General features: G+C 46.8%; 3 protein-coding genes and 1 long non-coding RNA gene across 9 annotated transcripts; 2 read left to right on the top strand and 2 right to left on the bottom strand.

Moving 5' to 3' along the window:
- Positions 1-10539: 10539 nt before the first annotated feature.
- On the bottom strand, positions 10540-16580 carry LOC144590061 (uncharacterized). The gene is made up of 3 exons (XM_078394925.1): positions 16493-16580; positions 11565-14339; positions 10540-11510 (listed from the first exon to the last, which is right to left on the bottom strand). Exons 1-3 carry the CDS (start codon positions 16578-16580, stop codon positions 10540-10542), a joined length of 3834 nt encoding a protein of 1277 aa, XP_078251051.1.
- Positions 16581-26070: 9490 nt separating this feature from the next.
- LOC144590067 (uncharacterized) lies at positions 26071-30615 on the bottom strand. The gene is made up of 3 exons (XR_013546159.1): positions 30368-30615; positions 28102-28227; positions 26071-26246 (listed from the first exon to the last, which is right to left on the bottom strand). It is a non-coding gene; the product is annotated as an uncharacterized LOC144590067 (long non-coding RNA).
- Positions 30616-40321: 9706 nt separating this feature from the next.
- Positions 40322-81161, top strand: LOC144590066 (CD48 antigen-like). 6 transcript variants are annotated; one of them, XM_078394929.1, is made up of 7 exons: positions 40327-41059; positions 43059-43163; positions 45167-45299; positions 54309-54608; positions 58218-58487; positions 60131-60226; positions 79862-81161. In XM_078394929.1, the coding sequence occupies exons 3-7, from the start codon at positions 45239-45241 to the stop codon at positions 80068-80070; spliced, it is 936 nt and encodes a 311-aa protein (XP_078251055.1). In that variant the 5' UTR covers positions 40327-41059; positions 43059-43163; positions 45167-45238; the 3' UTR covers positions 80071-81161. The 6 variants fall into 6 exon arrangements, with proteins under 6 accessions (XP_078251061.1, XP_078251059.1, XP_078251060.1 ...); XM_078394931.1 differs by having other exon boundaries at positions 40327-41154; XM_078394932.1 differs by lacking the exon at positions 40327-41059 and adding an exon at positions 42297-42591.
- Positions 81162-101063: 19902 nt separating this feature from the next.
- LOC144590060 (uncharacterized) lies at positions 101064-114696 on the top strand. The gene is made up of 4 exons (XM_078394924.1): positions 101064-101158; positions 104513-104639; positions 110068-113300; positions 114481-114696. Exons 2-4 carry the CDS (start codon positions 104552-104554, stop codon positions 114694-114696), a joined length of 3537 nt encoding a protein of 1178 aa, XP_078251050.1. The 5' UTR covers positions 101064-101158; positions 104513-104551.
- The last annotated feature ends 29483 nt before the right edge of the window (positions 114697-144179 follow it).

The following is a 144179-nucleotide window of genomic DNA, read 5'->3' as shown; positions in this document are numbered from 1 at the left end:
GACCGTGGAGAGTCAGCATTGCCGACGACCACGGCCAGCCGGTGGTGACCGGAGGTGGACTCCATCCGGACAACCTGGCCAGCGAACAGAGGTGGAAGGGGACGGGACGATTTGTCAAAGGAGCGCTTCTGAATGAGCTGCTTTTCAGTGAAGCGCTCCCTGACAGCGGCAGGGCTCCGAGCCGTGGGTTGCAGGGATTGCTGGGAGACGGGGATAGGGGGTCTAGTGGTGCGGGACATGAGGCGCTGGGCAGGGGAACCGAGCGCGGGGTCCCGGGAGATGTTGCGGAGGTTGAGGAGGGCAAGGTACAAGTCCGAACTGTCAAGCCGGCAACGTTCCATCAGTTCCTTAGCGCTGCGGACAGCGCGCTCTGCAAGTCCATTGCTTTGCGGGTACTCGGGGCTGCTGGTGATGTGGCGAAAGTTCCACCGGGTGGCGAAAGCAGCAAACTCCGCGCTGGTAAACTGGCTGCCGTTGTCGGACTGGAGGGATGCCGGGGAACCAAAGGTAGAGAAGTGGCGGCGAAGCTTCCCGATGACGGCAGCAGACGTGAGGGACGGCAGCAGGTCCACCTCGAACCAGCTGGAGTAGGAGTCCACCAGGACCAGGTAGTGTTTGCCACGCCACTCGAAAATATCGGCGGCAACAGCCATCCACGGCAACTCGGGAGCCGGCTGCTGCAGGAGAGGCTGGCGCTGCTGATGAGGTAATAGGCTGTTGCAGGCAGCGCAGGAGGAGACCCTGTCCCGGATGTCCTTGACCATGCCAGGCCAGTAAAACTGTGCTTGGGCCTGGGATAACGTGGCCTCCACCCCTGGGTGTCCGTTGTGGGCAGTCTGGAAGTAGTGATCTCGCAGCGCAGCCGGCACCACAACCTTGTGACCCTTCACCACCACGCCCGCGTGCAGCACCAGTTCATCCCGAACCAGGAAGTAGGGCACGGCACCAGCCGGCAGGGAAGACCGTCGTTCAGGCCAGCCACGGCGGATGACGCCCGCAAGCTGTTGAAGGTTCGGATCAGCGGCAGTGTGTGTGACCAGGGACTGCATCTGCCAAGATGGAACGATGTTGACGTTCAACACCATCAGGTCAGCCGATTCGTACGGATGGCGGGAAATGGAAGGTAGTGGGGCACGGGACAAAGTGTCTGCCACGAACATCTCCTTGCCTTTGCGGTACACGATTTCGAATGTAAAACGCTGCAGCTGCAGCATCATTCGCTGCAAGCGGGACGAGGCTGCGTGGATGGGCTTGTTTAAAATAGAGACCAGCGGCTGGTGGTCAGTTTCGATGGTGAAAGTTTTTCCCAGAACGTAGTCTCTGAATTTGGAGCACGCGAACACCACGGCAAGGAGCTCCTTTTCAATTTGGGCGTAGCGCTGTTCAGCAGGGGTCATTGTGCGAGAGGCATAGGAGACGGGCAGCTGTCGGTCGTCGTAGAGCTGCAGGCAGGCAGCACCCAGGCCGAACCGAGATGCATCGCAGGTGAGGACGATTGGCCTATTCAGGTCGAAGAACTGCAAAGTGGGGGTCCGTGCGAGTCTGGACCTCAGGGCCACGAAGGCCGATTGGTGGTGCGGGAGCCAGACCCAGGCATTGTCCTTCTTGGTCAGCTCCCTCAGGGGGGCACTCAGTTCGCTGAGGTCGGGTATGAACTTACCCAAGTAGTTGACCATGCCCAGGAAGCGCTGCAGGCCGGGCACGTCAGTGGGAGCGGGCATTTCGGTGATCGCCGCCGTCTTCTCGGGGTCTGGCTTCAGGCCCCCCGCCGTGAAAACGTGGCCGACGTAGGTGACTTCCTCAACGCGGAACCGACACTTCCTTCGATTAAGCTTGAGATTGATCTCACGAGCCTTGTCCAGGACTTGGCGGAGGTGTCGGTCATGCTCAGCGACGTCCCTCCCGTACACCAGGATGTCATCCACAATGATGGCGCACGGCAACCCAGCAAACAGCTGCTCCATCGTACGCTGAAAAACCTCGCTTGCCGAGTTGATCCCAAAAGGCATGCGGAGGAAACGGAACCTGCCGAACGGTGTGCTGAAGGTGGTCAGGAAGGAGGAACGTGCATCCAGCGGGATCTGCCAAAAGGAGCTCTTGGCATCCAGGACCGAGAAAACTGTGGCTGGACCGACCTGTGCCGCGACGTCCTCCACCGTCCGCATGGGGTAGTGCGGGCGTTTAATAGCCAGGTTCAGGTCCTTGGGGTTGATGCAGATCCTGATCTCGCTCGCGTCCTTCTTGGCAGCGACCACCATGGTGGAGACCCACTGGGTGGGGGCACTCACCTCCTTGAGGATGCCCATGTCCACCATGCCACGTAGTGTGGACTCCACGCGGCCCTTCATGGCAAAAGACACACGGTGGGCCGGTCTGACCACTGGGTCGACCCCCGGGTCCACAACGATCTTGTAGGCACAGGGCAGCTTCCCCAGGACGTCATCAAATCGGTCAGGGTACTCGATCAGGGGGTCCATGGGGGCCTGCACCAGGTGGATGTCGCGGTGGAATGAGACCAAACCAAAGTCCTGGCATGCACGGGCGCCCAGCAGGGTGACGTTGTCAGATGCTAGCAGGAGGAACGTGAGGGGCCGAGAGGTCTCCAGAACAGTACAGATAACCGTTGCCTTTCCCACGGCAATCAGAACGCCTCCCCCATAGGCATGGAGGCGGGAGTTGTCAGGAGTAACCCTCTCCCCCGAGCTTATCTGCTCGAAGAGGCCCACAGACATAACATTTGCAAAAGCCCCAGTATCGACCTTGGCAGGGAAGGAGTGTCCATTGACTGTAACATGCACGGATGGATCCGTTATCAATGCAGGTGCACCCAAAAGCGAAAACAGCATAGAGTCTCCATGGGAGGAAGTCGTATCTGAGCCATGGAGTTCCTCATGTTGGTACCGGGAACCGGTTGCGCTATCATCGGTCGCAAGGTTGTTTAGACTCCCTCTAGGAGCAGGGACAGGTCTCCCACGAGAACGACAAGCTGCAGAAAAATGGTTCTGCCTCCCGCAGGAATTACAAGTTTTGCCCTGCGCTGGGCAAACGTTATACCTGTGTGACGAGAAGTTGCAGTTTGGGCATCTGCGAGGGGTGACCATAGTGGGCGCGGAGGGGGTGACCCTGGTCTGCGGGTCATTCAATCGCCGGCGGCCGGTGAAATTTATGTCCTGGGGCGCCGGCCGAGATACTGAGCCAACAGCAGAGGCCATGCGTGCGGCATGTATGGCGTCCTTTAGCGACAGGTCAGGCTTCATCAGGAGCTCATCCCGCAGCTTAGAGTTTAGGAGACCGTTGACCAGGACGTCCCTGATCATCTCGTCGGGTGTAATCGTTTGAAGGCGGCACCGCCGAGCCATATGTCTTAAAGATGCAATGAAGGCGTCAACGTGCTCCCCTGGAGTCTGACGCCGCGAGAAAAAGTTGAAACGTTCGATAATGTTATTGGTGGGTATATCGCACAGGGCAGTGAACTTAGCCATGAGACATACCGGGTCGTTGCGGTCCTCCGGAGGGACGAATTCGAACGACGCATAGCGTTCCATTGCCTCCGGACCAGCCAGGTTGAGGAGCAGGTGAGCTTTTATCGCAGCAGTTGCATCAGGATGGGCAATCGCTATATAGTGCTCGTAGTCCCGCTGGAAGACAGTCCAGCGGTGCACTATGTCCTCATCAAAAACAAGCGTGTCCGGACGACGACACGAGGGAGCCATGGCAAAGTGGAAGGATGGGACACAACTGGGACGAACAAATGCTAAAAATAAAAACCCGATAAACAGGAGACGCAAGTCTACCGCTCTGACACCATGTAAAGAGACGTCCTTTGCACACAGAGTCTTTTACTGGATATTGTTTATTAATTCCACTACACAAGTTATGCCCTAGCTGTCCGTGGTCATCACTGGAACTAGAGAGCGAGCTGGAGGTGGGGAAGCTACAATTATACAAGAGACAATGGGGAGTGGTTAGTAGTGGTGAGGTCATTATGTTAAAGGAACATGCACTGATCTACATCTTACACGTTAGAATAGTCCCTGCCTCAACTACCTCCTCTGGCAGCTTGTTCCATCCACCCTCCACTCTTTACGTGAAAAAGTTGCCCCTCAGATTCCTATTAAATCTTTTCCCCTTCGCCTTAAACGTACAGTATGTCCTCTGATCCTCGACTCACCTACTCTGGGTAAGAGACTCTGTGCATCCACCCGAACTATTTCTCGAACGATTTTATACACCTCTATAAGATCACCCCTCATCTTCCTGCTCTCCAAGAAATAGTTTCCCAACCTACTCACTCTCTACCCTCTAGGCCTGGCAACATCCTTGTAAATCTTCTCTGTGTGCTTTCAGCCTGACAACATCTTTCCTATAATCCACATGATCTCTCATTCTGTTTCCTCGTGTGGATAACTATCTCTCCAGACGTGATAGAGGAAATTTTGAAAATTATAGGGTAGATGAGTAGTTTTTAATCCGTTTAACCCAACAGAATGCACAGTGGCGAATCAAGATAGGAAAAATTGTCCCACAAGGTGGTGTGGCAGCGCAGCGGTAGAGTTGCAGCCTTCCAGCCCTTACAGCGCCAGAGACCCAGGTTTTCTGCGAGACTCGGGTTGTCCATGTTTGGTTTAGTTTAGTTTAGTTAATTTAGTTTAGAGATACAGCGTGGAAACAGGCCCTTCGGCCCACCGAGTCCACACCGACCAACAATCCCCGCACACTAACACTATCCTACACACCAGGGTCAATTTACAATTATACCGAGGCCAATTAACCTACAGGCCTGCACGTCTTTGGAGTGTGGGAGAAAACCCATGCAGGCCACAGGGCAAACTCCGTGCAGACAAGCACCCGTAGTCAGGACCGAACCCGGGGTCTCTGGCACTGTAAGGCACCAACTCTACCACTGCGCCATCATGCAGCCCAAGTTGCAAAGGTCTATTGCACAGATGCTGGCCATTTGTCCCAAGTTGATGTTTATGTTTCACAAGCTCCTCTCCACACTTGTTAAATTACCTTATCAGCGTATGATAGCATTCCGTTCACTCCAGTGTACTTTACGTTTCTTATATGTTGGGTTAGTCCCTGCCTTAACTACCTCCTCTGGCAGCTTGTTCCATACACCCACCACCCTTTGTGTGAAAAAGTTACCCCTCAAATTCCTCTTAATCTTTTCCCCTTCACTTTAAACCTATGTCCTCTGGTCCCCGATTCACTTTCTCTGGGCAAAAGAGAATCTATTCCTCTCATGATTTCATACACCTGTACAAGATCACACTACATCCTGCTGCTCTACAAAGGATAGAGTCCCAACCTGCTCACCCTTTCCCTACAGCTCACACCCACTAACCCTGTCAATATCCTTCTAAATCTTCTCTGTATCCTTTCCAGCTTGACAACATCTTTCCTACTGTTCACACGATCTCTCATTCTGGTTTCCTTGTGTGGATAAATATCTCTCCAGACGTGATGTAGGACATTTGAAAATTATAAGGAAGTTGAGTAGTTTTTGATCCGTTTAACCAAAATAAAAATGCATAGTGGGGAAGCAAGATAGGAAAAACTGGTCAATAAAGCGTAATGGCAGCGCAGCGGCAGAGTCGCAGCCTTCGAGCCCTTACAGCGCCAGAGACCCAGGTTTTTTGTGAGACTCGGGTTGTCCACGTTTAGTTTAGTTTAGAGATACAGCATGGAAGCAGGCTCTTCGGCCCACCAAGTCAGCGATCCCCGCACTTTAACACTACCCTACACACACTAGGAACAATTTACACTTATACCAAGCCAATTAACCTATATACCTGTACGCCTTTGGAGTGTGGGAGGAAACTGAAGATCTCGGAGGAAACCCACGCAGGTCACCGGGGGAATGTACAAACTCCGTACAGACAGCACCCGTGGTCAGGATCGAACCCGGGTCTCTGGCGCTGCAAGTGCTGCAAGGCAGTGTTTTGTAATCAATCCAATACAAAGTATTCAGTGAACCATAAAGCATTTATTAAACCCATGCAGAGTGAGCAATACATACTGTTGAGTTCCTGGCTTAAGCTTACAGACTAACCAGCAAGGGAACAAGCAACAAGCTGAATATATCAGTGACTTCCGTCCTACCTAAACCCAGGACTGGATTACATACTGGAATGTGTATCATGCATACGATATGTGGTGAAGGTTATATAGACAGGGATAAATATGGTTGATCTGCAGGCAGCGACTCTACCGCTGCGCCACTGTGCATTATGCTCCATGCACGTGCAACAACAGCCCTGGTTCACCGCTGTGAGAAGCTCAGACAGGACGAAGAACTTCTGAAAGTTTGTCGAAGCCAGAAACATGCAGACTCTTTGTGTATTGCCCAGGATTTCAAGATCAATTTATTGGCACATGTACCAATTAAAGTACAGTGAAATTACCATACAGCCATACTAAGTGAAAAGCAACAAGACACACAGCCACATAAAATAAAATTTTACATTAACATCCACCACAGCGGATTCCATATTCCTCACTGTGATGGAAGGTAATAAAGTTCAATCAGATTCCTCTTTGTGTTCACCGGCGGTCGGGGGTGTTTAACCATCCGCAGTCGCCGCTGCCGACTGTCTGAAGCTTCGCGTCGGTATGATCGAAACTCCCTGCGTTGAAACACTCTCCGCAGCATGGAGCTCCCGAATCGGCCTCTTCTTACCAGAGACCGCGGGCTTCACGGTGTTAAAGTCCACAGGCCCTGAGGTTGGAGATCTCCACAGTCGATCCTCGGCAAAGGATCACAGCTCCGTGATGTTAAAGTCCGCGCCGCGCCCGCGGCATGAAGCGCCGGGCCGGTCTCCAGGATAGGCCGCCAACTCCTCGATGTTAGGCCGTAGTGGGGACTGAGATAGATTGAAAAACAGTTTCCCCCAACTTCCCGCCCCCCCATCCCCAAATTAAAAAAACTTACTTTGAACACAGACTTAAAATAATAAAACATTAGAAAGCACAAACGGACTGTTGGCGAAACAGCTAGTGCCAGTACTGGTGGCGCCACCTGGTGGAATACAAAATATAAATGACAAGTCTGCATGAGAATGTGTTTAAGAGGGAATGATAGATCAGTCATGATTGAATGGCGGAGTAGACTTGCTGGGCTGAATGGCCTAATTCTGCTCCTATGATAGACACAAAATGCTGGAGTAACTCAGCGGTATACTGGTCATTGCAGGCCATTGAGTTTTTCTGAAGAAGGGTCTCGACCCGAAACATCACCCGAAACGTGAAGGAATTCCCTGCCTGCCTGTGTGTGTATTTAAGATAGAAGCAAAACGCGGGAGTAACTCAGCAGGACAGGCAACATCTCTGGAGAGAAGGAATGGGTGACGTTTCGGGACAAGACCGTTCTTCAGACTGATGAGTGTGGGTATTTATATGTGCATCTGCGTGCGCCTTGTGTGTGTATGTATGTGTGTCCGTACATGCCGTGTCTGTACTTGTGTGTGTGTTTTGTGCGTACGTGCCACGTGTGTGTACCAATGTGTGTATTATGTGTAGGTAGACACTAAAATGGTGGAGTAACTCAGCGGGACAGGCAGCATCCTGGATGAAATGAATGGGTGATGTTTCAGGTCGAGCCCCTTCTTCAGACCCGAAGCGTCACCCACTCCTTCTCTGTCATTGAAAGCAAGCGTGCAGGTGCAGCAGGCAGTGAAGAAAGCGAATGGTATGTTAGCATTCATAGCAAGAGGATTTGAGTATAGGAGCAGGGAGGTTCTGCTGCAGTTGTACAGGGCCTTGGTGAGACCGCACCTGGAGTATTGTGTACAGTTTTGGTCTCCTAATCTGAGGAAAGACATTGTAGCCTTAGAGGGAGTACAGAGAAGGTTCACCAGATTGATCCCTGGGATGGCAGGACTTTCATATGAAGAAAGACTGGATAGACTAGGCTTCTACTCGCTGGAATTTAGAAGACTATGGGGGGATCTTATAGAAACATATAAAATTCTTAAGGGGTTGGAGAGGCTAGGTGCGGGAAGATTGGTCCGATGTTGGGGAAGTCCAGAACTAGGGGTCACAGCTTAAGGATAAGGGGGATGTCTTTTAGGACCGAGATGAGAAAACATTTCTTCACACAGAGAGTGGTGAGTCTGTGGAATTCTCTGCCACAGAAGGTAGTTGAGGCCAGTTCATTGGCTATATTTAAGAGGGAGTTAGATGTGGCCCTTGTGTCTAAAGGGATCAGGGGGTATGGAGAGTAGGCAGGTACAGGTTACTGAGCTGGATGATCAGCCATGATCATATTGAATGGCGGTGCAGGCTCGAAGGGCCGAATGGCCTACTCCTGCACCTATTTTCTATGTTTCTATGCCGAGATGCTGCCTGTCCCGCTGAGTCACTTCACCATTTTGTGTCTACCTCCAGTGTAAACCAGCATCTGCAGCTCCTTCCTGCACAATTCTGCTCGTATCACTTATGAACGATAATTGTACAGTGAGATCCTGCAAATGGCTGTGGGACAATCTGTTTGGATATCAGCGAGGGAGAAATATTAGACATGTGCCCAGGAACAACATTTGTGCTGTTCTCCTGTGCTGTGGAAGTTGTAAGATTTTCTCAATGGGGGCAGAACCCCCCATTAGCGTAATGGTCATTTCGTGGGCATGGGTCGGTGCCACGGAGATGTCCAGAGAGGACCCAGCGGCAATAGTGGAGAGGTCCTTGCAGCCGTCGATGATGGCGCTTACCGACGGACGAGGATGGACCATGTGGAAGTGAGGACTTGCCGAGGAAAGGAACAAAGTAGGACCCGGCGTGGGGTGACCAGCGTGAGGGGGAGGGGGAAGAACAATGGAGGACCCGACGTTGGGGGACCACCGTGAGAGGGAGGGGGGAGAACAATGGAAGACCCGGCGTGGGGGGACAGCCATGAGAGGGAGGGGGGAGAACAATGGAAGACCCGGCATGGGGGGACTGCCATGAGGTGGAAGGGGGGGACAATGGAAGACCCGGCGTGGGGGGACTGCCATGAGGGGGAAGGGGGGGGGGGAGCAATGGAAGACCCGGCGTGGGGGGACCGCCGTCAGGGGGAGGGGGGAGAACAACGGAAGACCCGGCTTGCGTGGACCGTCGTGAGGGGGAGGGGGAGAACAATGGAAGACCCGGCGTGGGGGGACCGCCATCAGGGGTGGGGGCGTACAAGGGGGGACGTGGCGCAGGGGTACTTTGTAACTTTGTAAGCGCCCTTTATAGGCAACTATTTGCATACCTTGGGTATGCAAGCAAAGAATTTCACTGTGACTTGTCACATGTGACAATAAAGTATTCATTCATAAAAGCTCATTCACAGGGAACCATCTGCAGATCAGGGAGATGTCAATTCTCAACCATCTGTCTCCCCATTGCTCAAATGTGCACCTTGCTCAATGTGCGAGTGCAGAAATCGGAGCCTCTCTTTTAGGAAGGCAGATGGAACACAGTGTAGCAAACTGTGCAGTCATGCATTTTAAAGGTAGACAAAAAGGCGTAGACTTTTTTCTAAATGGGGATTGGATTCAGAAATCGGAGGTGCAAAGGGGCTTAGGAGTGCTGGTGCAGAATTCCAAAAAGGTTAATTTGCAAGTTCAATCGGTAACGCAATGTTAGCATTTATATCGAGATGACTAGAATATAAAAACAAGGATGTAATGCTCACGCTTTGAAAGGTGCTGGTCAGATCGCACTTGGCGCGTTGTGAGCAGTTTTGGGCCCAGGACCGTACAATGTTTCCCCCTCTACCCTCAAGCTCTGTGCCGAACAACAGGCACCAGCCTCCACAAACATTTTCATTCGGTCCCTGCAAACCTGCACTGTGCCTGCATGCTTCAAAGTCTCCACCATCGTTCCTGTACCCAAAAAGCCACGGATTACTGGTCTTAATGACTACAGGCCTGTCTCACTGACCTCTGTAATCATGAAGACCCAAGAAAGAGTTGCCACCTGAAAAATATCACAAACCCCCTGCTGGACACCCCTGCAGTTTGCTTATCGGGCAAATAGTTCAGTGCCATTGTCCTGAGGCTAGAGGGGTTGAACAGTTTCATCGACGCTGTCTGACTACTTTACCCCCCACCAGCCCGTGACTCTGACTCTGGCGGTGACCAGGGAGAGACATAGAGCTGGCAAAAAGCTTCCCCTCCTCCGGCACTGGGTGGGGAAATGTGCCGTCTGACCTCACGGACAGAGTGGGGGGTTGGGGAAGATGGTTAGGAACTGGTGCTGGGGATAGCCTGTCTCGTGAAGAAATGGGCGCTGTGATTTAGGTGAGCTTTCGGCGCGGAGACGTGGAACGGGAAGGGTTGTGAATAGATTCTTCAGGCTCTCCTGAAGTATTGACGTACTTGGATGAGAAGCCACTCCATGTAGCACCTGGTAGTGACAAGCCACGGACCAGGGGGGTGGCAGCTAACGGGTGAGGGTGGAGCAGCATTGAGGAAGCAAGGTGTGGTGTGAGAGGCTGTGGGAAGGTGAAGCAGGAGAAGGAGGGGGAATTAGAACAATGGATTGTTTATGGGCGGAGTGAAACATTTGCACCCTCTATTGGGAACAGTTGGAATGGTTATCATCTACATTGGAATTGAAACAATTAGTCATAAAAGAAAATATTCCTTCTGGCTTTTTTCCAGCACGTTTCCCACCCATTGGACCTCCCTTCGACTCACCTGGTAGCAGTTTCTCATTGTTTGCTACCTTTGGTATTAACTCTGCCCGTTCCTTTACTTCCCTCAGTCTCTCAATTCGCTCGACGAACCCAGGCTTCGCCTCTTCTTTCTCAGACTGAATCATGAGGTCAATGTAAGCTGGGGTGGATAATGGGTTTGGCCTCAGAGCTATTTCTTCAAGTCGTCTAATGCTGCCCGATAATTGTTCAATCGGCGCCAGAACTGTGTTCTCAACCTCAACAAACTCCTGCTCAAGTGATTCCATAATATTCTGCTGGGTCATCTTCGCACCATCGGCCTTCTCGTACTTTTTTTCCAGCTGTCTAAATGTCATCTTCTTCTTTTTCGTAACATAATCGAACTTGTACTGTTGGTTGAAGTGAACATTCCAGATGCACTTTTCCGGGCAGACCGTACAGTTCCCTTCATGGTCCATTGCAACACAATTAAATTTATTATCGTTGTTAAGAATGGTGCAGGGATAATGGCAGGCAAATAAACATTTCTGACAGTAGGTTATACAATTACCAGTGCCGTTAATATCCAACTGTACTGGAATTGTAACGTCAATTACATATTCACAATTTTTATTTGCATCCAACTCGGTCTGTTCTTGGTTCAGAGCTTGTTGCGTTTTCCTTAGTTCTTCCAGTTTGGCGAGACCAAATCGGATCTGCTTCTGCAATCCCACCATTGCAACTTCTAACTGCTTACGATCCTTCAGAACCTCTCTCGTTAAACTCAAACTTCTGGTTTCCATTGTGTTCAGAGCTATGAAGAATGTCTTCATACTGTTTGCTCCCATCTTCCAAAACATTGCATCAAAGTTATCATCGTTCTCTCCCCCTACTCCGCTTTCATTGGATCTGCACCGGTTGCCACAGTTTCCAGAGGTTGGACGCTGGGCAAAAATGGCTGAATTGTTAAACTTGAAGTGTACTGGCAGACCCGTGTTGTCTTTGGGACACGGTACATCAGCTAATTTCAGGGCATCCAGAATGGGGGGAAGCTGTCCGTCTGCGAACGTCACCAGGATCTGAATGTTCTCTCCAATTTCTTTGCCAAACATAGAAAGAATCAAATCAAAGACATATTTCTGTGTGTGAGTCAGGCGAGGCAGGGAGGCTTGAGCAACAAAGCACAAGGCGTCGATCTGATCAACACCCTGTGGGGAAGTGAAGAACTCACGGATTTGCTCAGTAATCTGTTGATCCCGGCCGATGCCCCTGGTGTCTCCGAATCCTGGCGTGTCAATGATGGTCAGAGAGTAATCAATGTTAAATCCTTCCTGATGGTGGAGCTGGTAGGCAGTGATGGAGGATGTCTGACTCTCAGCCTGGGACTTTCCTGTCTGTTCCTGTATTAACTTGTATCTGAAGTTGTCTCCCCATTCCACGCCCAAGATGTAATTGATCATCCCATTGATGAGGGTTGTCTTTCCTGACCCAGTTTCTCCCAGAACCATAATTGTCTTCATTGTGTGTTTTTTGGTGGGTTTTCCGAAGGAGCATTTCATAAGCTGTTTGAATTTATCAGCTACGTCCTTCTTTAGTTTGAGCTTGTAAATAGAAGGGTTTCCTTTGGATATTAATTGAGCTTTTCTGCGAAGTTTCAGGGCTATTCTGTTTGGTACATTTTCTATTTCTATTAGAACCTCGTCACTTGCTGCACTAGATCCTGTTTTTCCACACTCAGCAGACACTCGGAATCGGTAGACAGTCGTGGGTTTCAATCCCTCTAAACGATAGTAGCATTGTGTGTCTGTTGTCTTAACTTCCTCCCATGATCCACCTTTCTTGTTGAAATTAACTAACGGTTCTTCTCTATATTCAATGCTGTATCGAATTATGTTAACATCAGCTCCAATCTGACTTGGTCTGTCCCAGTGCAGTGTTGGATTGGGTGAACAATCCTGGAAGTCCGGATTACCAGGTGGGCTTGCCGGCCGGGTGAAGCTCTTGTAGCTCTCACTAGCCTTGCTGACCCCTACCTTGGTCACTGCTCTGTATCGAATGTGATACTCCTGGTGTGGCTGTAACCCAGGTATTGTGAAGGAGTGGCATTGACCATGTGTGTCCAGAATTGTCCATTCCTCCTGCTGGCTAACTTGGTACTCTACCTTGTAGCCCACAATCTCACCGGCACCACATCTTGGTGGCTGTAACTGCAGCGTCACACTGTCATGAGTTGTTCCACTAACCGTCGGTATCTCTGGCTGTGACGGGGGTTCAAAGCACTGGTTCTCCAGAAACCCTCCCTCGTACAGGTAAATGGACGCTCCCACTTTGCTGTCATTCTGCACAGAACTAACAATGAATTTTACTTTCTCGTCTGCTCTATTTTCTGTGGCAAAATCCAGGAACGATCGGAATTGCTCTTTCATTTTCTGCGAGACAGACCGTGAATTAAACCAGTGCTCGCTGTGTCCTGTTGCACAGGCTCTGTCAGCAGGATTGGGTACCTGCATGTTCTGAGCTGTGAGAGATTGGAGGTGGTTGTTTGCCTGTGACAGGTTGAAGTCCTCCCGATATAATGTTGTAAATGTGAAGCAGACAACATAATCTGTTGCTGGATCCATCAACTTGTCATCCAACTCGCCCTTTGATTTCGCAATTGGTACATCTTTAAATACGCTGAGGTAACGTCTCATTACCTTCCTCTCTCGTTCCTTGTCATCCAGCCACGTGGTCAGTGCCTGGTGTTTGAATGGTGACTGTTCCCTGTTCTTCAGTATATTCTCCAGTAATCCTTCCTCCTCCCCGCCGCCCCGAATGGATGGCAGAACCCTCGCCAAATTCTCCTGGAAAACTAGTGTGTACTCCAGACACATTTCTCGGAAGTGCAGTATCCTATTCCCGATCTCAGGAAACTGATCGGCGACGCAGTCTTTCATCAGGTCTTTGCTCCTCATCATGGCCTCACTGAGCTGTTCCATGACACTCTGACAGCGATTGACCAGTCCCGCACTGATCCCCCTCACCAGCTGGGCAGCTTTTGAGTCGAGTTTATTGAGCGGATAGAGCCAGACTGTGATGGGCACTGAATGCTCTCCATCAGGGCCGAGGAGGTTTGGGAGGGTTGCGTAGATATTGATGGCATCTTTGAAGGTGGTGGGGTTGTTCTTCAGTGAGAAATCCCCATAAAAGGTGCAGCTAAATTTCTCAGAATGAGACTTTTGTTCTTTTGTCATTTTTACGGAGGCTTCGCCCTGAATCGCTATCTTAGGGAGATGTTTAACCATTGCCCCCATGTTACCCTGAATATCCTGTGTGTTCTCTGCTGATGAAGCCATTTGGTCAAACACAAAGAAGGCCTGGGCCCCATAGAGCACTGCTGTAATGACATGGGTCGCTGAGCCCTCATCAAACACACTCGGGTAGGTAATATTCTGTCTCCCTAAGTGACTCATTGTCAGTTGCTCAAACCTGGTTGTTGCTTTGTACTGAAGGGTAACTCGTGCTTGTTGCTTAGATTCCTTTGTGTCACTGAGATATTTTGCCGACCCTTTCACCTCCACTAACCCACCCAGGAGACTCACCTTCAGTGACCCTGACACATTGAGAGCAGCAGCTTTCTTCTTCATGGAGTCTGATGCAATGATGTGAAACTCGGTGCTGGGCTTATCACGACGATCAAGGTTGCTCTGCAGTGTCTGTAAGTCCCACAAGGTGACACCTATAGAATAAAACATTAAAAAAATTAGGGAAGTTGTGTGAGTTAATCTAAGTGAATGATGTTTATTCACTAATTTTTTCTCTCATTGGGTAGATTCTCTGCATTAACCCCCTCTTGATTGAAAGGATGTTCGAGAACAGGTACTTCTTTGTCGAACTGGGTAGTAAGAAGAGCAGATGGCGGAAACTCAAGAACGGACTATCACAAGGAAGTGTGCTTGCACCAATACTCTTCAACATCTAACCTAACGACCAACCTAGAAATGAAGGTACATGTCACTTTATCTATGCAGCGACCTTTGTGTAGCTGCTCAAGACAGTGACTTCAGTGCAGCTGAAGAACCACTCCCAAATTCCCTCAACATACTAACACCTCATTATGAAGAGAACCACCTCCGGTCAAACCCATCAAAGACACAGGTGTGTGCATTCCATCTGCGCAACCGAGAAGCCAAACACTGACTGAGCGTCACCTAGTCTGGTACCCCTCTTGAAAACTGTGATCACCCAGTATATCTCGGAGTCACCTTAGAACGTTGTCTCTCCTTCAAGACCCATGTTGAAAAGACAAAAGCTAAAATCTGTGCAAGAAACAACATTGTCAGCAAACTTACTGGAACTAGATGGGGCGCAATTCCTGACACTATACGATCAACTGCCTTGGCTATTTGCTACTCAACAGCTGAGTATGCATGCCCAGTCTGGGAAAGATCAGCCCATGCTGAGAAGATTGATCCAGCCATCAATACCTGCCACCCTATCAACAAACATCAACTGATAGCCTATTCATACTATCTGGTGTAGCGCCACCACAGATTCGTTGCAGTGCAGCAAGCAATAGAGAACGCCATCGCCAGACCACAGATGGATGACATCCCCTATCTGGCCATGAACCCGCAAAGAGCCGGCTAAAGTCCAGGAAAAGCTTCCTCAACGAAGTTGAACCAAATACTGAAGCTGAAGGTACTAGAGTTGCATTATGGGAAGAGAGATTAGCCATTCTCCCATCAACGACATCCATATCCATAAGTGCCAAAGAAGAACTTCCTCCTGGGGCCGAATCAAGCTGGGCTGACTGGAAATGCCTCAGACTGAGAGCTGGTACTGGTCGTTATAAAGCGACTCTCAAGAAGTAATACTCTGAAGACATCATCTGCATATGTGGCACTGAACCACAAACAATGGAGCACTTATTGAGGTGTCCTCTATTAGAGCACGAATGCAAAGCTGAGGACCTCGCAGAGAACAATGATATTGCTAAGAGTTGTGTTCAGTTTTGGCTGAAACACAATATCTAGCATGTGTGGACACGATAAGAAGCTGCTTAACCCCCACATTAACATTTTGCCGCCATCTTATCTGAGTTATTCACCTTGTCGTTTCCATCCCTTTCACACTTTCTCTGCGACTAAATTGTTTTCCCTCTTTCCTAGATGTGACGAGGATTCTCTGATCTGGAACATTTCTGGATTCTCTCTTGTAAGATGCTGTCTGATCCCACTGAGGCTAACACCTAACGTGTGATCCCTGTCTGGGACTCAGCTGCCTCCTCCCTCATCTCCCAGTGCCATCTTCGATACTGGCCATTAGAGCCACCCACTTTAATGCGGCGGGGCGAAGGCAGCGGCCGCCGGAGGCCCGCGGTAAGATGGTGGCGTCCACTCCATGGCCGACTCCGCCGCCGCCCGCTAACCGGACCGGACGCCCGCTTCCCTCTCCCTTCCTCGGGCTCCCGGTCTCCGGCTCCTCGACCAAGCGAACCCGGGGAGCCGCGAAAGGCTGCGACCGGGACCTGGGGCTGCGGAGCCCGCTAAAGTGTAGGCTCTACAATACAAAAGGTAGATGGAAAGTTGTACTCAATTATGGTTGTCACACCTGCCATTGTTTCCTCACAGCAGGGCGCTACAACACTCCCAAAGGCCGTACCATTCACTGTGAAGTTCCTGCCCAACGTTGACTCCCAAAATGCAGCAACTCGCAATAATGTTGAAATGTACCTTACCGCAGTTCAGGGAGTTAATTCACCAATCACCTTTATCCCACCGCAAAAATGCACTGAATCTAACAGAGTTGTAGTCACTCTAGTCCGATTGGTAACCTAAATGTATGGCACCGCCTTGACAATCGCTTATTCGTCTGATAACATTCCAGTACCTGGGATCAGAGTGTCCGAGCGGCAGTCGTACAGCATTCCCAACTGGAAAGGACGGCCCAGAGTGGCCAGTTGGAAGGTTTCACTCATCACTGCACCGGGATTGGTGACTCAGAAAACGCCACTGACCTGAAACAGAAAGTGGGATGAAATATAACAAGCTACCCAGCAACGCAAATATAACGTAGCTACCCAGCAACGTGTTCTGATATAGCATCCAGTTGCACCGGTGATGCTCTATCAGAGAGAACTCAGAATCAGCGAAACTCCGATAATCGAGTATCGACACCCTTATTAGTTAATTAAATCCCCTCTGTCTCCAAATCTTTGGTGAGGCCGCGTTCGTAATATTGTGTGCGGTTCTGGTCTCCCCATTACGAGAATGATGTGAAGGCTTTAGAGCGTACAAAGCAGGGTTTCCAGAATGATGCTTAGATCAGGAGGTATTAGATACAGGGAGACGTGGAACAGACTAGGATTGTTTTATTTGGAACGCCGGAGGTTGCGATATAATTTTGCACCGCTTTTGTTTTCTACGTATATTGTTTAAAATTCTGAAGAATGTAAAATTATTTAAATAAACGAAAAACACTCGTCCACCAATGTCTGCAGGATTCAACCTCTTGTAACTCTACACCAACGCAGTCCTGGTCTCCCAGATACATCAGCGTAAGTAAATCAACGCCGACCCCTCCAGCAACGTGTTCTGAAACAGAAAGCTTCCATCGGAAGCGATAAGAGCAGATACCGAGGCATGGGTGTGTTCTAACTGGAAGCGTATTTCGATGGCGAAAGCAACATGAAACCAATTGAAACAATGCATCATGTATCCTCAGAGATCACAGTCCTGCTGTTCACTGCTGTAAAAAGCAACACGCCTACAATCCCTGCTTTAGCTGGTTATGTAGAGATATGTGAAGCTAATTAGTCTGAAGAAGGGTCTCGACCCGAAACGTCATCCATTCCTTCTCTCCTGAGATGCTGCCTGACCTGCTGAGTTACTCCAACAGTTTGTGAATAAATACCTTCGATTTGTAGAAGCATCTGCAGTTATTTTCTTACACTAATTATATTGCAAAGTTCTGATCATGTCACCACACGGAGTTACTATACACTGAGTGGAAGGACCATGGTCAGTGCTATGGTGGCGACGAATCAATGCATTTAGCAGTCAAAATCCAGCATGCACAGAGTTGGATACACACACCCATGATAGAGATACCCCTCCTCCCCCCCCCCCCCCCCCCCCCGTCAAATGCGCAGAACACAAAGTGCTGAAGGAACAGGAAGCAGGAAATGGACAGATGACGGACAGAGTTTCCCCAGCGTTATTATTTACAAGATTCCCGCAGGTTTACATTTTTGTGTTTCCTGGGAACATGCATCTGATTCACTCACCGGTCGAGGAAGCGTCTGTCTGCAGATGTAGGGGGGTTGCAACGTTGACGATGGGATGAACGGTCTCGCTGGGAGCCCCCTCCTGCACTGTCAGCGCTGAAGTCAGACCCTGAACCTCACTGGACTGACCACAAGCCCCGCGCTGGGAACTCCGATGTGCCCCGACGTCTTTAGCAAATCCTAGAGTCGATTCTAATGCCAGCGGTGATATCTGGAGGGGAAGGATATTCTGAACCTGTTCAAGTGCTGCCGCGGGTTTCTCTCCGGACCCTGGACTGAAATGCGGAAGGTATTCTGTGAGTTTCAGTGTTACTGACTGGAGAGACCGAGCAACTACTCACGTAGCATCAAACCACAAATGCCACTAATAAGATCTTCGGCGATAGAAGCAGAATTGGGCCATTCGGTCCATCGTCTACTCCGCCATTCAAACATGGCTGATCTATCTCTCCCTCCTGATCCCATTCCCCTGACACGGGTACTAATGGAGAATCTATCTATTTCTGCTTTTAAAATATCCATATACTTGGCCTCCACGGCTTTCTGTGGCAAAGATTTCCACAGATTCACCAACCCCTAACTAAACAAATTCCTCCGCATCTTCCTAAAGAAACATCCTTTAATTCTGAGGCTCTAACCTCTAGTCCTAGACTCTCCCACTAGTGAAAACTCTATCCAAGCCTTTATTTTCTACGTTTCAATGGGCCCCCTCCCTCTCCTCAACCTGCTAATCTCCAGCGCACAAACGCTCAAACTGCAGCGAACAGTGCCGTCAAACGCTCATCATATGTAAACCCACTCATTCCAAATAAGGGGAGTACGTGTGATACGTGACAGGAGGGGTAGCAATCTGACGGGAGAGTTGTGTGGACGCACTGACCCTCCATAGCCACTATACTCATTCGGCGCTGCCAACAACTAACGAGTGTTGAAAGACTGGAGCGACGAGGCTTGTATACACTGGAATTTAGAAGGATGAGAGGGGATCTTATCGAAACGTATAAGATTATTAAGGGGTTGGACACGTTGGAGGCAGGAAGCATGTTCCCAATGTTCGGGGAGTCCAGAACCAGGGGCCACACAGTTTAAGAATAAGGGGTGGGCCATTTAGAACAGAGATGAGGAATAACCTTTTCATTCAGAGAGTTGTAAATCTGTGGAACTCTCTGCCTCAGAAGGCAGTGGAGGCCAATTCTCTGAATGCATTCAACAGAGAGCTAGATAGAGCTCTTAAGGATAGCGGAGTCAGGGGGTATGGGGAGAGGGCAGGAACGGGGTACTGATTGAGAATGATCAGCCATGATCACAATGAATGGTGGTGCTGGCTCGAAGGGCCGAATGGCCTACTCCTGCACCTATTGTCTATTGGTCCTGAGCCACTATCCACCTCATTGGACAATGTCGCAATATCTAGACTGGACTTTATTTAGCACTAAATATTTTTTCACGTTCTTCCCTTTGTCACGTATAAGCTCGCTGCGAATGGCTCGATTGTAATCATGTATTGTCTTTCCGCTGACTGGTTAGCACGCAATAAAAGTTTTTCACATCCTCGGTACACGTGATAATAAACTAAACTCAAGTTAACAACTCAGATTTAGGTTACTTTGAATCAAGTTTATTTTTGAAATAAAGAAAAACACTCGCCCACCAATGTCCATCATTTGTTTCTCTATTCAACTCACTGCTCTGGGATCCCGTGCATGTCCGAGATATCAGCATGGGTAAACCAACACCCACCCAGATACCTGTTCTTAAACTCGAAACCTCCATCTGAACCGACAAGAGTGGAGACTAGTTTATTCCCAGGTGTTATCCGGCAACCGAACCATCGTCTCACCAGCTGGAATGCGGCCCCGACCTACGCCTCCCTCATTGGAGACATTTTAACTATCTTTAATCGGACTATCGGACATTATCTTGAACTGAATACCTTTTATTCTGCATCTGTGCACTGCGGGCGGCTTGATTGCAATAATCTACAGTCTTGTCATTGACGATAGTACGCAACACAAAAGATTTACGCTGGTATCTCGGTACGCTTGACGGAAAACTAAACTAAGCAAGGCAGGGATGTGTTCGAACTGGAAGCTTTTTTTTGCATGGTGAAAGCAGTGTGAAATCAACTGAAATAAAAGAAACATGCACCCTCAGTCGGCGCAGAAGCAGAGATGGTTGAAAGCCATCTTGAGAAGATATCACCAACAACTTCTCTTGGACCACCCAGACTGAAGCAATGGCCAAGGAAGCACACCAACGCTCTACCTGCTCAGATGGCTGAGGTCGTTAGGTATGTCCCCAACAGATATTACTAACATCTAAAGGTATGCAGGAGAACGCATTTTATCGGGATGCATCTCAGCATGGTTTGGGAACAGCGAGAGCGCAAGACCGCGAGGAGATTGCAGAGAATGATGGACGCAGCCCAGTCCATCACTTAAACCAACTCTTCCATTGACTCCATTTACACCTCACACTATCTCAGCAAGACCAGTAGCACAATCAAGAACGAGTCGCACCATGGCCACTCCTTCTACTCTCTCCCATCGGGCATAAGGCATAGAAGTATGAAAAGGCACACACCCAGATTTAGGGACAGTTTCTTTCCAGCTGTTATCCGGCAACTGAACCAACCTACCAACAACTAGAGAGCAGTGGTGAGCGACTCTCCACTTAATTGGAGACCCTTTGACTACCTGTGATCGGACTTTACTGGACTTTGTCTTACACTAAATTTATCCACATTTGTCGTGTTTTTCTGAGCAATAGATGTGGATGGCTCAGTTGTAATCATGTACTATCTTTCCGCTTATAGGATAGCACGCAACTCGTTTTTCACTGTACCTCTGTATACATGTCCATAAACTAAACTCAAACTCAACTCAACAATACAGTTGGATCCACACTCACAATATTTCACACTGAATGATGAGCATTTAAATAGTCCGTTTAAAAAGAGCGCCAAAGGGACGCTCGCAGTCAGTCAGTAAGGGTCGGGAGAGCAGGAGCAAGGCCGACCGTTGGCTGAAAGAAAGTCTGTGTTAATTGCAGGTAAAGGTCCATTTAAAAAGGGCGCCAAAGGGATGCTGGCAGGCATCCAGTGAAGCCCATACCTCCAAGCACATCAGAGGAAGGCAGGATAGGAGTGAGTACGTGGATTGGCTGAGCAATTAAGTTAGAAGTTTGGTAAATTGGCCAATTAGTCAATTTAGTGACTGATATTATCAAGGCTTGCACAAGGTGTTGATATAAGGTGGTTCCCTGTCGAGGGAAGTGCCCTGTGAGGAAAATGCGAGTCAGTGCCCTGTGAGAAAAGTGCGAGTCTTCGGCTGCGAGTCTTCGGCGAGGACGCTGCACCTGTTTTTCAGCCTGATTTGCTTTTAGCCACTAAAGTAATGGCAGATAGGTTGGTGCCGTGTGTTTCCTGCAGGACGTGGGAAGGTAGGGACAACGCTGGAGCTTCTGGGAGCTACACCTGCAAGAACTGTGTCCAGGTGCAGCTCATGAATGGACGTGTGGTGGAGTTGGAAAAGCAGCTGGATGACCTTAGGGCAATTTGGGAATGCGAGAGTTTCCTCGACAGGACCTACTGTGAGGCTGCCACGCCAAGGGTCCAGGTCGAGTGAAGGTGGGAGACTGTTTCAAAAGGGAGTGAACGTGGACTACAGGAGACCCCGGTGGCTGTGCCTATTGCAAACAGGTACACCCTCTTGAGAGCTGTCGGGGCAGAAGACGCTTCCAGCCTGAGCGGCGGACAGGTTGGTGGCTCTAATCCAGGCAAGGAGACTCAACCGGGGAAACTGAAGTCAGGAAGAGCCATAGTAGTGGGTGACTCCATTGTCCGAGTTACGGACAGTAGATTCTGTGGCGACAGGCGGGACTTGAGGATGGTCTGTTGCCTCCCTGGTGCCAGGGTTGAAGACATCACGGACCGGCTTCAGAACATGCTGCGAGGGAAGGCGATCAACCGGAAGTAGTTGTGCACGTGGGCACGAACGACGTCGGGAGGAAGATGAACTGCAACGTGAGTTTAGAGAGTTCGGAAGAAGACTGAGAAGTAGGAAGTCGAGGGTGGTTATCTCTGGACAGTTACCTGTACCTCATACTGGTGAGGGCAACAACAGAGAGATCGGGGATATGAATGTATGGCTGAGGGGCTGGTGCAGGGAGCAGGGATTTCAATTTCTTGACCACTGGGATCTCTTCTGGGGTAGGGGCGACCTGTACGGAGAAATTGCAAAGGACTCGAATAAATGGGAAGGGAAGTTCTAGATGGGATAAGAGAGTAAGGTCAGGGCCAATTGTGACCGGTGTGAGAGGGGAGGTGAATACCGAAGTTAAAGTGTTGTATTTAAATGCGCGAAGTATAACAAATAAAGTGGATGAGCTTGAGGCTCAGTTAGACATTGGCAAGTATGATGTTGTGGGAATTACAGAGACATGGCTACAAGAGGACCAGGGCTGGGAACTGAACATTCAGGGGTACACAACGTATAGAAAAGACAGACAGGTGGGCAGAGGGGGTGGGGTCGCTCTGTTGGTAAGGAATGATATTCACTCCCTTGCAAGGGGTGACATAGAATCAGGAGATGTAGAATCAGTATGGATCGAAATGAGGAATTGTAAGGGTCAAAAGACCCTAATGGGGGTTATCTACAGGCCCCCAAACAGTAGCCTCGACATAGGGTGCAAGTTGAATCAAAAGCTAAAATTGGCATGTCGCAAATGTAATGCTACGGTGGTTATGGGAGATTTCAACATGCAGGTAGACTGGGAAAATCAGGTCGGTAATGGACCCCAGGAAAGAGAGTTTGTGGAGTGCCTCCGAGATGGATTCTTAGAACAGCTCTTGTACTGGAGCCTACCAGGGAGAAGGCAATTCTGGATTTAGTGTTGTGTAATGAACCTGATCTGATAAGGGGACTCGAGGTAAAAGAGCCATTAGGAGGCAGTGATCATAATATGGTAAGTTTTAATCTACAAATTGAGAGGGAGAAGGGACAATCGGAAGTGTCAGTATTACAGTATAGCAAAGGGGATTACAGAGGCATGAGCCAGGCGCTGGCCAGATTTCACTGGAAGGAGGCCCCAGCAGGGACGACGGTAGAACAGCAATGGCAGGTTTTCCTGGGAATAATGCACAAGTTGCAGGATCAATTTATCCTAAAGAGGGGGAAAGATTTTAAGAGGCACCCGTGGCTGACAAGGGAAGTCAAGGACAGCATAAAAATAAAAGAGAGGAAGTATAACATAGCAAAGAAGAGTGGGAAGCCAGAGGATTGGGATTCTTTTAAAGAGCAACAGAAGATAACTAAAAAGGCAATACGGGGAGAAAAGATGAGGTGCGAGGGTAAGCTAGCCAATAATATAAAGGAGGATAGTAAAAGCTTTTTTAGGTATGCGAATAGGATAAAAATAGTCAAGGCAAATGTGGGTCCCTTGAAGATAGAAGCAGGGGAATTTATTATGGGGAACAAGGAAATGGCAGACGAGTTGAACCGGTACTTTGGATCTGTCTTCACTAAGGAATATAGAAACAATCTCCCAGATGTTCTAGTGTCCAGAGATCCTAGGGTGTCGGAGGAACTGAAGGAAATTCACATTAGGCAGGAAATGGTGTTGGGTAGACTGATGGGACTGAAGGCTGATAAATCGCCAGTGCCTGATGGTCTGCAACCCACGGTACTTAAGGAGGCCTCGGCTCTAGAAATTGTGGACGCATTGGTGATCATTTTCCAATGTTCTATAGATTCATGATCAGTTCCTGTGGATTAGACGGTAGCTAATGTTGTCCCACTTTTTAAGGAAGGAGGGAGAGAGAAAACGGGTAATTATAGACCAGTTAGTCTGATAACAGTGGTGGGGAAGATGCTGGAGTCAATTATAAAAGACGAAATTGCGGAGCATTTGGATAGCAGTACCAGGATCGATCCGAATCAGCATGGATTTACGAAGGGGATATCATGCTTGACTAATCTTCTGGAATTTTTTGAGGATGTAACTAGGAAAATTGACAGGGGAGAGCTGGTGGATGTGGTGTACCTCGACTTTCAGAAAGCCTTCGACAAGGTCCCACTTAGGAGATTAATGGGAAAAATTTGAGCACATGGTATTGGGGGTAGGGTACTGGATAGAAAATTGGTTGGCAGACAGAAAGCAAAGAGTGGGGATAAATGGGACCCTTTCAGAATGGCAGGCGGTGACTGGTGGGATACCACAAGGCTCGGTGCTGGGACAGCAGCTATTTACAATATATATTAATGACTCAGATGAAGTGATTAAAAGTAACATTAGCAAATTTGCAGATGATACAAAGCTGGGTGGTGGTGCGAACTGTGAGGAAGGTGCTATGAGGTTGCAGGGTGACTTGGACAGGTTGTGTGAGTGGGCACATGCATGGCAGATGCAGTTTAATGTGGATAAGTGTGAGGTTATCAACTTTGGTGGTAAGAATAGGAAGGCAGATTATTATCTGAATGGTGTCAAGTTAGGAAAAGGGGACGTACAACGAGATCTGTGTGTCCTAGTGCACCAGTCACTGAAAGCAAGCATGCAGGTACAGCAGGAAGTGCAGAAAGCCAATGGAATGTTGGCCTTCATAACAAGAGGAGTTGAGTATAGGAGCGAAGAGGTCCTTCTGCAGTTGTACAGGGCCCTAGTGAGATCGCACCTGGAGTACTTTGTGCAGTTTTGGTCTCCAAATTTGAGGAAGGATATTCTTGCTATTGATGGTTTACTATGTTAATTCCCGGAATGGCGCGACTGTCATATGTTGAAAGACTGGAGCGACTAGGCTTGCATACACTGGAATTTGGAAGGATGAGAGGGGATCTTATCGAAACACACAAGATTATTATGGGGTTGGACACGTTAGAGGCAGGAAACATGATCCCAATGTTGGGGGAGTCCAGAACCAGGGGCCACATTTTAAGAATAAGGGGTAGGCCATTTAGAACGGAGATGAGGAAAAACTTTTTCAGTCAGGGAGTTGTAAATCTGTGGAATTCTCTGCCTCAGAAGACAGTGGAGGCCAATTCTCTGAATGCATTCAAGAGAGAGCTAGATGGAGCTCTTAAGGATAGCGGAGTCAGGGGTGTAGGGAGAAGGCAGGAACGGGGTTCTGATTGAGAATGATCAACCATGATCACATTGAATGGTGGTGCTGCCTCGAAGGGCCGAATGGCCTCCTCCTGCGTCTATTGTCTATTGTCTATTGTCTCTTGCCGCAACCGCTGGAAGATCACATCGGCTCAGGCAACATCTATGGGGGGAAATGGACAGACTATGTTCCCGGCCTCCCTCAATTGGAGTTCCTGCTCCGCTTGTTTTTGCTCAAAATTCCTGCATGTTTCGTTTCTTGTGTCTCCCTGGTGCACGGATCTGTTTCACTCGCCGGTCGAGGAAGTGTCGGTCTGCAGCTGCAGTGGGGTTGCAATGATTACGATGGGACGAATGGTCTCGCTGGGAGCCCCCTCCTGCACTGTCAGCGCTGAAGTCAGACCCTGAACCTCACCGGACTGACTCCAAGCCCCGCGCTGAGAGCTCTGGTTAGCCTTTGGCAAATCCCAGCCTCGACTCTAACGCCAGCGGTTATGTCTGTCGGGGAAGGATATTCTGAACCTGTTCAATCGCTGTCGCGGGTTCCTCTCCGGAGACTGGACTGGAATGCGGAAGATATTCTTTCACTTTCTTTGCGGAGAGCCCACGCAGTTAGTCACGTAGCATCAAACCACACAAGTGACACATAAGGGATGGTGGATGTGGGGGATGTGGGGGGTGGGGGGGGGGGGGGAGAGAGGGGGGGGGTGGGGGAGCAAGCTGACGACAGAGATGTGTGGACGCACTCACCCTTCACAGCCACAATAATCAGACGGCCCTGCCAACTACTAGAGAGCGGTTCTGGGCCACCATCTACCTCATTGGATACCCTCGGACTATCTGTAATCGGACTCTACTGGACTTTATTTTACACTTAACATTTTTCACGTTCTTCCTTTAATCATGGATGTGTACACTGCGAATGTCTCGGTGTATATTCTTTCCGCTGACTGGTTAGCACGCAATTAAAGTATTTCACTGTACCTCGGTACACGTGATAATAAACTAAACTCAGATTTGGGTTTCTTAGAATAAAGTTTATTTTTGAAATAAAGAAAAACACTCGCCCACCAATTTCCACCAATTGTTTCTCTACTCCATCCACTGCTCTGGGTATCCTCATGGGTAAACCAACACCCACCCAGAAACCTGTTCTTCAACACGAAACCTCCATCTGAAGCGGCAAGGGAAGAAGAGACCAGTTTATTCCCAGGTGTTCTCTGGCAACTGGACCATCGTCTTGTTAAAGTTCGTTTTTCTCTAGACGGACAACAATGCAACAGTTAGTGGTAAAAGAGTAAAGTCTTTATTACGCCAGGCAGGAGTGGGGAGGTCTTCCGACACCCAAGCTCAGCTCGTGTCCCACTCTCAGAAACAAGGGACAAAACGGTATAGTTACATATTTTTCTTATCCGTGAATGAGGTGGCACCACTCACATCATGCCCACACAAGGTAGAGAAAGAAATAAGACCATGTCCATATAAGGTATTAAGAAATCATCAGCAGGTCCTTTTTTTTCAAAATAAAGCAATCTCATCTTATTCTTGATATTTCTTTTAGCAAAGCCAACGAAAGGTCAGTTTTTTCCTTAATAATGCAATCTCAGCCTATTCTTTTTTTCAGCAAGGCCAACTAAAGCTCAGGATTTTTTAAAGTACATGCTGCACTTCTCGCGGTTAGACACAGCTTTATTTTTTCTGCTTAGCTGCACTTCTCACGGTTAGACACAGCTTTATCTTTTTCTGCTGAGCTAAGCAAGTTACAACGTGCAAGAATAATAATAATAATAATAAACATTTATTTTATATAACGCTTTTCCAAATGCTCAAAGACGATTTACAAAAACAGTCATGACATAAAAACAAACAGACGAACTGTCCTGACGGAGAAGCGGCGAACAAATAGCGCCAGCGTCCTCTCACGTCAGGGTCCGGCAGGAGACAATAAAGAACACAAGACACACAATGACAATTTTAACACAAACAGCCATCACAGTGATTACTCCAAGCACACCCTCACTGTGATGGAAGGCAAAGAAAAGTCTTATCTCCTCCTCATTCTTCTCCCGTGGTGCCACGAGGCGATCGAGGCTCCCGACTTTTGAAGCCCCCACCGGGCGATGGAAAGTCCCAGGGCCGAGCCGAGCCGAGCAGGCCGATGAAGGTCCTGAGCCCCCACCGGGCGATGGAAAGTGCGGCGGCCAGGCCACGCAGGGCGATGAAGGGCCTGCGAGCGGGTCGATCAAACCTCGCGCTCCGGGGCGGTCGAAGCTGCTACGGCTGGAGCTCCCGAAAGCCGGTCGCCAGCCAGGGACCTGCGAACTCCAGATGTTGCGGTCTGCAGGGCCCACGGCCGAAGCCTCCGAGATGGTAAGTCCAGGCCCTGCGACCGGAGTCTTCAAGGTCGATCCCAGCTGGAGGCCGCCGACTCCACGGTGTTCGGCCGTAGCGCCAACGGAGATACGACATGATGAAGGCTGCAACCATTTTGCGACCTGTTACTTTTGTAAATACTTAAACTCTTTCAGTCTCACCTGCTGGAATACTGCCCCGATCTATCTCTCCTTCATCGGAGATATTTGAACTATCTTTAATCGGACTATTGGACTTTATCTTGCATTGAATACCTTTTGTATAAGAAAATAACTGCAGATGCTGGTACAAATCGATTTATTCACAAAATGCTGGAGTAACTCAGCAGGTCAGGCAGCATTCATTCTCTCCCGAGATGCTGCCTGGCCTGCTGAGTTACTCCAGCATTTTGTGAATAAATTGAATACCTTTTGTTCTGTATCTGTGCACCATGGACGGCTTGATTGTAATCATTGATATCTTCTCTTTGCATGGATAGCACGCAACAAAAAAAGCTTTACACTGTACCTCGGGACGCTTGACAATAAACTAAACTAGGCAATGGTATGGATGTGTTCGAACTGGAAGCTTTTTTGTGGATGGCGAAAGCCATGTGAAATCAACTGAAATAAAATATAACGTGCACCCACAGACGGCGTCAAAGTAAAGGAGGTTAAAAGCTTCAAATTCCCAGGAGAAGATATCACCAACACCTTCTCTTGGACCACCCAAACTGTAGGAATGGCGAAGAAATCACACCTACCTCCTCAGATGGCTTAGGAAGTTCGGCATGTCCCCAACAACTCCCATTAACGTCTACAGATGCGCGGTGGAAAGCATTTCATCGGGATGCACCACATCATGGTTTGGGAACGGCTCCATCATTGACCTCAAGGAAATTGCAGAGAATTATGGACACAGCCCAGACCATCGCACAAACCAACCTCCCTTCCATTGACTCCATTCACACTTCACACCACCTCAGCAAGGCCAGTAGCACAATCAAGAACGGGTCGCACCCTGGCCACTCCTTCTACCCTCTCCCATCGGGCAAAAGGCAAAGATGTATGAAAAGGCGCATTTCCAGATTCAGGGACAGTTTCTTCCCAGCTGTTATCCGGCAACGGGACCAACGTACCAACAACTAGAGAGCAATCATGAGATACTATCCTCTTAATTGGAGACCCTTTGACTATCTGTGATCGGACTTTACTGGACTTTCTCTTACACTAAATGTTATCCCCTTTATAGTGTATCTCTAAGCAATGGATGTGGATGGCTCGGTTGTAATCATGTATTATCTTTCCACAAATAGAATAGCACGCAACAAAAGTTTTTCACTGTACCTCTGTACACATGACAATAAAGTAAACTCAAACTCAACTCAACTCACACAAAGAGTTGGATCCACACTCCCACTATATTTCACACTGAGCGATGGCCATTACTGAAAGTGCTGGATGGACAGATCGGCTCAGGCAACATCTATGGAGGGAAATGGACAGACTATGTTCCCGGGGTCCATCAATCGGCGTTCCGGCAACACTTGTTTTTTGCTCAAAATTCCTGCATGTTTAGTTTCTTGTGTCTCCCTGGTACACGGATCTGTTTCACTTACCGGTCGAAGAAACATCCGTCTGCAGCTGTATTGAAAATGCAGTGATGATGATGGGACGAATGGTCTCACTGGGAATGCCAAGGTTACTTGAAATCAATATTCGTACCACTGGACTGTAAGCTGCCCAGGCGAAATATAAGACAAGATGCTGTTTCTCCAATTTGCGTTTAGCCTCACTCTGACAATGGAGGAGGCCTAGGACAGAAAGGTCAATGTGGGAATTGGGAGGGGAATTAAAGTGTTTAGCAACCGGGAGATCAGGTTGGTCCAGGCGGACTGAGCGAAGGTGTTGAGCAAAATGTGCACCCGGATAGTAGACAGTTAATTGAAAGACCCAGAACAGTATTAATGGGATATTGGTGTCCAAGTCCATTGCTTCCTGAAATTCTCAACACGAGCAGATAGAATGAAGAAGATGTTATGCTTGCTCTTATAATTTTCTGTACTCCTCCGACTCTCCAGAGAAAACAATCCAAGCTTTTTCCAAAGAATGAATATTGATTTCTCTAAGTTCAATAATCCTTGCATTCTCTTTCTCTCTCTCTCTCTCTCTCTCTCTCTCTCTCTCTCTCTCTCTCTCTCTCTCTCTCTCTCTCTCTCTCTCTCTCTCTCTCTCTCTCTCTCTCTCTCTCTCTCTCTCTCTCTCTCTCTCTCTCTCTCTCTCTCCCTCTCCCCCTCTCCCCCTCTCTCCCTCTCTCCCTCTCCCCCTCCTATCACTTATCACCGGATGACGTTATAACTGCATTTGGAGACATTGACTGACTGAACAGTAAATGTTTACAGATGAATGGAAATAGTCCTGCCCCTAATCAGATGTGGAAAGCTAAAGTTCTGAGGAATGGAGAACTGAACAGGCACAGCGGTAGAGTTGCTGCCTTACAGCGCTTGCAGCGCCGGAGACCCGGGTTCGATCTTGACTGCGGGTGCTGTCTGTACGGAGTTTGTACATTGTCCCAGTGACCTTCGTAGGTTTTCTCCGAGATCTTCGCTTTCCTCCCACACTCCAAAGACGTACAGGTTTGTAGGTTAATTGGCTTGGTATAAGAATAAGTTGTCCCCAGTGTGTGTAGGTTAGTGTTAGTGTGTGGGGATAGCCAGTCGGTGCGGAATCGATGGGCCAAAGGGCCTGTTTCCGTGCTGTATCTCTAAACTAAATTAAACTGAAATAGAATATCTGGCCAAGCAGTTGTGATTGGAACAGAGAATTAGTTGGTGGCAATTTGTTCAATAACTCCCCATCATTGCGTTTAGAGAGGCTAAATGCAAATTGGAGGAACAGCATCTCATATTTCGCTTGGGCAGCTTACACCCCAGGGGTATGAATATTGATTTATCTAACTTCAAGTTACCCCTGCATTCCCTCTCTCCCCATCCCTCCCCAACCCAAATCACACCAGTTTTTCGTTCTCACCTCGCAAACAGTGGCCTGTTTCCTTTATCATTGTTATTTTTTTGCATATCATTCATTGATTTGTTCTACATCATCGTCCATATCTCCCGTTTCCCTTTCCCGCGACGTTCAGTCTGAAGTAGGGTTTTGACCCGAAACGTCACCCATTCCTTCTCTCCAGAGATGCTGCCTGTGCCGCTGAGTTACCACAGCATTTTGTGTCCATCTTCGGTTTGAACCAGCATGTCCAGTTCCTTCTTCCACATCAATATATCTCTCTTTCCACTTTGGAGTACGAGAAGAAAAAAGAAACAATGAAGTTTTCAGCATTTCTCATTATAACCGTGTAAATAAGGTATTAATATCTGATCATTTGAATAGTTAAACCCAGATAGATGACGTTTGTCGCCAGAGATTTGCTGCACCAGCAGAGGGCGATCTACTGCTGCCTATTTACAGCAGCAATCAACACTGACGCCCCACAAATTTAACATTTTGTGTGCTATTCCCTGTCTACAAATCATGAATAAATATGACCTGACGAATTAGGTGGAGCTGTGCATTTGATATCATATTAAGCCTTTACTTGCTCATGAACAGCTTTTTTTGAAAGTTTAAAGCACTTTATCTTACCTTAATCGATTTTATCTTACCTTAATCGACTCTCCCCGCCCCTCTCACCTCACTCCCCCCTCCACTTCTCTCCCTCCTCCCCTCGCCCCCTCCCCCCTTTCCCTCACTCCCTCCCCCACCCTCCCCCTCGGGGCTTGGGTCGGCCCGCCGCGGACGTTTCACCATCCGGCGAGGCCTGAAATAGGCCGTAGGATTTTCACCGCCCGGCGGGGGCTTCAATGTCGGGAGCCCCGACCGCCCCGATGTGGCAACTCCAACAGCCTGACCGCGGGAGAAGACGGCAGGGGAAGAGAAAAAGACATTCTGGCCTTCCATCACAGTGAGGAGGGGACTGGAGGAGACTCACTGTGATGGATGTTTCTTTTGTTTTGTGTTGGTTTATGATTGTATGTGTTATTGCATTTTTATTGATTATTCTTATTGGTCTTATTGTTGAACTGCGGGTAATTTTTCATTTCACTGCACATTTATGTGTATATAAATAAATTGACTATTGACTATTTACTTGCTCATGAACAGCTTTTTTTGAAAGTTTAAAGCCCTTATCAAACCTTAATCGATTTTATTTCGGGGAGATTAGGAATGTTTTTAACTGCCTGCTTTCCTCCAATTTAATTATCTAGTTTTTTCATTTACTCGACCGTGCCAAACGACTGCTTCATTGGTGCAGCACCCTCTCCCCCGCACTCTCCCCGCCCCTCTCACCCCCCTCCCCCTCTCCCCGTCCTCCCCTTTCCCCCTCTCCCTCCATTCCTTCCTCCCCATCTCCCGCACTCCCTTCCCCACCCTCCCCCCTCCCCGTACCTCCCTCTCTACCGCCCCCGCCCTTCAACCCCTCCCCCATTCCCCCCTCTCCCACCCGCCCCACCTCCCCCTTCCCCCCCTCCCACCCTCCTCCTCTCCTCCCACTCCCTACCTCCCCTCCCCCCCAGTGCCTCTCCCCCTCCTTCCCCCTCCATCCCTCCCTCTCCCTCCCCCCCTTCCACCCCCTACCTCCCTCGCTCCCCCCTCTCTACCCTCTCCCCCTCCCCCCTAGGGTTCCCTCTACTGCATTGGGGCAACACCCTCTCCTCCCTCACCCCTCCTCCCTTCCCGCTCCCTCCCTCTCCTCCCCCACCCCTTCCCGCCCTCCCCTCCCTCTCCTCCTCCACCACTCCCTCCCCAACCCCCCTCCCCCTTTCCCCCACCCCCACACCCCGCTTCCCACTCTCTCACTCCCCCTCCCTCCCCTTTCCCCCCTCCACCCTCTCCATCCCCCACCCCTCTCACTCCCAATCCCCTCACTCCCCCTCCCCCCTGCCTCTCCCTCCCCTCCCCTCTGCCTCTCCCTACCCTCTGCCTCTCCCTCTCCTCCCCTCTCCCCCAACTCTATCCCCTCCTTCCCACCCCCCCGGCTCCCCTCCTATACTCCCCTCCTCACCTTCCCCTCCCCCTCTATCTACGCCGCACATCTGAGATACCGTGGGCGGCACGGTAGCGCAGCGGTAGAGTTGCTGCTTTACAGCGAATGCAGCGCCGGAGACTCAGGTTCGATCCTGACTACGGGTGCTACACTGTAAGGAGTTTGTACGTTCTCCCCGTGACCTGCGTGGGTTTTCTCCGAGATCTTCGGTTTCCTCCCACACTCCAAAGACGTACAGGTATGTAGGTTAATTGGCTGGGTAAATGTAAAAATTGTCCCTAGTGGGTGTAGGATAGTGTTAATGTATGGGGATCGCTGGGCGGCACGGACTTGGTGGGCCGAAAAGGCCTGTTTCCGGCTGTATATATATGATATGATATGATATGATGTCCTCATTCTTTAGAGAATGGGGGTTCCATATATAACATATAACATATAACAACTACAGCATGGAAACAGGCCTGTCCGGCCCTACCAGTCCACGCCGACCATTCTCCCTGACCTAGTCTCATCTACCTGCACTCAGACCATAACCCTCTAATCCCCTCTTATCCATATACCTATCCAATTTACTCTTAAATAATAAAATCGAGCCAGCCTCCACCACTTCCACCGGAAGCCCATTCCATACAGCCACAACCCTCTGAGTAAAGAAGTTCCCCCTCATGTTACCCCTAAACCTTTGTCCCTCAATTCTGAAGCTATGTCCCCTTGTTGGAATCTTCCCCACTCTCAAAGGGAAAAGCCTACCCACGTCAACTCTGTCCGTCCCTCTCAAAATTTAAAAAACCTCTATCAAGTCCCCCCTCAACCTTCTACGCTCCAAAGAATAAAGACCCAACCTGTTCAACCTCTCTCTGTAGCCTAAGTGCTGAAACCCAGGCAACATTCTAGTAAATCTCCTCTGTACCCTCTCCATTTTGTCGACATCCTTCCTATAATTTGGCGACCAGAACTGCACACCATACTCCAGATTCGGCCTCACCAATGCCCTGTACAATTTCAACATTACATCCCAACTTCTATACTCGATGCTCTGATTTATAAAGGCAAGCATACCAAACGCCTTCTTCACCACCCTATCCACATGAGATTCCACCTTCAGGGAACAATGCACAGTTATTCCCAGATCCCTCTGTTCCACTGCATTCCTCAATTCCCTACCATTTACCCTGTACGTCCTATTTTGATTTGTCCTACCAAAATGCAGCACCTCACACTTATCAGCATTAAACTCCATCTGCCATCTTTCAGCCCACCCTTCCAAAAGGCCCAAGTCTCTCTGTAGACTTTGAAAATCTACCTCACTATCAACTACTCCACCTATCTTAGTGTCATCTGCATATTTACTAATCCAATTTGCCACACCATCATCCAGATCATTAATGTAAATGACAAACAACAGTGGACCCAACACAGATCCTTGGGGCACTCCACTAGACACTGGCCTCCAACCTGCAATACAATTGTCAACCGTTACCCTCTGGTATCTCCCATTCAGCCATTGTTGAATCCATCTTGCAACCTCACTATTAATACCCAACGATTTAACCTTCTTAATCATCCTTCCATGTGGAACCTTGTCAAATGCCTTACTGAAGTCCATATAGACAACATCCACAGCCTTGCCCTTATCAATTTCCCTGGTAACCTCTTCAAAAAATTCAAGAAGATTAGTCAAACATGACCTTCCAGGCACAAATCCATGTTGACTGTTTCTAATCAGGCCTTGATTATCCAAATAATTATATATATTGTCCCTAAGTATCTTTTCCATTAATTTTCCCACCACAGACGTCAAACTAATAGGTCTATAATTGCTAGGTTTACTTTTAGAACCTTTTTTAAACAAAGGCACAACATGCGCAATGCGCCAATCTTCCGGCACCATCCCTGTTTCTAATGACGTTTGAAATATTTCCGTCATAGCCCCTGCTATTTCTGCACTAACTTCCCTCAATGTCCTAGGGAATATCCCTATCAGGACCTGGAGACTTATCCACTTTTATATTCTTCAAAAGTGTACGTACCTCCTCTTCTTTAATCCTCCTAATTTCCATCACTACTCTACTTGTTTCGCTTACCTCACATAATTCAATATCCTTCTCCTCGGTAAATACCGAAGAAAAGAAATTGTTTAATATCTCCCCCATTTCTTCCGGCTCAGCACATAGCTGTCCACGCTGACTCTCTAATGGACCAATTTTATCCCTCACTATCCTTTTGCTATTGACATATCTGTAGAACCCCTTGGGGTTTACTTTTACATTACTTGCCAAAGCAGCCTCATATCTTTTTTTCGCTTTTCTAATTTCCTTTTTAAGATTCCTTTTACATTCTTTATATTCCTCAAAAACCTCATTTACTCCCTGCCGCTTATATTTATTGTATATCTCCCTCTTTTTCCGAACCAAGTGTCCAATTTCCCTGGAAAACCACGGCTCTTTCAAATTATTATTCTTTCCTTTCCACCGAACAGGGACATAAAGACTCTGTACTCTCAAAATTTCACCTTTAAATATCCTCCATTTCTCTATTATATCCTTTTCATAAAACAACAATTTCCATTTCACTCCTTTTAAATCCTTTCTCATCTCCTCAAAATTAGCCTTTCTCCAATCCAAAATCTCAACCCTTGGTCCAGATTTGACCTTCTCCATAATGATATTGAAACTAATGGCATTATGATCACTAGACCCAAAGTGCTCCTCAACACATACCTCCGTCACCTGACCCATCTCATTTCCTAACAGGAGGTCCAACACTGCCCCTTCTCTGGTAGGCACCTCTACGTATTGCTGCAAAAAACTATCCTGCACACATTTTACAAACTCCAAACCATCCAGCCCTTTAACAGAATGTGATTCCCAGTCTATATACGGAAAATTGAAATCACCCACAATCACCACTCTGTGCTTACTACTAATATCTGCTATCTCCTTACATATTTGCTCTTCCAATTCTCGTTCCCTATTTGGCGGTCTATAATACACCCCTATAAGTGTTGCTAAACCTTTCTCATTTCTGAGTTCCACCCAAACAGCCTCCTTAATCGAGCCTTCTAGTCTGTCCTGCCAAAGCACTGCTGTGATATCCTCCCTGACAAGCAATGCAACACCCCCACCTCTTGCCCCTCCGATTCTATCACATCTGAAACAATGAAATCCTGGAATATTTAATTGCCAATCGCAACCCTCCTGCAACCATGTTTCACTGATCGCCACAACATCATACTTCCAGATGTCAATCCAGGCTCTAAGCTCATCCACCTTTCTTACAATGCTCCTAACATTAAAATATACACATTTAAGGGACCCATCATTTCTTATTCTCAGTTTATTTATTTTCCTTTCTTTCTCTCCTACATATTGGGTCTGAGTGTTTCCCTTTTCTGCCTCCTGCCTCACACACTGCCTATTAGCTATCTGTGTTTGAGTCCCTCCCCCCAACCGTACTAGTTTAAAGTCTCCGCAGTTATTTTAGCAAATCTCCCCGCCAGGATATTGGTTCCCCTCGGGTTCAGATGCAACCCGTCCTTTTTGTACAGGTCATACTTCCCCCAGAAGAGGTCCCAATGATCCAGAAACTTGAAACCCTGCTCCCTGCACCAGTTCCTCAGCCACGTATTTATCCTCCACCTCACTCCATTCCTATTCTCACTATCGCGTGGCACAGGCAGTAAGCCTGAGATTATTACTTTGGAAGTCCTTTTTTTTAACTCTCTTCCTAGCCCCCTGAATTCTCCTTTCAGGACCTCTTCCCTTATCCTACCTATATTGTTGGTACCACGACCTCTGGCTCCTCTCCCTCCCCTTTCAGGATATCCTGGACACGCTCAGACACATCCCGGACACCGGCACCAGGGAGGCAAACCACCATCCGGGTCTCCCGACTGCGTCCACAGAAACGCCTATCTGACCCCCTCACTATAGAGTCCCCTATTACTACTGCTCTCCTCTTCCTTTCCCTACCCTTCTGAGCAACAGGGCCGGACTCCTTGCCAGAGGCCCGGGCACTGTCGTTGCCCCCAGGTAGGCTGTCCCCCCCAACAGTACTTAAACAGGAGTACTTATTTCCAAGGGGTACAGCCACCGGGGTACTCCCTAGTCCCTGCCTCTGTTCCTTGCCCCCCCTAACAGTGACCCACTTGTCTACCTCCCGTGGTCTAGGAGTGACCACATCTCTGTAACTCCTATCTATAACCTCCTCACTCTCCCTGATCAGACGGAGGTCATCAATCTGCCGCTCCAGGTTCCTAATACGGTCCCTTAGGAGCCCCATCTCGTCACACCTGGAGCAGATGTGGATGTCTGGAAGACTATCAGACTCCCAGATTCCCCACATCCGACACCCAGAACAAAAAACTGCCCTGGCAGTCATACTCTTCAAACAAAGCCCCGCGCTCGGTTACTAAACCTACCGCCCGGCCGCTACTCCAACCGCTCCAACCGCCCACCCAAAAGAACTGAGTGATCTCCTGGGAGAGGCGAAAAACCGGATTAAAAACCCAGGCCAATTTGGGAAAAAATCCGGGAAATTCCTCTCCGACCCCAAGCTAGGCGATCGAAACTAGTCCGGGAGATCACACAGGTCTTACTCCTTACTATCCCCACACAATCCCCACACACTACTTCCCAAGCAACATAGCTTGGTGCTGCTTGCTGCTGCTTGCTACTGCTTGCTGCTGCTTGCTACTGCTGCTGCTTGCTGCTGCTACTGCTGCTTGCTGCTGCTACTGCTGATTGCTGCTGCTGCTACTGCTGATTGCTGCTGCTTGCTGCTGCTTGCTGCTGCTGATTCCCGTCCTACATCATAGATAACCATATAACCATATAACAATTACAGCACGGAAACAGGCCAGTTTGGCCCTTCTAGTCCATGCCGAACACTTTCTCCGACCTAGTCCCATCTACCTGCTCTCAGACCATAACCCTCCAATCCCTTCCCATCCATATACCTATCTAATTTACTCTTAAATAATAAAATCAAGCCTGCCTCCACCACTTCCACCGGAAGCTCATTCCATACAGCCACCACCCTCTGAGTAAAAAAGTTACCCCTCATGTTACCCCTAAACTTTTGTCCCTTAATTCTGAAGTTATGTCCCCTTGTTTGAATCTTCCCCACTCTCAAAGGGAAAAGCCTACCCACGTCAACTCTGTCCGTCCCTCTTAAAATTAAAAAAACCTCTATCAAGCCCCCCTTAACCTTCTGCGCTCCAAAGAATAAAGACCCAAGTCTCTCTGTAGACTTTGAAAATCTACTTCATGATGAGGCCCTCACCAGGGTCTCCTCGATATCTCCACTCTCGCTCCCCCCCCCCTACCCTCAGTCGAAACAGCGACAAGAGTCCTCACCTTTCACCCCATCTGCCTTTGTATTCAGCACCTATTCCTCCGACATTTTCGCCACCTCCAATGGGATCCCACTACTGGCCTCGTCTTCACATCTTCACCCCTTCCTGCTTTCTGCAGTGACCGTTCCCCTCCGCAACTCCCTGGTTGACTCGTCCCTTCCCACCCAAACCACATCCTCCCCAGGTACTCCCCCTGCAACCGCAGGAGATGCATCATCTGTCCCTATATCTCCGCCCTCGACTCCATCCAAGGACCACGACAATCTTTTCAGGTGAGGCAGAGGTTCACTCCAACCTCCTCCAACCTCATCCACTGTATCCGCTGGATCAGGTGTGGACTAAATATCGGCGAGACCAAGTGAAGTTTCGGCGATCGTTTCGCTGAGCACCTCTGCTCACTCTGCCTGAACCTACCTCATCTCCCGGTTGCTCATCATCACTTTAACTTCCCCTCCCATTCCCACACTGATGTTTGTAAGCTCCTCACATTTCGCTTGGGCAGCTTACACCCCAGCAGTATGAATATTGACCTCTAACTTCAAGTAACCCTTGCTTTCCCTCTCTCTCCACCCCTCCCCCTTCCTAGTTCTCTGGCCAGTCTGAGTCCCCTGATTAAATTTTATGCTTCGTTGTCACGTTCTCCTCAGTAACAATGATCTGTTCTACATTTTGTTTAGGATGGACCTGCAGATGCTGGTTGAAACCTTTTCTTCCTTTCATGTTAGGCAGAGGTTCACTTACACCTCCTCCAACCTTATCTACTGTGTCCATTGCTCAAGATGAGGACTCTTATAAATCGGTTAGACAAAATGTAGACTGGGCGATCGTTTTACTCAACACCTTCGCTCAGTCCGCCTGGACCTACCTGATGTTCCGTTTGCTAAACTTTAATTCTACTTCCCATTCCCACACAGACCTTTCTGTCCTCAGTCTCCTCCATTGTTGGAGTGATGCCAAATGCAAATTGGAGGAACAGCACCTCATATTTTGTTTGGGCGGCTCACAGCTTGCTTGTTGATTTCTCTAACTTCAAGTAACCCCGGCATTCCTGCTCTCTCCATCTCTCCCCCACCCAAGTCGCACTAGCTTCTTGTTTTCACCTAACAAGCAGCTAACAATGACCTGTTCCCCTTTACCGTCATTACTTTTTTGCATATCTTTCATTCATTGTTCTCTATCTCTCAACATCCTCGTCTATATCTCTCATTTCCCTTTTCGCTAACTAGTCTGAAGAAGGGTCTCGGCCCGAAATGTCACCCATTCTTTCTCTCCTGCGATGCTGCCTGAACTACTCCAGCATTTTGTGTCTGCCTTCTTATACTGTTTTCTATCATCTTCAAGGGAATCTTCAAACCATTACATAGGAGGTCAGTGCCCAATGAGCCCACAATGTACATTAATTGTATATTTACCCCAGACCTGTGTACCGCTCCTGCTCTGCCTTAGGTGCTCGTTGGATAGAAAAACATTTACGGACTGTTTTTCATTTCTAGATATAGAAACATAGAATCATAGAAAATAGGTGCAGAAATACCTTCCATCCAGCACCGACATTCAATATAATCATGGCTGATCAACCAGAATCAGTAACCCATTCCTGCTTTCTCCCCATATCCCCTGATTCCATTAGCCCTAAGAACCACATCCAACTCTGTCTTGAATACATCCAGTGAATTGGTCTCCACTGCCTTCTGTGGCTGAGAATTCCACAGATATGGCAACCTTGACAATTACTCTCCCGCTCCCTTATTTCCTTGCGATTGTTTTGAGATAAGCATCCCTGTCCTCTCTTTGTCATAGAGTGATAGAGTGACACAGCATGGAAACAGGCCCTTCAGCCCAACTTACCCACAGGCCAACATGCTCCAGCTACACTAGTACCACCTGCCCGCGTTTGGTCCACATTCCTCCAAACCTGTCCTATTCATGTACCTGTCTAACTGTATCTTAAACGTTGGGATAGTCCCAGCCTCAACGACCTCCTCTGGCAGCTTGTTCCATCCACCAACCACCCTTTGTGTGAAAAAGCTACCCCTCAGATTGCTATTAAATCTTTCCACCTTAACCTTAAACCTATATCCTCTGGTCTTCGATTCACTTACTCTGGGCAAGAGACTGTATTCCTATCATGATTTTATACACCTCTATAAGATGACTCCTCATCCTCCTGCACCCAAGGGATAGAGTCCCAGGCTATTGTACAGCTCCCTACAGCTCACACCCTCTAGTCCTGGCAACATTGCAATAAATCTTTTCTGTCCTCTTTCCGGCTTGACAACATTTTCCCTATAACATGGTGCCCAGCCAGAACTGAACACAATACTCTAAATGCGGTCTCACCAACGTCTTATACAACTGCGACATGACCTCCCAACTCTCTCTTCGATTCCCCCTTTTTGAGCCTCCTAGTCGATTCGATTTAAGTTATGAAGGAAAGTAAACTGCAGATGCTGGTTTAAATCGAAGGTCGACACAAAATGCTGGAGTAACTCAGCGGGTCAGGCAGCATCTCTGGAGAGAATCAGTCACATCAGTCTGAATAAGAGTCTCGATACGAAACGTCACCCATTCCATCTCTCCAGAGATGCTGCCTGACCCGCTGAGTTACTCCAGCATTTTGTGTCTACCTTCATTTTAATTTAATGTTGTTTCCATTAATTCCCTCAAATTGTCAGCGTCCCAGACCCGTGGGGTGTTGGGGAAGAAAGAAGACCAAAAATGTCAAACGCTGCAAGTTGTAACACTGGATATTTTTGTGGCATCAACTGAAAACCGTGCCCGCCCAGATCGCCCTTCACTGTTTACTTTGTCGATGAGCCACACTTCACAGACGAAATTAGAGGCCCCTTTGTTTTTTTAAAGGGGGGTGGGACTTGGGTTGTTTTGTGCAAAATGGAAGCGAAGCGAGAAACGGTGGGAACTTGCTGAAACGGCCTCTGCGCACACACGGACCAATCTACACTCATACCAAGTGTAAATACTCCGTACAGAAGACCACCCGTAGTCAGGATTAAACCCGGCCGTGCAGAAGAGCCCCCATACCCGCGGATCACTGGCCCTGCAAGGCAGCAACTCTACCGTGCCGCCCACCGGAGACGCTGGGACTTGTAACTGGTGACAAGGCAGAGTCGCGGTCAGTCTCCTGCCGCAGAGTGGCTGTATATTTCAAATGGCGATCTGCTTTTTCAGGTCGGACACACGAGCAACTCTATCTCACGGACTAGACTTCCTCGCCAGCGAGCTGGACAAGCGGGTGTAAAGGTTTGCAGCAACCAAGATTCCGGGGGCTTCGAATCCGGTGAACATATGTCGTAGAGAGGAGGTGAAAAGATATATCCTTTTTGTTGTCTGGGAGTCTGATGGGAATTTTGCTAACGGCTTTCATCGTCTATCTTCAGCGTTCAACGAATGCAAAACGTAATTGAATTTCCCGTCCACGAGAGCAAGGAAAAGAGAGTTACGACCTTCTGACGGTTGTTTCACAAATGTTGCGTTAACCATCTGGCTGTTTTCGTGTGTTTCTGTTTAATTCCTATTTTGGAGCAGACGTTGGCAAAATGTCGTCATATTCTCCTCCTTTCCCGTAACCTAGAAACAACACCGATTGTCCAGACCGTGCAAAAGCCCAAATTTTAAAATGTCCTTGTGTTCAAGTAATCGTGATCTCACCCTTTGTTTACACAATAGACAATAGGTGCAGGAGGAGGCCATTCAGCCCTTCCAGCCAGCACCGCCATTCAATGTGATCAAGGCTGATCATTCGCAATCAGTACCCCGTTCCTGCCTTCTCCCCATACCCCCTGACTCCACTATTATTAAGAGCTCTATCTAACTCTCTCTTGAAAGCATCCAGAGAATTGACCTCCACTGCCTTCTGAGGCAGAGAATTCCACAGATTTACAACTCTCTGAGTGAAAAGTTTTTCCTTATCTCCGTTCTAAATGGCCTACCCCTTATTCTTAAACTGTGGCCCCTGGTTCTGGACTTCCCCAACATTGGGAACATGTTTCCTGCCTCCAGCATGTCCAGTCCCTTAATAATCATATGTTTCAATAAGATCCCCTCTCATCCTTCTAAATTCCAGTGTATACAAGCCCAGTCGCTCCAGTCTTTCAACATACGACAGTCCCGCCATTCCGGGAATTAACCTGGTGAACCGAGGCTGCACTTCCTCAATAGCAAGAATGTCCTTCCTCAAATTTGTAGACCAAAACTGCACACAGTACTCCAGTTGTGGTCTCACTCGGGCCCTGTACAACTGCAGAAGGACCTCTTTGCTCCTAAACTCAACTCCTCTTGTCATGAAGGCCAACATGCCATTAGCTTTCTTCACTGCCTGCTGTACCTGCATGCTTACTTTCAGTGACTGATGAACAAGGACACCCAGATCTCTTTGTACCATCTGACACCATTCAGATAATAATCTGTCCTCCTGTTCTTACCACCAAAGTGGATAACCTCACATTTATCCACATTAAACTGCATCTGCCATGCATCTACCCACTCACACAACCTGTCCAAGTCACCCTGTGTCCTCATAGCATCCTCCTCACAGTTCACACTGCCACCCAGCTTTATGTCATCTGCAAATTTGCCATTCCCGCCATTCCTGGAATTAACCTAGTGAACCTACGCTGCACTCCCTCAATAGCAAGGATGTCCTTCCTCAAATTTGAAGACCAAAACTGCACACAGTACTCCAGGTGCGGTCTCACTCGGGCGTTGTCTTTCCTTCCTTAACACCAGCTTTGGCTGTTAAAGGTCTCCACTGTGCTCAGAAGATAGAGACAAATGCTGGAGTAACTCAGCCGGACAGGCAGCATCTCTGGAGAGAAGGAATGAGTGAATTTTCCGGTCGAGACCCTTCTTCAGACTGAGGGTCAGGGGAGAGGGAGGCACGGAGTTATGGAAGGGTAAAACGAGACATCAAAAGAGTTGCAGATCAAGGAAAAGGTCAAATGTACCATTGTTAGCTTGGAGAAGCTGACAACAAAGCAAATAGAGATAAAATGTCAGTCAGACTGGTCTGAGAACTGGGAAGGGAGAGAGAGGGAATACAATAGGTACTTGAAGTTAGAGAAGTCAATGTTCATACTGCTGGGGTGTAAGCTTCCCACGCGAAATGTGAGATGCTGTTCCGCCAATTTGCGCTGGGCCTCACTCTGACAATGGAGGAGGCCCAGGACAGAAAGGTCAGTGTGGGAGTGGGAGGGGGAGTTAAAGTGTTTGGCAACCGGGAAATTAGGTAGGTTTAGGTGGACTGAGCGGAGGTGTTCAGCGAAACGATGACCGAGCATGCACTTTGTCTCGCCGAGAAACAGGGGTCCACACCTGGAACAGCGGATACAGTGGATGAGGTTGGAGGAAGTGCAAGTGAACCTCTGCCTCACCTGGAAAGACTGTCAAGGTCCTTGGACGGAGTCGAGGTAGGAGGTATAGGGTTCTTAGTCCCAGGCAGCAGAGTGTGTCCAACAGCCCTGCATTCTGCATCATGTTATATTCTTTTGTTTGTAAACCTAGGTACTATAACAACATTTAAAAGACATTTGGATTTGTACATGGATAGGAAAGGTTCAGAGGTACATGGGCATAATTGCAGGCAGGTAGGACTAGAGTAGATGGAACATCGTGGTCATAGAGTCTCATAGAACCATAGAGTGATACAGTGTGGAAACAGGCCCTTCACACTAACTTGTCCACACTGGCCAATGTCCCAGCTACACTAGTCCCACCTGCCTGCGTTTGGGCCAGATCACTCCAAACCTGCCCTATCCATGTACCTGTCTAACTGTTTCTTAAACGTTGGGATAAATCCTTCCTCAACTACGTCCTCTGGCAACTTGTTCCATACACCCACCACCCTTTGCGTGAGAAAGTTACCCCACAGTTTCCTATTAAATCTTTTGCCCTTCACCTTATACCTATGTCCTCTGGTCCTCGATTTGCTCACTTTGGGCAAGAGACTCTGCACATCTACCCGATCTATTCCTCTCATGATTTTTACACATCAACAAGATCAACCCTCATCCTCCTGCTCTCCAAGGACCAGTCTACTCAATCTCTTCCTGTAGCTCATACCCTCTAGTCCGGGCAACATCCTCTTTAATGTTCTCGCAACATCCTTTTTTTTAGATTTAGAGATTAAGCGCGGAAACAGGCCCTTCGGCCCACCGAGTCCGTGCCCCCCAGCGAACCCCGCACATTAGCACGAGCCTACACACACTAGGGACAATTTTTACATTTACCCAGTCAATTAACCTACATACCTTTACGTCTTTGAAGTGTTAAGAGCAAGGTTGAGCGGAAGGAAGTTTGGATGACTAGGGAAATTGAGGCTCTGGTCAAGAGTAAGGAGGCATGGGCCAGGTATAAGCAGCTGGGATCAAGTGTATCACTGGAGGAGTTTCGGGAACCAAGGAACAAGCTAAACGAGGAAATCAGGAGGGAAAAAATGGGATGCGTGTTAGCTCTGGTGGATAGCATTAAGGATAATCCCCAGAGATTTTACATAAAGGGGAAAAAGGGTAACCGGAGAGAGAGAGAGTGGGACCCCTCAGGAATCAAAGTGGTCAACTCTGTGTGGAGCCACAGGAGTTGGGCAAGATCCTCAATGAGTATTTCTCCTCTGTTTTTACCGTGGAGAAAGACAGGAGGACTGAGGAACTTGAGGAAGTCAATGGAAATGTCTCGAGAACAGTCAGTGTTACAGTGGAAGAGGATCTGAAGGTCCTGACGTGTATGAAGGTGGACAAATCTCCAGGGCCTGATCAGATATATCCAAAAACACTGTAGGAAGCTCGAGTGAAAATTGCAGGAGCGCGGGCAGAAATTTACAAGTCGTCATTAAATGCAGGAGAGCTGCCGGAAGACTGGAGGGTGGCAAATGTTGTGCCCTGATTCGAGAAGCCTGCAGGGAAAAGGCTGGGAACTATAGGCTGGCGAGCTTAACATCTGTAGTTGGAAAGTACCTGGAGAGTATTCTGAGGGACAGGGTACACATACATTCAGATGGACAAGGGCTGATCAGGGATAGTCCAAGTCAAGTCAAGTCAAATTTATTTGTCACATGCACATACAAGATGTGCAGTGAAATGAAAGCATGGTTTTGTTCAGATGCAGTTGATGCAGATGGAGATGTAGTTCCTTGCATCTCCACCTTTGTCTCCTTTACCGCACTAGTATTTTGATTGAGAACGACGACGTCGATCTAATGGGCTCCTACCTTTTCAACCAGTCTTCCGTGTGTGGGTCCTTGTAGAAGCCCATGTAAAACATATCAACCACACTGCCCACATCAATAAAACGGTCCCGCCCGAAACACTATCCGTCCCCTCCCTCCACAGATGCCCGACCCACTGAGTTTCTCTCATCTAAATATAAATTATAACGTGTATTATATGTGATATACTACTCCTTTTCCTTCTCTCAGTTCACAGATGAAGTCACCAAGCTACCTTCTCGACCCTATTGCGTTATTTGAATAAGCTGACAGTGGCATATAATGAAGACCTTCGGCTGCTCTTTCCTCTGCCTTCTGCAGCTTCTCAGCCAAAGAGTTTCAGGTAAAATTAGTTCTGAGTCTCTGTAAGGAGGCGGTGGCTGCAATCTGGCTCAAGAGCTGTTTAATTTGGAAGAAAAATGAAAATGCATCTATGGAAATATAATTCTAAATAAAACAGTGGAGCGTAGGAACAGGTCCTTGATGTTAGGACCTGATGTCTGTGTCAAACATGATCCCAAATTAAACTAATCCCTTCTTCGTGAAACTTTCCCCATCTGACCTTCATGCTCAGCTCTCTTCGATACCATACCATACCATACCATACCATTGAACTTTATTTATCACAGGAGGGAGATTGGTCTGCCAACAGTCATAAAACACATGATATATGAAACATGAAATTGGAGGATTGGGGATGTGCTAAGATCGAGGAGGGGGAGGGGAGGATAATGGAGAGGGGGGAGGAAGTGGGGGGAAGAAGGGAGGGGAGTCAGTCGACTCCATGACGGAAGGAGGAAGAGTTGTACAGTTTGATCGCCACGGGAAAAATGATTTCCTGTGGCGTTCTGTACCGCACCTTGGTGGAACCAGTCTGTTGCTGAAGGTGCTCCTCAGGTTGACCAGTGTGTCATGGAGGGGGTGAGCTGTATTGTCCAAGATTCTCTGCAGTTTGAGATGCATCCTCCTATCCAAGACCATCTCCCATGAACCCAACTCCGCCCCCAGGACGGATCCAGCCTTTCTGATGAGTTTGTTAATTGTAGTTTAGTCCACGGCCTTCGCCCTGCAGCCCCAGCACTCTACAGCGGAGAAGATGGCACTGGCCACCACCGATTGGTAGAACATCTGCAGCATCTTACCGCACATGTTGAAGGAGCGGAGCCTTCTCAAAAAGTTCAGCATGCTCTGTCCCTTCTTGTACAGGGCCTCAGCGTTCCTGGACCAGTCTGGTTTACTAGTCTTTGACATTTCCACGCTAGGAATAAAGGTTCTGTCTGTCTATCTATGCCTTTCACAATTTTACAAACTTCTATCAGGTATTCCCTCAGCTGCCGATGACAGAGGGAAAAAAATTGAATTTACTACCTGATTGTATGCTTTCCACTGTGCATCTGTAGATATTGATAAGAGTTATTGGAGATAAACTAATCTTGTCGTTTGTCGCTTGAAGAAATGTAGGTGCTTGTGTGCTACTTTGGTCTTCAATTTTCAATGTTTCATTTTCATTTTTAATCAAAATCCTTAATCTTCAATGTGGTTGGTTAGTCCAGGAAAAATGGTTGGAGATATTTAGTTTAGTTTTGTTCAGTTTAGAGATACAGCGCGAAAACAGGCCCTTCGGCCCACCGAGTTTGCACCAACCAGTGATCCCCACGCATTAACACTGTCCTGCACAAACTAGGGATCATTTAAATTGACACCAAGCCAATTAACCGACAAACCTACAATTCTGTGGAGTGTGAGGAGTAACTGAAGATCTCGGAGAAAACCCCACGCTGGTCACGGGGAGAATGTAAAAGCGCTGTGCAGACAGCACCCTTAGTCAGGATGGAACCCGGGTCTCTGGCGCTGTGAGGCAGCAACTCTACCGCTGCATCACAGTGCTGCCATATACACCCAGGAACTTAAAGATTTAACTATATCCACTTTGGCCCCATTGATGCTGATTGGACACGTGCTTCGCCATGCTTCCTCAAGTCAATTACTAGCTCTTTTGCCTTGTTAACATTGAGGGAGAGGGTGTTGTCAAAAAGCGTGCCCTACACATCTGTTTTAAACTTTGCCTCCCTCACCTTAAAGCTATGTCCTCTAGTCTTTAACATTTCCACCCTGGGGGGAAAAGGTTCTGACTCTCTACCCTATCAATGCCTCTCACTATTTAAGACACTTCAATCAGGTCTCTCCTCAACCTCTGACGCGCCACAGAAAACAATCCAACTTTGTCCATTCTCGTCTGACAGCTAATACTCACTGATCCAAGTACCATTGTGATAAATCTCTTCTGCACTTCCTCGGAAACCTTTCCAATCTTCCTGTACAAGGTGCGACCAGAACTGCGTGCAATACTCCAAACTTCCGGTGGCGCTATGCTCTGATAAAGCCACGCGTCAACTAGCTCCGAAGAAAATCCGATCTTAAAGGGGAAAGAACGGGACGGGTCCACTGAAATTTGCCGATAACTTTCAACGAAGGGTGAGTGAAGTCATTAGATCGTGACTCCTACCGTTTATATGTCGATAAGTCGCACTCCCCCGTTAAAAACTGCTCCAAAACGAGTTGGCAAGGCCAGGCTGCTGGAAGAGGAATCAGGTCAGATGGAAGCATCAGCCTCAGCCTCAGCCTCAGCCTCAATTCCAGTGCCGACCCAAGAAGAAATTCCCAAACAGTCCCGAAAACCACAGCCTAAAAAAATTGGATTGGAGGAATTTCGAACCATAGTTGGTGAGGAGCTTTCAAGTATGAAGGATGATTTTCAGGAAATGAAAGATGAATTAATATCGTTGAAAGGATTGAAGGGAGAAATATCAACTATCATCAGTGAGAAGTTATCATCAGTGAAGAAAGAAATATGTGATAGTATGAACGAACATATGGTGGAAGTAAACTCTAAACTACAAAAGCTGGATTCCGACTTTACCAGTAAGTTGGAGCATATTACTACTACGGTACATCAACACGACGAGGCTATACGCGAGTTGGAAGTTCTAGCTGAGACAAGCTCTGACACAACAAAAAGGGTATTAACGGAGACTCAACGCCTATCTGATCTACTAGTGAAAGTAACCGAGAAATGCATTGACTTAGAGGGTCGCTCTAAACGTCAGAACCTAAGGATTGTTGGAGTTAAAGAAGGCCAAGAGAAAGATAAAAACCTCTGTGATTTCACTGCTGAACTCCTACGGGATGTTTTGAAACTGGACACAAAACCTATGCTGGATCGAGCCCACAGAGCACTGAGAGCTCGGCCAGCTGCTGGCGCTCCCTCAAGGCACTTGATATTAAAGGTACACTATTCTCACGACTTAGAAGATATTCTGTCAAGAATCGCTATCAACAGAAACTTATCATTCCAAGGCGACAATATCCGTATTTTTAGAGATTATCCTGCTGAGGTGGTTAAGAAAAGAGCACTTTTTAATGAGACAAGATCAATTCTGAGGAAGATCCCATCGCTCAGATTCGGAATGTTGTACCCGGCCAAACTGTGAGTCACCTACAAGCAGATAGAAACCTTTTATACTGATCACATTAAAGCATTCGAATTCGCCCGAGAGATTGAAAACTCGCTGAAGGGATGAATACCACTCCACGGCTGTAATCACTGGCAGAGAACTGATTGGGCTATAAGGCGTTATAATTTAAAGTTCCAAGACCAGTGAATAAGCTATATGACTATTAATCTTTATTAACTACTATTAATAAAAAAATATTATTAATCACTACCAATCAGAAGTTCAAGTAACACTTGACTCATGTAAATTTTACTTTTAACATTTAACTAATACACCCTAGGGGGGGAAACTGGCCTATTTTGGATTAAATTCCTTTGGGCCTGTCCTGTTTATTTCCCCTTGCTTCTAAAAATATATATATTTTAAAACCGGAAAGAAAAAAAAATAACTGTGTTAAAAAACGGAGCTAGTATTAATTTTTTTTTTACATCTCACGGAAGTCCTTAGATTTGTTGCCACCTTAGGGTGGCTAACACTAACTGCACTAATTGTAGTTGTAGTTTTAGTTGTTTCTTCTTTTTTCCTGCACTCTTTTAACCTTTTATATATTGATTTTTTTTTAGATTTAACTTTTATTATCATGTCATTTTTCAGAAATTATATACTTTAGGGAGATATTTCCGGGAGGCACTCTACGCTGTACAAAAGATCATCCACCCCTCATTCAAGAAAAATGTTGTAGTCCGGGTGCCAGACCATTTGCTTTATTATAGACCATTTATCGGTTAAGATGCAAGATTCTATTAGGAAAACAGGGGTTAAAGGTATTACATTTTGTAGTTGGAATGTCAAGGGTGTTAATGAACCAATTAAAAGAGGTAAAGTACTTTCACATTTAAAATCTATTGATGCAGACATAATGTTCCTTCAGGAAACTCATCTAAAAAATGTAGCACATAATAGACTGAAAGGCAAATGGATTGATAAAGTATTTCACTCATCGTTTCCCTTTAAATCAAGAGGTGTTGCTATTTTAATTCGTAAGGGTATACCATTTATAAATACTTCCTCTATAGTCGACACTGAAGGTAGATATGTGATATTAGTGGGAGAACTATATTCTACAAAATTGATATTGGTGAATGTCTACGCACCAAATTTTGATAATCCGTTATTTTTTTTAAAAATATTTAATACCATTCCAGAATTTGGACAATATAACTTGATAATTGGAGGAGATTTAAATTGTACATTAGATCCTTATTTGGATAGATCTTCAACTCAAAGGAAAACAAAATCCAAGTCGTGTGAATTATTAAACTCTTATATAAATAATGTAAATATAAAAGATGTTTGGAGGATTGATAATCCTTCAGGCCGAGAGTATTCACCTGTGCATAAAACTTATTCAAGAATTGATTGTTTCTTGGTGGACTCCAAACTTATTCCTTATACGTATAATTCAAAATATCATAATATTATTATATCCGATCATGCCCCTTTAACATTTAGGGTAAAACTCCAAGGAGTAACGGGGAAACAGACTAATTGGAGATTTAATCCGCAAATCTTAAATGAAAAAGCATGTTATGACTATCTTAAATCGCAATTTGAGATTTTTTTTAATGCAAATGACCTTCCTGAAACACCTGCGTCCCTGCTTTGGGAAACATTTAAAGCGTTTGTGAGAGGATGTATTATTGCTTTTCAAGCGTCTCAAAACAAGAAGAACCGAGCTGAACAGAATGACCTGGAAAGTCAGATAAGACAGTTAGACATAACAAATGCCATCGCTCCCTCTATTGAAATACATAATAAAATTGCAGTTCTCAAATATAAGTTAAATTATATCCTTTCAGCTCATATTTTAAGGCTTTTTCAATATACTAAACAAAAACATTTTGAATTTGGAGATAAACCACAGAAATTGCTAGCACGTCAACTCCGTAAATTAGAAGATGATTCTACAATTCATAAAATTAGATCAGAAAATGGAGATTTGCTTAAACTACCTAAGGATATTAATCAGAGATTTTTGCAATTTTATCAGTCATTATATTCATCAAAAATAACAGATACTTCTGCGCAGATGCAAAAGTTTTTGCAGGAATGTAACCTTCCTGGTTTGAATGTGAGTGATAGAAATTTACTGGGCGCAGAAATAACTATGAAAGACGTTGAAGAGACTATTAAATCCATGAAAAATGGGAAGACTCCTGGCCCTGATGGCTTAAATAATGAATTTTATAAAAAATTCAGTGGGTTGATCTCTCCACGTTTGCAAACTGTATATAGTCACGCCTTTAAACAACAGAGATTGCCACAAACTCTGACTGAATCAACAATAATCCTCATTCCTAAAAAAGATAAGGATTCTGAAGACCCTGGTTCGTATAGGGCGATAGCTCTTTTAAATACTGATCAGAAGATATTAGCGAAAATCTTAGCTCAGAGATTAAGTCTAGTTATAGACAAATTGATACACCCCGATCAATCAGGCTTTATAGCCAAACGATATTCATTTTTCAACTTGAGACGCTTGTTTAATATAATTTATTCAAATAGACTATTAAATGAAGATTTAGCAATCATCTCGCTAGATGCTGAAAAAGCATTTGATCAAGTAGAATGGCCCTATCTTTTCTCAGTGATGGAAAAATTTCAACTAGGTGAAAATTTTTGTGCATGGGTGAAACTTTTATATACATCCCCAACAGCTAGAATATTAACTAATCAAATGCTGTCATCTAAATTTCATTTAGCTAGGGGTTGTAGACAAGGATGTCCACTATCACCACTTTTATTTGCCCTTATTATAGAACCACTTGCTGAGAGTATTAGATCAAATTCAGATATTTATGGCTACAACACTAAACATACAACCAATAAAATTTCTTTATATGCGGATGATGTATCAATATATATTACAAAGCCAGAAATTAGCATTCCGAATTTATTAAATCTCATAACTCAATTTGGTTCATTTTCAGGTTATAGAATTAACTGGTATAAAAGTGAAATTATGCCAATAATGGAGCATAATCCGGCCATACTTCAACAATTTCCTTTTAAAATTGCCTATGAAAAGTTTAAATATCTTGGAATTTACGTGACTAGGAAATATACTTCTTTATTTAAATCAAATTTTCCTCCTTTACTTGCTAAATTACACAGAAATATCCAATTTTGGAAAACACTTCCTATATCATTAGTTGGTCGTAGTAATGCTATAAAGATGATCTTTCTTCCACAGCTACTATACTTATTTCAAGCAATTCCGATCTACCTTCCAAAAAAGTTTTTTAAAAAAATTGATTCAATTGTTACTAATTTTATTTGGGACTACAAGACTCATAGAATAAATAAAAGACACTTATGTAAGTCTAAAATTAATGGAGGAATTGCTTTACCTAACTTTTTATTTTATTATTGGGCGGTTAATATTAAAAATATAACCTGCTGGTTGGATGATTCTGATCAACAACCGGATTGGTTAAAGATGGAGAAAGAGGATTGCTTACCATTCGATATTGGTGCGATCCTCTTAGCTCCAATAAATTTAAATAAAAAAACATATGGAGGTAATCCCATTATACATAGTGTTATCCGTACCTGGAAACAATTAAAGCTTACGTTAAAATTGAGTAAATTATCTGTTTTCCTTCCTATTGCGAATAATCCTTCTTTTAAACCGTCTGTCTTAGATAGAGGCTTTGCTCAATGGAAAAGTTATGGAATCAAAAGGGTGGGAGATCTTTATCATAAGGGAACTTTTCTTTCGTTTCAGGAGTTACAGCAGAAGTACGGATTACATGTTAATAATTATTTTAGATATTTACAACTTAGAGATTATGTAAAATCACATATGCAAGAATATAAGTTTAGAGGTCCAGAAACACTTGATGTATGCCTGAATCGACATTATAACTCAAATAAATTAATATCTTTTATTTACAATATTCTCCTTGACATTGACATTCCGTCATCAGAATCTTATAGACGAGCATGGGAGGACGAATTGAATCAATTTATAATGCAAGATATATGGGATGAAAGCTTACAACATATACATCAATGTTCATTGAATACTAGACATTCCTTAATACAATTTAAAATAATACATAGATTACATTATTCGAAGACGAAATTAAATAGGATTTTTCCTAGTATCTCTCCTATGTGTGATAAATGTCAATTTCAAGAAGCTAATTTAACTCATATTTTCGTAACTTGTATAAAAATGCAAAACTTCTGGTTGGAGATTTTTTAAATAGTTTCTAAAGTTATTAATAAAAAATTAGATATGGACCCAAAATTAATTATATTAGGATTATCAGAACATACTACAAATTTTACAGTAAGTCAGGTACATTTTCTTGATTACAGTCTAATAACTGCGAAAAAACTAATACTTAAATTTTGGAAAAAACCAATTAAAATGTGGACTATGGAAATGACAGAGACCCTGCATTTGGAAAAAATAAGGTTTGCCTTAATCGACAAACCTGAGTTATTTTTAAAAATATGGTCTCCATTTATTGAACTTTTAGAAAAGTAAATGGGTTTGGCACAGGACTAAAATAAAAATAAAAAAATCTCTGGGGAAAAGGAATAGGTGATGTTTCGGGTCATGACCCTTCTTCAGACTCTGGAGTCTTCAGGAGTCCGAAGAAGGGTTTCGACCCGAAACCTATTCATTTTCTCCAGGGATGCTGTCTGTCCCGCTGAGTTACTCCAGCTTTTTGTGTCACACCTGAGGTAGATTAACACAAACACGTAGATGTTCAGTGTTTACCTTAGCTACCACACAGCTACTAACAGTAAAGAAAGAGTTTCCACATTGGGTGGGGCATTGAGTATAAGAATCAAGAGGTCAGGTTGCAGCTTTACAAAACCATTGATGGGCCACATTTGGAGTATTGCACGCAGTTCTGGTCGCACCTTGTACAGGAAGATTGGAGAGGTTTCCGAGGAAGTGCAGAAGAAATTTACCACAATGGTACTTGGATCAGAGAGTATTAGCTATCAGACGAGAATGGACAAAGTTGGATTGTTTTCTGTGGCGCGTCAGAGGTTGAGGAGAGACCTGATTGAAGTGTCTTAAATAGTGAGAGGCATTGATAGGGTAGAGAGTCAGAACCTTTCCCCCCCCCCAGGGTGGAAATGTTAAAGACTAGAGGACATAGCTTTAAGGTGAGGGAGGCAAAGTTTAAAACAGATGTGTAGGGCACGCTTTTTGACAACACCTTCTCCCTCAATGTTAACAAGGCAAAAGAGCTAGTAATTGACTTGAGGAAGGATGGCGCAGCACGTGTCCAATCAGCATCAATGGGGCCAAAGTGGATATAGTTAAATCTTCAAGTTCCTGGGTGTATATGGCAGCACTGTGATGCAGCGGTAGAGTTGCTGCCTCACAGCGCCAGAGACCCGGGTTCCATCCTGACTAAGGATGCTGTCTGCACGGCGCTTTTACATTCTCCCCGTGACCAGCGTGGGGTTTTCTCCGAGATCTTCAGTTACCCCTCACACTCCACAGACTTGTAGGTTTGTCGGTTAATTGGCTTGGTGTAAATTTAAATGATCCCTAGTTTGTGCAGGACAGTGTTAATGCGCGGGGATCACTGGTTGGTGTAAACTCGGTGGGCCGAAGGGCCTGTTTCCGCACTGTATCTCTAAACTGAACAAAACTAAACTAAATATCTCCAACCATTTTTCCTGGACTAACCAACCACATTGAAGATTAGGGATTTTGTGGAGCGTAGGAACAGGTCCTTGATGTTAGGACCTGATGTCTGTGTCAAACTTTTTGTCTCTATCTTCGGTTTAAATCAGCATCTGCAGTTCCTTCCGACATATATCAGGTGTGATACTGTTTGAATTAATTTATTGTCTTGCAGCTCAGTGGACAAGTGACAGCAATTTGGCTGCCACAGGTTCCTCTGTTTCGTTCCCTGGAACTGATAAGAAATTCAATAATTTGTACTGGGACTTCTCAGATTCCAGCAGGGTTCTCTTCATTACTGAAGTGCATGAAGGAAATCTCATCATATATGAAAAGTACAAGAATCGAATTAAAGTTAACATATCAAATGGATCATTTCAATTAAAAGATGTCAGAAAACCAGACAGTGGCCACTATTATATGATGGTGGACTTAGACCCACAGAGGACCAGAATTCTAAATCTTGAAATCATTGGTAAGTAGCCATAGAGTTTGTTATTATTTCAATTAAATGGTGACAGTGTGCTGAGGCATTTTCCATTTATTAATTGCCTTTAAGCTCAATTAAGTCAAGTTTAGTTCATAGATATAGACACTTTGGCCCACTGAGTTATTACTTGAAATTAGAGAGTTTAAAGTTCATACCATCGGGTTCTAAGATGCCTAAGTGGCATAGTGAAAGATATTTACAATATACATCAATGACTTGGATGAAGGGATTAAAAGTACCATTAGCAAATTTGCCGATGATACAAAACTAGGTGGCAGTGTGAACTGTGAGGAAGATGCTATGAGGTTGCAGGGTGACTTGGACAGGTTGTGTGAGTGGGCGGATGCATGGCAGATGCAGTTTAATGTGGATAAGTGTGAGGTTATCCACTTTGGTGGTAAGAATAGGAAGGCAGATTATTATTTGAATGGTGTCAAGTTAGGAAAAGGGGACGTACAACGTGATCTGGGTGTCTTAGTGCATCAGTCACTGAAAGGAAGCATGCAGGTACAGCAGGCAGTGAAGAAAGCTAATGGAATGTTGGCCTTCATAACAAGAAGAGTTGAGTATAGGAGCAAAGAGGTCCTTCTGCAGTTGTACAGGGCCCTAGTGAGGCCGCACCTGGAGTACTGTGTGCAGTTTTGGTCTCCGAATTTGAGGAAGGATATTCTTGCTATTGAGGGCGTGCAGCGTAGGTTTACTAGGTTAATTCCCGGAATGGCGGGACTGTCATATGTTGAAAGACTGGAGCGACTAGGTTTGTATACACTGGAATTTAGAAGGATGAGAGGGGATCTTATCGAAACGTATAAGATTATTAAGGGGTTGGACATGTTAGAGGCAGGAAACCTGTTCCCAATGTTGGGGGAGTCCAGAACCAGGGGCCACAGTTTAAGAATAAGGGGTAGGCCATTTAGAACAGAGATGAGGAAAAACTTTTTTAGTCAGAGTTGTGAATCTGTGGAATTCTCTACCTTAGAGGGCAGTGGAGGCCAATTCTCTGAATACATTCAAGAGAGAGCTAGATAGAGCTCTTAAGGATAGAGGAGTCAGGGGGTATGGGGAGAAAGCAGGAACGGGCTACTGATTGTGAATGATCAGCCATGATCACATTGAATGGCGGTGCTGGCTCGAAGGGCCGAATGGCCTACTCCTGCACCTATTGTCTATTGTCTATTGATATATAATATAAGAAGATAACTGCAGATGCTGTTACAAATCGAAGGTATTTATTCACAAAATACTGGAGTAACTCAGCAGGTCAGGCAGCATCTCGGGAGAGAAGGAATGGGTGACGTAAACGGTCTGAAGAAGGGTCTCGACCTGAAACATCACCCATTCCTTCTCTCCCGAGATGCTGCCTGACTTGCTGAGTTACTCCAGCATTTTGTGAAAGATTGATTATTGGACTTGACTGGAGCTTACAAGCTAATGTATGAACATTGTATTCTCCAATTTCAGGTGACGAACCTACTCCGATGACTATTTTCTTGAACACAATTTAATAATTGGGATTTAAGTTTATGTGATGTAATCCCTAAATCTGAAAATGAGCAGACCTGGAAACATTGATCTGTGAAGTTTAGTTTAGTTTATTGTTATGTGTACCGAGGTACAGTGAAAAGCTTTTTGTTGCATGCTATCCAGTCGGCCGAAAGACTATACATGATTACAATCAAGCCATCTGTGCAGTGTACACTTACAGGATAAATGGAATAACGTTTAGTGTAAGATAAATTCTAGTAACGTCTGCATAAAGACAGTCCGAGGGTCTCCAATGATGTAGGTGGTAGCTCAGGACCACTCTAGATGGTGATAGGATGGTTCAGTTGCTTGATAACAGCTGGGAAGAAACTGTCCCTGAATCTGGAGATATGTGTTTCACATTTCTGTATCTCATTTCTGATGGGAGAGGGAGCGTTCAGGGTTAGACTCATTTTTGATGATGCTGGTGGCCTTGCCGAGACAGCGTGGTGTAGAGAGAGCCAATGGAATGTCATTAATAGACATGAAAAGAATATAAGGTAGACACAAAATGCTGGAGTAACTCAGCGGGTCAGGCAGCATCTCTGGAGAGAAGGAATGGGTGACATTTCGGGTCAAGACCTTTCTTCAGACTGATGTCAGGGGAGGGGGCGGGACAAACATAGAATGTAGTCGGAGACAGTAGGACTAGTGGGAGAACTGGGAAGGGGGAGGGGATGGAGAGGGAAAGGAAGGGCTATCTGAAGTTAGAGAAGTCAATGTTCATACCGCTGCGGTGTAAACTACCCAAGCGAAATATGAGGTGCTGTTCCTCCAATTTGTGCTGGGCCTCACTCTGACAGTGGAGGAGGCCCAGGACAGAAAGGTCAGATTGGGAATGGGAGCGGGAGTTGAAGTGCTGAGCCACCGGGAGATCAAGCAGGTTAAGACGGACTGAGCGGAGGTGTTCAACGAAACGATCGCCGAGCCTGCGCTTGGCCTCGCCGATGAGGAGAAAGGATGTAGAGACGAAAAGAATGTAATCAGGCTGATGGCAGATGGTGGCTGAGAAATGTGAATCATTCTATTGTGGGAAGATGTTTGAGAAATGTCAACGTAACCTCGAGGGCATAGTCCTAAATGGGGTGTGAGAGAGATGGGGGTGAGAACCTCGTGACCTGGTATCAAGACAACAGCCTTTCCTTTCACATCCAAGGACCCAAACAGTCTTTCCAGGTGAGACAAAGGTTCACCTGCACCTCCTCCAACCTCATCTATTGCATCCGCTGCTCTAGATGTCAACTTATTTACATCGGCGAAACCAAGCGCAGGCTCGGCGATCGCTTCGCTGCACACCTGCGCTCGGTCCGCATTAACCAAACTGATCTCCCGGTGGCCGAGCACTTCAACTCCCCCTCCCATTCCCAGTCTGACCTTTCTGTCATGGGCCTCCTCCAATGCCATAGTGAGGCCCACCGGAAATTGGAGGAACAGCACCTCATATTTCGCCGTGGCAGTTTGCAGCCCAGTGGCATGAACATCGACTTCTCCAACTTTAGATAGTTCCTCTGTCCCTCCCTTCCCCTCCTCCTTCCCAGATCTCCCTCTATCTTCCTGTCTCCACCTATATCCTTCCTTTGTCCCGCCCCCCTGACATCAGTCTGAAGAAGGGTCTCGACCCGAAACGTCACCCATTCCTTCTCTCCCGAGATGCTGCCTGACCTGCTGAGTTACTCCAGCATTTTGTGAATAAAGCCTTTCCCTCAATGTCCGCAAGACAATGGAGATAGTGATCGACTTGAGAAAGGAAGTGGTTCACATGCCCCAGTCTGCAGTTATGGCGCCAAAGTAGAGATGGTTGAAAAATTTAAGTACCTCGTAGTAAATATCACCAGCAGCTCGTCCTGGACCACCCACATCGAAGCAAAGGCCAAGAAAGCCGGCCGACATTTCCACCTCCTCAGAAGGCATCGGAGCGTGGCCAGGGTGGTGTGTGTCTCCGATGATGCTGGCTGCCTTTTTGAGGCAGTGACTCTTGCAGATCCCTTTAATAAATCTGCAATTACTTTTGTATACTTGAGGTAAAAAAAAAGGATTTTGTGCCGTGGCTCATTGACTGTTGTTCTCCAGATCCTCTCTCCACACCGTCCATCTCCAGTGAATACAACCCTGAGACCCACATGGCTGTGCTGAACTGCACGGTGCAGAGAGGGAGAGCTACTTCCATTCTGTGGATCAGAGAAGGGGTTGTTCTCCCAGTGAGCCAACGGCAGTCCCTGTCTGATGGGAATGTAACTTTTACCATTTGGAACGCAGAGGGATCAGACTCTGGCTATTACACATGCAGCGTGGAAAACCAAGTCAGTCGAACCAACAGCACCTACCAGCTGATCATCAAGGGTAAGTCTACAGGGTTTTGGCAAAGGTCGATTGCACAAATGTTCACCATTTGACCCAGGTTGTTTATGCTACACAAGAAGTGGCATGGAGGTGCATCGGTACAGTTGCTGCCTTGTAGCTCTTACGGCGCCAGTGACCCAGGTTCGATCCTGGCTGCGGGCCGTTTTAAATAATAGAAGATAGACACAAAAAGCTGGAGTAACTCAGCGGGTCAGGCAGCATCTCTGGAGAGAAGGAATAGTTGACGTTTCGGGTCGAGACCCTTCTTCAGACTGAGAGTCAGGGGAAAGACGTACCTTGAACATCTGTACGGAGTTTGTTCGTTCTCCCCGTGACTTGCATGGGTTTCCTCCCACACTCCATAGATGTGCATGTTTGTAGGGTTAATTGGCTTGGTATCAATGTAGGATAGTGTTAATGTGCAGGGATCGGTGGTCGGTGCGAACTTGATGGGCCGAAAAGCCTGTTTCTGCGCTGTTTATCTAAACTAAATTAAATAAAACTAAAGAACTCCTCCCAACTCTTGTTATCTGACCTTATCAGCAGAAAATATCACTCCGTTCTCCCCAGTGTGTTTAACTTCTGGTTTAGTTTATAGATACAGAGAAACAACGCGGAAACATGTGCTTCAGTCTACTGAGTCCGCACTGACCAGGGATCCCCGCACACTAACACTATCTGCGGAATTCTCTGCCTCGGAGGGCAGTGGAGGCCAATTCTCTGAATGCATTTAAGAGAGAGCTAGATAGAGCTCTTAAGGATAGCGGAGTCAGGGGGTATGGGGAGAAGGCAGGAACGGGGTACTGATTGAGAATGATCAGCCATGATCACATTGAATGGCGGTGCTGGCTGGAAGGGCCGAATGGCCTCCTCCTGCACCTATTGTCTATTGTCTATCCTACACACACGAGGGACAATTTACAATTGTACTGATGTCAACTAACCTACAAACCTGCATGTCTTTGCAGTGTGGGAGAAAACCCACGCAGGGGAGAACGTACAAACTCCGTGCAGACAAGCACCCGAAGTGAGGACCGAACCTGGGGTCTCTGGCACTGTAAGGCAGCAACTCTACCACTACGCCATCGTGCAGCCCATGTTGTAAAGGTTGATTGCACAGAGGCTGGCCAAATGTCCCATGTTAATGTTTATGCTTCACAAGCCCCTCTCCACACTTGTTATCTGACCTTATCAGCATATGTTATCATTCCGTTCACTCCAGTGTGTTTAACTTCCCTAAGAAATACCCTATACAGTTTGCCCAAGGCACTCTACACTCCAAGCGTTGTTAGGCAGCGACTCTACCGCTGCGCCACCGTGCATCGTGCTCCATGCACGTGCAACAACAGCCCTGGTTCGCCGCTGCGAGAAGATAAGACAGCACTAAGAACTTCTGAAAGTTTGTCGGCACCAGAAACGTGCGGACTCTTTGTGTATTGACCAGGAGAAGTCTGCTGTGTGATTATGGATTGTACACCAGAATCAAAGAACTTCATTGTACCTAGATGTGTGACAATAAAATATCACTGAATCATTGCATTGAATCAAAAACAAGATAGATACAAAGGGAAGTCTTCTCCACATCGTAGACATTTAAATTAAAATCTACAGGAGGTAACCAAAGGTGATTTATTTTGTCGTAGGGTATGACTCCCATCCCAGAGCGTGGGTTGGATTGTACCTGTCCATATTCGTGGTGATCACATCGGTTCTCGTGTTCAGCGCTCTGTTGGTACATGGTGAGTATTCATTCTCTGGTAAAACCGTATCCTTGTATGTGGTGGTGTGGACTCAGTCAGAGGGTGGTGAATCTGTTGGATTCATTGCCACAGATGGCTGTGGAGGCCAAGTCAGTGAATATTTTTCAAGGCAGAGATAGTGCGGGTGTGAAGGGCTGTGGGGAAAAGGCAGGAGAATGGGTTTAAGAGAGATTGGTAGATCAGCCATGATTGAATGGCGGAGTAGACGTGCTAGGCTGAATGGCCTAATTCTGCTTCTGTGATGCACCACTACTGACTGCGACATGAGCGACAGGCACATTGAAACATCACCATCTCCTCGTTCCTCTCCAGTTCACAATGTCCCAATGTTGGGCCCCATCGCTATAGCATCAGTACATCTGGAATGAGACCCTGGAACTATCTGGCAAGGTACACTGTGAAAAGAGCTTCTCCCTAAGAAATGCAGCAGTTCAAGATATGGCAGATATTTAAACAACCTTTTCATTTCACTCCGTGGAAATTCATCCCAACTAGAATCAGGATCCCGGAGAAAACCGAAGATCTCGGAGAAAGCATAAGCAGGTCACGGGGAGAAAGTACAAACTCCGTACAGACAGCACCCGTAGTCAGGATCAAACCCGGGTCTCTGGCGCTGTAGCCACACGGCAACAACTCTGCCACTGCACCCCCCCTCCCCCCCAAGGATAGATATTGGGAATGAGTGGAGCGTGAGTATCAAAATAGAAAACATGCAAATATATTTACATTTTCGCGCTACTATAATATATTATGTGGTCATGGACTTTGATAGTGGGAATAAAGGCATAGACCAGTTTCTAAATGGGGAGAGGATTTGGAAATCAGCGGTGCAAAATAACTTGGGAGTGCTGGTGCAGGATTCTCAATCGGTGAATTTGCAGGTTGAAATGGTAGTAAGGAAGGCAAATGCAATGTGAGCATTCATTTTGAGTTGACTAAAATATAAAATTAGGGATGAAATGCTGAGGCTTTATAAGGCCACTGGTCAGATGCATTTGGAGAATTGTAAGCAGGGAAATCTCATTAACTTTACCGACTTTGGAGACATTCTCCTCCTCTCTCTGACGAGAGTTCTGCAACTCCCTACCGGAGGGGCCGCTGAGAAGCCGAGGGCGGAGCCTCGCGGGACGGAACCCGGGCCTCGCGGGTCGAGGGATCCAACGGCCAATGGCCCCTGGGTCTTTGGAGCCCGCGGCTGGGGCCCGGGTCGGTGCCACGGAGGCGTCCGGAGAGGACCCGGCGGCGATAGTGGAGAGGTTGGCGCGGTGACCGATGAAGGTGCCGACCGACGGACGAGGAAGGACCACGTGGGGATGAGGACGCCGCTGCCGGGGGAAGCAACAATGGCGGACCCAGCGTATGATCAGCGTTTGTCAGCACTGGGCCTGTACTCACTGCAGATTAGAAGAATGTGGGGACCTTATTGAAACTTACAGAACAGTGAAAGGCTTGGATGGAGTGGATGTGGAGAGGATGTTTCCACTAGTGGGAGAGTCTAGGACTAGAGGTCACAGCCTCAGAATTAAAGTATGTTCTTTTAGGAAGGAGATGAGGAGACATTTCTTTTGTCAGATGGTGGTGAATCTGTGGATTTCTTTGCCACAGAAGGCTGTGGAGGCCAAGTCAGTGGATATTTGTAAGGCAGAGATAGATATATTCTAATTTAGTACAGGTGTCAGAGGTTATGGGGAGAAGGCAGGAGAATGGGGTTCGGAGGGAGCGATGGTTCATGATTGAATGGCGTAGAAGACTTGACGGGCAGATTGGCCTAATTCTGCTCCTATCACTTATGACTTGAGGACCTTATGAAAACAAGAACAGTGCGAAATTCCTTCTGACATTCTCAGAGGCTGTGCATACATTTATTAGCGTCGTATCGTAGTGTTCACAGAAATATCCTTACATTAGGCACCCTCGTATATATGGGGTAAAAACGTATTTGAAGTGTGCGAGCACTGTGTGCAGTTTTGGTCTCCAAATTTGAGGAAGGATATTCTTGCTATTGAGGGCGTGCAGCGTAGGTTCACTAGGTTAATTCCCGGAATGGCGGGACTGTCGTATGTTGAAAGGCTGGAGCGATTGGGCTTGTATACACTGGAATTTAGAAGGATGAGGGGGGATCTTATTGAAACATATAAGATAATTAGGGGATTGGACACATTAGAGGCAGGAAACATGTTCCCAATGTTGGGGGAGTCCAGAACAAGGGGCCACAGTTTAAGAATAAGGGGTAGGCCATTTAGAACGGAGATGAGGAAGAACTTTTTCAGTCAGAAGGTGGTGAAGGTGTGGAATTCTCTGCCTCAGAAGGCAGTGGAGGCCAGATCGTTGGATGCTTTCAAGAGAGAGCTGGATAGAGCTCTTAAGGATAGCGGAGTGAGGGGGTATGGGGAAAAGGCAGGAACGGGGTACTGATTGAGAGTGATCAGCCATGATCGCATTGAATGGCGGTGCTGGCTCGAAGGGCTGAATGGCCTACTCCTGCACCTATTGTCTATTGTCTATTGAATATCTGCAGTTCTGCATATTTTATGAAGTGTGTAAAATTATGAATGAATTTTGATTTGTACGTAAAGAAGGAAAAAAACGCCATGATGTAAGTGAGTTCAAAGATTGTTATTGTTTTTTGGGGTCAGTTCTATGAGAATGGTGAATTAATCCTATGGTCCAGATGGACTAAATTTTATTCAGAATAAACATATTTCGCTTGGGCAGTTATGAATATTGACTTTTCACTCACTTCAGGTAGCCCCGGCATTCCCTCTCTCTCTCTCTCTCTCTATCCCTCCCCCACCCAAGTCGCACTAGCTTCTCATTTTCACCCTGCAAACAGCTAAGAATGGCCTGTTTCCTTTACCATCGTTACTTTTTTGCATATCTTTCATTCGTTGTTCTTTATCTCTCCACATCACCGTCTATATCTCTCGTTTCCCTTATCCTTAACCAGTCTGAAGAAGGGTCTCGACCCAAAACGTCACCCATTCCTTATCTCCAGAGATGCTGCCGGTCCCACTGAGTCACTCCAGCTTTTTGTGTCTCCTCTTTTGTAGAGCCCCTGCACGTAAGGTCATAAGGTCAAAGGGGGTGACGCACAGAGTCGCTCAAGCTTTCTGGAGGACAAGGAAGCTTCCGGCATACACTCGTCACACATACAACACGTACGTTCTTACCTGTGCTGCCTGTCCCGCTGAGTTACCCCAGCATTTTGTCTACCTTCGATTTAAACCAGCATCTGCAATTCTTTCCTACACGGTTTGTCCGTTCCACTGCAAAATCTCCTCAAGCTGTGTCCACTGTGAAGAAGTTCTCCTCCTCTCTCCGACGAGGGTTCAGCAACATTGTCTCTCACTGCTCCCCCTCTGTGATTCCGCTATGATATTTTGTCAGGCCAAACCCTTGGCCATCCTTTCCTCCTTAACTTCATCTAGCCTGGCTACACTCCCTGCCTCCATTGTCTTCCAATTCCAGCATCGACTGGTGTCCATAACCTTAAAGGCTTCACAGGAATCTCTTTTGACATCTAACCAGAGCCACTGCAATTGGTCTCCTGCATACCAAAGCAAGAAAAGAACTGTAAAATATAAGTCAACTCATTTTCGTTAAGCCCTCGAGAAAGACACAAAGTGCTGGAGTAATAGACAATAGGGGCAGGAGGAGGCCATTCAGCCCTTCGAGCCAGCACCGCCATTCAATGTAATCATGGCTGATCATTCTCAATCAGTACCCCGTTCCTGCCTTCTCCCCATAAGCCCTGACTCCGCTATCCTTAAGAGCTCTATCTAGCTCTCTCTTGGATGCATTCAGAGAATTGGCCTCCACTGCCTTCTGAGGCAGAGAATTCCACAGATTCACAACTCTCTGACTAAAAAAGTTTTTCCTCATCTCAGTTCTAAATGGCCTACCCCTTATTTTTAAACTGTGGCCCCTTGTTCTGGCCTCCCCCAACATTGGGAACATGTTTCCTGCCTCTAACGTGTCCAACCCCTTAATAATCTTATACATTTCGATAAGATCTCCTCTCATCCTTCTAAATTCCAGTGTATACAAGCCTAGTCGCTCCAGTCTTTCAACATATGCAGGTCAGGCAGCAACTCGGGAGAACATGGACAGGTGATGTTTTAAGCCGGGACCCTTCTTCAGATCAGTCTGAAGAAGGGTTCCAACCCGATACATCAACTGTCCACGTTCTTCAGGGATGCTACCTGACCTGCTGAATTATTCTGCCATACGTGCCTTTCTCTGGTCTTAACCAGCATCTGCAGTTCCTTGTTATTACAAGCCCCAAGGCTTGTGATTTGTGAGTTCTGCAGCTGGTATCTGGCTTGTCATCTGTCATCACAAGAGCATCTTAAACTTAAATATCATCTTCACCATCGAAAGAGGTTCCAAAGAACTCTACGACAAATGGCACAAAATAACACAAGGACAAATTAATCCACCCAATCAATGAGTAAGGGTAGAGAGAATGTGGGAAAGAAGTTACTGGGGGATATGGAGACATTCCCAGAGCTCAGAGCCAGAGCTCAGAACCAGAGCAGAGAGAATTATATTCCATAAGTCATTTCCAGAAAGGTGGAAACAAAATAGAAAATTTGAATAAAAAAGGTTTGCTTTACAAGGAGAGAAATATTGAGGAATATATCTTGTCTATTTTCAGCTATGTGTTGAATTATTTATTTTGATATGAATAATTAAAACAAAAACAGATTTATTTAAAAAAAAATTAAAACATTCTGCTAAATATCACTGTAAAGAGTTACAAGAGTGCTGATGCATAAAACATAGAAAATTTAAATGCTATATGTCAAATGGTGCTTTGGCCTTTATTTCCGAAAGGAAAAATAAAACCAGAATTTGAACCAAATAATAAAGAATAGTGAGATCACTCAGCAGTCAAGTAGTATTTCCTAGAATCCTAGAGGAATATAGCACCTAACAGGCCATTTGGCCCATCATGTCCTGCTAATCATCAACAATCTAGCAAAATCAATCTCACCTACAGTACTTCATTTATAGTCTTTTATGCCTTGGAAATTCAAACGTTCATCCAGCCCTGTCTAATGTCCCTCTGACAATGACCAACGTTGCATCCTCCATGGGGATCAGGCCCTGCAGGAAAGTCTCTCCCATTTTCATTAGTTCTCCCTACCTCTAATTGCACAAACCTGTCTTCTACAAGAATGAGCAAGTGTTGTGGATTATCCTGGGGTGGTGAGATTGACATGATTCAACAGGCCCCAAACAGTAGCCTTGACATAGGGTGCAAGTTGAATCAGGAGATAAAATTGGCGTGTCAAAAATGTAATGCTACGGTGGTTATGGGAGATTTCAACATGCAGGTAGACTGGGAAAATCAGGTTGGAAATGGACCCCAGGAAAGAGAGTTTGTAGAGTGCCTTCGAGATGGATTCTTAGAACAGCTTGTACTGGAGCCTACCAGGGAGAAGGCAATTCTGGATTTAGTGTTGTGTAATGATCCTGATCTGATAAGGGGACTAGAGGTAAAAGAGCCATTAGGAGGCAGTGATCACAACATGATAAGTTTTACTCTGCAAATGGAAAGGCAGAAGGGAAAATCGGAAGTGTCGGTATTACAGTATAGCAAAGGGGATTACAGAGGCATGAGGCAGGAGCTGGCCAAAATTGATTGGAAGGAGGCCCTAGCAGGGAAGACGGTAGAACAGCAATGGCAGGTATTCCTGGGAATAATGCAGAGGTTGCAGGATCAATTTATTCCAAAGAGGTGGAAAGACTCTAAGGGGAGTAAGAGACACCTGTGGCTGACGAGGGAAGTCAGGGACAGCATAAAAATTAAGGAGAGGAAGTATAACATAGCAAAGAAGAGTGGGAAGACAGAGGATTGGGACTCTTTTAAAGAGCAACAAAAGTTAACTAAAAAGGCAATACGGGGAGAAAAGATGAGGTACGAGGGTAAACTAGCCAATAATATAAAGGAGGATAGCAAAAGTTTTTTTAGGTACGTGAAGAGGAAAAAAATAGTCAAGGCAAATGATGGTCCCTTGAAGACAGAAGCAGGGGAATTTATTATGGGGAACAAAGAAATGGCAGACGAGTTAAACCGTTACTTTGGATCTGTCTTCACTGAGGAAGATACACACAATCTCCCAAATGTTCTAGGGGCCGGAGAACCTAGGGTGGTGGAGGAACTGAAGGAAATCCACATTAGGCAGGAAGTGGTTTTGGGTAGACTGATGGGACTGAAGGCTGATAAATCCCCAGGGCCTGATGGTCTGCATCCCAGAGTACTTAAGGAGGTGGCTCTAGAAATAGTGGAAGCATTGGAGATCATTTTTCAATGTTCTATAGATTCAGGATCAGTTCCTGTGGATTGGAGGATAGCAAATGTTATCCCACTTTTTAAGAAAGGAGGGAGAGAGAAAACGGGTAATTATAGACCAGTTAGTCTGACATCAGTGGTGGGGAAGATGCTGGAGTCAATTATAAAAGACGAAATTGCTGAGCATTTGGATAGCAGTAACGGGATCATTCCGAGTCAGCATGGATTTACGAAGGGGAAATCATGCTTGACAAATCTACTGGGATTTTTTGAGGATGTAACTAGGAAAATTGACAGGGGAGAGTCAGTGGATGTGGTGTACCTCGACTTTCAGAAAGCCTTCGACAAGGTCCCACATAGGAGATTAGTGGGCAAAATTAGGGCACATGGTATTGGGGGTAGGGTACTGACATGGATAGAAAATTGGTTGACAGACAGAAAGCAAAGAGTGGGGATAAATGGGTCCCTTTCGGAATGGCAGGCAGTGACCAGTGGGGTACCGCAAGGTTCGGTGCTGGGACCCCAGCTATTTACGATATACATTAATGACTTAGACGAAGGGATTAAAAGTACCATTAGCAAATTTGCAGATGATACTAAGTTGGGGGGTAGTGTGAATTGTGAGGAAGATGCAATAAGGCTGCAGGGTGACTTGGACAGGTTGTGTGAGTGGGCGGATACATGGCAGATGCAGTTTAATGTAGATAAGTGTGAGGTTATTCACTTTGGAAGTAAGAATAGAAAGGCAGATTATTATCTGAATGGTGTCAAGTTAGGAGGAGGGGGAGTTCAACGAGATCTGGGTGTCCTAGTGCATCAGTCAATGAAAGGAAGCATGCAGGTACAGCAGGCAGTGAAGAAAGCCAATGGAATGTTGGCCTTCGTAACAAGAGGAGTTGAGTATAGGAGCAAAGAGGTCCTTCTACAGTTGTACCGGGCCCTGGTGAGACCGCACCTGGAGCACTGTGTGCAGTTTTGGTCTCCAAATTTGAGGAAGGATACTCTTGCTATGGAGGGCGTGCAGCGTAGGTTCACTAGGTTAATTCCCGGAATGGCGGGACTGTCGTATGTTGAAAGGCTGGAGCGATTGGGCTTGTATACACTGGAATTTAGAAGGATGAGGGGGGATCTTATTGAAACATATAAGATAATTAGGGGATTGGACACATTAGAGGCAGATAACATGTTCCCAATGTTGGGGGAGTCCAGAACAAGGGGCCACAGTTTAAGAATAAGGGGTAGGCCATTTAGAACGGAGATGAGGAAGAACTTTTTCAGTCAGAGGGTGGTGAAGTTGTGGAATTCTCTGCCTCAGAAGGCAGTGGAGGCCAGTTCGTTGGATGCTTTCAAGAGAGAGCTGGATAGAGCTCTTAAGGATAGCGGAGTGAGGGGATATGGGGAGAAGGCAGGAACGGGGTACTGATTGAGAGTGATCAGCCATGATCGCATTGAATGGCGGTGCTGGCTCGAAGGGCTGAATGGCCTACTCCTGCACCTATTGTCTATTGTCTATTGTCTATGGCAGTGTATGTATGTTGTGGTATGTAGCGTGAGGTTTGCAGCTGCAATACGTTTATTGGGATGAAGTTAAGTACCCTGATGTGATTAAGCACTGTAATTATGTGGTGCCATTCATAATGATTTTTGGTTGGGGCTGAGGTGTTGCAAGTTTGGTGGCCATTTTGGCTTCGGAGTCTCTGGCTGAATTCTGGCCAAAAACTACGACAAAACTACGACCGAAGATGGTCCCGATGAACAGGCAGCCATAGTAAGTGCTTTCTCGAAGAGAAGTGAGCATTTAGCTGACGGCCCACTTTCAGTCAACCCCCCACCATGTGATTCGTCATGCATGATGAGAAACTAGGAGCCGACGGAAATAGAAAAGAAAAATCAACATTAGCAAGGTCATGTTGCAACTGCGCAAGACATTGGAGAGATCGCATTTGAGTATCGTGTCCAGTTCCGGTCATCCTTATATAGGAATTATGTTGTTAATCCAGAATGGAGGGTGGTGGGGAGGGTGCTCTTGTAATTGAGAAGATAAACACAAATTGCTGGAGTAACTCAGCGGGACGGGCAGCATCTCTGGAGAGAAGGAATGGCTGACGTTTCAGGTTGAGACCCTTCTTCAGAATTCAGGGTCTGAAGAAATGTATCATTCCAAAACGTCACCCATTCCTTCTCTCCAAAGTTACTGCCTGTCCCGCTGAGTTACTCCAGCATTTTGTTTTGTATCTTCGGTTTAAAACAGTAACTGCAGTGCCTTCCTACATATCTTGTATTAGAGAATTTACATTTCAACGTCACTTCACATCAATCCTAAAAACTAAACCCAACTCTTTGTGCCATGAATTGGGTGCTTGGTACATGTTCCCACGTCAGAGGGGAAGCTGATAGAGTTGCTGCCTCATAGTCCACCAGGTCCATTCCTACCATTGATCACCCATTAGTTCTATGTAATCTTGCCCTCTCCCACTGCTTTCACACCAGGAGCAATTTACAATGGCCAATCAGTCTACAAACCCGCATGTCATTGGGATGTGGGAGGAAACCGGAGCAAGCCCACACAACAAACGTGCAAACTCCACACAGACAGCACCCGAAGTCAGGATCGGACGTGGGTGTCTGGCGCTGGCTGTGAGGATTTGATTATTTTCGAAGGATTTGTTAGGCGAGGACAAACAAAAGCAGTCAGAATTTGCTTTTTGGAGTTCTGTCGGAAAGCAGAGACTCTCTTTGTTGAAAGAGTCCTCTAATTAGGGAGGATTTGTTCGTGTTTCTGAAAATCGTAGGAGCGGCAGTGGCTGGCGGAAGGCCAAGTTGCACTTGAACTGGTGGGAGCTGAGTCTGGAGCGGTGTTTGTGGTCTGTAGCATCGGAAAGCTCCCTCCCACACCGACTTTGCCCGGTCCAGGTGTGCCGGGTAAGTACGGCAACAGTGCATTGGATTTTCGTTGAAGCCGGGAGGGCGACCGAGACCTGGGGAAGAAGCCTCCGGAAGCTCCATTTTCTACGACGGGAGGATTGGCACGGACTTTTCCCTATCTTATCAGGAGGAGACTGCTTCTGTTGCTTTGCCAGGAAAACCTTCACAAGACTTTAAACTGCTGCAAATGCGTGGAGGTGCAGCAATAGCAGAAAGACTGCTTTGACTTATAAAATACTGAGACGTTTTGTTTTGCTCCACGCCCTAAAGATGGCGGCCCCTAAGAATTATGCAGCTGCCGTACAGTCGGCAGTCTCCGTGACTAAGGGCCATGAGTCATTGGGGCGTATATATGAGGTGAAAGTGACCTTGCAGGGCAACATTACCTTCAAGGCTGTGCTAACCGCGCTGGGGGAGACTGTTGGCAAGAAGGCCATAATCGCAGGCGCGGTGGTCAGTGGGAAGGCTGTTGTCATCCTAAAGACTGAGCAGTCGGTGGCTACCGCACTGGAAAGGGGGATCACGGTGGCTGGGATTTACATGGCGGTGGACCCATGGGGACGGCCCGTGCTGCCGGTCATGCTGTCCAACGTTCCCACTTATGTTCCGGACGCGCTCCTGCTCCCACATGTAACTAAGCTGGGGGAGGTGCGGTCTGGGCCCACCAAACTGTTGCATAGGTTGGATGATCCCGAGATGCAGCATGTATTAACGTTCAATCGCCACGTGTACATACAGCTGGCACAGGGGATTGATATGGAGGGGAGTTTTGAGGTTGAATGGGAAGGATTCTGCTATCGCGTGTTTTGTAACACGGGCCAAGCACGCTGCCATGCATGCAAAGAGGTGGGGCATTTCCGCAGGAATTGTCCCAAGCCCCGGGCTGCCAGCTCTACCAAGGTGGCCCAGGATGAGCAGGTAGATGGTGGGGCGGAGGAACAGGCTTCAGCAATGGAGCTGACTGTACCACCGCATCCTAGTGGTTATAAGAGGAGGAGGCGTGCGTCCTCTGACACGGAGAACGGCCCTGAAGGTCAGGGGCGACCTGAAGGGAGGCGTTTCTCCCCTGTTGAGGCAGAGCTCCCAGTGCACGCTTCCTGTGGGCAGGAGGATGCCTCTGTAGTGCACGGACCACCTGAGAGTGGTGACACACTACCCGAGGGGGCTGTTCCCCCAGGGATTGCGTCCGCTGGCTTAGAGGGTGACCAGGGGAAGATTGATGGGGGGGACTTGAGTGTGGGGGTGGGTCCCCAGCCCATGCTCCCTGTTGAGGCTACGAGTCCTATTGAGGGGTGTGCTGCCCCACCGGCTGAGGGAGCAGGGGAGACTCCGGGAACATCGCCCCCTGAGGGCCAGAGCGAGATGGTTCCCCTGGTGGTGGGGGACGGGGACTCTCTGGGTGACGGTGCTGGGGCGGGTGCCCTGTGTGCGAAGGAGGACAGGGTCATTTCGGATCGGGTCCTTCGGTCGGACTCCAGACGTGCCCTCTCACTGCCCGCCCCGGAGACTTCCTCCGACATCACTGCTCCCCAATCCGGTTACAGAGGGCGGTGGGGGTGTGCAGGAGCCTGGCCATTTACCAGGCAGCTTGCCACAGTTAGAGGTACCGGTACCTGCCCCCGTCACTGATCCTGGGGGTGGGATGGTGACGGAGGAGGGACCGGGTGATGTGGCCGACCCGCCCACCTCACAGGGAGGGGTGAGCGAGGCGGCTGGGAGTCAGAACTATCCAGACTCGGGCTCAGACATTGAGTGGGAGGAGGAGGGGACGTGGAGTCCAGCGACAGTGAGTTGATGGACTGTCCCACCCGCAGCCCCATGTGTCGGCTTGTTGATATTTGGGAACTCCGGAGCTTTCTGAGGGACAGCAGAGGGAAGAGGAATAAGGCAGATCTGGCTGTTGACCGCTGGTCGGACCTGACGGTACCCTTGCAGTCCATTTATGCCATCCTTCAGGAGGAGGAGAACGAGGCAGGTGTATTGAAAAATGAGCGGCGCCAGCTCCAAGAGCTTTTTAAGTCCCTAAAGAAAGGGCAGAGGGCTCGGGGAGGCTCCATTCCATCACGGGGGGCTGGTAAAAGTTCTTGTGCGCTTTCAAAATGAAGCTCACTATAGCCAGCCTGAATATTAATGGGGGCAGGGGGTCTCTCCGTAGGTTTCACCATCTCTCGGTGCTGAGGGACGGGAGGTACGCGGTGAGGTTCCTGCAGGAAACACACACTGTGGCTAGTGACGAGCCCACCTGGCTCCTGGAGTGGGAAGGGGGAGTCTACATGAGCCATCTCACCTCCATTTCGAGTGGAGTGGCCTTCCTGTTGGCCCCATCTTTCCAGCCGGAGATCGTCAAGGTGCAGGACATAGTACCAGGCTGGTTGTTGTGTCTGGCCGTGTGCCTGGATGGCGTGCCGTTACACTTTATTAATGTGTACGCCCCCAAGAGCGGTGCTATGCAGACGCGGTTAACACAAGAAGTGACCGAGCTGTTGAACACTATCGATCGGGGGGAGTGTGTTTTCCTGGGGGGTGATTTTAATTGTACCCTTGAGGCGAGAGATCGCTCTGGCATTCAGCGCGATCCGGCAGCGGTCAAGACATTAAGGGAGTTGGTGGATTCTTTTGAGCTAGTAGATGCTTGGAGGAATTTCCATCCCAACTCCAGTGCCTTCTCGTACAGGTTTAAGGGGGGTGGTTCCCGTATTGACCGTGTATATGTGTCTAAGGCTTATGTGTCCTGTGTCTCGGCAGCCTCCATGCGGTTGGAGCCGTGCTCGGACCACTGCCTGGTGCGAGTGGACTTTATCCCGACGCGCACACAGGCAGGGTCCGCGTACTGGCACTTCAACAACCGGCTGCTGGAGGAACGCCGGTTCCGGGATTCATTCAAGCAGTTCTGGGCGGAGTGGAGGGAAAAGCAGGGGCGTTTCCCTTCCCTAAGGCAGTGGTGGGATGTAGGGAAGGCTTACGTCCGTCTGTTTTGCCAGGACTACATGAGGGGGTCGACCAAGGGGCGGGACTCCAAGATCGGACGGCTTGAGAGAGAGTTGCTCGACTCGGAGTCTCGCCTGGGTCAGACGGAGGGGGACTCGTGTGAGTGGGAGGAGTACCAGGAGAAGAAAGGGGCACTGAGGGACTTGCAGCTGAGGAGGTCCCGGGGCGCGTATGTGAGGTCGCGAGTCCAGATGTTGAACGATCTGGACCGCGCCTCCCCCTTTTTCTTCTCCCTGGAGAAGTGCCGAGGTGCCCGCAGGCAGTTTGTCAAGTTGCTTGCAGACGATGGCCCCTCCGTCACGGATCCGGAGAGGATCGGTGCCTCAGTTTGGTCGTTCTATGACACTCTGTTCTCCGAGGAACATCTAGTGGGGAGGCACAAGGGGTGCTGTGGGAGGGCTTACCCGTAGTGTGCAAAGAGGTGGCCGAGCGCCTTGATGATCCCCTAACTCTGGAGGAGTTGACTGGTGCCCTGCACCAGCTCAGGAGGGGCAAGTCTCCGGGGCTGGATGGGCTGACTGTGGAGTTTCTTCGAGCCTTCTGGGATGTCCTAGGGGGCGACTATATGAAGGTGTTGGGGGAGAGCCTGGCGACCGGGGAAATGCCCTTCTCGTGGCACAGGGCAGTCGTGGTCTTGCTGCCCAAGAAGGGCGATCTCCGCCTCTTGAAGAACTGGCGCCCTGTCTCTCTTCTCAGTACGGGTTACAAAGTCTTTGCACGGGCATTGGCCAATCGCCTGGGGCCCGTGCTGTCGCATGTGATCCACCCTGACCTGTCCTACACAGTCCCGGGCCGGTCCATCCAGGACAATATCCATCTGGTACGGGACCTGATCCATCTGTGCCAGAGGGCTGGTCAGTCAGTCGCCTTTCTCTCCCTTGACCAGGAGAAGGCGTATGACCGGGTGGGACACGACTACCTTCTCGGGACTCTGCGGGCGTTTGGATTCGGACCCCATTTTGTGGCCCTGGTCCGGCTCCTATACGCTGCTGCAGAGTGCCTGGTCAAGGTCAATGGCTCTTTGTTGGCTCCCATTCACTTTGGGAGGGGGGTTCGTCATGGATGCCCCATGTCCGGCCAGCTTTATTCCCTCTGTATGGAGCCATTCCTGTGCCTCCTACGGAGGCGGCTGGCAGGTTTGGCTTTGCCGGGGCCGGGGGTGGAGGTGGTTCTCTCGGCCTACGTCGACGATGTGCTACTAATGTTCACCGACCCGGTTGACCTGCGGAGGATGCGTGAGTGCCAGCGGGTGTTCTCAGCCGCATCCTCCGCCAGGATCAACTGGGGGAAGTGTGCTGGGCTCTTGGTGGGTCAGTGGCAGGTGGACTCCCTGCCGGAGGAGATGGCAGTTTTTGCGTGGAGCACCACGCACCTCCTCTATCTGGGGATCTACCCGAGTCCCACTGAGGGGGCTTGGCAGGCGAATTGGCAGGAGCTGGAGGCGAAGGTGGTTGCCCGTGTGGGGCGCTGGTCAGGCCTCCTTGGTGTGTTATCATATCGGGGTAGGGCTTTGGTCATAAACCAGCTGGTGGCCTCTCTGCTGTGGTACCGGCTGGCCACTCTGGTCCCGTCCTCTCGTTTCATCGCCATGAGACAGAGGAGGTTAGTTAACTTCTTCTGGGGTGAGAGGAACCACTGGGTCTCTGCTGGGGTTCTGAGTCTCCCGTTGGAGGAGGGCGGTCAGGCGCTGGTCTGCGTCCGCACTCAGGTGGCGGCCCTCCGACTCAGGACCCTGCAGAGGTACGTGTACTCCGAGTGCCCTCCCAGAAGGCACTCGCTGGCCACGTACTTTTTCTGCCGGGGGCGCTGCCTCCAGGAGGGATCACGGCTCCCGGTAGCGGGCATGAGTCAGCGCGCTAGGCGGGAGTTGCCTGGTTTTTACCGTGATCTCCTGAGAGCCAGGAATTTGGTCACCTTCAGCCAGGGCGCTGCTCCTCAGGGGGAGGGGGGTGCTGTGGTTGTGAGGGGGGCCGGTCCTCACCCTGTCACGGTGGGTGTCGAGGAGAGGCGTGTGCGTGGAGCGATTCCGACCGGGCTTAACCCCGCTCCGTCGGAATTGCTCATCGGGCCCACGGCCCGGGTCCCTTCCCGAGAGCCGGCCCCACGCAATATGAGCCGCCTTTCCCAGATGCCCAGCGTGCCGTTCCGTGACGCGGAGAGGCGCGTTTTGTACAGGCTGCTCCTGCACACTCTCCACTTCCTCGCTCTCGTCTTCCGTCCGGACACGCCCTGGCGGTCCGTGTTACCACCTGATGGCGGGAGCGGTCCCCAGTGGAGGTCTCTAAATAAGGGGGTCCTCCCGCTTTACATCGGGGACCTGGGGTGGAGAGTGTTGCATAAGGCTATAGCCTGTAACAGGTACTTGAGCCGGTTCACGGTCTCGTCTGCCGCCTGTCGCTTCTGCGGCGAGGAGGAGACCGTGTACCATTTGTATACAGAGTGCGTGAGGTTACAGCCCCTGTTCCAGTATCTGAAGGGGCTGCTCCTCATGTTCTGGTTCCATTTTAGCCCTACGCTTTTAATTTTTGGGCACCCGGTACAGAGGGGGGAGGGTCAGGAGGGAGGAGGGGGTCTCCCTGTCGGTTTGCTCCTGGGCCTGGCCAAGATGGCCATTCGCGGGTCCAGGCAGCGGGCAGTCGACGGCCTCACAGAAGTCGGCTGCCTACCCCTGTTCCGGGCTTACGTCCGTGCCCGCGTGTCCCTGGAGAGGGAACACACGGTGTCCACGGGGACTCTGGAGGCCTTCCGGGAACGCTGGTCGCCGCGGGGGGTTGAATGTATATTGTCGACAGAGATGGCGGGATTTTAATGTGATAATTGTTTAATTTGTAAACTGCCGATACAGGCGGCTTTTGTTTGATCACATTTTGCTTAGTATGTTTGTATGTTTTTCTTTGGAATAAAACTTTTATATCAAAAAAAAGAAAGAAAAAAAAGTGGTCAGGACCGAACCCGGGACTCTGGCGCTGTGAGTCGGCAGCTCTACCGCTGCGCCACTATGCCACCCTAATACACACAGTAACATTTCAATAACGCAGAATGTTCCGGACTTTGATGGTGGTGGACAGGCGTTTTGGGATTTTTGGATATTATTTCTATTAAGACACTTTTATAGAGTCACAGGACCATAAGGGTTGGAAACAGGCCCTTTGGCCCAATTATAGTCATTGAGTCATACAGAGGGGAAACAGGCCCTGGTGGTATGGACCAAACACAGGCAAGTAGGTCCCGTAGAGATGGGGCACGTTGGTCGGCATGGGCAAGTTGGGCCGAAGGGCCTGTTTCCATGCTGTAGGACTATATGGCAATATGTGGCAATAAACAAAACCGAACTAAACGTACCTGTTTGGCTGTAAGTTTATTCTTGCTGTTGAGGATGTAGATCGCACTGTCCACCATGGCAAGAGATGCTTGTCCCTCATCTCCCATTTCAATCGTTATATGTGTGGTCTCATCGGGTAAATATTTATCCTTCGCAACATTGATCGCTATCTACAACGGACAAAAAAATTGCAGATTCTAATCATTGACCTTTACCGGAATAGAGTCATAGTGACACAGCTTGGAAACAGGCCATTCGGCCCAATTTGCCCACACCGGCCAACATGCCCCATTTACACTAGTCCCACCTGCCCGAGCTTTGTCCATATTCCTCCTATCCATGTACCTGTCTAACTGTTCCTTAAATGTTGGGGTAGTCCCAGCCTCAACTGCCTCCTCTGGCAGCTCGTTCCATACACCCACCACCTTCTGTGTGAAAAAGTTATCCCTCAGATTCCTAATAAATCTTTCCCCCCCTCCCCCCTAAACCCGTGTCCTCTGGTCCTCGATTCCCCTACTCTGGGCAGGAGACTCTGTGCGTCTACCCGATCTATTCCCCTCAAAATTTTATACACATCTATAAGATCACCCCTCATTCTCCTGCGCTCCAAGGAATAGAGACCCAGCCTGCCCCAACCTCTCCCTATACCTCACACCCTCTAGTCCTGGCAACATCCTCGTAAATCTTTTCTGAACCTTTTCCAGCTTGACAATATCTTTAGTTTACTTTAGTTTAGCTCTTCGGGCTAACAGAATCAAGGGATATGGGGAGAAAGCAGAGATTGGATCCTGATTCTGGATGATCAGCCATGATCATATTGAATGGCGGTGCTGGCTCGAAGGGCCAAATGGCCTCCTCCTGCACCTATTTTCTATGTTTCTATGTAGAGATACAGGGCGGAAGCAGGCCCTTCGGCCCACCGAGTCCGCACCGACAAGCGATCCCCGCACACTAACACTATCCTACACACACTAGGGACAATTTTACACTGATACCAAGCCAATTAACCTACAAACCTGCACGTCTTTGGAGCGCGAGAGGAAACCGAAGATCTCGGAGAAAACCGCGCAGGTCACGGGGAGAACGTACAAACTCCGTACAGACAACGCCCGTGGTCGGGATCGAACCTGGGTCTCTGGCGCTGTGAGGCAGCAACTCTACCGCTGCGCCACCGTGCCGCCCGAATTCATACAGTAACATTTCAATAATCCAGAATGTTCTGGACTTTGATGGTGGTGGACAGGCGTCTTGGGATTTTTGGATATTATTTCTATTAATACACTTTTATAGAGTCACAGGACCATAAGGGTTGGTAACAGGCCCTTTGGCCCAATTATAGTCATTGAGTCATACAGAGGGGAAACAGGCCCTGGTGGTATGGACCAAACACAGGCAGGTAGAACTCGTAGAGATGGGACACATTGGTTGGCATGGGCAAGGTGGGCCGAAGGGCCTGTTTCCACGCTGTATGACTATGACTGACATAATCTGTTTTTTCTTGTTCTGGTCTTTGCTACAAGGACTGTTACAGGTCTAAGATCACCCTGGCATTTCCTCTCTGTCTATCCCTCCAGCTTCCCCAACGTCACCCATTTCTTCTCTCCAGAGATGCTGCCTGTCCCGCTGAGTTACTCCAGCACTTTGTGTCTATCTCCAGTGTAAACGAGCATCTGCAGTTCCTAACTACATGAAACATAGAAAATAGGTGCAGGAGGAGGCCATTTGGCCCTTCAAGACAGCACCGCCATTCATTGTGATCATGGCTGATCATCCACAATCAGTAACCTGTGCCTGCCTTCTCCCCATATCCCTTGATTCCACGAGCCCCTAGAGCTCTATCTAACTCTCTCTTAAATCCATCCAGTGATTTGGCCTCCACTGCCCTCTGTGGCAGAGAATTCCACAAATTCACAACTCTCTGGGTGGAAAAGTTCCATCTCACCTCAGTTTTAAATGGCCTCCCCTTTATTCTAAGACCGTGGCCCCTGGTTCTGGACTCCCCCAACATTGGGAACATTTTTCCTGCGTCTAGCTTGTCCAGTCCTTTTATAATTCTATATGTCTCTATAAGATCCCCTCTCATCCTTCTAAACTCCAGTGAATACAAGCCTAGTCTTTTCAATCTTTCCTCATATGATAGTCCCGCCATCCCAGGGATCAATCTCGTGAACCTACGCTGCACTGCCTCAATTACAAGGATGCCCTTCCTCAAATTAGGAGACCAAAACTGAACACAATACTCCAGATGTTGTCTTACCAGGGCCCTATACAACTGCAGAACCTCTTTACTCCTATACTGAAATCCTCTCGTTATGAAGGCTAACATGCCATTAGCTTTCTTCACTGCCTGCTGTACCTGCACGCCAACATTCAGTGACTGGTGTACAAGGCCACACAGGTCTCGCTGCACCTTCCCTTTACCTAACCTATTCCAGCGTCTTTCCCACCACCGAAATCAAGCTAACTGGTCTGTAATTCCCTGTTTTCTCTCGCTCCTTTATTGAAAAGTGGGATAACATTAGCTATCCTCCAATCCACAGGAACTGATCATGAATCTATTAAACATTGGAAAATGATCACCAATGTGTCCACTATTTCTAGAGCCACCTCCCTGAGGACCCTGGGATGCAGACCATTAGGCTGGGACCCCAGTTATTTACAATATATATTAATGATTTGGACGAGGGAATTGAATGCAACATCTCTAAGTTTGCAGATGACACGAAGCTAGGTGGCAGTGTTAGCTGCGAGGAGGATGCTAGGAGGCTGCAGAGTGACTTGGATAGATTAGGCGAGTGGGCAAATGCATGGCAGATGGAATATAATGTGGATAAATGTGAGGTTATCCACTTTGGCGGCAAGAACAGGAAAGCAGAGTATTACCTGAATGGTGACCGATTAGGAAAAGGGGAGATGCAACGTGACCTGGGTGTCATGGTGCACCAGTCATTGAAAGCAAGCGTGCAGGTGCAGCAGGCAGTGAAGAAAGCGAATGGTATGTTAGCATTTATAGCAAGAGGATTGAGTATAGGAGCAGGGAGGTTCTGCTGCAGTTGTACAGGGCCTTGGTGAGACCGCACCTGGAGTATTGTGTACAGTTTTGGTCTCCTAATCTGAGGAAAGACATTCTAGCCTTAGAGGGAGTACAGAGAAGGTTCACCAGATTGATCCCTGGGATGGCAGGACTTTTATATGAAGAAAGACTGGATAGACTAGGCTTATACTCGCTGGAATTTAGAAGACTGAGGGGGGATCTTATAGAAACATATAAAATTCTTAAGGGTTTGGAGAGGCTAAATGCGGGAAGATTGGCGTTTTTTTCAAGGTAAGAATGTATCTGTTGCATGTATTGTTAGTGTCTGCTATAAGCTGCCATGTCCTCCAGATGGCTTGAGCGACTCCGTGCATCACGCACTTAAACCTTACGACCTTACATGCAATCCCCTAATTCCCTCTCTCTACCTTCCCAGTTCTCGACCAGTCTGACTGACATTTTACTGACATTTTATCTCTGTTTGCTTTGTTGTCAGCTTCTCCAAGCTAACAATGATATACTTTACATTTTCCTTGATCTGCAACTATTTTGATGTTTCGTTTTACCCTTCCATATCTCTGTGCCCCCCTCTCCCCTGGCCCTCAGTCTGAAGAAGGGTCTTGACCAGAAAACTCACTCATTCCTTCTCTCCAGAGATGCTGCCTGTCCCGCTGAGTTACTCCAGCAATTTGTGTCTACCTTCTGAGCACAGTGGAGACCTTTTAAAGCCAAAACTGGTGTTAAGGAAGGAAAGACAAAGAAACAAAGGGTGAGATCACGATTACTTGAACACAAGGACATTTTTAAATTTGGGATTTTGCACAGGCTGGACAATCGGTGTAGTTTCAGGGATACAAGAAAGAAGGAGAATATGACGACATTTTGCCAACACCTGCTCCAAAATAGGAATCAAACAGAAACACACGAAAACAGCCAGATGGTTCACGCAACATTTGTGAAACAACTGTCAGAAGGGCGTTAACTAATTTCGCTTTTCTATCTGGGACATATGACAATAAAACACTCTTGACTTTTGCTTTATTTCAGGTTTGCAGCCTCTGCAAGATTTCACTATCTTCCCGAGTCCCCGCCTCGCCAGATTACGCAGCCTGGGATCCCGCCCCGCGATGACGCATGCCAAGACCCCGCCCCTCGATGACGTAGACGGCGATCCAATCCCCCGCGATGACAAACCCCGAGATCCCGCCCACGCGATGACGCAGACAGGGGCCCGCCTCCGCGATGACGCAGCCTGATACCCCGCCCCCTCCCCCCCCGTGATGTCTCAGCGGGGGTCAAGCTGGAGCGCACTGCAGTGGATCACCACCTCACATCCTGGATTCTGGACTACCTTGCCAACCGACCACAGTATGTGAGGACAAAGGACCTGGTCTTGGACAGAGTGGTCTGCAGCACTGGGGTTCCGCAGGGAACAGTCCATTCTTGTTCACCCTGTACACTGCGGACTTCAGGCACAGCTCTGCAGACTCCTGTCTACTGAAGTTCTCTGACGACTCTGCCATCATCGGCCTCATCACAGGCGACGATGACAGGGCGTACAGAAAACTGATCAAAGAGTTTGTGGACTGGTGCCAGCGGAACTGCCTCCAGATCAACGCGGGGAAAACCAGGGAGATGGTGGTGGATTTCCGCAGGAGCAGCCAGGTCCCCCGACACCGGTGAACATCCAGGGAATGGACATCGGGAGGGTGAACTCTTATAAGTACCTGGGTGTTTACCTCACCAATAAACTGGACTGGACTGAAAATACCAATGTGCTATACAAAAAGGGGCAGAGCAGACTTTATCTGCTGAGGAGACTCAGGTCCTTTGGAGTGCAGGGGGCACTCCTAAGGACCTTCTACAACACGGTGGTTGCATCGGCCATTTTCTATGGAGTGGTCTGCTGGAGCAGCAGCATCTCAGCGGCGGAGGGGAAGAGACTTGACAAGCTGGTCAGGAAGGCCAGCTCTGTCCTGGGTTGCCCCCTCGACTCAGTGCAGGCGGTGGGAGAGAGGAGGATGATGGCAAAGCTAACATCGCTGCAGGACAACGACTCCCAACCCCTGCAGGACACTGTCACTGCACTGAGTAGTTCCTTCAGTGACAGACTCCTTCACCCCAAGTGTTTGAAGGAGAGATATAGGAGGTCCTTGCTTCCCGCTGCTGTGAGATTGCACAACCAGCACTGCTCCCAGCAGACGAGTCAACAGTAACAGTTAAGGAATACACAGTAAATTGATGACAATTTATCCTTGTCTTTACTTTTATTTATAATGAATGGTCTCTTGCTATCCACTTTGCTGCTGTAACACTAAATTTCCCCGGTGTGGGACAAATAAAGAAATATATTATTATTTCAAAAAGGTCCACTTCAAAATTTAATCGCTACTCTACTCACTCCGACCTGAGCGGGATAACCACTAATGAGGCGTTTGCGCAGTAATCAACCAGAAGCAGAATAATATAAGAAGATAACTGCAGATGCTGGTACAAATCGAAGGTTTTTATTCACAAAATGCTGGAGTAACTCAGCAGGTCAGGCAGCATCTCGGGAAAGAAGGAATGGGTGACGTTTGAAGGGTCTCGACCCGAAACGTCACCCATTCCTTCTCTCCCGAGATGCTGCCTGACCTGCTGAGTTACTCCAGCATTTTGTGAATAAAAATCAGAAGCAGAACACGCCTTTCCTTGCCCTCGGGGGCGCGAAATTCAATTACGTTTTGCATTCGTTGAACGCTGAATTCTTAAAGACACGTGATGAAAGCCGTTTGCAAAATTCACATCAAACTCAGACAACAAAAAGGATATATCATTCTTCTCTACGACATTTGTTACCTCTCTACCTCTCTACGACATTTGTTCACCAGATTCGATGCCCCCCGGAATCTTGGTTGCTGCAAACCTTTACACCCGCTTGTCCAGCTCGCTGGCGAGGAAGTCTAGTCCGTGAGATAGAGTTGCACGTGTGTCCGACCTGAAAAAGCAGATCGCCGTTTGGAATATACAGCCACTCAGCGGCAGGAGACTGACCGCAACTCTGCCTTGTCACCAGTTAGAAGTCCCAGCGTCTCCGGTGGGCGGCACGGTAGAGTTGCTGCCTTGCAGGGCCAGTGATCCGCGGGTATGGGGGCTCTTCTGCATGGCCGGGTCTAATCCTGACTACGGGTGGTCTTCTGCACGGAGTATTTACACTTGGTATGAGTGTAGATTGTCCCGTGTGTCGGTGTGTGCGCAGAGACGGCTTCAGCAAGCCCCCCCGTTTGTCGCTTCGCTTCCATTTGGCACAAAACAACCCAAGTCCCACCCCCTTTAAAAAAACAAAGAGGCCTTTAATTTAGTCTGTGAAGTGTGGCTCATCGACAAAGTAAACAGTGAAGGGCGATCTGGCCAGGCACGGTTTTCAGTTGATGCCACAAAAATGTCCAGTGTTACAACTTGCAGCGTTTGATATTTTTAGTCTTCTTTCTTCCCCAACACCCCACGGGTCTGGGACGCTGACAATTTGAGGGAATTAATGGAAACAATTTAAACTTAAATCGAAGGTAGACACAAAATGCTGGAGTGACTTGTATACACTGGAATTTAGAAGGATGAGGGGGGGATCTTATTGAAACATATAAGATAATTAGGGGATTGGACACATTAGAGGCAGGAAACATGTTCCCAATGTTGGGGGAGTCCAGAACAAGGGGCCACAGTTTAAGAATAAGGGGTAGGCCATTTAGAACGGAGATGAGGAAGAACTTTTTCAGTCAGAGAGTGGTGAAAGTGTGGAATTCTCTGCCTCAGAAGGCAGTGGAGGTCAGTTCGTTCGATGCTTTCAAGAGAGCGCTGGATAGAGCTCTTAAAGATTGCGGAGTGAGGGGGTATGGGGAGAAGGCAGGAACGGGGTACTGATTGAGAGTGATCAGCCATGATCGCATTGAATGGCGGTGCTGGCTCGAAGGGCTGAATGGCCTACTCCTGCACCTATTGTCTATTGACTCAGCGGGTCAGGCAGCATCTCTGGAGAGAAGGAATGGATGACGTTTCCGGTCGAGACCCTTCTTCAGACTGATGTGACTGATTCTCTCCAGAGATGCTGCCTGACCCGCTGAGTTACTCCAGCATTTTGTGTCGACCTTCGATTTAAATCAGCATCTGCAGTTTTCGTTCCTTCATAACTTAAATCGAATCGAATAGGAGGCTCAAAAAGGGGAATCGAAGAGAGAGTTGGGAAGTCATGTCGCAGTTGTATAAGACGTTGGTGAGGCCACATTTAGAGTATGGTGGTTGGTGGATGGAACAAGCTGCCAGAGGAGGTAATTGAGGCTGGGACTATCCCAATGTTTAACATAGAAAATAGGTGCAGGATTAGGCCATTTGGCCCTTCAATATGATCATGGCTGATAATCCAGCTCAGTAGCCTGTACCTGCCTTCTCTCCATACCAACTGATCCCTTTAGCAAAAAGGGCCACATCTAACTCCCTCTTAAATATAGCCAATGAACTGGCCTCAACTACCTTCTGTGGCAGAGAATTCCACAGACTCACCACTCTCTGTGTGAAGAAATTTTTCTCATCTCGGTCCTAAAAGACTTCCCCCTTATCCTTAAGCTGTGACCCCTGGTTCTGGACTCCCCCAACATCGGGAACAATCTTCCCGCATCTAGCCTCTCCAACCCCTTAAGAATTTTATATGTTTCTATAAGATCCCCCCTCAGTCTTCTAAATTCCAGCTAGTACAAGCCCAGTCTATCCAGTCTTTCCTCATATGAAAGTCCCGCCATCCCAGAAATCAATCTGGTGAACCTTCTCTGTACTCCCTCTAAGGCAAGAATGTCTTTCCTCAGGCTAGGAGACCAAAACTGCACACAATACTCCAGGTGCGGTCTCACCAAGGCCCTGTACAACTGCAGCAGAACCTCCCTGCTCCTAAACTCAAATCCTCTTGCTATGAATGCCATCATACCATTCGCTTTCTTCACTGCCTGCTGCACCTGCATGCTTGCTTTCAATGACTGGTGCACCATGACACCCAGGTCACGTTGCATCTCCCCTTCTCCCAATCGGTCACCATTCAGGTAATACTCTGCTTTCCTGTTCTTGCTGCCAAAGTGGATAACCTCACATTTATCCACATTATATTGCATCTGCCATGCATTTGCCCACTCGCCTAATCTATCCAAGTCACTCAGCAGCCTCTTAGCATCCTCCTCGCAGCTAACTCTGCCACCCAGCTTCGTGTCATCCGCAAACTTGGAGATGTTGCATTCAATTCCCTCGTCTAAATCATTAATATACACTGTAAATAACTGGGGTCCCAGCACTGAGCCTTGCGGTACCCCACTAGTCACTGCCTGCCATTCCGAAAAGGACCCGTTTATTCCTACTCTTTGCTTCCTGTCCTCCAACCAATTTTCTATCCACCTCAACACTGAACCCTCAATACCGTGTGCTTTAAGTTTGTACACCAATCTCCTATGTGGGACCTTGTCGAAGGCCTTCTGAAAGTCCAGATATAACACATCGACTGGTTCTCCCTTATCCACTCTACTAGTTACATCCTCGAAAAATTCTATAAGATTCGTCGGACATGATTTGCCTTTGGTACAGTTTAAGATACAGTTAGTCAGGTACATGGAGAGGACAGGTTTGGAGGAATGTGGGCCAAACGCGGGCAGGTGTTACTGGTGTAGCTGGGCATATTGGCCTGTGGGTAAGTTGGGCTGAAGGGCCTGTTTCCATGCTGTATCACTCTATCACTCTATGGCAAAGAGAGGACAGGGATGCTTATCTAATCAAGAGAAAATACAAACGCGAGGAAATAACGGAGCGGGAGAGTAATTGTCAGGGTTGCCATATCTGTGGAATTCTCTGCCACAGAAGGCAGTGGAGACCAATTCACTGGATGTATTCAAGAGAGAGTTGGATGTGGTTCTTTGGGCTAACGGAATCAGGGGATATGGGGAGAAAGCAGGAACGGGTTACTGATTCTGGTTGATCAGCCATGATCATATTGAATGGTGGTGCTGGATGGAAGGTATTTCTGCACCTATTTTCTCTGATTCTATGTTTCTATATCTAGAAATGAAAGGCATTCCCATAATTGTTTTTCTACCTTCGATTTAAACCAGCATCTGGCAGCTAAGGCAGCTAAGCTTAAACCAACATCTGGCATCAAACCAGCTAAGGCAGAGCAGGAACGGTACACAGGTCTGGGGTAAATATACAATTAATGTACAATGTGGGCTTCTTGGGCACTGACCTCGTATGTAATGATTTGAAGATTCCCTTGAAGATGATAGAAAATAGTATAAGAAGGCAGACACAAAATGCTGGTGTAGCTCGGGCAGCATCTCTGGAGAGAAAGAATGGGTGACGTTTCGTGTTGAGACCCTTCTTCAGACTAGTTAGTGAAAAGGGAAATGAGAGATATAGGCAAGAGAGATAGAGAACAATGAATGAAAGATATGCAAAAAAGTAATGATGGTAAAGGGAAACTGGTCATTGCTAGCTGTTTGTTGGGTGAAAACGAGAAGCTAGTGCGACTTGGGTGGGGGAGGGATGGAGAGAGCAGGAATGCCGGGTTACTTGATGTTAGAGAAATCAACAACTAGGCCAGGGGTGGCCAAACCGCAGCTCGCGAGCAACATGCGGCTCTTTGACCTTTAATAACAGGCTCTTTGACCTTTAATAACAGGCTCTTTGACCTTTAATAAGCGGCTCGTGGAAATATGTTGGCTGAGTTCCTTTTTTCATCACAGTTAATATAAAAGTATAAAAATATAAATATAAATAAGAAAAATTTCAAGCTTTATAATTATTTACTGGGTATGAATTGAGACCCCATTGGAATAAAACGTAAGTTTAATGTTCATGGTTAGTAAAAATATTTAAGAATTTAAATCCTGATTTTAATGCTAAATCTGAGTGAGGCATTGTTCTTTAGTGGTGGGGGAGGGAATGGTGGGAGGCAGAGGGATTAAAGAAATATCAGGTCAGCAAGGGTTACAGAGGAATGTCAGAAGACTGAGGTCATGGGTAAGGGGGTTAAAGATTTGGGTGCTCCGGGGAGTGAGAATGGTCACATGTGGCTTAATGAGTCTAGGCCTGACCGCACTCACGTCAGTGTAACACAAGACGTTGAACTGTGCAGACCTAGTTGGTGCACTTCGGATACAAGTTTTATTTAAAGTGTCTGTGAAACTTTTGTGAAGGAAGATGGCGTCATCAAATTGTAAGAGACGAAAATATGAAAATGAAAACAGAAATTTTAAGCCAGAGTGGGAGGAAGATTTTGCATTCACCGTTAAAGGAGGTAAACCTTTGTGCCTTATCTGCCATGTGTCACTCAGTCATTACAAAGCCAGTAACTTGAAACGCCACTATGAAACAAATCACAAAAACTTTTCGTATGATTATCCACCTAAATCAGAAACATGAATAAAACATGAATAAATATTATTGCATACATGCATTTCTTAATATTTATATAAAATTTTTGTAACAAAATGTGTATGTAACAATAAAAACGTATGTGTAAATTTTGTTCATGTCTTGCGGCTCTCAAACATCTGAACTTTATCGTATGTGGCTCTTACATTAAGCAAGTTTGGCCACCCCTGAACTAGGCTGTAAGCCGCCCAAACAAAATATGAGGTGCTGTTCCTCCAATTTGCATTTGGCATCACTCAAACGATGGAGGAGACCTTGGGCAGAAAGGTCTGTATGGGAATGGGAAGGAGAATTAAAGTGTTTAGCAAACGGAACATCAGGTAGGTCCAGGCAGACTGAGAGAAGGTGTTGAGTGATACGATCGCCCAGTCTACATTTTGTCTAGCCGATGTATAAGAGTTCTCATCATGAATAGTGGACACAGTAGATAAGGTTGGAGGAAGTGTAAGTGAACCTCTGCCTAACCTGAAAGGAAGAAAAGCTTTAAACCAGCATCTGCAGGTCCATCCTACACAAAATGTAGAACAGATCATTCTTATCGAGTAGAAGGTGACAACGAAGCATGCAGAGATCAAATTTTATCAGGGGACTGTCAGACTGGTCAGAGAACTAGGAAGGGGAGGGGTGGAGAGAGAGGGAAAGCAAGGGTTACTTGAAGTTAGAGGTCAATATTCATACTGCTGGGGTGTAAGCTGCCCAAGCGAAATGTGAGGAGCTTACAAATGTCAGTGTGGGAATGGGAGGGGAAGTTAGAGTGATGATGAGCAACCGGGAGATTAGGTATGGTCAGGCAGAGTGAGCAGAGGTGCTCAGCGAAACGATCGCCGAAACTTCACTTGGTCTCGCCGATATTTAGTCCACACTTGGACCAGCGGATACAGTGGATGAGGTTGGAGGAGGTGTAAGTGAAACTCTGCCTCACCTGGAAAGACTGTCGTGGTCTTTGGATGGAGTCGAGGGCGGAGATATAGGGACAGATGATGCATCTCCTGCGGTTGCAGGGGGAGTACCTGGGGAGGATGTGGTTTGGGTGGGAAGGGACGAGTCAACCAGGGAGTTGCGGAGGGGAACGGTCACTGCAGAAAGCAGGAAGGGGTGAAGATGTGAAGACGAGGCCAGTAGTGGGATCCCATTGGAAGTGGCGAAAATGTCGGAGGAATATGTGCTGAATTCAAAGGCTGATGGGGTGAAAGGTGAGGACTCTTGTCGCTGTTTTGACTGGGGGTAGGGGGAGGGGAGCGAGAGCGGAGATATCAAGGAGACCTTGGTGAGGGCCTCATCTATGATGTGGAGGGGAACCCCCATTCTCTAAAGAATGAGGACATCTCAGATGTGCGGCGTAGATAGAGGAATTGGGAATAGAGGGGGATGGGGGAGGGGGTGGGGAGGGTGAGGAGGGGAGAGGGTGTAGGAGGGGAGCGAAGGTAGGGGGAGGGGGGGTGGGGGTTGGGAGGAAGGTGGAGTGGGGGAGAAGGGAGGTGAGGGGAGGGAGAGAGGGAGAGTCAGGGTGGTAGTGGTTTAGCACTTGGTCGAGTAAATGAATAAACTTGATAATTAAATTGGAGGAAATCAGGCAGTTAAACATTCCTAATTCTCTGTTCCAATCACAACTGCTTGGCCAGATATTCTATTTCAGTTTAATTTAGTTTAGAGATACAGCACGGAAACAGGCCCTTTGGCCCATCGATTCCGCACCGACTGGCGATCCCCGCACACTAACACTAACCTTACACACACTGGGGACAACTTATTCTTATACCAAGCCAATTAACCTACAAACCTCTACGTCTTTGGAGTGTGGGAGGAAAGCGAAGATCTCGGAGAAAACCCACGCAGGTCACTGGGACAATGTACAAACTCCGTACAGACAGCACCTGCATTCCGGATCGAATCCGGGTCTCCCTTACAGCAAGCGTTGTAAGGCAACAACTCTACCGCTGTGCCTGTTCAGTTCTCCATTCCTCAGAACTTTAGCTTTCCACATCTGATTAGGGGCAGGACTATTTCCATTCATCAGTAAACATTTACTGTTCAGTCAGTAGATTGCCTCCAAATGTGTCCAAATGCAGTTATAACGTCATCCAGTGATATGTGATAGGAGCAGAGTTAGACCATTCGGCCCCTCAAATCTACTCTGCCATGCAATCATGATTCATCTATCCCATCCTCATAACCCCATTCTCCTGCCTTCTCCCTATAATCCTTGACACCTGCACTAATCAAGAATCAATCTATCTCTGCCTTAAAAATATCAACGGATTTGGCCTACACAGCCTTCTGTGGCAATGAATTCCACAGATTCACCACCCTCTGACTCTCATCCTCATCTCCTTCATGAAAGAATGTCCTTTAATTCTGAGGCTATGACCTCTGTCCTAGACTCTCCAGTAGCGAAACATCCTCTCCACATCCACTCGACCCAAGCCTTACACTATTCTATTTTTTCTTCTTATTAAAAAATTGTTTCCAGGTACGGATAACACTGTGTATAATCGGATTACCTCCATAAGTTTTTTAATTTAAATTTATTGGAGCTAAGAGGATCGCACCAATATCAAATGGTAAACAATCCTCTTTCTCCATCTTTAACCAATCCGGTTGTTGATCAGTGTCATCCAACCAGCAGGTTATATTTTTAATATTAACCGCCCAATAATAAAATAAGAAGTTAGGTAAGGCAATTCCTCCATTAGTTTTAGACTTACATAGATGTCTTTTATTTATTCTATGAGTCTTGTAGTCCCAAATAAAATTAGTATTAATTGAATCAATTTAAAAAAAAAACTTTTTTGGAAGATAGATCGGAATTGCTTGAAATAAGTGTAGTAGCTGTGGAAGAAAGATCATCTTTATAGCATTACTACGACCAACTAATGATATAGGAAGTGTTTTCCAAAATTGGATATTTCTATGTAATTTAGTTAGTAAAGGAGGAAAATTTAATTTAAATAAAGAAGTATATTTCCTAGTCACGTAAATTCCAAGATATTTAAACTTTTCATAGGCAATTTTAAAAGGAAATTGTTGAAGTATGGCCGGATTGTGCTCCATTATTGGCATAATTTCACTTTTGTACCAGTTAATTCTATAACCTGAAAATGAACCAAATTGAGTAATGAGATTTAATAAATTCGGAATGCTAATTTCTGGCTTTGTATTGTATATTAATACATCATCCGCATATAAATAAATTTTATTGGTTGTATGTTTAGTGTTATAACTGTGAATGTCTGGATTTGATCTAATACTCTCAGCAAGTGGTTCTATAACGAGGGCAAATAGAAGCGGAGATAGTGGGCATCCTTGTCTACAACCCCTAAATAAATGAAATTTGGATGACAACATTTGATTAGTTAATATTCTAGCTATTGGGGAAGTACATAAAAGTTTCACCCATGAACAAAAATTTTCACCTAATTGAAATTTTTCCATCACTACTTGATTCTACTTGAATTCTACTTGATCAAATGCTTTTTCAGCATCTAGCGAAATGATTGCTAAATCTTCGTTTAATAGTCTATTTGAATATATTATATTGAACAAGCGTCTCAAATTGAAAAATGAATATCGTTTAGCTATAAAGCCTGATTGATCGGGGTGTATCAATTTATCTATAACTAGACTTAATCTATGAGCTAAGATTTTCGCTAATATCTTCTGATCAGTATTTAAAAGAGCTATCGCTCTGTACGAACCAGGGTCTTCAGAACCCTTATCTTTTTTAGGAATAAGTATTATTGTTGATTCAGTCAGAGTTTGTGGTAATCTCTGTTGTTTAAAGGCGTAACTATATACAGTTTGCAAACGTGGAGAGATCAAATCACTAATTTTTTTATAAAATTCATTATTTAAGCCGTCAGGGCCAGGAGTCTTCCCATTTTTCATGGATTTAATGGTCTCTTCAACGTCTTTCATAGTTATTTCTGCTCCCAGTAAATTTCTGTCACTCACATTCAAACCAGGGAGGTTACATTCCTGCAAAAAGTTTTGCATCTGCGCAGAGCTATCTGTTATTTTTGATGAATATAATGTCTGATAAAATTGCAAAAATCTCTGATTAATATCCTTGGGTAGTTTAAGCAAATCTCCGTTCGCTGATCTAATTTTATGAATTGTAGAATCATCTTCTAATTTACGGAGTTGACGTGCTAGCAATTTCTGTGGTTTATCTCCAAATTCAAAATGTTTTTGTTTAGTATATTGAAAAAGCCTTAAAATGTGAGCTGAGAGTATATAATTTAACTTATATTTGAGAGCTGCGATTTTATTATGTATTTCAATAGAGGGAGCGATGGCATTTGTTATGTCTAACTGTTTTATCTGACTTTCTAGCTCATGTTGTTCAACCCGCTTCTTCTTGTTTTGAGACGCTTGAAAGACAATAATACATCCTCTCACAAACGCTTTAAATGTTTCCCAAAGCAGGGACGCAGGTGTTTCAGGGAGGTCATTTGCGTAAAAAAAAGTTTCAATTTGCGATTTAAGATAGTCATAACATGCTGTTTCATTTAAAATTTGAGGATTAAATCTCCAATTGGTCTGTTTCCCCGTTACTCCTTGGAGTTTTACCCTAAATGTTAAAGGGGCATGATCGGCTATAATAATATTATGATATTTTGAATTATACGTATAAGGAATAAGTTTGGAGTCCACCAAGAAATAGTCAATTCTTGAATAAGTTTTATGCACTGGTGAATAAAATGAATACTCTCGGCCTGAAGGGTTTTCAATTCTCCAAACATCTTTTATATTTGCACTATTTATATAAGAGTTTAATAATTCACACGACTTGGATTTTGTTTTCCTTTGAGTTGACGATCTATCCAAGTAAGTATCTAATGTCCAATTTAAATCTCCTCCAATTATCAAGTTATATTGTCCAAATTCTGGAATGGTATTAAATATATATTTTTTAAATAACGGATTATCAAAATTTGGTGTGTAGACATTCACCAATATCAATTTTGTGGAGTATAGTTCTCCCACTAATATAACACATCTACCTTCAATGTCAACTATAGAGGAGGTATGTATAAATGGTATACCCTCACGAATTAAAATGCCAACACCTCTTGATTTAAAAGGAAATGATGAGTGAAATAATTTATCAATCCATTTGCCTTTCAATCTATTATGTGCTACATTTTTGCTACATTTTTGAGATGAGTTTCCTGAAGAAACATTATATCAGCATCAATAGATTTTAAATGTGAAAGTACTTTACCTCTTTTAATTGGTTCATTAATATCCGGGAGCAGAGCAAGGACGCCCGTTGGCTGAGCAGTAAAGTAAGTGCTAATCACAGTTCAACAGGCAGTTTAAGTGAGAAGTCAGGTAAATTGGACAATCAGGCAATTTAAATTGGTGATATAAGCAAGGCTCACAAAAGGGTGCAGCCCTGTTCAGGTGCAGCCCAGTGAGAAAAGTGCGAGTCTTTGGCTGCGAGTCTTCGGCGAGGAGGCTGAGGTGAGGAGGATACCATTGTTTTAAGCCAGAGCTGGTTATAGGCACAAGGTGATGGCGGAAAAGTTGGTGCGGTGTGTTTCCTGCAGGATGTGGGAAGACAGGGACGTCGCGGGAGCTTCTGGGAGCTACACCTGCAAGAACTGTGTCCAGGTGCAGCTCCTGAAGGGACGTGTGGTGGAGTTGGAGAGGCAGTTGGATGACCTCAGGGCCATCCGGGAATGCGAGAGTTTCCTCGACAGGACCTATTGTGAGGCTGTCACGCCAAGGGTCCAGGTCGAGCGAAGGTGGGAGACTGTTTCCGGGGGGAGTGGACGTGGACTACAGGAGACCCCAGTGGCTGTGCCTATTGCAAATAGGTATACCCTCTTGGGAACTGTCGGGGCAGAAGACGTTTCCAGTCCGAGTGGCGGACCTGTTGGCAAGGATAAACGACAGGGGAGACCGAAGTCTGGAAGAGCCGTAGTGGTCGGTGACTCCATAGTCCGAGGGACGGACAGAAGATTCTGTGGCAGCAGGAGGGACTTGAGGATGGTCTGTTGCCTCCCTGGTGCCAGGGTTCAACACATCACAGACCGGCTTCAGAAAATCCTAGCGAGGGAAGGCGATCAACCTGAAGTCGTTGTGCACGTGGGCACGAATGACGTCGGGCGGAAGAGGAAGGAGGTGCTACAGCGGGAGTTTAGAGAGTTGGGAAAAACGCTGAGAAGTAGGACGTCGAAGGTAGTTATCTCTGGACTGCTACCGGTACCTCGTGCTGGTGAGGCCAGGAACAGAGAGATAGAGGGTATGAATTTATGGCTGAGGGACTGGTGCAGAGAGCAGGGATTTAGATTTCTGGACCACTGGGATCTCTTCTGGGCTAGGGGTGACTTGTACAAAAGGGACGGGTTGCATCTTAACAGCAGGGGGACAAACATTCTGGCAGGCAGGTTTGCTAGTGTGACACCTGTGGCTTTAAACTAAGTAGTGGGGGGGAGGGGTTAACAAATTGTGAATATGAAGATGAGGTAAAAGGGAATACAGGAGATATTGCAAAAGACTCTCGGAAGAATGGGAACAGAAGTTCTAGAGCGGAAAAGAAATTAAGGGCAGGGCCAATTGTGAACGATGTGAGAGGGGAGGTAAATACAGAAGTTAAAGTGTTGTACTTAAATGCGCGTAGTATAAAAAATAAAGTGGATGAGCTTGAGGCTCAGTTAGTCATGGGCAAGTATGATGTTGTAGGGATCACTGAGACATGGCTACAAGAGGACCAGGGCTGGGAACTGAATATTCAGGGGTACACAACGTATAGAAAAGACAGACAGGTGGGCAGAGGGGGTGGGGTTGCTCTGATGGTAAGGAATGATATTCATTCCCTTGCAAGGGGTGACATAGAATCAGGAGATGTTGAATCAGTATGGATAGAAATGAGAAATTGTAAGGGTAAAAAGACCCTAATGGGAGTTATCTATAGGCCCCCAAACAGTAGCCTCGACTTAGGGTGCAAGTTAAATCAGGAGATAAAATTGGCGTGTCAAAAATGTAATGCTACGGTGGTTATGGGAGATTTCAACATGCAGGTAGACTGGGAAAATCAGGTTGGAAATGGACCCCAGGAAAGAGAGTTTGTAGAGTGCCTTCGAGATGGATTCTTAGAACAGCTTGTACTGGAGCCTACCAGGGAGAAGGCAATTCTGGATTTAGTGTTGTGTAATGATCCTGATCTGATAAGGGGACTAGAGGTAAAAGAGCCATTAGGAGGCAGTGATCACAACATGATAAGTTTTACTCTGCAAATGGAAAGGCAGAAGGGAAAATCGGAAGTGTCGGTATTACAGTATAGCAAAGGGGATTACAGAGGCATGAGGCGGGAGCTGGCCAAAATTGATTGGAAGGAGGCCCTAGCAGGGAAGACGGTAGAACAGCAATGGCAGGTATTCCTGGGAATAATGCAGAGGTTGCAGGATCAATTTATTCCAAAGAGGTGGAAAGACTCTAAGGGGAGTAAGAGACACCTGTGGCTGACAAGGGAAGTCAGGGACAGCATAAAAATTAAGGAGAGGAAGTATAACATAGCAAAGAAGAGTGGGAAGACAGAGGATTGGGACTCTTTTAAAGAGCAACAAAAGTTAACTAAAAAGGCAATACGAGGAGAAAAGATGAGGTACGAGGGTAAACTAGCCAATAATATAAAGGAGGATAGCAAAAGTTTTTTTAGGTACGTGAAGAGGAAAAAAATAGTCAAGGCAAATGTGGGTCCCTTGAAGACAGAAGCAGGGGAATTTATTATGGGGAACAAAGAAATGGCAGACGAGTTAAACCGTTACTTTGGATCTGTCTTCACTGAGGAAGATACACACAATCTCCCAAATGTTCTAGGGGCTGGAGAACCTAGGGTGATGGAGGAACTGAAGGAAATCCACATTAGGCAGGAAATGGTTTTGGGTAGACTGATGGGACTGAAGGCTGATAAATCCCCAGGGCCTGATGGTCTGCATCCCAGAGTACTTAAGGAGGTGGCTCTAGAAATAGTGGAAGCATTGGAGATCATTTTTCAATGTTCTATAGATTCAGGATCAGTTCCTGTGGATTGGAGAATAGCAAATGTTATCCCACTTTTTAAGAAAGGAGGGAGAGAGAAAACGGGTAATTATAGACCAGTTAGTCTGACATCAGTGGTGGGGAAAATGCTGGAGTCAATTATAAAAGACGAAATTGCTGAGCATTTGGATAGCAGTAACGGGATCGTTCCGAGTCAGCATGGATTTACGAAGGGGAAATCATGCTTGACAAATCTACTGGAATTTTTTGAGGATGTAACTAGGAAAATTGACAAGGGAGAGTCAGTGGATGTGGTGTACCTCGACTTTCAGAAAGCCTTCGACAAGGTCCCACATAGGAGATTAGTGGGCAAAATTAGGGCACATGGTATTGGGGGTAGGGTACTGACATGGATAGAAAATTGGTTAACAGACAGAAAGCAAAGAGTGGGGATAAATGGGTCCCTTTCGGAATGGCAGGCAGTGACCAGTGGGGTACCGCAAGGTTCGGTGCTGGGACCCCAGCTATTTACGATATACATTAATGACTTAGACGAAGGGATTAAAAGTACCATTAGCAAATTTGCAGATGATACTAAGTTGGGGGGTAGTGTGAATTGTGAGGAAGATGCAATAAGGCTGCAGGGTGACCTGGACAGGTTGTGTGAGTGGGCGGATACATGGCAGATGCAGTTTAATGTAGATAAGTGTGAGGTTATTCACTTTGGAAGTAAGAATAGAAAGGCAGATTATTATCTGAATGGTGTCAAGTTAGGAGGAGGGGGAGTTCAACGAGATCTGGGTGTCCTAGTGCATCAGTCAATGAAAGGAAGCATGCAGGTTCAGCAGGCAGTGAAGAAAGCCAATGGAATGTTGGCCTTCGTAACAAGAGGAGTTGAGTATAGGAGCAAAGAGGTCCTTCTACAGTTGTACCGGGCCCTGGTGAGACCGCACCTGGAGTACTGTGTGCAGTTTTGGTCTCCAAATTTGAGGAAGGATATTCTTGCTATGGAGGGCGTGCAGCGTAGGTTCACTAGATTAATTCCCGGAATGGCGGGACTGTCGTATGTTGAAAGGCTGGAGCGATTGGGCTTGTATACACTGGAATTTAGAAGGATGAGGGGGGATCTTATTGAAACATATAAGATAATTAGGGGATTGGACACATTAGAGGCAGATAACATGTTCCCAATGTTGGGGGAGTCCAGAACAAGGGGCCACAGTTTGAGAATAAGGGGTAGGCCATTTAGAACGGAGATGAGGAAGAACTTTTTCAGTCAGAGGGTGGTGAAGGTGTGGAATTCTCTGCCTCAGAAGGCAGTGGAGGCCAGTTCGTTGGATGCTTTCAAGAGAGAGCTGGATAGAGCTCTTAAGGATAGCGGAGTGAGGGGGTATGGGGAGAAGGCAGGAACGGGGTACTGATTGATAGTGATCAGCCATGATCGCATTGAATGGCGGTGCTGGCTCGAAGGGCTGAATGGCCTACTCCTGCACCTATTGTCTATTGTCTATTGTCTATTGACATTCCAACTACAAAATGTAATACCTTTACCCCCTGTTTTCATAGTAGTATCTTGCATCTTAACCGATAAATAGTCTATAATAAAGCAAATGGCTTGGCACCCGAACTACAACATTTTTCTTGAATGAAGGGTGGATGATCTTTTGTACTACGTAGAATGTCTCCCGGAAATATCTTCCAAAGGTATATAAATTCTGAAAAATGACATAATAATAAAAATTGAATCTAAAAAAAATAATCAATATATAAAAGGTTAAAAGAGTGCAGGAAAAAAAAAGAAACAACTAAAACTACAACTACAATTAGTGCAGTTAGTGATAGCCACCCTAAGGTGACAAAAAATCTAAGGACTTCCGTGGGATGTAAAAAAAATAATAATACTAGCTCCGTTTTTTAACGAAGTTGTTGGGTTTTAAAAAAAATAAAAGAGAGTTAAACAGGGCAGGCCCGAAACTAATTAGTCTATAATAAACCGATTTTTCTGTCTAAGGTACATTAATTAAGTGTTCGAAGTAAAGTTTACATAAATCAAATATTACTTGTACTTCTTATTAGTAATGATTAATAATAATATATGTTTTTTGATTAATAGTAATCAGTTACGGTTAATATTCGTATAGTATATACACTAAGCTTAAATCTTTAGGTTTTAGTATCTTAAAGTCCAATCAGTTGTCTGCCAATTAATAAAGCCGTGAAGTCATATTCAACCCATCAGCGACCTTTCGATCTCCCGAGCGAATTCCAGTGCTTTATTGTGGTCAGTAAAAAAGGATTCTATTTGATTGTAGGTAACTCGGAGTTTTGCTGGTTACAGCATACCAAATCTGAGCGATGGGATCTTCCTAAGAATAGATCTTGACTCATTGAACAATGCTCTTTTCTTGACCACCTCAGCAGGGTAATCTCTGAAGATGCGAATCTCATCACCTTGAAATGATAAAGTTCTGTTGCTAGCAATTCTCGACAGCATATCTTCTAAAACGTGAGGATGATGCACCTTCAGTATCAAATGCTTTGGAGGGGCGTTAGCACCTGGACGTGCTCTCAGTGCTCTGTGGGCTCGGTCCAGCACGGGCTTTGAATCCATTTTCAAAACTTCTTGTAACAGCTCAGCAGTAAAGTCACGAAGGTTTTTAGCTTTCTCTTTACCTTCTTTAACTCCAAGAATTCTTAAATTTTGTCGTTTAGAATGACCCTCTAGGTCAGTACATTTTTCAGTTAATTTCATTAATAAATCAGATAAACGCTGAGTCTCCGTCAATACTGCTTTTGTTGTTTCAGCACTCGTCTCGGCTAAGGCTTCCAACTCACATATAGCCTCATCATGTTGTTGTATTGACGCAGTGATGTGGTTCACCTTACCGGAAAAATCGGAGTCCAACTTTTGTAGCTTGGAGGTTACTTCCTCCATGTGTTCATTCATGATTTCACATATTTCAGCCTTTGATGAAGCCAACTGATCCTTAATAATAGTTAGTATTTCCCCCTTCATTCCTTTAAGCGATACTAATTCAGCTTTCATCTCTTAGAGTTCAACCGTCATATTCGTTACTTGAGACTTCATACCTGAAAGCTCCTCACCAACAACGCTACGAAATTCTTCCAAACCAATTTTTTTGGCTGTGGATTCCGGGTTCGTTTGGAAGTTTCTTCCTGAGTCAACGCTGAAGTTTGGGCTGCAGCAGAGGCTTCCATCTGTCCTGGTTCTTCTACTTCCAACAGTCTTGTTCTAACCGTTCCTTTTTTAACAGTTTTTAACGGGGGGGTGCGACTTGTCGACATTTACTATTAAAAGTCGCGATCTGATGACGTCACCCACCCTTTGTTGAGAATTGCCGGTAAGTTGCAACGGGCCCGTCCCGTTCCTCTCTCCTTAAATCGAAATGTTCACGGAGCTAGTTGGTGTGCGACTTACTCAGTCCATAGCGCCACCGGAAGTCGTGACAGTTCATCTCCATGTAGCATTTGGTCTCATACACCTTAACCATTAAATCACCTTTCTCCTTTACATCTTTGGTGCTAATAGATGAAGTTTCATTGTAATTGGTGTCATATTTTTAAAGTCATTCACAATTTAAATTTTAAATCTATCTCCGAGGGAGGGAGGGGGAGGGGGAGGAGGGAAGATAAAGGGGGTTGAGGGGGATGGAGTGGGGGGGAGGAGAGGGTGCTGCACCAATGCAGGAGAGGTTTGGGCCCAATGGGTCAATTTGGTCTTGTAATTAAATAAACCTCTCCCAAGCCACCGATGCCCCAGAGAAAACAATTCGAGTCTGTTGAACCTTTTCTTCAAGACAATACCCCCTAATTCAGGCAGCGTTCTGTAAACACTCCCTTCGAAGCCTCCACGTTCTTGTAACGGGAAGAGAAGAAATAATAATAATAATAATAATGCATTTTATTTATATAGCGCTTTTCATATACTCAAAGACGCTTTACAGAGATTTAGAGAACATAGGGAAATGAATAAATAGATAAATAAGTAAATAAGTAAACGAACAGAGAAAAGAGACAGAAGGTGAGGTGACCTTCAGTGGTTGAAGGCAGTACTGAACAGGTGAGACTTCAGCGATGTTTTGAATGTGGTGAGTGTGGAGGAGTCTCTAACGGTTTGGGGTAGTGAGTTCCATAGGGTGGGAGCAGCGATGGAGAAAGCCCTGTCCCCCCAGGATCTGAGTTTGGTCCGGATGTGGGGGGATAGGAGATTGGCAGCAGCAGAGCGGAGGGTGCAGGTGGGAGTGTGCCTGTGGAGGAGGTCGGTCAGGTAGGATGGGGCCAGGTTATGGAGGGCTTTGTAGGTTATGAGGAGGATTTTGTACTGGATTCTCTGGGGGATGGGGAGCCAGTGGAGTTTGTAAAGGACGGGGGTGATATGGTCACGGATCGGGGTGTGGGTGAGTAGACGGGCAACGGAGTTTTGAATGTATTGAAGTTTACTGATGATTTTTGAGGGTGCGCCATAGAGGAGGCTGTTGCAGTAGTCCAGACGGGAGGTGATGAAGGCGTGGATGAGGGTTTCTGCAGCTGTGGAGGAGAGGGATGGACGGAGACGGGCAATGTTTTTGAGGTGGAAGAAGGCTGTCTTTGTGATGTGTTTGATGTGTTTGTCGAAGGAGAGGGTTTGATCAAAGATGATTCCAAGATTCCGGATGTGAGGGGAGGTGGATACTGGGAGACCATCAATGTTGAGGATGAAGTTTTGGGTGGATTTGGTGAGCGTTTTTGGACCAATGATGATGATTTCAGATTTGTTGCAATTGAGTTTGAGGAAATTTGATTGAAGCCAAGATTTTATTTCAGTGATGCAGTTTGTCAGTGTAGAGTGTGTGGTGGGGGAGATTGACTTGGTGGAGATGAGGAGCTGGATATCATCGGCGAAGCAGTGGAAGTTGAGACCATGACGGCGGATTAATTGACCAAGGGGGAACAGGTAGAGGATGAAGAGGAGGGGGCCAAGGACTGAGCCTTGGGGGACACCTTGGGGGAGGGGAGCGGTGGGGGATTTACAGTTGTTAATGGAGATGATACATGAAATACATGCAATACTGAAACAGTGTGAATCTGTGGAATTCTCTGCCACGGAAGAGAATCTGCCAATTCACTGGGTGTACTCAAGAGAAAGTTGAGATACGATAAAACTTTATTCATCCTCGGAGGGATATTGGTCTGCAAACCGTCGCAACACACAACAATGTTCACGAAAACGTGAAATTAAAAATGAGAAAAAAAAGAAAAACACAAGCGGCTGTTGGCTGGCTGCCGTGTGCACAGCGCCTTAACTGGAACGAACAAACTAACGCAGGCTTATCCCCAGGGCAGAGGATTGTATAACTAGAGTGCCCCACACCAGGCCCCTCTTTGTTCTCCCACTGTCCCTCACGGCGGTCCTCTGTCAAAGAGAACACCTACAAGTCCTTGGTCAGGCCCAAATTGGAGTATTATGGAGCTGTACGGGATCCTTTCCACAACAACAACAAGATCACCCTGGAGGAAGGACAAGGCCGAGCAGTTCGCATTGTATGTAATGACAAGCGCAAATCAAGTGTGAATAATATGCTGACTTCTCTCGGATGGAATACCCGAGAGCTCCGCAGAATCAGCCTAAGACTTATTGCAATTTACAAGGAGATTCACAAAATCACGCCATCAAATCTTCCGCAGAGCACCAACTGCCATGAAACAAGACAAATACAGGTCCCTACATCATCAACTCGCTGAATATCAATAAACTTTGCTACCGATATTCCCTTTACCCAAGATCGATCAGGGATTGGAATATGTTGCCACCCAACACATGTGCTGCTCCCGATGTTAAGTCATTTAAAAAGGAGATTGAGCAACTAGATCTCCTCAACTTGGTCAAAAAGGCCCACTTTAAAATTTAATCACTACTCTACTCACTCCGACCTGAGCGAGATAAACACTTATGAGGTGTTTGCGCAGTAATCAACCAGAACCAGAACCCAGGCCGGGTCATCCATTGTTCTTCGCGGTAGTCCCCCCCCAGGCCGGGTCATCCATTGTCTTCCCGTCTTCCCCTCCCCCCTTTAGGCCCCACCGCTGCCGAGGCTCCTTCGGCCCATTCAGGCTTTGCCGCTCGGCTCCTCCGCAGTCCGCTGTGGGGCAAGTCGAGCCTGTCTTTCTGCAACGTCGCTCTGGGACTTTGATTCGGCCACATTTGGAGTATCATGTGCAGTTCTGGTCGCTTCCCTTACAGGAAGAACATGGACATTTGGAAAGGGTGCAGAAGAGGTTTGGCAGAATGATGCCTGGATTAGGGGATATTCGCCATTGGGAGAGGTTGGACAGACTTGAATAGTTTTCTCTGGAATGCCCGAGGTTGCAGGGAAATCTGATAGCCTCGCCGCTTGCTGCATATCACGTGCACCGCCTTGATTGTTATTTTTGCGATTGCTCAATGTTTCCGAGAAATTACACTGAAACTGAAAGTGCTTCTTGGAATCAATCACAGTCTCAAGAAAAGAACCCACGGTAGGCTTGAACAAGTCGCCACGTCTTAGGGCGTATCCTAAATACGGGTGCTGTCTGTCCGGAGTTTGTACGTTCTCCCCGGGACCTGCGTGGGGATTTCTCCAAGATCTTCGGTTTGTAGGTCAATTGGCTTGGCAAAATTGTACATTGTCCTTACTGTAACTCGGATAGTGTAAGTGTGCCGTGATCTTTGGTCGCTGGACTTGTAGTTAACTCTGGGATTTGCCCAAGGCGTCTCGGCACATGAGAGCTCCCAGCGCGGGGCTTGTCGTCAGTCCGGCGAGGTTGAAAGTCCGACTTCAGCGCTGACAGTACAAGAGGAGGCTCCCAGAGAGACCATTCGTCCCATCGTCATCGCTGCAACCCCGCTACAGTTGCTGACGGACGTCTCCTCGACCGGTGAGTGAAACAGATTAATGTCCCAGTGAAACACAAGAAACTAAGAACGCGGGAACATTGAGCAAAAATACAACGCTGGAGGTTCTCATACGGAAAAGGAGGCGATGTCCATTGCCCTCCAGAGATGCGACCTGTGGCGCTGAGTAACCCCAGTATTTTTGTTTCTGATCACAATTGAGTGTAAAGTATAGTCGGAGATAGACACAAAATGCTGGCGTAACTCGGGGACAAACAACATCTCTGGAGAGGAGGAATGGGTGACGTTTAGGGTCGAGACCCTTCTTCACACTAGGTCAGGGTAGACGGACGGCACCTATTTTCTATGTTTTGCTACTCCTGCACCTATTTGCTATGTTTCTATGTCTCGGTATCTTCAAATATCATTGATGTGATTCTCTGTACCTTTTCTATCTTCTCTTTCAGCTGTTCTAATTGTTCACTCTTCCCTGCAACAAATATCACATTAACTGTGGATTGCCCTGCTGCATATCCTGTTCCCTTTATCTCTACTAGTCTTGTTAATCCCTTCTCCAATAACTGCTCCCTTAACGAAAATGCATTAATTCCTTTGCAAGTGCAGAGCACTATTCTGAATGGCCAACCCTTTAAGGTTAAGCGTCGCCTGAAAGTGACGATAAAGGAAAACAAAGATTACTTTTTCTTCATTCGGGGTTACCACTAACCTATGACCATTTACAACCGTAATATCATCACGTCGGGGCAGTACAGCGGTAGAGTTGTTGCTTTACAGAGCTTTCAGCGCCAGAAACCCGGGTTTGATCCCGACTACGGGTGCTGTCAGCACGGAGTTGGTACGTTCTCCCGTGACCACGTTGGTTTTCTCTGAAATCTTCGGCTTCCGCTCATATTCTAAAGACGTAGAGGTTTGTCGGTTAATTGGGTTTGTTTCAATGTAAATTGTCCCGAGTGTTTGTTGGATAGTGTTAATATGCTGAGATCACTGGTCGGTGCGGACTCAGTGAGCCGAAAGGTCTGTTTCTGCGCTGTATCTCCAAACCGAACTAATTGGGTTGAGTTCTCCTGACTCTCCTCCCCCCCCCTCCCCCTCCCCCCTCAAATCTTTGCACATCCCCAATCTTTTCCACTCGTCAGTTCAATTTCATGTTTCATGTATTTTGTGTTTTATGACTCTTGGTAGATCAATTTCCCTCTTGGGATAAATAAAGCTCTATCGTATCGTACTAACTCCCGCATGTACCTCCAAACTATTTTGGTTCATTTGCAAACCCCTACTTCTTCGGTAATCAATGTACAAATGCAAGAGTGTATTCAAATTTGGGAGTCCCACAAACACTGTCAGTACATCAAAGCAAGCTTACCCAAAAGAGCTGAAAGTGCAAAGGCAGTAATCCATAACTCTTGAGCAATATCTTTAACACCGTCGGGAATATATTCTTGTTCCCAAAAGCAACGTTTAAAATAATTCCCCTGTTGTTCCAATCTATATTCCAATCTATAGTCCATAAAGTGGTAAAACATTAAAGTGTCCGGCACCTCCTTAGCTGATGACCTGAACTCTTTTTACGCACGTTCGAGATTGGCAACATCAACCCTAGCTCGCCGTCTAAAAGCAACACCGACAGGGCGCTGGCTAGCGAGGCTGGAGAGGGATCCACCGCCGGGGATGTGCACACATTCTCGGTGTCTGAGCACGACGTGAGGAGGGCTCTGAAGCATGTGAACACGAGGAAAGCTGGAGGCCCAGATGGTATAGCTGGGCGAGTACTGAAGTCTTGTGATACTCAGCATGCTCCAGTGCTCACCACAATATTTAACCTCTCCTTGGCCAAGTCCGTGGTCCCTGCATGCTTCAAAAGATCCATTATTGTACCGGTGACAAAGAATACCTCTCCAGCTTGTCTGAATGACTACCAACCAGTGGTCCTCACCTTGGTTGTCATGAAATGCTTCAAGAGACTAATCAAGAACCACATCTGTGCCCTCCTTCCTCGCAACATGGACCCACTGCAGTTCGCATACCGTCCGAACAGATCCACGGATGATGCGGTCTCCCAGGTTCTGCACACCGCTCTCTCTCATCTGGACAGCCAGAAGGCGGGCTATGTGAGGATGCTGTTCATTGACTTTAGTTCAGCCTTCAATACTATAGTCCCCACCAGACTTGCTGAGAAGCTGCTGGAACTGGGGCTTAACACTCCTCTGTGTGCCTGGGTCCTGGTCTTTCTCACCACCAGGCCCCAAATGGTCAGGATGGGGGAACACACATCTAGCCCCCCCACCCTGAACACAGGATCCCCCCAGGGCTGCGTCCTTAGCTCCCTACTGTACTCCATGTACACACATGACTGTGTGGCCAGGTTCAGCTCCAACTCAATCATCAAGTTTGCTGATGACACTGTGGTGGTGGGCCGGATCTCCGACAACGATGAGAAGGCCTACCGGGAGGAGATGGCTGATCTGGCACTCTGGTGTCAGGACAACAGCCTCCTCTTGAATGTCAAAAAAACTAAGGAGCTGATTGTGGACTTTAGAAGGGCTTAACATCCAAGGACGTACACGCCACTGGAAATAAATGGGTCTACTGTGGATAGGGTAAGCAGCTTGAAATACCTGGGAGTCCACATCAAAGAGGATCTGACATGGACAACACACATTGCCGCACTGGTGGGTAAGGCAAGGCAGCGCCTTTACCACCTCAGACAGCTGAGGAAATTCAGAGTGTCAAGTCAAGTCAAGTTTATTTGTCACATACACATACACGATGTGCAGTGAAATGCACATTCTCTGAGGATCCTTCAATGCAGGAGGAGATAAGACTTTTTTTGCCTTCCATCACAGTGAGGAGGTGCCTGGAGGAGTCACTGTGATGGTTGTTTACGTTAAACTTATGTAATTGTGTGCTTTGTGCTCTTTACTGTCATGACTGTACGTCAGCGACATTTCATTCAAATTTATTTTGAATGACAATAAATGTTTCAATTCAATTCAATTCGTATGTTGGCCTCTCCATCATGTAAGACCTTAGGTCAAAAATATTGCAAACAACTCATCTTCTTTGTAATTTGCATAATTTACTACTTCAAATTTCCCCCTCTTGGTAGACACAAAATACTGGAGTAACTGCTGGACAGGCAGCATCTCTGGATAGAAGCAATGGGGATGCCAAATATCACCCACTCCTTCTATCCAGAGATGCTGTTTGTTCAGCTGTTACTCCAGCATTTTTTGTCTATCTTCAGTTTTAACTAGCATCTGCAGTTCCTTCCGACACCTTCCCCCTCTTGGTACTTGGCCACGTCTAAGTAAGCCATATAAATAACTAATCTAATATATATCTGGAACTCAGCTTGTTATATTTTATTCCGCTTTCAGGTCACTGGTGTTTCCTGAGTGTCCGCTCCCAGTTCAACAATGAGCGAGATCTTGCAACTGTCCACTCTGGGCCGTCCTTTCCAATTGGGAATGCTGTACGACTGCCGATCGGACACTCTGATCCCAGGTACTGGAATGTCATCACACAAATCAGTATGGTCAATGCGGTGTCATACGTTCAGGTTGCCAATCTTACCATGGTGACTTTGACTCTGAGTTTCAGTGCAGTTTCCCGATGGGATAAGGATGGTTTGCAAATTAAGTTGCTGAACCCTGGTAAGGCTGATTAACAATATCATTGGCAGATGTGGCATTTTGGGAAGTCAAACTAGGACTGGACCTCAGAGCGAAAAGTAGCGCCATGAGGAACATGGTAGAGCAGATGGATCCAGCAGTACAGGTACATATTTCCTTCAAAGTAGCATTACACATAGATAAGGGGGCAAAGGATGCTGTTGGTACATTGGATTTCACCAGTCAGGTTACTGAAAATAGAACATTGGACACAAAATGTTAGAGTAATTCAGCAGGTCAGCCAACATCTATAGAGAAAAGGAGTAGGTGCTCATTTTCTCCGGAGATGCTGTCTGACCCGCTGAGTTACTCACAACTTTGTTTGTGTCTATCTTCTGTTTAAACCAGCATCCGCAGTTCCTTCAGACACATAGAATATTGGCTGTTATGTTGCAATTGTACAAAACATTCATGAGGCCACATTTGGAGTACTCTGAAGGAGAACTGGTCACTCTGTTCGAGGAAGCATGTCATTGAGCTGGAAAGAAGCAGAGATTTACGAGATGTTGCTAGAACCTGAAGGCTTTGGCTATTGGACAGGCTAGGACTTTATTCCTTGGAGCGCAGGACACAGAAGGGTGGTCATACAGATGTGTTTAAAATCATCAGGGGAATAGATAAATTGGACGCACAGAGACATTCCCCCAGGGTAGGGAAATCAAGAACCAGAGGACCTTGGTTTAAGGTAGAGGAGCCCGATTTAATTCGAAGCTATGGGACAATGTTTACACCCGGAGGGTGATGGGTATATGGAATGTGCTGCCAGAGGAGGTATTTGAGGCAGGTACTCTTACAGCATTTTAAACACACTTGGGCAAGTCCATGGATAGGAAAGGTTTTGAGGGAGATAGACACAAAATGCTGGAGTTACTCAGCGGGACAGGCGGCATCTCTAGAGAGAAGCCATTCCTTCTCTCCAGAGATGCTGCCTGTCCCGCTGAGTTACTCCAGCATTTTGTGTTTATCTTTGATTTAAACCAGCATCTGCAGTTCTTTCCTTCACAAGGTTATGAGAAAATGGGCTACCTTAGATAGGGCATGTTGGTCAATATGGACAATTTTGCTCTATGATTATTAGACAGCATCTGGTAAAAAGTACACTGGGATCACCTACTTGCAAGTTACTCCACAACTGGTTAGTGGGAGTCAATCAGGGCCAAAGTGTTCCCATGGCAGGTAAAGGTAAGGACAGCAATTCAAAAGTACCCCAGTTATTATGGCGTAATGGAGGTTGGATATAAGAAAGCATATGATAGGAATGGAAAAGCATTACACATAGATAGGGGGGCAAAGAATCTGTTGGTACATTGGATTTCAGCAGTCAGATTACTGAGAATAGAACATTGGACACAAAGTGTTAGACCAGCTTAGATAGTGAGGGAGGATTTCCCTCTGGAGTGTCCAAAGTGTCGTGGGGGGACAAACTTTAAAAAGTAATTGGGAGAGCAAAGTGAGAGGAGATGGTATAATGTGTGTAGGGAGGGTGTCTAGGTTAAGGAAAATCACAAGCAGATTAGGTTATATTAAGGGCGGGAGGGTAACCAGACAACCAATAAGGCACAGAGGGCTGTGAACCATTGCAGCAGGGTCTTGATTAGTTGGCCAGGCGGGCTGAGAATTTGATACAGAAAAATATGAGGTGTTGCATTTTGGAAAGTCTAACATGGATAGGACCGACACAGTGAATGGTTGGACTCTGGGGAGTGTTGTAGAGTAGAGTGGTCTGGGAGTGAAGGTGCATGGTTCCTTGAAGGTGGAGTTGCAGGTAGTCAAAAAGGCTTTTGGCACATTGGCCTTCAGCAGTCAGAGGATTGAGGATAGAAGTTGGGAGGTCATGTTGCAGTTATATGAGATGTTGGTGAGATCACATTTAGAGTATTGTGTTCAGTTCTGGGCACCATGTTATAGGAAATATGTTGTCAAGCTGGAAAATGTACAAAGAAGATTTACAGGGATTTTGCCAGAACTCAAAGGTCTGAGTTATAGGGAGAGGTAGAGTAGGCTGGGATTCCATTACTTGGAGGGCAGGAGGGTTGACCTTATAGAAGTGTATAAAATCATGAGAGGAATCGATCGGGTAGATGCACAGGGTATCTTGCCCAGAGTAGGTGAATTGAGGATCAGGGGACAAAGGTTTAAGGTGAAAGGGAAAAGATTCAATAGGAATCTGAGGGATAACTTTTTCACACAAAGGTTGGTGGGTGTGTGGAATGTGCTGCCAGAGGAGGTAGTTGAGGCAGGGACTATTGCAATATTTAGTAAAGTTTGAGAGGAACATGGATAGTATTGGGTTGGCAGGAATATGGCCAAACACAGGTTGATCGGACTAGTGTAGCTGAGACATGTTGGCCAGTGTGGGGAAATTGGGCCAAAGGGCCTGTTTCCAAGCTGTATGAATATATGACTATGACTCCAATCTGTTCATGGAGTTAGAAAAGTCGGGGGTTCTGAAATTAATTGCTCTTATCCGTATTTAACAAAGAGAAGCACATGGCAGAGAAGTCAATTATTCTGATAGTAACATTCTAGGACTTTATTATGAGAAAGGATGTCTCACTGTGCACAAAAGTGGATAATAATGGCCAGTTGGTGTATCTGAGAGGCAGTGGGAGATCAGGGAGGAGGCAATTTGGTCCCAGACTGTGGTCACAGGTAAGGTGCCATCCTCCGTATACCAGCCAGCATCTGCAAGAGAGAAGCCGTTAATGTTCCAGGTCAGAGATTACTCATCAGATCTGCGACAGGGCGAAAACAATCTAGATGCAGAAAAGACATGGCATGGTGACATAGCCATAGAGCTACTGCCTTACAGCACCAGCGACCCGGGTTCCATCCTGTCTACGGGTGCTGTCTGTACGGGGTATGTACGTTCTCCCGTGACCTGCGTAGGGTTTCTCCGAGATCTTCAGTTTCCTTTTGCACTCCAAAGACGTAGAGGTTTGTAGGATAATTGGCTTGGTGTAATGTGAATATTGTACCGGGTGTGTGCAGTTTGGTCGTGTTAATATGCGGGGATCGCTGGTCAATGCAGATTCGCTGTTTGTGTGTTGTCTCTCTAAACTAATCTAAAGGTTTGAGAGGGATTGAAATGACAAAGAGAATATCTCTGATAGAGTCATAGTCATAATGTGGAAACAGGCTCTTCGGTCCAACTTGCCCACACCGGCCAACATGACCCAGCTACACTAGTCCCACTTGCCTGCGTTTGTTCCATATCCCTTCAAACTTGTTCTATCCGTGTAACTGTCTAACTGTTTCTTAAATGTTGGGGTAGCCCCAGCCTCGTCTACCCCCTCTGGCTGCTTGTTCCATATACCCACCACTCTTTGTGTGAAAAAGTTACCCCTTAGTTTCCTATGAAATCTTTTCCCCCTCACCTTGAACCTATGGTCCTCTGGTCCTTGATTCCCCCACTCCAGGCAAGAGATTCTGTGCATCTGATAGGGTTGGGACAAAGAATGTATGTGGGATGTACTAGAGGACAGAGGATCTAGGGGGATAGAGGAACTGAAAGAAATTTGCATTAGGCGAGAAATATTATTGGGGGGACTGATGGGACTGAAGGTTGATAAATCCCCAGGACCTGATGGTCTGCATCCCAGGGTACTCAGGGAGGTGGCTCGAGAAATAGTGGACGCATTGGTGATTATTTTCCAATGTTCAATAGATTCAGGATCAGTTCCTGTGGATTGGAGGATAGCTAATGTTATCCCACTTTTCAAGAAAGGAGCAAGAGAGAAAACGGGGAATTACAGACCTGTTAGCCTAACATCAGTGGTGGGTAAGATGCTGGAGTCAATTATTAAAGAGGTAATAACGGTGCCTTTGGATAGCAATAAAAGGACATGCCAAGTCAACGTGGATTTATGAAAGGGAAATTATGCTTGACTAATCTTCTGGAATTTTGTGAGGATATGACGTAAAATGGATGAAGGGGAGCCAGTGGATGTCATGTATCTAGACTTTCAGAAAGCCTTTGATAAGGTCCCACATGGGAGTCTGGTGATCAAAATTAGAGCACATGGTATTGTGGGTAGAGTGTTGACATGGATAGAGAATTGGTTGGCAGACAGGAAGCAAAGAGTAGGAGTAAACAGGTCCTTTTCAGAATAGCAGGCAGTGGCGAGCGGAGTGCCGCAAGGCTCGGTGTTGGGGCCGCAACTATTTACCATGTATATTAATGATTTGGATGAAGGAATTAGAAGTAACACCAGCAAGTTTGCAGACGACACAAAGCTGGGTGGCAGTGTGAACTCCGAAGAGGATGTTAGGAGGTTGCAGAGTGACCTGGACCGGTTGAGTGAGTGGGCAGATGCATGGCAGATGCAGTATAATATAGATAAATGTGAGGTTATCCACTTTGGCAGCAAAAACAAGGAGGCTCGTTATTGTCTCAATGGAGTCAGGTTTTGTCAGGGGGAAGTGCAGCGAGACCTGGGTATCCTTGTACACCAGTCACTGAATGTTGGCGTGCAGGTACAGCAGGCAGTGAAGAAAGCTAATGGCATGTTGGCCTTCATAACAAGAGGATTTCAGTATAGGAGTAAAGAGGTTCTTCTGCAGTTGTATAGGGTCCTGGTAAGACCCATCTGGAGTATTGTGTACAGTTTTGGTCTCCTAATTTGAGGTAGGACATCCTTGTTCTTGAGGCAGTGCATCGTAGGTTCACGAGATTGATCCCTGGGTTGGCGGGACTGTCATATGAGGAAAGATTGAAAAGACTGGGCTTGTATTCACTGGAGTTTATAACGATGAGAGGGGATCTTATAGAGACATATGAAATTATAAAAGGACTGGACAAGCTAGATGCAGGAAAAATGCTCCCAATGTTGGGGGAGTCCAGAACCAGGGGCCACAGTCTTAGAATAAAGGGGAGGCCATTTAAAACTGAGGTGAGAAGGAACTTTTTCACCCAGACAGTTGTGAATTTGCGGAATTCTCTGCCTTAGAGGGCGGTGGAGGCCAAATCAGTGGATGAATTTAAGAGAGAGTTAGATAGAGCTTTGGGGGCTAGTAGAATCAAGGGATATGGGGAGAAGTTGCGCACAGGTCACTGATTGTGGATGATGAGCCATCATCACAATGAATGGCGGTGCTGGCTTGAAAGGCCAAATGGCCTCTTCCTGCACCTATTTTCTATGTTTCTATGTTACTAACCACAAAACACAGAGAATGAATCTACTGAATAAACATTGTTTTCTTTGATTAATTTCTACTGGTTGATCCAATTTTACAGTTTTGATCGCTGTTTTATTCTATAGGTGTCACCTTGTGGGACTTACAGACACTGCAGAGCAACCTTGATCGTCGTGATCAGCGCAGCACCGAGTTTCACTTGATTGCATCAGACTCCATGGAGAAGAAAGCTGCTGCCCTCAATGTGTCAGGGTCACTGAAGGCGAGTCTCCTGGGTGGGTTAGTGGAGGTGAAAGGGTCGGCAAAATATCTCAGTGACACAAAGGAATCTAAGCAACAAGCACGAGTTACCCTTCAGTACAAAACAACAACCAGGTTTGAGCAACTGACGATGAATCACTTAGGGAGACAGAATATTACCTACCCGGGTGTGTTTGATGAGGGCTCAGCCACCCATGTCATTACAGCAGTGCTCTATGGGGCCCAGGCCTTCTTTGTGTTTGACCAAATGGCTTCATCAGCAGAGAACACACAGGATATTCAGGGTAACATGGAGGCAATGATTAAACATCTCCCTCTGATTGCGATTCAGGGCGAAGCCTCCGTAAAAATGACAAAAGAACAAAAGTCTCATTCTGAGAAATTTAGCTGCACCTTTTATGGGGATTTCTCACTGAAGAACAACCCCACCACCTTCAAAGATGCCATCAATATCTACGCAACCCTCCCAACCCTCCTCGGCCAAGGTGGAGAGCATTCAGTGCCCATCACAGTCTGGCTCTATCCGCTCAATAAACTCGACTCAAAAGCTGCCCAGCTGGTGAGGGGGATCAGCGTGGGACTGGTCAATAGCTGTCAGAGTGTCCTGGAACAGCTCAGTGAGGCCGTGATGAGGTGCAATGACCTGATGAAAGAAAGTGTTGCCAATCAGTTTCCTGAGATCGGGAATAGGATACTGCACTTTCGAGAAATGTGTCTGGAGTACACACTAGTTTTCCAGGGGAATTTGGCGAGGGTTCTGCCATCCATTCGGGGCGGCGGGGAGGAGGAAGGATTACTGGTGAATATACTGAAGAACAGGGAACAGTCACCATTCAAACACCAGGCACTGACCACGTGGCTGGATGACATGGAACGAGAGATGAAGGTAGTGAGACGTTACCTCAGCGTATTTAAAGATGTACCAATTGTGAAATCAATGGGCGAGTTGGATGACAAGTTGATGGATCTAGCAACAGATTATGTTGTCTGCTTCACATTTACAACATTACATCGGGAGGACTTCTACCTGTCAGAGGCAAACAACCACCTCCGATCTCTCACAACTCAGAACATGCAGGTACCCAATCCTGCTGACGGATCCTGTGCAACAGGACACAGCGAACAATGGTTTAACTCACGGTCTGTCTCGCAGAAAATGAACGAGCTATTCCGATCATTCCTGGATTTTGCCACAGCCAATAGAGCTGATGAGAAAGTAAAATTCCTTGTTAGTTCTGTGCAGAATGACAGCAAAGTGGGAGCATCCATTTACCTTTACGAGAGAGGGTTTCTGGAGAACCAGTGCTTTGAACCCCCACCACAGCCAGAGATACCAACGGTTAGTGGTACAACTCATGACAGTGTGACGCTGCAGTTACAGCCACCAAGATGTGGTGCCGGTGAGATTGTGGGCTACAAGGTAAAATACCAAGTTAGCCAGCAGGAGGAATGGACAATTCTGGACACACCTGATCAATGCCACTCCTTCACAATACCTGGGTTACAGCCACACCAGGAGTATCACATCCGATGCAGAGCAGTGACCAAGGTGGGGGTCAGCAAGGCTAGTGAGAGCTACAAGAGCTTCACCCGGCCGGCAAACCCACCTGGTAATCCGGTCTTCCAGGATTGTTCACCCAATCCAACACTGCACTGGGACAGACCAAGTCAGATTGGAGCTGATGTTAATATAATTCGGTACAGCATTGAATATAGAGAAGAACCGTTAGTTAATTTCAACAAGAAAGGTGGATCATGGGAGGAAGTTAAGACAACAGGCACACAATGCCACTATCGTTTAGAGGGACTGAAACCCACGACTGTCTACCGAGTCCGATTGTCTGCTGAGTGCGGAAAGACAGGATCTAGTGCAGCAAGTGAGGAGGTTCTATTAAAAATAGAAACCACATCAGTCAGAATAGCCCAGAAACTTTTCAAAGACACTCAATTAATATCCGAAGGAAACCCTTCCATTTACAAGCTCAAACTACAGAAGGAGGTAGCTGATAAATCCAAACAGCTTATGAAATACTCCTTTGGAAACCCCACCACAAAACACACAATGAAGACAATTATGGTTCTGGGATCAACTGGGTCAGGAAAGACAACCCTCATCAATGGGATGATCAATTATATCTTGGGCGTGGAATGGGGAGACAACTTCAGATACACGTTAATACAGGAACAGACAGGAAAGTCCCAGGCTGAGAGTCAGACATCCTCCATCACTGCCTACCAGCTCCATCATCAGGTAGGATTTAACATCGATTACTCTCTGACCATCATTGACACACCAGAATTCGGAGACACCAGGGGCATCGGGTGGGATCAACAGATCACTGAGCAAATCCTAGAGTTCTTCACTTCCCCACAGGGTGTTGATCAGATCGACGCCGTGTGCTTTGTTGCTCAAGCCGCCCTGCCTCGCCTGACTCACACACAGAAATATGCCTTTGATTCAATTCTTTCTATTTTTGGCAAAGATATTGCAGAGAACATTCAGATCCTGGTGACGTTCGCAGACGGACAGCTTCCCCCCGTTCTGGATGCCCTGAAATTAGCTGAGGTACCGTGTCCCAAAGACAAAACGGGTCTGCCAGTACACTTCAAGTTTAACAATTCAGCCATTTTTGCCCAACGTCCAACCTCTGGAAACTGTGGCACCGAGTGCAGATCCAATGACAGCGGAGTAGGGGGAGAGAACGATGATAACTTTGATACAATGTTTTGGAAGATGGGAGTAAACAGTATGAAGACATTCTTCACAGCTCTGAACACAATGGAAACCAGAAGTTTGAGTTTAACGAGAGAGGTTCTGAAGGAACGTAAGCTGTTAGAAGTTGCAGTGGTGGGATTGCAGAAGCAGATCCGAGGTGTTCTGGGTATTTGGGAAATAATTGACCTGCACTTGGGTAGGTGTAAGAACACAGTTGTTCTGGCGCTGATTGAACAATTATCGGGCAGTATTAGACGTCTTGAAGAAATAGCTCTGAGACCAAACCCATTATCAACCCCAGCTTACATTGACCTCATGATTCAGTCTGAGAAAGAAGAGGCGAAGCCTGGGTTCATCGAGCGAATTGAGACACTGAGGGAAGTAAAGGAACGGGCAGAGTTAATACTACTGATACTACTTCCACTCAGCCTATAAACAATCCATTTTTCTAATTCCCCCTCCTTCTCCTGCTTCACCTTCCCACAGCCTCTCACACCACCACTTGCTTCCTCAATGCTGCCCCACCCTCACCCGCTAGCTGCCACCCCCCGGTCCGTGGCTTGTCACTACCAGGTGCTAACTGGAGTGGATTTTCATCTAGGTACAACGTCAATACTTCAGGAGAGCCTGAAGAATCTATTCACAACCCTTCCCGTTCCAAGTCCCCGCGCGGAAAGCTCACCTAAATCACAGCGCCCATTTCTTCACGAGACAGGCTATCCCCAGTACCAGTTCGTAACCATCTTCCCCAACTCCCACTCTGTCCGTGAGGTCAGACGGCACATTTCCCACTCAGTGCCAGAGGAGGGGAAGCTTTCTGCCAGCTCTGTTTCTTTCCCTGGTCAACGCCAGAGTCCGAGTCACGGGCTGGTGGGGGGTAAAGTAGTCACAGACAGTGTCAGTGAAACTGTTCAACCCCTCTAGCCTCAGGACAAGGTACAGAGTGCGCATCGTCCACAGCAGGACTCAATCTCTATCGCCACCGAGACAGTGAAACACATACTCAGGAACTCCTCCAGCTCACAGACACACATTCCCAGGGCCGTTGAGAAGTGGGGCTCATCAAGAATGTGAGAAAGACCATTAAAGTGGAGCACCTCACCAGAGAACTCCTTCCTTCACTCTCCATGTGTTGATTCTCAGGGATCAGCACCTTCCATGTCCTGGGCACCGTCACCAGATGGACGGAGGACGTTCTCCTGAGGTTGACTAGCCTCAGGGCAAAGCCAACCAGATGCCTCCAACTGCACTCAAAACCATCTACAAGAGTGTCCTTAAGGCACTAGGCATCAGTATAGAGCTGGGATGTACCTACTCAGCATGGCCGTCATCGGAATGTGATTCAGAACAGATTCCATTCTAGTGTTTACAGGGAGCTGGGGAACTGGTTAAAGGCAAATATTTGTTGGGCGAGCTGGACTGCCTTCCACAGAAACGACGGACTGAATGGCCTTCTCCCGTGCTATGGCTACCCCGGATTGCACCAGACCCGTTCTTGAGTTTTGAGTCCTACTTCACCTTGATGTGAGCTTCCTGTTCCATGTTTATTGTATTACCGAAGTCTTGTTCTACCTCCGGGACCGGGGATAAAAGCATCGGTGAAATTCGGGTAACGAATGAGGATGGGGAAGGAAATCTGAACCCCCTTGCGAGCAGACTCGGAGTCCCTCTTACACTCAGGGACAGGGTACGAGCTTATTTCCCCTGCTGCCTGACGCGCATCCTCCCCAACGATTCACCAGCAACCGAGGCAGAGTTTCTGGGTCCCAGCTGGTAACGGGACTGAGTCATCACATCGACTCCTTCCTGCCCTGCTGTGGCACATGCCTCGCCTCCAAGTCCTGCTTATCGGAATGGAGATCCTCCTGGTCCCGATTGCACTCCATACATTTTGCAAGTCCTGGCCTTGTTTGTCCTCCCAAGTCATATCAGCTTACTCATATCGGCAATGACTCCCACCTGCCTTCCCTGTGTCCATCTTACCAAACGGACAGTATATCAAGTAGTCTAAGACTAGACTGCTCATGACTGACATCAATTTTCATGTCACCTTAAAACTTACTAATCAGACTTCTGCATTGAGATAAAAATCGTTCTTAATTTCAACAGTCAGATCCAATCAGATCTCTGGCACAACATTGGTCACAGTCATCTGATCATAAATCCTCCATATTACGCTCTGAATCCTATTACCAAGCCCACTATGGATTCAATTCCTTCTAGATCCCATGAGCTCGAACCTCCGTGACAAGTTTCCCTTATATGCCCCATCAAAGGCTACAACACCCTCAATGTCCTCATCAATACATTTTATTGCCTCTTCAAACAAATAATCAGATTGATCAAATAGGATCTCTTCCTAACAAAGTTCTTCTGTCTGTGCAAGTGCACATCAACACCGCTCCACAGCTTTTCTTCTCTTTCATGACTGATAGTAGATTTTGAGCCGTGATTACTTGGTTTATCCCCACTGCCCTCCTTTAATAAAGAGACCACATTTCTGCTCTCTCGCCTTCTTGCACTCTACTCAGGGACAAGAGCAGGAATCCTTGCAAGACTCAAAGCAATCTCATCTCTTTGCTATCAAGCAGCCTTGGGTATATCCATCTTAACTCCCTCCAAGTTATCTAATATTTCCTTCTTAACGATAACATGTTTTAAGGTTCACCGACTGCAATGTCGTTCCCTTCCGTGAATGCAGAGAAGTATTCATTTCAGATTTCATCTGCATCCTATGGTTCCAGAAATAGATTGGTCTCCAATGGGTCCTATCCATGAGCTGGCTACATATAAAATGATTTGTGTCATCCTTATTCATGATCCTTTGTTCCCCCATTTGCTTTATAAGCATTTTGTTTTGCTTATTACGTCCAATACTTAATTTTTATTCTATATTTTCCCTTTTCTTCATTCCTTGACAACTTTTTTTCTTTCAAAAGCAATAGGATAAATGTGTTTTCCAAAAGCAATAAGATAAATGATTACTTTTTCGTAACAAAAGTGCCGGGGTAATTCAGCTGTTCGGCCAGCATCTCCAGAAGACGTGGGTAGATGAAGGGTGGCTCCCTTCATCAAAGTAATGTAGCAGGGGAGAGAAATCTGGAGAGAAAGTGGGGAGAGACATTCGACAGGCTTTGGCCCGCCCTAATTCTTCATCAGCTTTCTCCCTCCTATTATGAAACATCGCCTATCCACGTCCCACTGAGATGCTGCTTGACCTGCTGAGTTACTCCAAGAGTTATTGTTCGTCTCATTATCCTTTCAAAAGCAGTATGGCAATTTTTCAATGGGCCACTGATCTTTTTATATTATGTATAAGAAAATAACTGCAGATGCTGGTTCAAATCGAAGGTATTTAATCACGAAATGCTGGAGTAACTCAGCAGGACAGGCAGCATCTCAGGAGAAAAGGAATGGGCGACGTTTCGGATCGAGACCCTTCCTCAGACTGAAATGAAACTCGACCTGAAACGTCGCCCATTCCTTTTAGATTTAGAGATACAGCGCGGAAACAGGCCCTTCGGCCCACCGGGTCCGCGCCGCCCAGCGATCCCCTCCCCGCACATTAACACTATCCTACACACACTAGGGACAATTTTTACATTTACCCAGTCAATTAACCTCTTTGGTGTGTGGGAGGAAACCGAAGATATCGGAGAAAACCCACGCAGGTCACGGGGAGAACGTACAAACTCCGTACAGACGGCGCCCGTAGTCGGGATCGAACCTGAGTCTCCGGCGCTGCATTTGCTGTGAGGCAGCAACTCTACCACTGCGCCACTGTGTCGCCCATTCCCTCTCTCCTGAGATGCTGCCTGACCTGCTGAGTTACTCCAGCATTTTGTGAATAAATACCTTATTATATTATGCGGTTGCTACTGCGTATTCAAGCATGTAAACCTGGTAGACATTCCACTGCAATGAATATATGACTTAATACAAATAAGCTTTTTAAATTAAAAATTATAGACGCGCTGGGATTGATTAATGAACCGTGTGTGCAAGCTTTGATGATTCATTGGGAAGTTAGGATCTTTCTCTGGGACAAATGAGTAGGCTCATCGGAAGCTACAAATTAAGGAGAACAAACACACCCTCTTGAGTATTGATCAGGAGGCAAACTGGGAGGCAGAACAAAGTAAGTGTGTCCACCAGGGAATACCAGTAAGAGAAAGGCGAGGAGGAGGAGACGGAGACAGAAAGAGTGACAACAGAAGGAGAAAAAGTTGATGGTGCAAGGGAGAAGGGTAAGTGGTTGGACAGGATGGTATCGGACAGGAATAGAGGGAAAGGCGTCAGATAGAGACGCGGAACCACAGGCGTCGGAGAATGGAGGAGACATTAGGGAAATAGGCTTGTACACACTGGAATTTAGAAGGATGAGAGGGGATCTTATCGAAACATATAAGGTTATTAAGGTGTTGGACACGTTAGAGGCAGGAAACATGTTCCCAATGTTGGGGGAGTCCAGAACCAGGGGCCACAGTTTAGGAATAAGGGGTATTCCATTTAGATCGGAGATGAGGAAAAACTTTTTCAGTCAGAGAGTTGTAAATCTGTGGAATTCTCTGCCTCAGAAGGCAGTGGAGACCAAGTCTCTGAATGCATTCAAGAGAGAGCTAGATAGAGCTCTTAAAGATAGCGGAGTCAGGGGGTATGGGGAGAAGGCAGGAACGGGGTACTGATTGAGAATGATCAGCGATGATCACATTGAATGGTGGTGCTGGCTCGAAGGGCAGAATGGCCTCCTCCTGCACCTATTGTCTATTGAAAGAGGGAGGCGTTGGTGAGGAGGAAAGACGACCGAGAGAGACGACGAGATGGTGAGAGGGGACAGAAACGAGGCAGAACCACCGGGGAGAGAGGAAAGCAAAGGTGATGAAGAGAAGTGAGCACAGTCAAAACCAGAGAGGGAATGGAGGGAGCAGTGAAAGTGGTAGAGAGATCACGGGAGGGGGGGGGGGGGTAAAGGTGATCGAGAGAGACAGGGGTGTGGTGACGGAAAAAGTTAAGGAGAGAGGCAACATGAAGTGGGGCAATGGGAGAGGTGACAGAGCGTGGGGCAATGGGACAGAGCGGGGGGCAATGGGACAGAGCGTGGGGCAATGGGAGAGGTGACAGAGCGTGGGGCAATGGGAGAGGTGACAGAGCGTGGGGCAATGGGACAGAGCTTGGGGCAATGGGACAGAGCGTGTGGCAATGGGAGAGGTGACAGAGCATGGGGCAATGGGAGAGGTGACAGAGCGTGGGGCAATGGGACAGAGCGTGGGGCAATGGGACAGAGCGTGGGGCAATGGGAGAGGTGACAGAGCATGGGGCAATGGGAGAGGTGACAGAGCGTTGGGCAATGGGAGAGGTGACAGAGCATGGGGCAATGGGAGAGGTGACAGAGCGTGGGGCAATGGGATAGGTGACAGCGTGGGGCAATGGGACAGAGCGTGGGGCAATGGGAGAGGTGACAGAGAGTGGGGCAATGGGACAGCGTGGGGCAATGGGAGAGGTGACAGAGCGTGGGGCAATGGGACAGAGAGTGGGGCAATGGGAGAGGTGACAGAGCGTGGGGCAATGGGACAGAGCATGGGGCAATGGGACAGAGCATGGGGCAATGGGAGAGGTGACAGAGCGTGGGGCAATGGGAGAGGTGACCGGGGGTGGGGCAATGGGACAGGCGACAGAGCGTGGAGCAATGGGACAGAGCGTGGGGCAATGGGACAGAGCGTGGGGCAATGGGAGAGGTGACAGAGCGTGGGGCAATGGGACAGAGCATGGGGCAATGGGAGAGGTGACAGAGCATGGGGCAATGGGACAGAGCGTGGGGCAATGGGACAGGTAACAGAGCGTGGGGCAATGGGACAGAGCGTGGGGCAATGGGAGAGGTGGCAGAGTGTGGGGCAATGGGACAGAGCGTGGGGCAATGGGAGAGGAGACAGAGCGTGGGGCAATGGGACAGGTGACAGAGCGTGGGGCAATGGCACAGGTGACCGGGGGAGTCAAAAGAGGGAAACAGAAGATGAAGTCCAGACCCGAAATACACATCTCTTCCAGAACCAAGTAATCTCTTCCCCTGCTTTAATTTGTAGTTGTCCAGTAATCAAATAATAAATGATTCGTAAAATGAAATAAACCGCTTGACGCCATCAATTCCAGTGTCTGGTTGTTCATTCCTCTCTCATGCCTCTATCAACGTGTTTAAATGACTACCGACCGGTGGCCCTCACCTCGGTTGTCATGAAATGCTTCGAGAGGCTAATCAAGAAGCACATCTGTGCCCTCCTTCCTCGTAACATGGACCCACTACAGTTCGCATACCGTCCGAACAGGTCCACGGATGATGCGGTCTCCCAGGTTCTGCACACCACTCTCTCTCATCTGGACAGCCAGAGGGGCTATGTGAAGATGCTGTTCATTGACTTTAGTTCAGCATTCAACACAATAGTCCCCAGCAGACTGGCTGAGAAGCTGCTGGAACTGGGGCTTAGCACCCCTCTGTGTGCCTGGGTCCTGGACTTTCTCACCGCCAGGCCCCAAGTGGTCAGGATGGGGGAACACACATCTAGCTCCCTCACCCTGAACATAGGACCCCCCCAGGGTTGCTTCCTTAGCCCCCTACTGTACTCCCTGTACACACATGACTGTGGGGCCAGGTTCAGCTCAAACTCCATCATCAAGTTTGCTGATGACACTGTGGTGGTGGGCCGGATCTCCAACAACGATGAGAAGGCCTACCGGGAGGAGGTGGCTGATTTGGCACTCTGGTGTCAGGACAATAGCCTCCTCTTGAATGTCACTAAAACGAAGGAGCTGATTGTGGACTTTAGAAGGGCTAAACATCCAAGGACGTACACGCCACTGGAGATAAATGGGTCTACTGTGGATAGGGTAAGCAGTTTTAAATTCATGGAAGTCCACATCACAGAGGATCTGACATGGGCAACGCACATTGTCGCACTGGTGGGTAAGGCAAAGCAGCGCCTTTACCACCTTAGACAGCTGTGGAAATTCAGAGTGTTTCTGAGGATCCTTCATTGCTTCTACTCTAGGACTGTAGAGAGCATCCTGTCCGGCAACATCACAGTCTGGTTTGGGAACAGCTCTGCCCAGGACAGGATGGCCCTGCAGAGAGTAGTGCGTTCGGCAGAACGCATCATGGGAACTACACTCGTTCCCCTGCAGGACCTATACATCAGGAGGTGCAGATCCAGAGCAAGTAAGATTATGGGGGACCCCTGCCACCCCAGTAACGGACTGTTCCAGATGATACGGTCAGGCAAACGCCTCCGCTGTCACGCTGTGAAAACGGAGAGGATGAGACGGAGTTTCTTCCCACAGGCCATCAGGACTGTCAAATTTATAACTCCAGGGACTAAATTTTGTCTTCTCTGTATTAACTTTATTAACTTTATTTATATGCTGTAACTGTAATTCTTTTTTGTGCACAATCCGCAGGCATTGCCACTTTCATTTCACTGCACATCGTGTATGTGTATGTGACAAATAAACTTGACTTGACTTGACTTGACCCTACTAGCGAAAATAACCAAAACATGTGATTTCTCTGAAATAATACATTAAATGAAAATTATGGTGAAAACAGCTGTAAACTGAGCAGTCAGTTATAACAGCCTCCAGAAGAAACAGAGTTGTGAAATAGGCAGGTGAAATCCGGGATAATAGGATTCGAAGAAGGACAAAGCATCAGTAGGGCGACAAGGTCTGTTTTTAATATTTCAAAATATACTTTATTCGAGAAATAAATATATAAAAAACATGTTCCTTGCAACAAACTCCATCCAACATTCTCGGAGGCTATACATACATTCAATACATACATTCAATGCATACATTCAATACACCAAACACACAAAATTACTCCCCACAACCTTGCCACGCATGTGGCCCACTGGCATGGAATTCCTTCCCTTATTTTGAGGGGTGTCTCCACCACACCCTGCCCCCCATGTACAGCAGCGGAAGGACCCTAGACTGTGGTCCTCCCCACAGAGCCTTGGCGTTGGCAGTACCAAGCTTCAGTGCGTCCCTCAGTACGTACTCCTGCATTCTGCAGCGGGCCAGTCGGCAACATTCCCCAACGGACAGTTCGTTCCGTTGAGAAATCAACAAAGCTCGGGCAGACCAAAGAGCGTCTTTCACCGAGTTGATGACCTTCCAGCAGCACTCGACGTCAGTCTCTGAATGCGTTCCTGGGAACAGTCCGAAGATCACAGAGTCCTCTGTGACGGAGCTGCTCGGAATAAATCGTGCCATGGACCCTTGTAAACCTCTCCAGACTCTCTTTGCAAATCCACACTCTGTGAAGAGGTGGGCAACCATCTCCTCTCCATAGCAGCCGAGGTACTGAGGTGCAGTGAAATTCTCCCAATAACGGGGAAACGTGCTCTCCACGCAGTTCCTGTGAATTCCGGAGAAATTCTGTCCGATTTTCAGAATGCAAATTTCTCCGCAGAAGATCAAGCATTTTAGTGGTAAGAATAAAGACGTAGACTATTTTCTCGATGGGGAGAGAATCAGGATATCGGGGGTGCAAAGGGACTTGGGAGTGCTGGTGCAGGATTCCCAAAAGGTTTATCTGCAAGTCGATTCAGTAGTAAAGAAAACAAACTCAATGCTCGCATTTATTTCGAGAAGGCTTGTATACAAAAACAGGGATGTAATACTGAGGCTCTATATAGCGCTGGTAAGGCCACATTTGGAATATTGTTAGTAATTTTGGGCAACATACCTGAGGAAGGATGTGCTGGATGAGGAGGTTTACAGGAATGTTCCTTGGAATGAGAGGGTTAACATATGATGAGCGTTTGACAGCACTGGGCCTGTATTCGCTGGAGTTTAGAAGAATGAGGGGGGACCTAATTGAAACATACAGAATAGTGTAAGGCTTGGAAAGAGTGGATGAGGAGAGGATGTTTCGCTACTGGAGAGTCCAGGACCAGAGGTCATAACCTCAGAATTAAAGGGCGTTCTTTCATGAAGGAGATGAGGATGAGAGTCAGAGGGTGGTGAATCTGTGGAATTCATTGCCACAGAAGGCTGTGGAGGCCAAATCCGTTGATATTTTTAAGGCAGAGATAGATTGATTCTTGATTAGTGCAGGTGTCAAGGATTATAGGGAGAAGGCAGGAGAATGGGGTTATGAGGATGGGTTAGATGAATCATGATTGCATGGCAGAGTAGATTTGAGGGGCCGAATGGTCTAACTCTGCTCCTATCACATATCACCGGATGACGTTATAACTGCATTTGGACACATTTGGAGGCAATCTACTGACTGAACAGTAAATGTTTACTGATGAATGGAAATAGTCCTGCCCCTAATCAGATGTGGAAAGCTAAAGTTCTGAGGAATGGAGAACTGAACAGGCACAGCGGTAGAGTTGCTGCCTTACAGCGCTTGCAGCGCCTGAGACCCGGGTTCGATCCTGACTGCGGGTGCTGTCTGTATGGAGTTTGTACATTGTCCCAGTGACCTTCGTGGGTTTTCTCCGAGATCTTCGCTTTCCTCCCACACTCCAAAGACGTACAGGTTTGTAGGTTAACTGGCTTGGTATAAGAATAAATTGTCCCCAGTGTGTTTAGGTTAGTGTGAGTGTGCGGGGATCGCCAGTCGGTGCGGACTCGATCGGCCGAAGGGCCTGTTTCCAAGCTGTATCTCTAAACTAAACTAAACTCAAAATCGAATATCTGGCCAAGCAGTTGTGATTGGAACAGAGAATTAGTTGGTAGCAATTTGTTCACTAACTCCCCATCATTGCGTTTAGAGAGGCTAAATGCAAATTGGAGGAACAGCATCTTGGGCAGCTTGCACCCCAGGGGTATGAATATCGATTTCTCTAACTTGAAGTTACCCCTGCATTCCCTCTCTCCTCATCCCTCCCCAACCCAAATCACACCAGTTTTTCGTTCTCACCTAGCAAACAGTGGCCTGTTTCCTTTATCATTGTTATTTTTTTTGCATATCATTCATTGATTTGTTCTACATCTCGCTACATCATCGTCCATATCTCCCGTTTCCCTTTCCCACGACGTTCAGTCTGAAGAAGGGTTTTGACCCGAAACGTCACCCATTCCTTCTCTCCAGAGATGCTGCCTGTGCCGCTGAGTTGCCGCAGCATTTTGTGTCTATCTTCGGTTTGAACCAGCATGTCCAGTTCCTTCTTCCACATCAATATATCTCTCTTTCCACTTTGGAGTACGAGAAGAAAAAAGAAATAATGAAGTTTTCAGCACTTCTCATTATAACTGTGTAAATAAGGTATTAATATCTGATCATTTGAATAGTTAAACCCAGATAGATGACGTTTGTCGCCATAGATTTGCTGCACCAGCAGAGGGCGATCTACTGCTGCCTATTTACAGCAGCAATCAACACTGACGCCCCACAAATTTAACATTTTGTGTGCTATTCCCTGTATACAAATCATGAATAAATATGACCTGACGAATTAGGTGGAGCTGTGCATTTGATATCATATTAAGCCTTTACTTGCTCATGAACAGCTTTTTTTGAAAGTTTAAAGCACTTTATCTTACCTTAATCGATTTTATCTTACCTTAATCGACTCTCCCCCCTCCCCTCCCCCCTTTCCCTCTCTCCCTCCATCTCTCCCTCACTCCCTCTCCCACCCTCCCCCCTCGGGGCTTGGGTCGGCCCGCCGCGGACCTTTCACCGTCCGGCGAGGCCTGAAATAGGCCGCAGGATTTTCTCCGCCCGGCGGGGGCTTCAATGTCGGAAGCCCCTTTTTTTTTTCTTTTTTTTTTATATCAAAAAATACTTTATTCAAGTAATAAATATCATTTACAAAACATCTGTTTTAAACAAACCCATCCGACATTTCCGGAGGTTACACATTCAATACAGGCATTTACTTCCAAATTTACATACATTTACCCAGTATCCCTTATTTGGAGGGGCGTCTCTCTCCACCACACCCTGCCCCACCCCATGTCCAGCAGCGGAAGGACCCTAGACTGTGGTCCTCCCCCACAGGGCCTTGGCGTTGGCTGCACCAAGCTTCAGAGCGTCCCTCAGCACGTACTCCTGCAGTCTGCAGTGGGCCAGTCGGCAACATTCCTTGACGGACAGCTCGCTCCGCTGGGAGGTCAACAAGGATCGGGCAGACCAAAGAGCGTCTTTCACCGAGTTGATGACCGTCCAGCAGCACTCGATGTCAGTCTCGGAATGCGTCCCTGGGAACAGTCCGTAGAGCACAGAGTCCTCTGTGACGGAGCTGCTCGGAATGAATCGTGACAGGGACCCCTGCAGACCTCTCCAGACTCTCTTGGCAAATCCACACTCTTTGAAGAGGTGGGCCACCGTCTCCTCTCCGTAGCAGCCGTCCCGAGGGCAGCGTGCGCTGGTAGTGAGGTTCCGGCGGTGCAGGAAGGATCTGACTGGGAGGGCTCCCCTCACCGCCAGCCAAGCCAGGTCTTGGTGCTTGTTGGTGAGTACTGGCGATGAGGCATTTTGCCAGACAAGCTGGGCTGTCTGTTCTGGGAACCACGCCACAGGATCCATGGAGTCATTCCCCTGCAGTGCCTGCAGGACGTTCCGTGCTGACCACTGCCAGATTGATTTGTGGTCAAAGGTGTTGGTCCGGAAGAACCTGTCCACAAACGACAGATGGTTCAGCAATGTCCAGCTGACTGGCACATTGCGTGGCATCTGCGCCAGGCCCATCCTTCGCAACACCGGGGACAGGTAGAACCTCAGCAGGTAGTGGCATTTGGTGCCCACGTGCCTTGGCTCTATGCTCCGCCTGATGCAGCCACACACGAAGGTGGCCATCAGAATGAGGGCGACGTTGGGCACGCTATTACCCCCGCTGTCTGCCGACTTGTGCATTGTGGCTCGTCGCACCCGGTCCATCGCCGACCCCCAGATGAAGCGGAAAATGGCCCGGGTGATCCCCTTGGCGTGGGAGGGAGGGACGGGCCACACTTGCGCCAAGTACAGCAGCCCCGAGAGCACCTCACACCTGATGACCAGGTTTTTCCCCGTGATGGAGAGGGAGCGCTGCTTCCACAGCTCCAGCTTCTTCCCCACCTTGGCTATCCGCTCCAGCCAATTTTTGTTACATGCCTCAGCCTTCCCGAACCAGATCCCCAGCACCTTCAGGAAGTCAGGCTTGATGGTGAAGGGGATGGAAGATCGGTCGGGCCAGTTGCCAAAGAGCACGGCCTCGCTCTTCCTGCGGTTTACCCTGGCCCCCGTGGCCAACTCAAACTGGTCGCAGACGCTGATCAGTCTGCGGACCGACCCTGGATCCGATCAGAAGACGGCGACATCGTCCATGTACAGGGAGGCCTTGACCTGAGTGCCCCCACTGCCTGGCAATGTCACTCCTCTTATGCTCGCATCCTTCCTGATGGATTCGGCAAAGGGTTCAATGCAACAGACGAACAAGACAGGGGAGAGAGGGCAACCCTGCCTGACTCCAGACCTGACGGGGAAGCTGTCTGATTCCCACCCATTAATTTGGACTGCACTACAGATATCGGAGTAGAGTAGTTGTATCCACTTCCTGATTCCCTCCCCAAAGCCCATTTTGGAGAGCACGTCCCTCATGTACGTGTGCGATATCCTGTCGAAGGCCTTCTCCTGGTCCAAGCTGACCAGGCAGGCATCCACCCGTCTGTCCTGCACGTAGGCAATGGTATCTCTCAGCAGCACCAGGCTGTCTGAGATTTTCCTGCCAGGTACAGCACAGGTTTGGTCCGGGTGGATCACCTGTCCCAGAGCAGACTTGACCCGGTTGGCGATGGCCTTAGACAGGATTTTGTAGTCTACATTCAACAATGTGATTGGTCTCCAATTCCTTAAGTCATTCATCTCCCCCTTCTGCTTGTAGATCAGGGTGATGCTGCCCTTCCTCATAGAGTCTGACATGCTGCCGGCTAGAAGTATATCGTTGTACACTTCCAGCAGGTCCGGGCCCACCCAGTCCCACAGAGCCGAGTACAACTCTGCCGGTAAGCCATCGCCTCCGGGAGTTTTACTCGAGTCAAAGGAACGGATGGAGCCAGTCAGCTCCTCCAGGGTCAGTGATTGGTCCAGACTCTCCCGCTTGCTGTCGTCCAAGACTTCCGTGATGGAGGACAGGAAGTTCTGGGAGGCGGTGCTGTCTGTGGTCTTTACATCGTACAGATCCTTATAAAAGGATCTGCAGATCTTGAGCATGTCTGTCTGCGAGGATGTTACCAAGCCGTCCTCCTCCCTAAGGCTTTTGATCACAGAGCTCCCCCTGTGAACCTTATGGAAGAAGTAACGTGAGCACGTCTCATCCTGCTCAACATGGCGGACACTGGACCGGAAGATGATCTTGGAGGATTCAGAGCTAAAGAGCCGAGCTTGCCGGCCCTTCAACTCTCTCAGTCCCTCCCTCACATCCACCCCTCTCCTCTGCAGAAGGAGCAGTTGCTACAAATCTGTCTGGAGTTGGCACAGTTCCCTCTTACCCTGTCTTGCTCTCTGAACACCTTTGGAGATGAAGAACTTCTTGATGTTCTCCTTTGTTGCTTCCCACCAGAGTGTCGGGGAGTCAAAGAGGGGCCTCACAGTTCTCCAACATGCGTAGTCCCTCTTTAGCTCCTCAACGTTCTCCGGGGTCAATAGCTCCACGTTTAACTTCCACGTCCCTCTGCCCGCCTTCCGGTCCTCCTGTAGGTGACAGGTGGCCTGAAGGAGGCACCCTCGCCCCTCAACCCCTCCCCCATTCCCCCACTCCCACCCTCCCCGACTTCCCCACCGCCCGCCCCCCCCTCCCCTCCTCCTTCCCCCTCCCTACCTCCCCTCCCCCCCGCTGCCTCCCTCCCTCCCGCCCCCCTCCTTCCCCCTCCCTCCCTCCCCTACCCTCCTTCCGTCCCTCGCTCCCCTCGTCCCTCTCCCCCTCCCCCCTAGGGTTCCCTCTACTGCATTGGGGCAACACCCCCTCCTCCCTCACCCCTCCTCCCTCACCCCTCCTCCCTCACCCCTCCTCCCTCACCTCCTCCCTCACCCCTCCACCCTCCCCGCTCCCTCCTGCACCCTCCCTCCCCTGCCCCTTCTCCCCCTCCCGCCCTCCCCTCCTCCTCCACCCCCTCCCTCCCAAACCCCTCCCCCCTCCCTCACTCTCCTCGCCCCCTCCCCCCTAGGGTTCCCTCTACTGCATTGGGGCAACACCCTCTCCTCCCTCACTCCTCCTCCCTCCCCGCTCCCTCCTCCCCTCCCCCACCTCTTCTCCCCCTCCCCTCCCTCTCCACCCCGCCCTCCCCAACCCCTCACCCCCCTCCCCCCTTTCCCCCCACCCCCACACCCCGCCTCCCCCTCTCTCACTCCCCCTGCCTCCCCCCTTTCCCCCCTCCCCCCCCTCCTCCACCCTCTCCATCCCCCACCCCTCTCACTCCCAATCCCCTGCCTCTCCCTCCTCTCCCCCCAACTCAACCCCCACCCCCCCTGGCTCCCCTCCTTTTTCCCCTCCTCTCCCCTCCTCACCTTCCCCTCCTCCTCACCCTCCCCTCCCCCTCTATCCCCTAATCCCAATTCCTCTATCTACGCCGCACATCTGAGATGTCCTCATTCTTTAGAGAATTGTGGTTCCCATCCTACATCATAGATGAGGCCCTCACCAGGGTCTCCTCGATATCTCTGCTCTTGCTCCCCCCTACCCTCAGTCGAAACAGCGACAAGAGTCCTCACCTTTCACCCCATCTGCCTTTGCATTCAGCGCGTATTCCTCCGACATTTTCGCCACCTCCAATGGGATCCCACTCCTGGCCTCGTCTTCACAGCTTCATCCCTTCCTGCCTTCTGCAGAGACTGTTCCCCTCCTCAACTCCCTGGTTGACTCGCCCCTTCCCACCCAAACCACATCCTCCCCAGGTTCTCTCCCCTGTCCCTATATCTCTGCCCTCGACTCCATCCAAGGACCACGACAATCTTTTCAGGTGAGGCAGAGGTTCACTCCAACCTCCTCCAACCTCATCCACTGTATCCGCTGGATCAGGTGTGGACTAAATATCGGCGAGACCAAGTGAAGTTTCGGCGATCGTTTCGCTGAGCACCTCTGCTCACTCTGCCTGAACCTACCTTATCTCCCGGTTGCTCATCATCACTTTAACTTCCCCTCCCATTCCCACACTGATGTTTGTAAGCACCTCACATTTCGCTTGGGCAGCTTACACCCCAGCAGTATGAATATTGACCTCCAACTTCAAGTAACCCTTGCTTTCCCTCTCTCTCCACCCCTCCCCCTTCCTAGTTCTTTTTTAAAAAAAAATTTAAGCATATGTACAGATAGAAATAAAAGACAATTTTGTTACAAAGTTCTTACATAGCTTCAATTTTTTAATTTTTAAAGAGAGAAAATAAATATAAATAAGAATGAAAGAAAAAAAAAAAAAAAAAAAGAAAAGAGTTATAACTATAAATATTAAAGGGGGTAGTTCCGGGAGACAATAACCACAGTTGTACATCCAACCCTAAACTCAAGTTTCAACTTTTAATTTAAAAAATTTATTTTAGTCCTGTGTCAAACCCATTTACTTTTCTAAAAATTCAATAAATGGAGATCATATTTTTTTTAAAAAATCAGGTTTGTCAATTAAGGCAAATCTTATTTTTTCCAAATGCAAGGTCTCTGTCATTTCCGTAATCCACATTTTAATTGTGGGGGTTATTGGTTTTTTCCAAAATTTAAGTATTAATTTTTTCGCAGTTATTAAACTGTAATCAAGAAAATGTACCTGACTTGTTGTAAAGTTTGTAATATGTTCTGATAATCCTAATATAATTAATTTTGGATCCATATCCAATTGCTTGTCGATAACTTTAGAAACTATTTTTAAAATATCCAACCAGAAATTTTGCATTTTTATGCAAGTTACGAAAATATGAGTTAAATTAGCTTCTTGAAATTGACATTTATCACAAATAGGAGAGATACTAGGAAAAATCCTATTTAATTTCGTCTTTGAATAATGTAGTCTATGTATTATTTTAAATTGTATTAAGGAATGTCTAGTATTTAATGAACATTGGTGTATATGTTGTAAACTTTCATCCCATATATCTTGCATTATGAGTTGGTTGAATTCGTCTATATGATTCTGATGACGGAATGTCAGTATCTAGGAGAGTATTATAAATAAAGGATATTAATTTATTTGAATTATAATGTCGATTCAGGCATACATCAAGAGTTTCTGGACCTCTAAATTTATATTCTTGCATGTGTAATTTTACATAATCTCTAAGTTGTAAATATCTAAAATAATTATTAACATGTAATCCGTACTTCTGCTGTAAATCATGAAAAGAAAGAAAAGTTCCGTTATGATAAAGATCTCCCACCCTTTTAATTCCATAACTTTTCCATTGAGCAAATCCTCTATCTAAGACAGACGGTTTAAAAGAAGGGGGGTTATTCGCAATAGGGAGGAAAGCAGATAATTTACTCAGTTTTAAAGTAAGATTTAATTGTTTCCAGGTACGGATAACACTGTGTATAATCGGATTACCTCCATATGTTTTTTTATTTAAATTTATTGGAGCTAAGAGGATCGCACCAATATCAAATGGTAAACAATCCTCTTTCTCCATATTTAACCAATCCGGTTGTTGATCAGTGTCATCCAACCAGCAGGTTATATTTTTAATATTAACCGCCCAATAATAAAATAAGAAGTTAGGTAAGGCAATTCCTCCATTAGTTTTAGACTTACATAGATGTTTTTTATTTATTCTATGAGTCTTGTAGTCCCAAATAAAATTAGTAATAATTGAATCAATTTTAAAAAAAAACTTTTTTGGAAGATAGATCGGAATTGCTTGAAATAAGTGTAGTAGCTGTGGAAGAAAGATCATCTTTATAGCATTACTATGACCAACTAATGATATAGGAAGTGTTTTCCAAAATTGGATATTTCTATGTAATTTAGTAAGTAAAGGAGGAAAATTTAATTTAAATAAAGAAGTATATTTCCTAGTCACGTAAATTCCAAGATATTTAAACTTTTCATAGGCAATTTTAAAAGGAAATTGTTGAAGTATGGCCGAATTTTGCTCCATTATTGGCATAATTTCACTTTTGTACCAGTTAATTCTATAACCTGAAAATGAACCAAATTCAGGTATGAGATTTAATAAATTCGGAATGCTAATTTCAGGATTTGTAATGTATATTAATACATCATCCGCATATAAAGAAATTTTATTGGTTGTATGTTTAGTGTTATAACCGTGAATATCTGGATTTGATCTAATACTCTCAGCAAGTGGTTCTATAACGAGGGCAAATAGAAGCAGAGATAGTGGGCATCCTTGTCTACAACCCCTAAATAAATGAAATTTGGATGACAGCATTTGATTAGTTAATATTCTAGATGTTGGGGATGTATATAAAAGTTTCACCCATGAACAAAAATTTTCACCTAATTGAAATTTTTCCATCACTGAGAAAAGATAGGGCCATTCTACTTGATCAAATGCTTTTTCAGCATCTAGCGAAATGATTGCTAAATCTTCGTTTAATATTCTATTTGAATATATTATATTGAACAAGCGTCTCAAATTGAAAAATGAATATCGTTTAGCTATAAAGCCTGATTGGTCGGGGTGTATCAATTTATCTATAACTAGACTTAATCTATGAGCTAAGATTTTCGCTAATATCTTCTGATCAGTATTTAAAAGAGCTATCGCTCTGTACGAACCAGGGTCTTCAGAATCCTTATCTTTTTTAGGAATAAGTATTATTGTTGATTCAGTCAGAGTTTGTGGTAATCTCAGTTGTTTAAAGGCGTAACTATATACAGTTTGCAAACGTGGAGAGATCAAATCACTAAATTTTTTATAAAATTCATTATTTAATCCGTCAGGGCCAGGAGTCTTCCCATTTTTCATGGATTTAATGGTCTCTTCAACGTCTTTCATAGTTATTTCTGCGCCCAGTAAATTTCTGTCACTCACATTCAAACCAGGGAGGTTACATTCCTGCAAAAAGTTTTGCATCTGCGCAGAGCTATCTGTTATTTTTGATGAATATAATGTCTGATAAAATTGCAAAAATCTCTGATTAATATCCATGGGTAATTTAAGCAAATCTCCATTTGCTGATCTAATTTTATGAATTGTAGAATCATCTTCTAATTTCCGGAGTTGACGTGCTAGCAATTTCTGTGGTTTATCTCCAAATTCAAAATGTTTTTGTTAAGTATATTGAAAAAGCCTTAAAATGTGAGCTGAGAGTATATAATTTAACTTATATTTGAGAGCTGCGATTTTATTATGTATTTCAATAGAGGGAGCGATGGCATTTGTTATGTCTAACTGTTTTATCTGACTTTCTAGCTCATGTTGTTCAACCCGCTTCTTCTTGTTTTGAGACGCTTGAAAGGCAATAATACATCCTCTCACAAACGCTTTAAATGTTTCCCAAAGCAGGGACGCAGGTGTTTCAGGGAGGTCATTTGCGTAAAAAAAAGTTTCAATTTGCGATTTAAGATAGTCATAACATGCTGTTTCATTTAAAATTTGAGGATTAAATCTCCAATTGGTCTGTTTCCCCGTTACTCCTTGGAGTTTTACCCTAAATGTTAAAGGGGCATGATCGGATATAATAATATTATGATATTTTGAATTATACGTATAAGGAATAAGTTTGGAGTCCACCAAGAAATAGTAAATTTTTGAATAAGTTTTATGCACTGGTGAATAAAATGAATACTCTCGGCCTGAAGGGTTTTCAATTCTCCAAACATCTTTTATATTTGCACTATTTATATAAGAGTTTAATAATTCACACGACTTGGATTTTGTTTTCCTTTGAGTTGACGATCTATCCAAGTAAGGATCTAATGTACAATTTAAATCTCCTCCAATTATCAAGTTATATTGTCCAAATTCTGGAATGGTATTAAATATATATTTTTTAAATAACGGATTATCAAAATTTGGTGCGTAGACATTCACCAATATCAATTTTGTGGAGTATAGTTCTCCCACTAATATAACACATCTACCTTCAATGTCAACTATAGAGGAGGTATGTATAAATGGTATACCCTTACGAATTAAAATGCCAACACCTCTTGATTTAAAGGGAAATGATGAGTGAAATAATTTATCAATCCATTTGCCTTTCAATCTATTATGTGCTACATTTTTGAGATGAGTTTCCTGAAGAAACATTATATCAGCATCAATAGATTTTAAATGTGAAAGTACTTTACCTCTTTTAATTGGTTCATTAATACCCTTGACATTCCAACTACAAAATGTAATACCTTTACCCCCTGTTTTCATAGTAGTATCTTGCATCTTAACTGATAAACAGTCTATAATAAAGCAAATGGCTTGGCACACGAACTACAACATTTTTCTTGAATGAAGGGTGGATGATCTTTTGTACTACGTAGAATGTCTCCCGGAAATATCTCCCAAAGGTATATAAATTCTGAAAAATGACATAATAATAAAAATTGAATCTAAAAAAAAAATATATATATAAAAGGTTAAAAGAGTGCAGGAAAAAAAAGAAACAACTAAAACTACAACTACAATTAGTGCAGTTAGTGATAGCCACCCTAAGGTGACAAAAAATCTAAGGACTTCCGTGGGATGTAAAAAAATAAATAATACTAGCTCCGTTTTTTAACGAAGTGGTTGTTTTTTTTAAAAATGAAAGAGAGTTAAACGGGGCAGGCCCGAAATTAATTAGTCTATAATAAATCGATTTTTCTGTCTAAGGTATATTAATTAAGTGTTCGAAGTAAAGTTTACATAAATCAAATATTACTTGTACTTCTTATTAGTAATGATTAATAATAATATATGTTTTTTGATTAATAGTAATTAGTTACGGTTAATATTCGTATAGTATATATACTAAGCTTAAATCTTTAGGTTTTAGTATCTTAAAGTCCAATCAGTCGTCTGCCAATTAATAAAGCCGTGAAGTCATATTCAACCCATCAGCGACCTTTCGATCTCCTGAGCGAATTCCAGTGCTTTATTGTGGTCAGTAAAAAAGGATTCTGTTTGATTGTAGGTAACTCGGAGTTTTGCTGGATACAGCATACCAAATCTGAGCGATGGGATCTTCCTAAGAATAGATCTTGACTCATTGAACAATGCTCTTTTCTTGACCACCTCAGCAGGGTAATCTCTGAAGATGCGAATCTCATCGCCTTGAAATGATAAAGTTCTGTTGCTAGCAATTCTCGACAGCATATCTTCTAAAACGTGAGGATAATGTACCTTCAGTATCAAATGCCTTGGAGGGGCGTTAGCACCTGGACGTGCTCTCAGTGCTCTGTGGGCTCGGTCCAGCACGGGCTTTGAATCCATTTTCAAAACTTCTTGTAATAACTCAGCAGTAAAGCCACGAAGGTTTTTAGCTTTCTCTTTACCTTCTTTAACTCCAAGAATTCTTAAATGTTGTCGTTTAGAATGACCCTCTAGGTCAGTACATTTTTCAGTTAATTTCATTAATAAATCAGATAAACGCTGAGTCTCCGTCAATACTGCTTTTGTTGTTTCAGCACTCGTCTCGGCTAAGGCTTCCAACTCACATATAGCCTCATCATGTTGTTGTATTGATGCAGTGATGTGGTTCACCTTACCGGAAAAATCGGAGTCCAACTTTTGTAGCTTGGAGGTTACTTCCTCCATGTGTTCATTCATGATTTCACATATTTCAGCCTTTGATGAAGCCAACTGATCCTTAATAATAGTTAGTATTTCCCCCTTCATTCCTTTAAGCGATACTAATTCAGCTTTCATCTCTTGGAGTTCAACCGTCATATTCGTTACTTGAGACTTCATACCTGAAAGCTCCTCACCAACAACGCTACGAAATTCTTCCAAACCAATTTTTTTGGCTGTGGATTCCGGGTTCGTTTGGAAGTTTCTTCCTGAGTCAACGCTGAAGTTTGGGCTGCAGCAGAGGCTTCCATCTGTCCTGGTTCTTCTTCTTCCAACAGTCTTGTTCTAACCATTCCTTTTTTAACGGTTTTTAACGGGGGGGTGCGACTTGTCGACATTTACTATTAAAAGTCGCGATCTGATGACGTCACCCACCCTTTGTTGAGAATTGCCGGTAAGTTGCAATAGGCCCGTCCCGTTCCTCTCTCCTTAAATCGAAATGTTCACGGAGCTAGTTCGCGTGCGACTTACTCAGTCCATAGCGCCACCGGAAGTCGTGACAGTTCATCTTCATGTAGCATTTGGTCACATACACCTTAACCCTTAAATCACCTTTCTCCTTTACATCTTTGGTGCTAATAGATGAAGTTTCATTGTAATTGGTGTCATATTTTTAAAGTCATTCACAATTTAAAGTTTAAATCTATCTCCGAGGGAGGGAGGGGGGAGGAGGGAAGATAAAGGGGGTTGAGGGGGATGGAGTGGGGGGGAGGAGAGGGTGCTGCACCAATGCAGGAGAGGTTTGGGCCCAATGGGTCAATTTGGTCTTGTAATTTAATAAACCTCTCCCAAGCCACCGATGCCCCAGAGAAAACAATTCGAGTTTGTTGAACCTTTTCTTCAAGACAATACCCCCTAATTCAGGCAGCGTTCTGTAAATACTCCCTTCGAAGCCTCCACATTCTTGTAACGGGAAGAGAAGAAATACATGCAATACTGAAACAGTGTGAATCTGTGGAATTCTCTGCCACAGAAGAGAATCTGCCAATTCACTGGGTGTACTCAAGAGAAAGTTGAGATACGATAAAACTTTATTCATCCTCGGAGGGATATTGGTCTGCAAACCATCACAACACACAACAATGTTCACGAAAACCTGAAATTAAAAATGAGAAAAAAAAGAAAAACACAAGCCACTGTTGGTTGGCTGCCGTGTGCACAGCGCCTTAACTGGAATGAACAAACTAACGCAAGCTTAGCCCCAGGGCAGAGGATTCTAAAACTGGAGTGCCCCACACCGGGCTCCTCTTTGTTCTCCCACCGTCCCTCACGGCGGTCCTCTGTCAAAGAGAACGCCTACAAGTCCTTGGTCAGGCCCAAATTGGAGTATTATGGAGCCGTACGGGATCCTTTCCACAACAACAACAACATCACCCTGGAGGAAGTACAAGGCCGAGCAGTTCGCATTGTATGTAATGACAAGCGCAAATCAAGTGTGAATAATATGCTGACTTCTCTCGGATGGAATACATGAGTGCTCCGCAGAATCAGCCTAAGACTTATTGCAATTTACAAGGAGATTCACAAAATCACGCCATCAAATCGTCCGTCATCCCAGAACACCAACTGCCATGAAAAAAGACAAATACCGGTCCCTACATCATCAACTCGCTGAATATCAATAAACTTTGTTACCAATATTCCCTTTACCCAAGATAGATCAGGGATTGGAATATGTTGCCACCCAACACACGTGCTGCTCCCGATGTTAAGTCATTTAAAAAGGAGATTGAGCAACTAGATCTCCTCAACTTGGTCAAAAAGGCCCACTTCAAAATGTAATCACTACTCTACTCACTCCGACCTGCGAGAGATAAACACTTATGAGGTGTTTGCGCAGTAATCAACCAGAACCAGAACCCAGGCCGGGTTATCCATTGTTCTTCACGGTAGTCCCCCCCCATGCCGGGCCATCCATTGTCTTCCCGTCTTCCCCTCCCCCCTTTAGGCCCCACCGCTGCCGAGGCTCCTTCGGCCCATTCAGGCTTTGCTGCTCGGCTTCTCCGCAGTCCGCTGTGGGGCAACTCGAGCCTGTCTTTCTGCAACGTCGCTCTGGGATTTTGATTAGGCCACATTTGGAGTATCATACAATACAATACAATATATCTTTATTGCCATTGTACCCAGGGGTACAACGAGATTGGGAATGCGCCTCCCATACGATGCAATAATTTAAGTAATTTAGACAACAGCAACCCAACGAAACAATTGTAACAGTTTTAGACAGGGTAAAGTGCAAGTTGATCTATGCGTTGTGACCATCCGGCTCAGCAGGACCGGTTCATAGCAGCTATGGCCCTCGGGGTGAAGCTGTTCCTGAGTCTGGAGGTGCGGGCGTAGAAGGCCTTCTATCGTCTGCCCGATGGAAGGAGTTCGAACAGACTGTTGCAGGGGTGTGAAGAGTCTTTGTGGATGCTGGTGGCTTTTCTGAGGCATCGTGTGTTGTAGATGCCCTCCAAGTCTGGTAGCTGTGTTCCGATGGCCCTCTGAGCTCTATGGACTACCCGCTGTAGAGCTTTCCTTTCTGCCTCCGTGCAGCTGAGGTACCACACACGGATGCCATGCGTTAGGATGCTCTCTATGGTGCAGCGGTAGAAGGTCGTCAGCAGCTGTTGGGGTAGACCAGACTTTTTCAGTGTTCTTAGGTAGAACAGTCGTTGCTGTGCCTTCTTGACCAGCGCAGCAGTGTTATTGGACCATGTTAGGTCCTCCGAAATGTGAGTGCCCAGAAACTTGAAGCTGGACATTCTCTCCACACTGTCCCCGTTGATAGAGATCGGGGCATATTCCCCGTTATGTGACCTGCGGAAGTTGATGATCAGCTCCTTGGTCTTGGTGGTATTTAGGGAGAGGTTGTTATCCGAGCACCAGTCCGTCAGGTTCTGCACCTCCGCTCTATAGTTTGTTTCAACCCCGTTGGTGATCAGCCCGATCACCGTTGTGTCGTCCGCAAACTTGACAATGGTGTTGGTGTCGAATGCAGGAACACAGTCGTGTGTGAAGAGGGAGTAGAGCATGGGGCTCAGAACACAGCCTGAACGACTACCGCCCGGTTGCCCTAACGCCGATAGTCATGAAGTGCTTTGAGAGGCTGGTCCTCTCACACATCAAATCCAGCATCCCTGACTCACTGGACCCACATCAATTTGCATACAGGGCAAATAGATCCACAGAGGACGCCATCTCTCTGGCTCTTCACACTGTCCTGACTCACCTAGAGAGACAGGGCACCTACGTGAGGATGCTATTCATAGACTATAGCTCCGCCTTCAACACGGTCATCCCCACCAAGCTCATCACCAAACTCCACCAGCTAGGCCTCAGCTCGTCATTATGTGACTGGATCCTGGACTTCCTGCTGGAACGACCGCAGGCAGTGAGAATGGGCCCGCACCTGTCCTCCACTATCACCCTGGGGCAGTTCTGTTCGCCTCCCTTACAGGAAGAACATGGACATTTGGAAAGGGTGCAGAAGAGGTTTGGCAGAATGATGCCTGGATTAGGGGATATTCGCCATTGGGAGAGGTTAGACAGACTTGAATAGTTTTCTCTGGAATGCCCGAGGTTGCAGGGAGATCTGATAGCCTCGCCGATTGCTGCATATCACGTGCACCGCCTTGATTGTTATTTTTGCGATTGCGCAGTGTTTCCCGGAAATAACACTGAAACTGAAAGTGCTTCTTGGAATCAATCACAGTCTCAAGAAAGGATCCCACGGTAGGCTTGAACAAGTCGCCACATCTTAGGGCGGTAGAGCTGCCGCCTCACAGAGCCAGAGACCCGGGTTCGATCCTGAATACGGGTGCTGTCTGTCCGGAGTTTGTACGTTCTCCCCGGGACCTGCGTGGGGATTTCTCCAAGATCTTCGGTTTGTAGGTCAATTGGCTTGGCATAATTGTACATTGTCCTTACTGTAACTCGGATAGTGTAAGTGTGCCGTGATCGTTGGTCGCCGGACTTGTAGTTAACTCTGGAATTTGCTAAAGGCGTCTCGGCACATGAGAGCTCCCAGCGCGGGGCTTGTCGTCAGTCCGGCGAGGTTGAAAGTCCGACATCAGCGCTGACAGTGCAGGAGGAGGCTCCCAGAGAGACCATTCGTCCCATCATCATCGCTGCAACCCCCCTGTGGTATTATGGGAATAAGAGTGTAAGGAATGCGGTGGCCGGAGGTGACGAGGGGACCCGGGGTGTGGCAGTGAGGGAGTTGCCCGGGCATGCAGACAAGCAGGCGGCTGCTGTACAGAGTTGCTAATTAAAGGTATACTCCGTTTACGTCTTGGTACGAGCTTTATTATACAAATAAACGCGACATGGTGTCAGAAGTGGGATCCTTGTAAGCAAAAATATTAAAAAAATTTAAAAAAAAGAGGAAGGGGTATCGTTTGGCGCGAGATGGGAGACGAGCCGGCAGATATGGCGCAACCCACACCAACTGCTACGTTCACAATACAACCTCCAGAGCCATTCGATTTCACCAAGCCTCAAGAATGGGAGCGTTGGATCAGGAGATTCGACCGCTTCCGGCTTGCAAGCAATTTAAACGCGACGTCAGCAGAAAACCAGGTGAACACGTTAGTGTATTGCATGGGCGATGAAGCTGAAGATGTGCTAAAGGGGCTAACGCTAACTGCAGATGAGAGGAGGGAGTACACAGATGTCAAGGCGGGCTTTGATGCATTTTTTGTACCTAAAAAGAATGTAATCTATGAAAGAGCCAAGTTCAATCAGTGTGTGCAACTGCCAGGTGAAACGGTGGATTCCTTCATCACTGCTCTGTACGGATTAGCTGAACACTGCAACTATGGACAGTTACAGAACGAGCTGATCCGCGACAGGTTAGTGGTCGGGCTGAGAAACGTCTCATTGTCAGAAAAGCTACAGCTAGACAGAGACCTAACCCTTGCAACTGCAATAACAAAAACAAGGCAGTCTGAACAAGTTAGACGACAGTGGTCTGACTTAAGAGGAGAAAATAGCGGTGCTAGCAAGTGCTCTAATGTTGATGCAGTATATGCTAAAAGCTACAGAAAACCCAAATTTCCCTCAAAGCCTCAGCCACAAGCACAAACACCAAGCAAAAATAGACTTAATACACGGCCTCAGCCAGGTTCAAAGGCCTGTTATAGATGTGGAAAAATGCCCTCGCATGGGAAATGGGAATGCCCTGCTAAAGATGCTGTGTGTCACAACTGTGGCAAAAAGGGACATTATGGTAGAGTGTGCAGAAACAGTGCAAAATCTCTCAATGCTGTCACTACAGAGGAAGAAGAGAGCTTTTTCCTGGGAGCCGTGGATGCTGGAAAAGACCCGTGGACGGTGCAGCTAGAAGTGAGACAAAAAAAAGTGTGCTTTAAAATAGACACTGGTGCTGATGTCACCGCCATGCCAGCCGAGGTGTACTATGACATTACAGGGGGGCATGATGTGAAACGCCTGGCAGTGTCGACACGCCCATTGTTTGGGCCAGGGGGCGATGCACTCTCTGTCCTGGGTGTAGCCAGAGAAACACTGCGCAGAGGCAGAAAGAAAGCCATAGAGAACATTTATATAGTAAAAGACCTGCACACTGCACTGTTGGGAAGGCCTGCCATAGAACGACTTCAGCTTGTGTGCAGGGTTAACGGCATCACCGTGGAATCAGTGAAACAACAATATCCGAAGCTGTGTAGCGGCTTGGGTCTTGTCCGGAGGCCATACTCAATTAAATTGAAGCCAGAGGCTGTGCCCTTCTCTCTCCACACGCCACGCAGAGTCCCTCTGCCGCTTATGGGAAAAGTGAGGAAGGAGATAGACCGTATGGAGAAGATGGGCGTAATCACCAAGATTGAGGAGCCGACTGATTGGTGTGCCGGGATGGTGGTGGTGCCGAAAAAAACAGGTGATGTTCGCATTTGTGTGGACTTCACAATGATGAATGGATCAGTATGCAGAGAAAAGTTTATCCTGCCTTCTGTCGAGCACACTCTGGGCATGCTAGCTGGCGCAACAGTATTCAGCAAATTAGATGCCAACATGGGCTTTTGGCAAGTACCATTGACAAAAGAGTCTGCCAAATACACCACCTTCATCACGCCTTTTGGGCGCTACTATTTTAACCGTCTACCCTTTGGCATAGCATCAGCACCCGAGCACTTTCAAAGGATGATGATGACAGAAGTGACCGGTGGCCTGGAGGGGGTACTGTGTCACATGGATGACATCCTGGTCTGGGGACAGACGCAGGAGGAGCATGATGTGCGGCTGCATGCGGTGCTAGAGAAGGCATATAAGGCCGGCATTACGCTCAACATGGACAAATGTGAGCTCACACGCCACACAGTCAGATTCCTGGGTCATGTGATTTCAGCAGATGGAGTGAAGCCAGATCCAGAGAAGACGAGAGCAGTACAAGAAATGGATGCACCCAAAAATGTCAGCGAACTCAGGAGTTTTCTGGGCATGGTCAATCAGCTGGGCCGCTTCTTGCCTAACCTGGCCGAAAAAGACAAAGTGCTACGAGACCTGCTGTCCAAGAAGAACCACTGGTACTGGGGGACAGAGCAGCAGGCCGCCTTTGATCGGTTAAAAACAGAGCTGTCATCCACACCAGTGCTCACATTATACAACCCAAACAGTGCTCTAAAGATCTCTGCTGATGCTTCTTCCTTTGGCCTGGGGGCAGTCCTGCTGCAGAAAAGCGATGCCATGTGGTCACCTGTGGCATATGCGTCCAGGTCAATGACACCGACAGAGCAGCGTTATGCTCAAGTAGAGAAGGAGGCATTGGCTGCGACATGGGCATGTGAAAGGTTCAGCTGTTTCATCCTGGGAAGACCATTCGAGCTGGAAACTGACCACAAGCCGTTGGTGAGTCTGCTGGGAGGGAAAGCTTTGGATGACCTCCCACCAAGAGTCCAAAGATTTAGGATGAGACTCATGAGGTACAACTATACAGTCAATCATGTCCCTGGCAAAAGCCTGGGGACAGCCGACACCCTATCGCGTGCTCCTCTGAGAGCCGCAAAAACACACGCAGACACAAGCCTATTAGAGGACACCAACATCTATGTAGACTCTGTCATCAGCAACATTCCTGTCAGAGGAGATTATCTGAGCAGCCTACGTGAGCACCTGCGGGCAGACAGCACATGCTCTGCACTGATGGAGTACTGCACAAACGGCTGGCCCGACAAAAGCCAACTGCAGGGAGTGCTGAGACGTTACTGGGCTGAAAGAGCAGTGCTGATTGTGCACGATGGGCTGCTGCTGCGGGGCACGAGGCTCGTCATCCCATCAGCCTTACAAGGTGATGTGCTGCAGAGACTACATGAGGGACACCTGGGGGTGACAAAGTGCAGGGGCCGGGCCAAACAGACGGTATGGTGGCCAGGACTCAGCAGCCAGCTGAATGACATGGTGCTGAAATGTAGAACCTGCATCCAAGAGAGAAGGAATGTCAAAGAGCCGCTGATGCCAACGGAGATGCCAGACAGGCCTTGGCAAACCTTGGGAGCTGACCTATTCACGCTGAAAGACAAGACTTATCTACTAGTAGTTGATTATTTCTCAAGGTATGTGGAAGTTGCGCTGCTGACACACACAAGGTCCACAGATGTGGTGGTACACCTGAAATCCATGTTTTCTCGTCATGGAATTGGGGAAGTTCTTAAAAGTGACAATGGGCCCCAGTTCTCAGGTAGCCACTTTAAAGCCTTTGCAGCAGAGTATGGCTTTGTGCACATCACAAGCAGCCCCAGGTGGCCTCAGAGCAATGGTGAGGCGGAACGCGCTGTACAAACCGTGAAAAACCTGCTAACAAAGGCGTCAGACCCATATCTTGCATTGCTGGCCTACAGAGCAACCCCTCTACAGAACGGCTATAGCCCGGCCGAGCTGTTGATGGGGCGCCGCCTCCGCACTACTGTTCCTGCCCTTCCAACCCTGCTGAATCCAGTTTTGCCTGACTACAACGCGCTGGGGGCCAAAGAAAGGGAGAAGAGGTGGAACGACGCAAGATCCTTCAACAAGAGGCACGGAGCGAGAAATCTGGAGCCACTAGTACCTGAGGAGGAGGTGTGGGTCACCGATGCACGAGTCGAGGGCAAAGTGCTATCTACACACAATACCCCTCGCTCTTATATCGTCCAGGTGCCTCAGGGCACACTGAGAAGGAACCGGCAGCACTTGGTGCCGCTGCAGACCAACAGTGGGGTAGTCGACGCTGATGAGCCACCGGTGGGAGAAGATTCAGCTCCACCAGAGCCAGCTCCGCCAGTAACAACATCACCCAGCAGAGAGGGCCCCACCACAGAGACTGTGCGGACCAGGTGTGGGAGAGAGGTTAGAAAGCCGAAGAGACTTGATTTGTGATTTATTGATCTGTTTTCTATAATAAAGGAAAAGAGAGGGTGAAAATGTTCGGTAAACCTGGTACATTTACCTGAAACCTGAGAGTTTAAGTTTTGAAGAACACAGCCTGCTAAAGTAATAGTTCACAGTATGGTAACGCGGAAGTTATTTTATTTCTATTTTGCATGCTTGAATCAGGGACAGGTCTTCCAGCAAAAGGGCAGAATAAACCCCTTAAGACCTGCAGAGACAAAGGTAGTCCACCCTTTGTTCTCAAAGAAAGGGAGATGTGGTATTATGGGAATAAGAGTGTAAGGAATGCGGTGGCCGGAGGTGACGTGGGGACCCGGGGTGTGGCAGTGAGGGAGTTGCCCGGGCATGCAGACAAGCAGGCGGCTGCTGTACAGAGTTGCTAATTAAAGGTATACTCCGTTTACGTCGTGGTACGAGCTTTATTATACAAATAAACGCGACACCCCCTACAGCTGCAGGCGGACGTTTCCTCGACCGGTAAGTGAAACGGATTAATGTCTCAGGGAAACACAAGAAACTAAGCACGCGGGAACATTGAGCAAAAATACAACGCTGGAGGACTTCAGAAGGAAGGAGGAGTCCATTGCCCTCCAGAAATGCGGCCTGTGCCGCTGAGTAACCCCAGCATTTTTGTTTCTGGTCACAAGGTCAGGGCAGGGTAGAGGGACTGCACCTATTTTCTATGTTTTGCTACTCCTGCACCTATTTTCTATCTGCAGTTGTTTCCTACACAATTACTGGTAGTGTTAGTTACAATTCTTTATAGTGCTTCAATTAAGTGCAACATTTCCATCTTGCAATCCCTCTCATGTCCAATGGGGTACATGTCTGAGAAACATAAAGTCATAGAGTCATAGAATAACATTAAACGGTTCCACCCATCTGGGCTGGAGGCCAACCCTTTCTAGGAGGATTTTAACTATTTCCTATTTCCTCATTTCCATCCTTCAATACATTTTCTCCTTTATCCAATCTTTGATCCTCCACTGATCAATGGCCTTATTCTTAAATCCATACAATCGGTGGCTGCCGTGTGCTGGGGCGAAGGACGCAGATGCCAATAGGATTAATAAACTCATCAGGAAGGCTGGATCTGTCCTGGGGGCAGAGTTGGATTCATGGGAGGTGGTCTAAGAGGGGAGGATGCTCCTCAAATTGCAGAGCATCCTGGACAATACAGCTCACCCCCTCCATGACACGCTGGTCAACCTGATGAGTACCTTCAGCAACAGACTGGATCCAACAAGATGCAGGACAGAACGCCACAGGAGATCTTTCTTTCCTGTGGCTATCAAACTACACAACTGTTCCCCTTTCTGATGTGGGGTAGACTGACTCTCCTCACCCCCTCCCCTCCCCAAATCTTTGCACATCCACAATCTTTTCCACTCGTCAGTTCAATTTCACGTTTCATATATTTTGTGTTTCATGACTCTTGGTAGATCAATTTCCCCCTGGGATAAATAAAGTTCAATCGTATCGTACCGTACTAACTCCTGCATGTACCTCCAAACTAATTTGATTCAATTGCAAACCCCTACTTCTTCGGTAATCAATGTACAAATGCAAGAGTGTATTCAAATTTGGGAGTCCCACAAACACTGTCAGTACATCAAAGCAAGCTTACCCAAAAGAGCTGAAAGCGCAAAGGCAGTAATCCATAACTCTTGAGCAATATCTTTAACACCGTCGGAAATATATTCTTGTTCCCAAAAGCAACGTTTAAAATAATTCCCCAATTGTTCCAATCTATATTCCAAAATGGCAACTTTAAATCCCGAATATACTGTATATACATGTTTTAGTGTTGTTTATTATCATCACATGTGTTAAAGTTCGAATTCTACTAGACAGACACCAATACCATAAAGTGGTAAAATATTAAAGTCTTTATCACGCCAGCGGGAGTGGGAGAGCTGCAACTAGTATGCTTGCATACTACAGTCACTCGAAGACCCCACTCACCCACAGAGTGTTTGAGCAGCATTTATATACACCGAATACAATAGTTTTTTAGAAGTGATAACAGAACTAGACACCCCACGCAGGTGGTCTTGCAAGAGGATAGGAGTTCAATGAATCATCACCCACTATCACTGGCCATTGTCCGAGATCATTAATTCAGTCTATGAACATAAACACATCTTCCTGGTGCTCAACTTTATGGTGATTGTAAAGGGGCTCATTCTACTCTGTACTCT

This window comes from Rhinoraja longicauda, unplaced genomic scaffold (assembly GCF_053455715.1).
Source record: "Rhinoraja longicauda isolate Sanriku21f unplaced genomic scaffold, sRhiLon1.1 Scf000113, whole genome shotgun sequence".
Classification (NCBI taxonomy): Eukaryota; Metazoa; Chordata; class Chondrichthyes; order Rajiformes; family Arhynchobatidae; genus Rhinoraja; species Rhinoraja longicauda.
Note: the sequence above shows the minus strand (reverse complement) of the source record. Positions and strands in the feature narration are given on the sequence as shown.

What these genes read in the sequence shown, in the direction of transcription:
- LOC144590061 (XM_078394925.1), bottom strand. Translation starts at nt 16,580, where the DNA reads ATGAGTGAAACCTTCCAACTGGCCACTCTGGGCCGTCCTTTCCAGTTG. An exon ending in CTCGGACACTCTGATCCCAG is followed by an intron (nt 14,340 to 16,492) that starts GTACTGGAATGT and finishes TTTATTCTATAG; the next exon opens with GTGTCACCTTGTGGGACTTA. An exon ending in TTCAGCCATTTTTGCCCAGC is followed by an intron (nt 11,511 to 11,564) that starts GTCCAACCTCTG and finishes AAAGCGGAGTAG; the next exon opens with GGGGAGAGAACGATGATAAC.
- LOC144590066 (XM_078394933.1), top strand. Translation starts at nt 45,239, where the DNA reads ATGAAGACCTTCGGCTGCTCTTTCCTCTGCCTTCTGCAGCTTCTCAGC. An exon ending in CTACCAGCTGATCATCAAGG is followed by an intron (nt 58,488 to 60,130) that starts GTAAGTCTACAG and finishes ATTTTGTCGTAG; the next exon opens with GGTATGACTCCCATCCCAGA. An exon ending in CAGCGCTCTGTTGGTACATG is followed by an intron (nt 60,227 to 79,861) that starts GTGAGTATTCAT and finishes GCTTTATTTCAG; the next exon opens with GTTTGCAGCCTCTGCAAGAT.
- LOC144590060 (XM_078394924.1), top strand. Translation starts at nt 104,552, where the DNA reads ATGAGCGAGATCTTGCAACTGTCCACTCTGGGCCGTCCTTTCCAATTG. An exon ending in ATCGGACACTCTGATCCCAG is followed by an intron (nt 104,640 to 110,067) that starts GTACTGGAATGT and finishes TTTATTCTATAG; the next exon opens with GTGTCACCTTGTGGGACTTA. An exon ending in GAATTGAGACACTGAGGGAA is followed by an intron (nt 113,301 to 114,480) that starts GTAAAGGAACGG and finishes GTATTACCGAAG; the next exon opens with TCTTGTTCTACCTCCGGGAC.